This window comes from Quercus lobata, chromosome 2 (assembly GCF_001633185.2).
Source record: "Quercus lobata isolate SW786 chromosome 2, ValleyOak3.0 Primary Assembly, whole genome shotgun sequence".
In the NCBI taxonomy this organism is placed as follows: domain Eukaryota; kingdom Viridiplantae; phylum Streptophyta; class Magnoliopsida; order Fagales; family Fagaceae; genus Quercus; species Quercus lobata.
In genome coordinates, this window is record NC_044905.1 from 62,428,852 (window position 1) to 62,572,208 (window position 143,357).

General features: G+C 34.6%; 7 protein-coding genes across 9 annotated transcripts; 1 reads left to right on the plus strand and 6 right to left on the minus strand.

The window, feature by feature from the left end:
• Nucleotides 1–35,265: 35,265 nt before the first annotated feature.
• LOC115976105 (translation machinery-associated protein 22) lies at nt 35,266–40,857 on the minus strand. Its single transcript, XM_031097209.1, has 7 exons — nt 40,579–40,857; nt 40,387–40,467; nt 38,219–38,271; nt 38,002–38,083; nt 37,856–37,923; nt 37,623–37,706; nt 35,266–35,720 (listed from the first exon to the last, which is right to left on the minus strand). The coding sequence occupies exons 1-7, from the start codon at nt 40,724–40,726 to the stop codon at nt 35,664–35,666; spliced, it is 573 nt and encodes a 190-aa protein (XP_030953069.1). The 5' UTR covers nt 40,727–40,857; the 3' UTR covers nt 35,266–35,663.
• A 20,590-nt stretch (nt 40,858–61,447) lies between these two features.
• LOC115968098 (LOB domain-containing protein 22-like) lies at nt 61,448–61,951 on the plus strand. Its single transcript, XM_031087333.1, has one exon. It carries the CDS (start codon nt 61,448–61,450, stop codon nt 61,949–61,951), a length of 504 nt encoding a protein of 167 aa, XP_030943193.1.
• An 8,463-nt stretch (nt 61,952–70,414) lies between these two features.
• On the minus strand, nt 70,415–71,851 carry LOC115968106. The gene has a single exon (XM_031087357.1). The coding sequence runs from the start codon at nt 71,849–71,851 to the stop codon at nt 70,415–70,417; it is 1,437 nt and encodes a 478-aa protein (XP_030943217.1).
• A 440-nt stretch (nt 71,852–72,291) lies between these two features.
• On the minus strand, nt 72,292–82,313 carry LOC115976106 (WD-40 repeat-containing protein MSI4-like). Its single transcript, XM_031097210.1, has 15 exons — nt 81,867–82,313; nt 81,633–81,696; nt 80,569–80,655; nt 80,382–80,444; nt 79,995–80,060; nt 79,782–79,856; nt 78,626–78,701; nt 76,418–76,616; nt 75,864–75,945; nt 75,599–75,672; nt 75,330–75,441; nt 75,142–75,216; nt 74,861–74,937; nt 73,633–73,732; nt 72,292–73,097 (listed from the first exon to the last, which is right to left on the minus strand). The coding sequence occupies exons 1-15, from the start codon at nt 82,154–82,156 to the stop codon at nt 72,987–72,989; spliced, it is 1,551 nt and encodes a 516-aa protein (XP_030953070.1). The 5' UTR covers nt 82,157–82,313; the 3' UTR covers nt 72,292–72,986.
• A 6,645-nt stretch (nt 82,314–88,958) lies between these two features.
• On the minus strand, nt 88,959–92,009 carry LOC115976109 (transmembrane protein 258). Its single transcript, XM_031097213.1, has 4 exons — nt 91,894–92,009; nt 91,679–91,779; nt 89,420–89,498; nt 88,959–89,323 (listed from the first exon to the last, which is right to left on the minus strand). The coding sequence occupies exons 1-4, from the start codon at nt 91,894–91,896 to the stop codon at nt 89,276–89,278; spliced, it is 231 nt and encodes a 76-aa protein (XP_030953073.1). The 5' UTR covers nt 91,897–92,009; the 3' UTR covers nt 88,959–89,275.
• Nucleotides 92,010–95,333: 3,324 nt separating this feature from the next.
• On the minus strand, nt 95,334–105,856 carry LOC115976107 (receptor-like serine/threonine-protein kinase ALE2). 2 transcript variants are annotated; one of them, XM_031097211.1, is made up of 20 exons: nt 105,128–105,856; nt 103,911–104,036; nt 103,586–103,831; nt 103,264–103,506; nt 103,044–103,175; nt 102,860–102,949; nt 102,680–102,745; nt 101,794–101,922; nt 101,483–101,692; nt 101,306–101,377; nt 100,420–100,548; nt 100,137–100,268; nt 99,890–99,961; nt 99,711–99,803; nt 99,491–99,592; nt 99,005–99,376; nt 98,625–98,912; nt 97,636–98,025; nt 97,284–97,527; nt 95,334–96,574 (listed from the first exon to the last, which is right to left on the minus strand). In XM_031097211.1, exons 1-20 carry the CDS (start codon nt 105,207–105,209, stop codon nt 95,887–95,889), a joined length of 3,906 nt encoding a protein of 1,301 aa, XP_030953071.1. In that variant the 5' UTR covers nt 105,210–105,856; the 3' UTR covers nt 95,334–95,886. The 2 variants fall into 2 exon arrangements, with proteins under 2 accessions (XP_030953071.1, XP_030953072.1); XM_031097212.1 differs by lacking the exon at nt 100,137–100,268 and having other exon boundaries at nt 105,128–105,854.
• Nucleotides 105,857–113,070: 7,214 nt separating this feature from the next.
• LOC115976110 (zinc finger CCCH domain-containing protein 64) lies at nt 113,071–119,889 on the minus strand. 2 transcript variants are annotated; one of them, XM_031097214.1, is made up of 10 exons: nt 119,759–119,887; nt 119,402–119,675; nt 118,005–118,134; nt 117,760–117,879; nt 117,417–117,534; nt 116,551–116,999; nt 115,852–116,137; nt 115,507–115,600; nt 115,014–115,159; nt 113,071–113,929 (listed from the first exon to the last, which is right to left on the minus strand). In XM_031097214.1, the coding sequence occupies exons 1-10, from the start codon at nt 119,831–119,833 to the stop codon at nt 113,801–113,803; spliced, it is 1,821 nt and encodes a 606-aa protein (XP_030953074.1). In that variant the 5' UTR covers nt 119,834–119,887; the 3' UTR covers nt 113,071–113,800. The 2 variants fall into 2 exon arrangements, with proteins under 2 accessions (XP_030953074.1, XP_030953075.1); XM_031097215.1 differs by lacking the exon at nt 113,071–113,929 and adding an exon at nt 114,520–114,877 and having other exon boundaries at nt 119,759–119,889.
• Between the last annotated feature and the right edge of the window lie 23,468 nt (nt 119,890–143,357).

Here is a 143,357-nt window from a genome sequence, read left to right on the forward strand (position 1 = left end):
TTTTTAGGGTTTTCCAATCTAATTTCACTAAACCTAGTCTAAGCTAGTTTAGAGTTTATCTAGGGTTGTTATTCATTCCATCAATACCTACAGTAATACAATTGTTTACTTACACAATTAATTTAATGGTGGCAATTGCTTCTTCCTAGGTAGTTTATTGATAGCTTGGAAAGCAAACTGTTGTTGCTTTATTGAGATTGACTATTGTGTTCTTTTTTGAAACGATTGGCAAGCTCATTTGGAAACGCTCTCTTGTTAAGGGTACATGTGAGTTTCTACTTCCATTGCTACTATGATTTATTGTGCGACAAAGCATTATAAGATTGCTCATATATAATGATATCTTTCATGAAATTACCAAATATATTTAAATTAAAATTGTATTAGTGTTCTTTAGTTTTGGTGAAAACAAAATGTTATTGCTCAGTTTAGCATTGAGGTTGAATATCATGCTCTTACTAACACCATTTCTAAACTCATTTAGTTACGTTTTTCTCTTAAGGATATGATAGTTTCTTTTTCCGTTGCTACTCCAATTTATTCTGACAATTAGAATGTTGTTTGGATTAATCATAATGATTTTTTTTATGAGATTGATTGTCCATTAATTCATTATCATCTTCTTCACGTTTAGCGGATTAACTAACTTAATTATAGTTATCTTCACTAAGTTGCATGCTTCATGTTATAAGCTTCACTCTTTTCTTCAAACTCAAACTAGCCTTAGATTTACCACCGTAAGTTGGAGGGGATGTTAGAAATATAGGTCCAAGGCACATGTATTATGTTGCCCTAATCCTAACTGTTTTAGGGTTTCCCAATTTAAGTTGATTACACCTAATTAGCTCAGTTTAGGGTTAATACAGACTAATTCATCTCATCAATTTTTGCATTGTACACTTGTTTTACTAACACATAGAAATAATATATTCCTAACTACACATTTTGTATTTGGACTTTCCTTTATCTTTTGGCTATAAGTGGTAGAATTATTTCTTTATATAGTTTAATTAAAGAAGGTAGACAAAATCGTTTTGAGTGTGTGAAACAAGCACACAAATTTCTCATTCGGGCTCATGTATGGAGGCTGTTACTTTTGTCCAAGATGGGAAGGTGAATGTCCACAACAATTCCTAAAGGAGCAAGAAGGGTAATCTTTGAGTTTTGACAAAAACGAAATTAGAAAGTTTTCATTTTACCCTCTCGCATTTCTAGTAGATTAGTCAAATTTTTGTACTGTTTGGATAATAAACAGTAATATTTACTTATTTACTTTTTCAAATACATTTTCCAACAAATTTATCTCATTTAAATATTATTTCTTCATTCGTTCTTTATTCATTCTTTATTCTTTTTTTAACAATTACACGTCTTTCAATATTTTTTTATTCAATATCTGATTATTATAAAAAAAAATTGAAAAATAAATAGTAAAAATTACAATGTTCTCTATTTGTAAAAAAAATACTATAGCAAAACTAATATAAAAAATGAAGATAAAAAACCTGTTAGAATGTGAATGAAGTATGAACAATAATGTTTTTGTTTCAAAGAATAGATATAGAGTATCTGAGATGCTCTCAGCTCAGCTCTCGTGCTTTGAGTCCGAACATTTTTTTCCCTTCGGGCCATAGATACTGTCTGTACTATTGGGTGGCCCACAGAGACAAGAGTTAAAGAAATACGAAAGACATTTCCTCGAATAGATAGAATGGTATCCTCTTTCAAAAGTGGGTACAGTACGTACTGTGTACTGTGATTAATTCCTTTTCCGTGAATCGGCAGCTACCAAGGGTACCCACCATGCTTTCTTAAGGAGCAATTTCTTTGGAACTTGTAGCAAGAATATAAGTGCTTTTTTTATTAGCCTGGATTTTTTTTATATTATCATTTGTTTTTATATAATTCTAAAAGCAACTACATTCGTTCGTATAAATTTTTTATTTATTTTGTAATAAAAAACTTATTTTTTTTATTTTACACATCCACTTTTACAAGATATCTACATCAGTTTATTTATTCTATATATTTATTCAATAAAATATTAATTCTTTTTATATTTTTTATTATTTCCTTTCATCTCCTCCTCTCTAGAACCCTCTCACAGAGCCAACACAAACCCAAAATCACCCACACCCAGCCACCTAACCACCACCATCAAACCCACCCACCCACCCACCACCATCAACCCACAATCATCAACCACCATCACCCTACAGAAAATCCAAATAGAAATTCCAAACACCACAGAAAATCGAGACCCCTAAACCCCATCATCAACGACTCTCATCGTTTCGATACTTAGTGGCCCTGGAGTTCGAGACCTTGGCCCCACACAAAAACCCCATGGCACCAGAGGAGGCGCTGGAGCTGTCCAGGTAGTAACGAGTTTTGCCCTCCATGTCTGATCAATTCTCCGTCACCGTCTCCGTTTCCAAACAGATTGTTGGATCAGAGAGGCTGATCAGCGTTCCCAACTCACTCGTCGCCCAAACTCGCCAATCGGACTCAGTCTGTGGCGCGTGAGATCTCCGCCGAGCTATTGTCGTCTTCGTCTTTGAAGCCTGAGATTTTGAAGAAGAAGGAAAAGCTAATCGGCTTGTAGAGTTGAGATGAGAGAAAGAGAGAGTTGTGATGAAATGAGAAAGAGAGAGTTGAGATGAGAGTCAAACGTAGGAAAGAGAAGAAATTATTAAAATAGTAAATACATGTGCTACATTGACCGTGCATATATATGCACGATCACTGTAGCATTTGTATAATTATGCACAACTTTACACCCACTGTTGTGGGTTTTTTTTGTCCAAAATGTGTAAAATGAAGGAGTTTTTGTATTATAGAAGAGTATCCACCAATTGATGTGGATGCTCTAAGGGATTTGCTAATGTGCATAGTGCATATATTAGTAAACCATTTTAGAAAATTTTTTTAAAGAAAAATAAAAAAGTAATTAATTGTTTTGACAGTTTTTTTTAATTTTTCATAAAAACTTTCTCAAAATTGATGGTTAATGTATACCCTAGAGGTACACATTAACTGGACCCTTTGATTCTAATTGACCCCATGAACATGTTTATGGTATGCTATCTTGGTCATTTTTGTTTGAGCTCAAGAAGGTTCAAACCACACTATCCTCTTTCGTAATTGCATAAATCTTTAAATGCAAATTGGAGGTCATCTTGACTGTTGTTGAAAATACTTAAGAGTGTTACTACAAACTATTTATTGAACCTTTATATATACCCATTGTCATATCCAGTTGATCTTGTAAAATAAGCGAGTTTTACAAAATATATATATATATATATATATATTATGGATTTAAGTTTTTTTTTTTTTTTGAAAGGGAGACTACAAGTTTCATTAAAGAAAAGTCAAATCTGCTTGAATTACAACATTGAGGTATGAAGAAACATCATCTATATATCTACATCAAAAAATCTGTGACATATATTTAGTATGTCTAGCACAATTATGAGTTATAGAACATGTGAAATACTAATGTTCCAAGAAGATTTTGGAATCAACTTTGCATAAGAAATCAAATGACCGAAATATGGTAGAGATTCATCCTCATCTTTCAATGAGTTTATAATTATATCTGAGTCTCCCTCAAAAACATCGGTTATAACTTGTAACCCTAATTTCTAAAGAGAATGCAAGAGCTCTCATGGGTACCATGACTTTCTGCCTCTGCAATCGACTGTAGGAGAGAAACTCTCTGAGATATTGAAGCAATACCCAATCTTTTCTCATCTCTGATTCAAATTATATTTAATATAACTATTTGTAATGAATGTGATTTTTATTGGCTTAATAATTTATCAAGCTCATTGTTAATTTAATGTCCTTCAAAGACTTACTTATATGCCAATTTTGATGTTAATAGGAGGACATTTATTATCCAATTTGAAACACAATATTTAGTAGACTTAACTGTGTGTGCATATATATATATATATATATATATTGATTTTTTTTTTCAAATGAGATATATTAGATTTTAATTAATCTTCAATCATTCTATTTGACAAGCATGATGGACATTTAAAGATCAAGTACTCCATTAATGAGTTTAGGAAAATATTAATCAATAGTGTATGGGAAATATGGGAAAATGATAAAAGAACACAAGAACAGAAGATTTATAAAAGCTTCTTTATAAAATTTTAATTCCAACTATGTATCTATTTTCAAAATAAATATCATCTTTGAGAACACCCTTGAGATTAAGACAATATTTTTTTTAAAACTATCATCATATCTAGTGGTTTTAATTTCTCAAAATTAAATAAATATAAAAAGAGAATAGTCAAACACCATACACCAATCGATGAGTAGCTACAAAGAATGGTATAAAAAATAAAAAGAATCCAGACGGAGAGCAGGGTGAGTAAAACGTGCAGAATTTTTTTTGGGAATTTTGATCTCTTCAAAAACTGAGAGGTTTGCATGTGTTGTTTTTTTTGGGCTTTTTTTTTTTTTTTTTTAGATAGTCATTCTCTCTCTTTTGACAACGTTGAATATTAGTAATTCTTTTTTTTTTTTTTTTGAAAATTAGTAATTCTGATTTTAACTTTGATAGAGAGAGAAATGAAGAGTTGGTTCACTTTACGTGCCTTTGGGACAATGAAGTTTTTTACATTTTTAAGCTATCACAATCAAAAATAGAGTAAAACACATTTATAGGGTGCACAACATTTGAAGAGATCATTTTTTAAAAGTAATTTTTATTAATTAAAATTTTACACTGAGATATAGAGAGAATATATTTTATTGGCCAACAGAGGAGACCTTTTAAAAAAAAAAAAAAAAGTCAACGGCTCAACATTGTAAGATAGATAAATATAATATATTTTATTGGTTAATAGGAGGCATTCTTTCACTTAGGGGCCTTAGGCTATTACTTAATGTAAGGGCGATTTTAAGTTGAACCCAAGGTATAGGGTGTTAATATGATCAAACACCCTAATTTGAGAATCCAAAGAATTTAAGTTCAACAAAAATAATTTTGGCCCCCAGATATAATCCTTAACTCCTTAAACAATAATATATATATATATATATATATATATAAAAGCCCAAATAACAATAATAAAAATTAGTCCAAGCAATAACAAAAATAGTCCTAACATGATGTAGGACACAATTTATTATTTAATTATTGTAATTTATTATTTTTGGTATTTTTATGTAAAAAAACGTTATTTTAGGTTTAGGTGATTTATTTCCTTATTTTTAGGTGCATTTAATGCTTTTTAGGTCAAATTTGATTCCTGTTATGGTTAGGTATCAATTAGAAATTATTTTAGATTATATTTTCTTGTCTGTCAAGTTTTAAAGAGCCCTTAAATAGGCCCCTAAGTCTGTAAACGTTTTTCATAATTTATTATCAATAAAAATTCAGACTTATGTCTATTGTGTTCTCTGGTAGATTCCAGACCTATTACCTTGTGGATTCAAGGAATCCCTCATGGATTCGAGGTTTACTACTAGGAACTAACAGTTTAGTTTCTGTCCATCAAAGAGAGCATTGTATGTGCTTCTCTTTAGGTTTCCGCGATATCAGTTGGTATCAGAGCCTTAACTTACCCTGGTCTAATGGCTAACCGGCGAGACGGTGACCACCACAACAATGACGGCAGTGACAACGTCAACAACCCAGTCCTCACTAGGGCTGAGTTCCTTAATTTTCGTGATGAGAATCACCAATTTTGTGAAAAAAGTCAGCAAATTATAGGTGAAATCAAGCAAAAGATTGCTACTCTTCTTGCTAGGAATTCATCTCATAATGACAATGACCAATATATTCAAAAACACGCTCCTAACTACAAGAAAATTCCATTATTTGATGAAGATATGTGTAAGCTAGATTTTATCGACTGGCTTCTTGATTTGGAAGAGTATTTTAATTTTTGGAAAATTTGTGATGAAGAAAAAGTGCGGCTTGCATCTAATAAATTGGACGATGAAGGAGAGGAATGGTGGGAAAAGATTCAAATCGATAGAAAGCGGCGAGGTAAGCATCCAATCTGCTCTTGGCAAAGAATGAAAAAAGTATTAATTGATTTATGGTTTCCTAATGACTATTTTAGGTTTAGGTGATTTATTTCCTTATTTTTAGGTGCATTTGATGTTTTTTAGGTCAAATTTGATTCCTGTTATGGTTAGGTATCAATTAGGAGTTATTTTAAATTATATTTTATTGTTTGTCAAGTTTTAAGGAGCCCTTAAATAGGCCCCTGAGTCTGTAAACGTTTTTCATAGTTTATTATCAATAAAAATTCAAACTTGTGTCTATTGTGTTCTCTGGTGGATTCCAGACCTATCACCTTGTGGATTCAAGGAACTCCTCGTGAATTCGAAGTTTACTACCAGGAATTAACAGTTTAGTTTCTGTCCATCAAAGAGAGCATTATGTGTGCTTCTCTTCAGGCTTCCGCGACATCATAACAACAACAAATGAATAAAATATTCAACAAAAAGCTCATTCAAAAAAAGAAAAAAAAAAAAGAAAAGAAAGAAAACTCATAATCGTTTAGATTTGTAACTTATTCAACCCATTACATAAAAATAATATCAAATTTCATATTTCCTAGAAAACAATGTCAAGAGAGATACCTTCACCATGAGTTCCCCTATGTGGTGTTGGTAGCTCTACTCACCTCAACTTTGCTTTTCTCAATGGCATGGCTCGTAATTGCAATAGGTATCATTTCTCTCTCTCTCTCTCTCTCTCTCTCTCTCTCTCCGTTTTTTTTTATCATCATTTCATACTTTCTCTTACTTTATTATTCTTATCTTGAAGTTCCCAGTTCTCATCTCTCTTTTGTCCCTTTTTGCTTTCTCATTTTATCAGTGGAAGGAAATTATAAAACTTCATGAATTTGCTTCTTCTTTTTTTTTTTTTTTTTTTTTTTTTTTTTTTTTGTGATGTCAATATATTCAAGTTCATTTTTTATTATATTTTGTATAATTTAATTTTCTTAATGATTGTCATAGAAAAAAAAAATTCCTAAAACCACCAATAACCTAATGGCCTAAGGATTGAATCGACCTGAGTCACCTCGCCATTAAACACTTTTTTTTAAAAAAAATTTAAGCCACAATTTTTTCATTACGTTTTGGTATGGGCTTATCATTTTTAAAACCGTGTTTTAAAAATGATTAGCACGAGATTGCGTGTGTGTGTAATGAGTTCAGGTAATATATGCCCTTAGAATATATATTAATAATCAATTTTAGGATATTTTTATAAGAAATTGAAAATATTGTTAAAAAAAGTAACTACTTTTTGGGTCATGTTAACAGGTGCCCTTAAAGCAATTGTTAATAAACTATATTAGAAAAGTTTTAACACCATTTTAATGGGAAATATAAAAATCTATCAAAAAAATTAATTGATTTATCATTTTCCTATAAAATGTTTCTAAATGTAATTTTTAAACCAATGCTCTTAGGCCAGAACAAGGGGCATCGGCCTCGGGGGGGGGGGGGGGGGAACCCCAAAAATTCTCAAATAATATATAGTACAAGGTCTTATTTGCATACACTAGGACAATCAGCTTTTTTACATACATATTGTACTTGTACCGTGTATTAGTTTATTGGAGGAAAACAATTTCACATTTGGGGCCACTGCAACTCTTTTAGAAAAAAATAATAGGTCCCACCTTACAATAATATTATAATAAAATAAAACCACTTATACAGCCTACTTCTCCACCACTATTTTGCTTAAAAGAATTATGAAAAAAATAAAATAAACCTACTTTCACTCACTAGTCATTATGGCACCTCAAAAAAAGTTAACGTCCACAATTTTTCACAACTTTTTGTCATAATTGTTGCGTGGCAAAGTGTGATTGTTGAAAAAAAAATTATGAGTTTAAGTATTAGTATTTATTAATCACTCACAGTCTGTCATATCAAAGTTTTGACAAAAACATTGTGAAATAATTTATGGTCTAAAACTACTCATAGCACCTCTGTAACGTATAACACTTTTTTCTTTCCTCACCAACATTTTTTAGTCTCAAACCCAAGTGTTTTTTTTTTACAAACCCAAATTTTAAATGTATATGACAATTACATTTGCATATAGTTGTTTATTTAATTTGTTATTAATATCAATTAATTAATTTTACTCTCTTTTGATCTTGCCCCCTCTAACTAAAATTCTCGCTCCGTCACTGGGTCGGATTGAGATCTGATACAATTGCAATATGCCATACAATTAACCCCCTTCTCTCTCACAATAATTTTTTACTGTTCGTTAGTTTTTCTCATTTTTTAAATTCAATAGTTGAAATTTAAAGTTTTTTTCTGCAATTTTAAATCTCAATTGTCCGTGTCCATTGAATCTCAGTCCGGTAAACCCACAATAGGCATGCATTGCAGTTTAATTAGCACATGGGCAACAGTGCAAGGATAGGCATAGGGGTACCCAGCTCCAGTGCCATGCATGTGGTTCAAAGTTTTGGTGTTGTAGGGGTGTCATGATCGAAAAATCAATCGATCAATCAAATTAATTGGGTTCATGGGTGTATCAAAGTGAAAGTACCATTTAAATGATAAAATCCCATTCCACGAGATAAAATTTAATTCCAGTCAAATCCAAGTGCTGCGTGCCTCTTAATTTTATCCAATGGATATAAGCTTTCTCTTACGTCTACGTCTGTGTGAGCCAGACCCCCAGTACACTTCGGTTCTGTTGTTGTTGTTTAGTGAGCCTCTTGTTGGTGAGTTAGTTTCAAGCCAGCGTGTTATATGTACTCGAAGAGTTAATCACCGTTCTTTTAGGGAACCTCGGGTCTCTGTTTCGTTATAGCCTAGGTCCATGCATTGTCCTCCGCTGGAATATGTGGATCTTGCTCAGTATTCAAGAAGGCTTGCTTGGGAAAATGTTCAAATACTATACCATACTTTTAGTGACTTTTTCCCGTTTCAATTGATTTTTTTCTCCCCCGATATTGATTGTCCTGCTGCGTATCTAAAATCACCAACATATTCTCACTTTTACCAGGACAGAGGAGTTCAAGAAGTAAATAAACAATAAAAGTACTGCACAATTTTGTTTGGAGGTAAATCCTAAAAGTAATTTGATAGGTTTAGCTCGTCAATCCTAAAAGCAGATTGATGGGGACAAGGCTAGATGCATAAGCACAATCCACGCCTGCCCAAAATAAGATTGTAAATCCGAGTTTTGTCAAGTATTAATTGATCAAACTCTATTCAAATAAATGTAAAATGTTCAAATTTGGCTTGAGTTTAAATTAATCTTACAAATTATATTTGAACTTGAACTTGTTAGAAAGTTCAAAAGTTTAAACTTGTTTAGTCAAGCTAAGGTTGAGCTCAATATCAAGCTCAAACTTATGCTTCATCTCAAGGTTTTAAGCTCAAGATCTAAGTATTAAGTTCATATTAAGAATATTATCAACTCCATTTGATTTGGACATGTGATCATAACTCTTAATTAATTAAAGGCTTGGTAAGATATAAGTTTATTTTATAAGATCATATCAAATTTATTACAAAATTCATAAACCAGCCTAAACTTAGCTTTTTTTTTTTTTTAATTTTTTATTGAGCCTTATTGTTCACAAGCATGTTCATTAACCATATTTTTTGCTTGGGCTTGGCTTGTTTGAAAAACAAGCCTAAAATTAAAACTTAAATTTGGTTTATTTATAAACAAACAAATATGTTCGAGTTTTTAATTGAGTCAAGCTCGGGCTGTTTATGAATGATTATTTATTTAATTATTTTTGAGTCTTAACTAAAGCATCAAAAGTTTGGGCCAAATACCGCATCAGTATTGTTTCGAGCTAGTGTGCTCATCTTTGGTAGGTCTTATAGAGCTCATTTGACCGAGTGACACATTGAGATTCTTTACATCATTGCAAATAATTTAATAACGCTATTTCCAATGCAACAAGTTTTCATTTTTCACCCTTACTAAAGTTTAGAATTACTTAGTATACAGGTGAAGATTCAGAAAGTATATCGAAAAATATTTCCAACAAATAGAAAAGGCTATGGAAATAATAAAGCGTACATGATGGCTAGACTATGGTTTTGTATAATGTTATAGGCTCTCATGGTTTTATAATACTACCATGTTTTTAGGATTTTCATACCTACGCTCTACGTACATTGGATTTATTGTTAAACACAATTCAATAAATTAAAGATATAGTCTATTAGGTTTTTTGTTATAAACATAGGCCTCCTACCATAATACTAGTCTTCCTTTGGTCATTGGTGCAGTAATCTTTTAGCCACAATAGCCATCTTCTGAGCTCTATTCCTTGCTGAACATCCTTGTTCATTATATTATTTCTTTTGTTCCAATTGACATCATGGCCAATTCATTTTACATCTAATCCGATCATTTATGGTCATAGTTCCCTTATCAAGTTTATACTACAAACTCAAGGCATCTTCTAGCTTTACATTTGAGATATTATCATAAATTTATATACTATACTACCATGGTTTTGTAATGTGATGGATGGTTTTAAAGTTATCATACTATGCTTAATGTCTTCATAAATTTACCCTACATTGGGTTCATTATAACATAATTTAATGTAGCCAAGGTGTGGTTAGTTAGACTTTTGACTGTAGAGATAAACCATCATACTTAACCACATTAATTTTCTTTCTTCCGATTTCTCTTTCTACATTGAATTATTTTATTTTATTGTTTCAATTTTGAAACCCTACAGATCACCAAAACAATAGGGACATGTGAATGGACTAGCCAACCTGCATAGGAGGATTGGAAAATTATGTTGTCTTGACCATTTGTAGGACAGCGTAGAAGTTAATTTCTAATAGATTACTCAACCAACAACCATATATATCCAGAATCTTGATCATTCAAAGTTTCATACCGGCTCTAGATTCTCAATTAAACAGGGTCATGATCATTGACTTGACTACGTGTACATCTATGTCATTTCATTAATGCAGTACTGCTCTACCTTGAAGGTAATGCTCATCCATCTGGGACCATTCGTGGGGCCATCAACCCTGCTATTCAGAAGGTAAAGCTTGTAAGTCCTAGCAGCTTCCATGTGTAATGTTTGAATTGATGTACTCTAAAGGATATAACTTAGATTCACATAGCACCATTCTTCAGCACAGATAATTAACTTTGCCTTGGTTGTACCTCTGAATTTTCGATGCTTTGCATTGTGGTTGTAACTTGTAAGATATACCGAATCTCCCTCTTCAATGCTGTCAATTTAGAATCATACAAGCAAACAAATCAAGGATCTGGTCCGTAGTGTCATATTAGAGATATGACCCGACAAGTATATAAGTACATTCATGATCCATTTCTTTCATGATTTGCCTACCTGTTTATAATTATACAAACCTTAAATTTTTTTTTTGTCAGCCATATGAAGAAAACGAAAGGAGAATATACTCTATATCCTACCTTGCAAATAAGAAATTAATTTAGCTAAAAGAGAAATCATATATATATATATATATATATATATATTTTTTTTTTTTTGGGTTCAAGTTTCTCAATGTGTTTTTATTGGATGTAATTTTTAAGAAATCCACCGTTGGATTAGATTTTCTTTTTATACCATAAGTTCTTGAAATTTTTTCAAGATGATCTAAGGTTAATAACTATGTCATCAATTAAATGTTTAAATTTCAAGTTTTTGTACTTTAAAAATGTTCATAAAAGATAAGTTTCTAGATCAAATAGCAAATAGTATCTAATTGGCACAAAATTTAGTATAAGTGTTAAGAATATGAGAAGTGTTATGTTCACAACATTTTATCCAACTGTGATATTTTCAAAATATTAATTCAATAAAAAATGTTATTAGGTAATGTAATATTATTTAGAGTTAAATTATATATATGTTAAAATAAAAGGAAGAAAATCAAAGATTTGTAGATTAGAAGAGAGAGCGGAATAAGGAGAATTATGTTGTTCGACCCGAAGATCCATGTCCATGACATAAAATCTTTAAAGGTTACATCTTTTACTATTCAAAGTTGTTGTTTTATGAATCCTATGTATGCTATGCATAGAAACTAAACTTGACTAAGGAGAATCCTTTAATTGGGCTAAAATTAAGGACTATTAATGTTCCTTGATTTTATTCAATCAAGTATATCAATATATTCTAAATGTGATGTACATGATACAATAATAATAGTATACACAAATGTGGGGCCCAATAATTTGTGGCCCTGGCCCATTTTTACATTGGGATCCAAGACCCGAGCCGAGAAAGGGTATAGCCGAGAATGTGTAATAAAAGTCCAAATAGTCTTGAGACATAGTCAAGGATGATTCTGTCCTCGACATATCCGAGGTCCCCCTAGAAGAAAGGGAAAAAACGGTATAGGAACAGTTTAGGAAAAAATTTAAAATATCTATGTCAATAGAGAAGGAGATGCTGGATAGTATAACGACTAAGGACAAAGGGAAAGCTGCCATTACTGTCATTCAATACTCTGCACCTGACAGAGCCATGCTCTTCAGCTTTTACAACCACCCCCAACCACTCTAGGTATGGGCTGACAGGACAAGTCTTAAGTCCTAGGAAATTGAGCTTACACGTGGACGCTGGTAAGAGGATAAATGCCCGTATAAAAGGATAAGAGAGGCAGTGTGAGAGGGGGGGGGGGGAGACAACCCGTCCTCCCAGCCATGGTGTCCTAGAAACAAGGAGAATAAGAAGAGCATAGAGCTCCCCAGACTCCTCGGACGAGATTCATTGACCGGAGCTAACCTGAATTACCGTCCGGTGACCAAGACCTAGCCTTTCAAACTCACGCTCTACAAATGATATTGTTTGGGCCCTCTTTACGTACGAGCCCAATATTATCTTGGGGTCGTTACGAATCGAGTCCCTACAATTGGCGCCGTCTATGGGAAAGGCTTGTGTGTTGGCACAAGCGGTGAGATGAGACAGTTCCCCAGTCATTTCCAACAGCCGGTTGTAGTGTTCTAGTGTAAAGTTCCACTAGGGGCTACGTTTCTTCACTAGGGGCTGCGCTTCGTAGCGTCGGCAGCACGGATGGTTCTAGGGGCTTGGCCGAAATGGTAATCCCCCTAAACCAAGGTCCCACGCCATAGCCAAGGGGTTAAGTCCCCCAACTACTTAAAAAATCAAGTTTTGGACAGAATCAAGGTATTGCATGGTCCTCGGACTCAAACCTATGGGGAAACCAACTACTTAAAAAATCAAGTTTTGGACAGAACCAAGGTATTGCATGGTCCTCGGACTCAAACCTATGGGGAAACCAACTACTTAAAAAATCAAGTTTTGGATAGAACCAAGGTATTGCATGGTTCTCAGACTCAAACCTATGGAAAAGTCAGCTACTTAAGGAGAATTCTAAGTCGCTCAGTCCTCGGACCAAATACCAGAAAAGGCTAAGGCTATGAAGGTCATTAGGAAGATGGCGAAACGTCTTATTACTCAGCGACCTGTAAGGGCTGTTCATTTTGGGTTATATATCCTCGGATGATTACTTCCTACACGGCACCGAGCATTCTGCCATCATCTCGTTCAAGTTTGGGGTATACAACCCATTTTCAAGTCGGTCTTATTGTACACGATAACTCCAATAAGTTCATAATAACATCTTTTTTCTTGGTAAGGGATTTCGGCCCTAAGTATTGTTTTCTCAGGTCGGCGTTATTATGCCAGACAGCTCTAATAAGCTCATCATAATATCTTTTTCTTTTTTCTTAGTAAGAGTTTCTGCCCTAAGTATCATTTGTTCAAATCGGCATTATTATGCCGGATAGTTTCAATAAGCACAAGGCAAGGTCTTTTTATTAACTGGGATTTCGGCCCTAAGCATCGTTCAGAATATAAAAAAAAAAAAAGAAGTCATATGGTAGTACGTCTATTCACGGCATAACTATTTCAAAAAGAAGAGGTAGAATATACAAAATAAAGCAATGTTGAATTTTATTAATATAAAGAGGTATTACAACGTACAATGAAGCGCTTAAACAAGCCTATATAGAAAACGAATTACAAAAATTAAAAAAAAAACAAAACAAAAAAAAACAAAACAAAACAAACAAATAGTCAGAAGTCTTTTTAAGCTTTGCTCCGAAGTCTTTCCAAATTCTGCCCCAGTAGCACCCATATTGAGAGGAGGACCTCCCTTGGTGGAAGAAGAGAAGAAGAGGAAGAAGGAAAAGCACCAGGATGGATCTGGTGATGGGAAAGAAGAAGAAGGGGAGGCAAAAGGAGACACCAATGAAGGAAGAGAGGAAGAAGTAGGGATACTTTGTCCCTGCGTCAGTCCTGACTCCTAACACGCTGGTGCCATATTAGCTATGCTCATAAGAGAGCGATTGGTACTGATAATGGGTGACCCCAGCTTAGTCGCACCAAAAGTTTGACGCGACGAGCCCCTGCTTCGGATTCTGGCTGAAGGGAGGATGAGAGGTATCTTGAGTATCTGCCATCCCTGCACTGACCGAGCCATCTTAAGTTTCGAAGGGACAGAACGCTTCTGAGAAGGATGTGATCTTTTCATCCCCACTTCTACTTCAAATGTGTCACACTATAAGCTCTGGCTATGCCAATAAGGAAGACTTTGAGCACAGCGTGAGGGTTGAGGCTTTAGGAAAGTTAAAGAGTCTTTACACGAAGGGAATACCCTCTCGTTTGGCTTCTTATATGGAAGGTGAATTCAGTGGCATTTAATCCGTACATGTCTCCAAGAAGATCTGCAAGTAAGGTAGCATCTGTTCAACTCCCCAATGTCATCTGTAACTGTCAGATTTGATTGGCCTCGTAAAGGAAATTTATTAAAGACACGCCTCGTACACTGAAACGATAGGAGTGCATCGTGAGTAAATCTAGAAGAATGTCTCGTAACCCGACGCATTTCCTAAGCAGATGAAGAGACACCAACATTAATGAAGGGCAGAGCTAAACGAACCGTAATAAAGGCTTGGCATCACCAAAACCCTCCTCTCCGACCAAGAGGTCGGACAACAGGATTTTGAGGGGCTATTGTGGGGCCTAATAATTTGTGGCCCTGGCCCATTTTTACATTGGGGCCCAAGGCCCGAGCCGAGGAAGGGTATAGTCGAGGATGTGTAATAGAAGTCCAAATAGTCTTGAGACATAGTTGAGGATGATTCTGTCCTCGGCATATCCGAGGTCCCCCTAGAAGAAAGGGCAAAAACGGTAGGCCTGTTCAAGAATTCACCGGCGCCGACAAAACCGGCCGAAACCGCGCCGATCCGACCGCCGAAAGCTCCACCGAAGGTTCTCGGCGCGATGATCGGTAGGCTTTTTCCGTTACCGATGTCGGCCGGTGCGGTGGTCGGCAGCAAGATCTGCAAACCGAAGAGAAACCGAACCGAACCGAACCGATATATATATATATATATATTTTTTTTAACTTATACATATATAATATATAATCATTCATCAGTTTTAAAATAAAAGAAATTGAGAGCGAGCGAGAGAGAGAGAGAGAGAGGACCAGTTTGGCGTGAAACTGAGAGAGGCGTGAAACTGAAAGAGGCAAAGGAAGAAGAAGGAAAAATAGGGTGTAGGTTAATTTAGTTAGAAACGACGCCGTTTCATTTAATTTTTTTTTTTTTTTTTTAAATCTGATTCAAAACGACGCCGTTTTGGAACCATTTAAAAATTTTACTATCAGGTTCAAAACGGCGTCGTTTTAGTGTTAAAAAAAAAAAAAAAAAAAAAAAAAAAAAAAAAAAAAAAAAAGGAACGCTAGGAACGACGTCGTTTTTTTTATAGGTTAGGTTAAATTTGAAAAATCCTTCGTTAGACGCAGACCTCTCCTCACTCTCTCTCATCCGCCTCTTCTCTCTCTCTGTCTATCTCTCTCTCAACAGCTCCACCTCTCTCCCACCTACCTGCGCCACTCGCCACCACTCACCAACAACGTCTTCTACAGATTGATGGCAATGTTCTCCAAGCTTTCCTCTCTCTTCTCTCCTCTGTCATGGCTGTTATATAGAAATTTCTAGAGTATGTTTTGATGCTCAATACCAGGTATGTGAATTTGTATAATGCTCAATACCTAGGCTACCTCTCCTTGGCTCCTTGCTATGCTTCTATAAATATTGGGAATTTGTTTGAAAATTTTGTGTGGAAATTAGATATATATATATAGAACATGTTTGTTTGTTTGTTTGTTTGTTTTTTTTTGAATATTTGGGTTGTTTGATAATTCCGTGTGGCTTGTTTGAGGATTGATTTGTTTTATTTTTTATTTTTAATTTATATGTTTGTTTTAACTTTGCACCGAACTAACCGCACCGCACCGTTAGGGTGAACCGAAACTGGAGTAGACCGGTTGCTGCCCCTTTACATGCGAGGTGCGGTCAGGCATGAGGGAAACCGCACCCTATAGGTGCGGTGCAAAAATTCCTCCCATAACCGGCCGCACCGAACCGTGTACAGCCCTAAAAAACGGTATAGGAACAATTTAGGAAAAAATCTAAAATATCTATGTCAATAGAGAAGGAGACGCTGGATAGTATAACGACCAAGGACAAAGGGAAAGCTGCCATTACTGTCATTCAATACTCTGCACTTGACAGAGCCATGCTCTACAGCTTTTACAACCACCCCCAACCACTCTAGGTATGGGCTGACAGGACAAGTCTTAAGTCCTAGGAAATTGAGCTTACACGTGGACGTTGGTAAGAGGATAAATGCTCGTATAAAAGGATAAGAGAGGCAGTGTAAGAGGGGGAGGGGGGGGACAACCCGTCCTCCCAGCCATGGTGTCCTAGAGACAAGGAGAATAAGAAGAGCATAGAGCTCCCCAGACTCCTCGAACGAGATTCACTGACCGAAGCCAACCCGAATTACCGTCCGGTGACCAAGACCTAGCCTTTCAAACCCACGCTCTACAGATGATATTGCTTGGGCCCTCTTTACGTACGAGCCCAATATTATCTTGGGTTCATTATGAATCGAGTCCCTACAACAAACAAGAATAATATATTTATGATATGCATATTTATTAAGGAAATGTAAATAAACTAAATAAATAGTTTAATAACATAAATAAAAATTTAATAATAAAATAATTAGTAAAAATAAATAACAAAAACTACTTTGAGTTATGTTGGAAAACACATGTAAGATTGAGTTTTTATCAATATTGAATATTGTTGAGGTACAAATTTTCGAGCCTTTAGTCCACTCACAAAAATACCCACATGAGCCCACACATTATTTTAAGCCTACATAAATATTTCCCGCATATTACTCTAATATTCTCCATGATATTGGGTTCCCACAAATATTTCCTATATAAAGCCCCATAAATTACCTTGGGTCCTCTCATAAATATTATCCATTACATCCCACAAAAAAATACTCACCATGTTACTACCAAAATTGGGCCATAAAATTATACCGTCTCTATAAAAAGCCCAAGCTCATTTACCTTGTAGGCAAAGCTCAAAAGCCCAACAAAACCTTTACAAAGCCTGTTGCTACATGGCACCTTTAAAACCCGCTACAATGCGGCATCTCTAAAGCCCATTGCTACGCGGCATCTCTAAAGCCCAGTACGATCCGGCACCTCTAAAACCCGCTACAATGCGGCACCTCTAAAGCTCGTTGCTACATGGCACCTCTAAAGCTCGTTGCTACATGGCACCTCTAAAACCCGCTACGATGCGGCATCTCTAAAGCCCGTTGCTACACGGCACCTCTAAAGCCCGCTACGATGCGGCATCTCTAAAGCCTGTTGCTACACTGCATCTTTAAAGACCGTTGCTACATGGCACCTCTAAAGCCGGGTACGATCCGGCACCTCTAAAACCCGCTACGATGCGGTATCTCTAAAGCCCGTTGCTACACGACACCATTTACAAAGCCCGCTACGATGCGACATCTTTAAAGCCCGCTATGATGCAGAATCTCTAAAGCCTATTACGATATGGCAATATTTTTACAAAATCCTATAAAGCCCAAATGCTAATTTGGCATCTATTTTACAAATCCCAAAATAATATTTTGGCAAAAACAATTACTTTATGCTCAAAACCCAAATACTAATTTGGCACTTATTTTGCAAAGCCTGAATATTCTTTTGGCAACTATTTCATAAAGCCCAAATGCTACTTTGGCACATATTTACTAAATTCAAATATTATTTTGACACTTGTTAAATCCCTCACTCATGGGAAATATAATTGTTAATCCCTCAAGAAATACCTCTTTTACAAGATTTATAAAAGCTCATGAATATAACTCATGGCAAAACTATTCATTTTGTAGATAACCAAGCCCAAGGAAGCTTAACTACAAAGCCCAGCTGAGTCAGGCCAGCCCACACACAAATCCCAGCAGCTGGAGGTGACGTGAACTGACCAACCAAACTTCAGCAACAACTGAACAGTTGGAACCCCTTCCTATCAGGTCCCAACTTGTCCAATTAGACTAGAAGAGGACACATGTCCATTAGGGGTTGAACCCTTCCTTCACAAGCTGAAATTTCATCATCTCTCATGTGACATAAAGCTGAAATTGATGTGATAGAAAGCTGGGAAGTTTCAGCTAGCTGTCCCTTCTTTCTTCTCCAACCCAGCCGGTCAAAAATCAAGAGCAGCTATGATCAGACAACTAAAGCTCCTAAAACAACATAAAATCAGCTCATTTTCATACTAAAAATATGTATTCTCTGATTCATGGACCAAGCACATGAACCCCAAATGGGAAAATTTAGGGAAATGTGGTTTAGAAGGCACTAAGGGGATCCTAGCAGAGTTCCCAATAAGAGCTCCAAGGTTGACACTTGGCTTGAGGTGGTCCAATCTGCCCTAGGGAGCTCTGATTCTAGTTGCAGTATAACCAAGATCATTACCCTAAAGTATGCTCTAATTCCATCAGCCAGGGCCAATCAACATTCAATATTAAGTCAGAATCCCAACTGTTATTACCTAAAACAGCAAGAACCTTCTAAAGTTGAGCTTACTACTCTTAGCTAAAATCCTAAGAACGATTCTCTAAGAATTTTCTAAAGATTGAGGAAGATTTAGCAAAGATTATTTGCTAATTACCCCCTAAAATCCAACTATAAATGGAATTCTCCATTAATGCTTCAAAAAATACTAAGCTACACACCAAGACTTTTCCTTAATCTCTCTGTAAAAGGGCCTTCTCTAAGCTCTGAAAAAGACCGAATTCTTATTTTTTCAAGCTTAGAAACTAAGTTCCCCAGCTTATAGCTCTATTCATAAACACTCGGCTACCCCTAGCAAAAAGTCCCAGCAGTCTTACTATACACTCCTACTCACTTCTCATACTACTTACAAATGACTCTCACTACTCGTACTACTTATAAATGACTCTCACTACTTATACTACCTGAAATATCCCTCACTACTCACTATATTCATGAGCATGTCTTGACACCATAATGACCTTACTGCGCTAGCTGGGATCTCTCTCTCTCCCTTCATCCCACACTAAGCTCTTCTCATTATTTGTCATAATGGAACCCATGATATTTACTTATTCATTTACTATTGATGGTTATGATGTAACTGTTACTATAGCATTTTTCTCTCATGTTATTGTATTGGAAGACTCTTCTCTAGAAATAACTGATGATGAGTCTGAAAATGTAGACATTTTCCTTAATCTGTGAAATAGCTAACAGCTGGAGATTTACACCGTTTTATCTTACTTTATCGCTGGGACATTTTACCGCTGGGCTGTTTTCTGCAGAAACATTTTATCGCTGGGCTGTTTTCTGCAGAAATATTTTACCGCTGGGCTGTTTTCTGCAGAAACATTTTACTACTAGGCTGTTTTCTGCAGAAACATTTTACCGCTGGGCTATTTTCTGCAGAAACACTTTACTGCTAAGTTATTTCTTACGGTATGTTTTTTAATCGTGCTGACGTGTCTGCTGTAGAGATTATTTATGGGCTACTCTTGTCAGTCCCAATCTAGACCCAAGGCATAAAACATAGTGGATTCCTTGGATCTTCATCGATAGCCTTTGGGCTGTGCATCAAGCCCATTGTCGAGTTTCGGTTTAAACCCTCCAACCCAACATAAATCTCATTTGTCAGAAGGAAAACTTTTTGCCCTCGACAAATATTATAATAGATCATTAAAAAAATTAACATAATTAATGAAATCTATTCAATATATAATAATTTATTATTAACAATTAATTTCGTTAATATCTTATTGGGCCACGTCAAACACCTGTTTCCAACCATTCTCCTCCCCTTTTTGGCTCTTTTTCGCCCATTTAGAGCACTCGTAGTAGCTTTAGTATACGCTAGAAATAGCTAAACTTTTGGCTAAACAACACAAATCTGTCCACATCAATATTAGTAGAATAACTTGAAAAAGTAGCGTACGAAAATACCTCACCCGAACTAATGAGGATTGATAATTGCCAAAGCTAAACTAATTTTTTTTTATTTGCTCTCTCTCTCTCATGCACAGAGTTTATGGTTTTTGCGAGTGACAGGGCTTGTTTGTGCAAGTGGGTCAGGTGACTGGGTTCGATGAGGCTTGGTGAATGAAGGTAGTGCTTGGTGGTTGAAGTTGGGTTTGAATGTTGAAGGTGGTGCGAGTGGGTTCAGTGCTTGGAAGTGTGTTTCACTAGTGATCATTGGTTCAGTGGGGCTTGGTGATTAAAGGTGGTGTGAGTGGATTTGGTGCTTGAAGGTGGGTTTCACCAGAGATTATATTTAGTGGGTTTTGTCGTGATTGGGTTTGGTTCTTGAAACAAGTGCAACAAGCCTGGGTTTTCAATGAAAGTGGGTGGGGTTTGTGATTTCTGATGCTAAAATTGTTTGCAATGATTGGTGGTGTATGTGTTGGGTTGGTGTTTGTGATTGGTGGTGAAGGTGAAGGTGAAGGTGAAGGTGAAGGTGGGTTTGTAAAAGAGTATGTTGCCATGTTGCAGTGGAAGGGGTGGGGAAGTGGAAAAATTATTTATTTATTTTTATAGAGAGAAAAAATAATATTTAAATATAGTAGAGAATTTTTATTTTTTTTGACAAGAATATAGTAGAGAAATAAATATTGAGACTGATGTATATGTCTATTTGTTAAATAGTAAAAATGTAGTTTTTTTTTTTTTTGGCTAGTTTAGCTAAAATTACAGAGAGGCTGATCGGAATACTCTTAGTCCATTTTTTTAATCCCCCAACACCCCCCCCCCCACCCCCTTCACTTTTTTATTTTCACATTTTTTTTTTTTTCACATTTTTTTTTTTTGTGAATTTTTATTCTTTCTTGTAGCTCTTCTTTTGGTTGATGAGTTTTTGTGCTTTTGGCAAATCAACTTTGGGTTGGTGTGTTTTGGTGTTATGTTTCTTAATTCTTTTTGTGAATTTTTATTCTTTCTTGTAGCTCTACTTTTCGTTGATGAGTTTTTGTGCTTTTGGCAAATCAACTTTGGGTTGGTGTGTTTTGGTGTTATGTTTGTTAATTCCCCATCATAGATCTACTCTCTTAATCTTAAGCCTTTGGTTTTAATTTTAGTTTGAGTTAATATTGAATTGTTTTGAAAGTGAGAATCTGATTTTATATCAAAATACAATACTTGGCTTTGCATTTCATTTAATTTTGGTTCAAATAATATTATAATTTTGTGATAAGTTTCAATTATCATGATAATCTCCTTAAGAGAATGAGAAATTTAAGATGTAAGAAAATAATATATTTGAAGCCTAGAAATTTCAATTGTACAGGAAAACATAACCACTATCATACATGTTAGAAGAATTTGGCTCATTTAAAAAAAGTGTGTGTGTGTGTGTATAACATATCCAAAATATTAATAGAGAGTAATTAAATTAAATAAAAAAAGAGTAATAATAGAAAAAATTGTCAATTTTAGAGAGAGAGAGAGAGAGAGAGAGAGAGAGAGAATTATATGCAATCAAGAAAGAGAAAAGGGTGAAACTTAGAAGAGAAAATTGTTGAGTATTACTTCTCAAGACTACTAATTCTAATATATTACTTTTCATAGAATAAATTATACATTATAACATATTACAAAATGTTGGGGTACATTTTTTTACCTAATATTATTTAAATAACACCTATTTATTTTTCAAACGTCACAAACAAATTATTAGGCCTACCTAAATATTTTTGGCTATTACTATGCTAGCCCACAACCATTCTTCTTTCCATCACAAAATTGGGCTACAAATGTAAAACACTATAAGACCCAATATTTTTTTGTAAAGCCTAAATTATTTATTGAGCAAGTTAAAATCTCATTCTTTCTAAAGCCCAAGAATTTTTATACTTAGCAATATTTGAAAAAAGCCCATGATTCAAATACATGGCAAAACAATTTAATTAATGGAATTCAAGTCCATAATTAAAGCCCATGATTCAAATTCATGGCAATACTATTTTATCAATGGGATTCAACCCCATAATCAAATCTCATCATTCAAACCCATGGCAAATTATTTATCAAAAACCCAGTTCTCATTGACAACATCAAAAAACCCAATTTTCACAGGAAATATCAAAAAGCCCAATTTTCATTGGCAACATCAAAAGCCCAATTTTCATTGGCAACATCAAAAGCCTAGTTTTCACTGGCAACATCAAAAAAGCCCAGTTCTCATTGGCAATATTAAAAGCCCAATTTTCATTGGCAATATCAAAAGCCCAACTTTTATTGGTAACATCAAAAGCCCAGTTTTTGCTGGAAACATTAAAAAGCCCAGTTTTCACTGGCAATATCAAAAAGTCCAATTTACATTGACACTATTTTATCAAAAACCCAAAATTATTAATGCTTGGCAAAAATATTATGTTATAATTATTTCATTTAAAAGATTGTGTAGGTCCTTTTTTGGACAGTACCTAGGCAAAAGTAGAAATAAGGATCCTGGGCATTTTACTTATTGTTTTAAGGGACTAGGCTTGGTTCATCGCAGCTAAATTGGCTGATTTCGAACCAAATGGTGCACAGAGCACGAATCCTACAACACATACATGCTAACAAACAAGAAATACATGCATTGAACAGCAAGAAATAGCAAAGAAAAGTAGTGATAAAGAAAGACACAAAAATAAAGCGTTAAGGATCCTTAAAACAATGTCAAATACTTCATTACTGTCTTAATTATGTAATACACTATGCTCACTAAGACATGTTACAAGGTCCAAATAAGTTCAAAAATCACAGACTTAGATGGCTTTTTTCACTGGCAACATCAAAAAAGCTCAGTTCTCATTGGCAATATTAAAAACCCAATTTTCAATGGCAATATCAAAAACCCAATTTTTATTGGTAACATCAAAAGCCTAGTTTTCACTGGCAACATTAAAAAGCCTAGTTTTCACTGACAATATCAAAAAGTCCAATTTACATTGGCACTATTTTATCAAAAACCCAAGATTATTAATGCTTGGCAAAAATATTATGTTATAATTATTTCATTTAAAAGATTGTGTAGGTCATTTTTCGGACAGTACCTAGGCCAAAGTAGAAATAAGGATCCTAGGCGTTTTACTTATTGTTTTAAGGGACTAGACTTGGGTCATCGCAGCTAAATTGGCTGATTTCGAACCAGATGGTGCATAGAGCACCAATCCTACAACACATACATGCTAACAAACAAGAAATACATGCATTGAACAGCAAGAAATAGCAAAGAAAAGTAGTGATAAAGAAAGACACAAAAATAAAGCGTTAAGGATCCTTTAAACAATGTCAAATGCTTCATTACTGTCTTAATTATGTAATACACTATGCTCACTAAGACGTGTTACAAGGTCCAAATAAGTTCAAAAATCATAGACTTAGATGGCTCTTCAAGCCTCTAAGACTTGCAAAGTTTGAATCCCTTTGAATCCAAGTGTGTTCTCTAATGACTGTTTGAGGATACCGGGCGGTATTTCCCTCTCTTTTCTCTCTTTTTATGAATTTTGACAGAGTTTTCTCAAAGATTTTATTCTAATTCACTATTGCTGAATGCCCTTCACTGTTGTTTGTTTCCCCTTTTTATAGTGTTATCCTAGAGCTCCCGGGGTACCACTGATTCCCCCCATTTGGTCCCCTGGGTACCAGAACCAATGTTGTGCCAACAATATTGGTGGCTGGTCCTTTCCTCATTTCTCATAATTTTCTTCTTTTGGTGTTTCTTCCCCAAAAATCTCTTGCTGGCTTTCCGTTCTAGGGTGTCATTAGAGAGCTGACCTTTGATCCTTCTTCCTTCAAGATTTCTAAACCTCATCTTTTCAGACTCAGCTTTTGGCTGCCTTTCCCTTTGTCATTTTTCCTAAGTGAGCTGATTCCTTCCTGCCAGGTTGAAAGTTTCCCAGCCACTTCCCTTTATGGTTCTTCTTTCTGGGTTCCCTAAGGTACCAGCTCCTTGTTCATGAATTGTTGGTTCCCAAGTTTTCTGATTCCTTTCTGCATCATTGGGTGGCTGATAGAGACATATCTGTTCTCATTCCTTGTGTTTCTTGGCACCCCCCTTAACCTGTCTTAATCCAACCCTGGCTTTACTGCTCGTCCCAAGGATCCCGAGCTCCTGGCAGTCCCTGAGTATCCCGACCCAATTCTTACCACTGGGCTCCCTAGCGATTTTCTGACCTTGGTGGGCTGGGCATTTCTTCTTCCTTTTGTTTCATAAGTATTAAGGGTTACCCATTCGTGGGCTTGGATTCCTCCTTAAACCCTTAATGGATTTGGGCCTACCATCTTTTTTTCTTTATTGTAGGCTCAAGTATTTTATTTTTTTATGGAGTTCAATTCTCTATGCTATTTTGGGCCTTGGTGCAACATTGTGGCTTTTTAGACCTCAACAAAGATGAACAATGTTTCTTAAACATTACTATGGCAATCATCCCAAAAACCATGGCAATCATTTTATAAAAGCTCATGGAAAGTTATAATCATTTTATAAAATCTCATGGAAAGTTATCTTGAAGATTATGATATTCTTCTCATAACATATTTTACATCACAATGTCCATAATATTTATCTTCAAAGCTCATGGTAACTATTCAATCCCACAGGCTCACCATTTAAATTATGATGTAATTATTAGAAGTCATGAACATTAATTATGATATGGAGCTCATCATTTTCAAAAATAGTAAATGTTATTTAGAAAGGCCTTTTGAAACTTATCCTATTATTTCAAATGTTACAACTCATTGCCCAAAGACCCATTACAAATATCTATGAAAACCCAAAATATTTACTAATAATAAAAGTCCATGAGGGATGAAAACTCATGGCAACATGTGTTGTTGATGTCCATTTTGTAGGATGAACACAGCCGAGCCCAAAGGGACCAGCTCACATGAGCAAGCCCGATCCAATGAACACAGCCGAGCCCAAAAGGACCAGCTCACATGAGCAAGCCCGATCCAAAGAACTCCAACAAGAGGCAGAGGACTGAAAATAGACAACCAACTCTTGTTCATCCTTAACCAAGGTACAGCTGGTGGCCTCTACAAGAGAACCAAGTTATTGAGGATGAACTAAGGGCTGTCCCATCAACTTTCTGTCACTCTTTACCTAACGTGAACAATGCCGAAAGGTTTTAATATCAGCTGAAATCTAATGGGTGATGGAACTTCGTCATTTTCCTCAAGACTATATCTCTAGCAGAAGGGGAGCTGAAACCAAGTTATCCAAATCTCAACAAATCAATGCTAAAATGTCAAAAATGTTCAAGACATGGTTCATGTGCCAAGCCCACGAACCTAAAGGAGAAAATTTGGGAACATGTGGTTTGGAGGACATAAAGGGATCTCCAGCAGAACCCTCTAAAGTGGGCTTAAACTTTGACATTTGACATGGGGTGTTGAATCCTACTTCTTGGGGTCCAAATCTCAATTATAGCACTAGGATTCCTCCTTAATACCTGCCTTAATCCCATTGACTGAACACAATCTCAGAATTCTTAGCATTTAATGCAAGATTATGCTGATTTTTGCCCATGTGTGACATTGCCCAAAGAAGCAAAACAGCCCCAAAAGCAAATATGCCATTTTAGGCCAAATCCTAGGATAATTTTATCAGCTATTCTGCCCCTAAATCAGTCCTACGTTTTGGACTTTTGCTAATCAATGCTCCCTTAAACTTCCTTATAAAAGCCTAAGCATACCAGCCCACCCTCTAAAATTTCTATTATTCTTGTTACTTTGCTTGTAGTTTAACTCTCTCTAAGCTCATAAATCATACCCCTCAGCCCACCACTCACTTAGCCTCAAACATTCCCTTTCCTTTTCTGCATATTCTAAGCCCATAAATGTTTCCTAATTAGTCATAAACAACCTTTTACCCATTAAAAACTTAGCTTCAACAGTAACTCCATCATACCACCACAAGCTTACATACCCACTCACTCAAAATAGCCTACACTACCCCACTCATGCCACATATATATATTCCCCAGGAACCTTAGTTCAACATTTGTTACACTAAGCTGGAATCTCTCTCTCCTTTCACAGCATGCCAATTAACCCCTTTCTTCTCACCATGAAACCTTTAATTTTTTACTTTTTGTTTTACTATTGTAGGATATAATTTTTTTTATTGCAATGGAATTCTTCCCTCATATTGTTGTAATGATGGCTAAAAGTACAATAGATCCCCCAAACCAAGACACACAAGGACTTCCAAAAAAGAACACTTTCTTGAATCTATTTAATAATTGACTGCTGGACTTTAAGTGTAATGTCATCCTACCGCTGGAGAAATTTTTTTTTTCTTGTATTATCAAAACAGGACCACTAACGTACTAATTAACTATTGTGAAGTATTTTTATTGGGCTTTTGTTGCTGTTTTGTCAAGATGCAACCTTTATTTCTTACTTGGATAGGCTTGTCACCACACCAAAAGCCTTTGGGCATCATCTTAAGAGCTCATCGTTGAGTTTTGGCTTGGCTTCCCCATATTTTATTTAGAGGCATCAATTTCCCCCTCAACACAAAATAATTACATATTTCGGTATATTGCACAAGTTCTTGACTAGTTCTTTTATTATTATAAAACAACCATCAATTGGGAATTAATTTGATCACAAATATTTGATCATGATCAATCAGACGATTGTGAATACATCATAAAATTTTGATGTCTACACTTGTAGTAATTGAATTTTTATTGGAGTAAAACCTTTAGTTCCATAAAAATTCCATAATAGGGTTTTAGTTATAATAAGTTTCATTATAAAACATAGTGGTACATATCCGATGACATGGTTTCACCTTGTAACTCACTATAAGTAATTAATTTGCTTTAGGTAAAAATTTATTGTTAAAGTTTTCAGTTGGAATAGTATTTAGTAACTTCTTTAAACTTTGGCAACAAAGTTTAATTAGAACAAAATATATTAATAATTTTAATATATTTATAGTGTAAAATAGGCCAAGAATCTATTGACCCCCTTTGGTAACTTAATCAATTAATTTAGCCAAGTGAAATTAATTAGATTCAATTACATACAATGAGCATGGCAGCACAAAAAAAAACCACCAAATAACTAAATGCAGAGGAAATTAAATTTGACACGAGTGATTTGTTTACAAATGGAGAAAACCACCAAGGTAAAACCCCACTAGGTGAATTTAAGGTCACTACTCCCGAGAATCCACTATTATTAAAATAAGAGGTTACAAGTAAAAGGAATCCCAGTACCTAATACCAACTTACAATTGAACCCTTACCTCAATACACAATTAGACTTGCAATGTAGTGACAATCTCTCCTTTCAATACATAGCTCTCAGTACATGACTAATCAATCGATGCATGGATTCAAGTATGTAACTAACACACCAACTTGAAAAAGATGTTGGCTGCAAAGTTCTTCAGTTCATCCAAGCGATGAAGATCAAGAAACTTCTTGGTTACAAAACCCTTGGCGCACATACGCAGTAGCTTCTATAAAGAAGATGAACTAGGGCAAATTGTCTCTAGTCACAATTTGAGTGAATAATCACTTTGCATCAAGTTGCATCACCTTAGACGACCCTTAAAATAATTCTTATATATGTCTAGGGTTGTGAGAAAAGAAACCCTACACAAATAGCTTGGATATGCATGAAAAACATATCTGAAAATCTGAATTTTGTAATTCTCGATAGATACAACTTCTATCAAGAGCTGTCGAGAATCAAACATTAAACATCAATAGATTTATCTGTCGAACTTTAATGAACAACATTTCTTCACTAGTTTTTTGGACAAATTTGCATGACTTCAATACTAGATTTGAACTCTTATTCCTTGAAGTATTAAACATATCCTAGATCTACCAAAATACAAGTAAAATGCATTTTGTCAAAGGATTAGCCAATTTACAATAACATATGTTCTAACAAGTTTCACATATGTCCTAACAATGTATCACATGACAAAAGTAAATGATACGATATGTGACATTTACGTTGAGTTACATGTTAATATTATAACTTCCAGTGCGCATTTTTTTTTATAACATAAACTTCTATCTAACAATCCAACAAACTAAATAAGATACGTGATCTCCCTCCATCCTCCATTGTAATCATTGAATATATGTATATGTGGCCCTATGAGAGAGGAAGAGAGAGGGGGGGTTGTTTTAAAACTTTGTACAGTATCTAAGATGTTGTTCCTTAGGTTCATCCCTTAAAATTCAGTCATGTGACTACTTAACTAAAAAAATACACTTCACCCTCCAAAAAAAATAATAAATAAATAAAAAATTAAAAAATACACTTTCATCCCATAAGAAAAAATCTACATGACAGAATCTTACACTTTGTTTGTTTTGATAATAATATTTTTCTAGAAAATGAGTCATTTTCTAAAAAGTGTTTTCTATAAAACTATCTCATTTTCCTATGTTTGGTAGTAACCTTAAATGAGTTGAAAAACAATCTCCTAACTTTCCTTATTTAGCTTACTATAAGATAAAGTTGTTTTCCAAAAGAATTAGTGGAAAACAATCTCTAAAAATAAGTTATACTTTTTATATTGACCAAATATATTTTTCTTTTAACTCTTTTTTTTTTTTTTATACTACTAAACATTAGAAAATGCTGAAACTATCTTTATACAAGGTTTTTTATCGAAACAAACAAAGTATTAAAAAGGGAACCTAAGGAACAGCACTTAAGTACTGTACCTAAGTCTTGCCCATATATATATATATATATATATATATAGTTGGAAAAACTGGTTTTACATCTCATACAAAATACACAGCGAAAGCAACACAAGGATCTACTTCATTCATGAGAAATAACCTATAATCTTGAATTCAAGAACAAAGAAGAGAAAGTGTACCTTGATGTGGTAAAATTCAAAAACAAGATTTGAGAAGACCTTCAATCTTCATCCAAATTTCACATGATGTCCAAGATGAGTCGTCTCTCAATCAGTTCTTAAGTACGTTAATTTTCCCTTGAATAAAAGTGTATTTAAAAGATATTGCAAAGAAAAAACTTTTTCTCTTCTTTTAATCATACATACATGTTAATTGTCTTGGCGGTTATTTATTTAATAACTCTTATTAAATAGAGTAACTGATTATCTAATTAGGTTAGCCTTTTAGGCCAACCCAATTGGGCTTTAGTGTGTGACTTGGGATGAGACCAAAGGGACAAATAAAGCTCTAACTCCAATGGGCACCAGGCTTATCTGTCAACTCTTGACGAGCCCAGAGTTACCATTAATTATATAACAAGTACCACTATGGAAATATAATTGCACTCTAGGCCATATTAATAAATTATATCCCAAGACTCTATTATGATATCATTTAGCCCCTTATTTCTCCAAAAAAAAAACATTTGTCCACTCCATGAAATATCCATAGTAAACAAATTCATAACAAATTGTCACTTTGTAAACAACTATTTTATTCCTTTAGTCCCCAAATTAATCTTTTAGTTATTCATATTTATGAAATCTAATTTCAATAAATATAAACTTGTAACTCTTTACTAAAGTGGTCGGTCTTGAATAACCAGTTCCCATTAAACTTATCTCAAGGAGATATTTTGTGTCTCTATAGAAAGAGATTATGGATTTCATCTTGAGAATATGTGTTCTCTCAACACTATGTGCGGTTACCCAACATACTGAGGTTTTTACCGTTAAATTATATCTCACTCCTGATATATCAAAGTAACCTACATTTCATGATAGGGTTCACTATCCTCTTAAAATTGAGAGTCTATGAAATTAGAAGTCATGAGATTTATTATTCAAGTGACAGTTGTTAATTGAATTATTAATCTCACAGCGGTCTAGTTCAATATGTCTTACACACTTAAGACATATCAACATATCAACTAAAAGTCTCAACTTCCATGATTAAGACAAACCATATTAATTGATGTGCTATAGTCTTCACAGAAGAAATGCCTAATTTCATCGCCGACTACGTACTACATTTTGAGTTTACAAGATAAGGAACTTGTGATTTATATCTTTTGTAAATAAATCGCATACAATGCATCTCAAGAACTATGATAATGTCCAATTAGTTCATTTACAAATAATCTCATATAATTAAACAATTTAATTATTTATAACATGCCAATAAATTGGATTTTGAAGTATAAACCCTAACATATATATGAACACTATACGTGGCCCTATGAGAGAGGAAGAGGGGGTGGGGGGTTTGTTTTAAAACTTTGCTGTCCAACTTCACACTGGAGCTGCAGAAAACTCTGAAAGGTATAGGACCTACTCTTCTCTAAGTAGTTAATGCAAGCAATGATAAAAGGGGGAAAAAGAAAACAATTTAGTGCTTTAGTTCTTGCCCTTACTTATAGACTCCAATCCAATAATGCTGTACTCCTAGAACGCACTATTGGAAGACACAAATTAACACATGTATTTTCTTTCTTGGCAATATGGCGGAGTAAGAATAGAAGTGGTGCTGGAAAAAAATCCAAATCACAATCATTTCATAAAATCCTTGTTACATCCACACACAACAAAAAAAAAAGTACAAATCAAGTGCCCTAATAAGGACAAAGAGGAGGACAATCAGAGCAAATTGATTTATGTGCTTGGGAAAATCCAATAGCGCAATCTTGATGATTACTCGTTAAACTGATGTGTATTGTATGTACATTTTTTTCTTTTTTGTCTCTTTCCTTGTGAAAATGCGCAGCCCTTGCCAAGCACTTATAGGATGTGAACATGATGAACTAATCCAGGCAAAGGTGTGACAAACATGATTGAACCATTTCCAAATTTCAAAGGATAGAAAGAAAGCGTTCACATTAAGGAAGTTTCAAGATAAAATGAGAAAAAAACAATGGTGGGTCTGGCTGGTCTGTACCGTGCTGTTAAATCGTGTTTTTGATATGGATGACAGTGGACAGAAAGTTTGCAACCTGAAACCGGCTCCTATATTTGAAAATTTGACTTGAAAGACTCCAAATCATGAGTTCGTAATGCTTATAAGAAAATTATTTGGTACTCTCAAAATACTGTGACATAACATTCTCTCCATGTTTATAAATCTACTTACTCAAGACTTAAATGTAGCATTGTCATGTTGGGCATCAAATTTTATCATTTCAAATGATAAGATATATAGTCTATATATAATTATATAGACCCTACTACTAAGCTGATCCTAAATGGTACTTATTCAGAGCATTCACATTCATTCTACTAAAAAATTTAGCATTTAGCATACCAATAAACTACTTTATCTATTTTATAGTATACCATTTAACAATATATTCTACATCTCATACTCTATTATTTTACTACTTTATTTAATTATTATTTTTTTATTCTTTATTATTTCTTTATGCATACAGGAGAGAGAAAATTGAATAAAAAAATAATTTTTTGTGCTTAGTTTGTTGCTATAGTAATAACCAAAAATAGTAGCTTACTGTAACAAAAAGTTAAGAAAAATTTATCTATAACACACCAAATGTTGATCGTTTTTTGGGCTATTTTAACACACCAAATATGAATGCTCTTACTCATGTTATTTGTCCAAAGGTATAATAGAAAACGGTTTATATGGTTAACATAAAACAAACCCAATTTGATGAAAAACGTTTTCCCTTTTAAAAACATTTTTTAATATCATCACCAATGAACTCTAAACCACGAAATTAACTCTATTATAATAAGTTTTCTCCTTTCGCCCATGTCTCTCTCCATAGATGATCGTTGATTAGCATTTATAAACTATTGATGTTAATAAATCCAATGGAGTGGAAAATATTTTTTACTTTTTTGAAAAAAAAAAAAATGAGAAATTTTTCGAAAGGTTACATACTCAACCTATCCTCACAAATAGACTTTGTTTTTAAAAATAATAAATAAATAAATAAAAACCTCTTTTAATGATAACTTTTCTTTCTTTGCCAATATCTCTCTCCATAAATTGGTGGCCAACTGGCATTAGCCAACTGAGACTTTTCTAAAATAAATTTTTTCCCTTTCAAATTAGTTTTTTTTTTTTTCACTTAATTTTTCTCATAGATTCTAAAATTTTGGTAAGTTTCGAATTTAAGACTTCCAAATTGCCCATAAAATAGAAAACTCTTTAAATGATATTGGTTTGTATCTAAAATTTTCAAATTCCAAATAAGAACGTTTTGATTTCCTTTTCATAATTGATTGTCGAAAGTTAAGATCATGACAAAACTTCTTTTTCCCTCTTGGGATCTGTAAAACGAATAATCCCAATGACATCAGAATATCACCGCGGTTGGGCCTGCCCATGTGAAGATAACATAAAGGGTTCTCAAAATATAAAAAAGATTGGCAGCTCTCCATTACAGTGCTTATTAATTATTATTATTATTATTATTATTATTATTATTATTATGTTTGAGACAATTACGATTCTTATTTAGTTCATATCTACTTCTATGATCACATATTCACACGACCAACTATAAAGTGGTTGTACCCCAAAGTGTGTTAATAATAACAGTTTCAATCATTGTTTTGTTTCCCTGGTGGGTTTGTAGTGTTAATAAAATATGGTAGGCTTTATAGGCATTCATTGTTTATTAAATAAATAAACATTGACAGGAATCATAGTATCCTCATCAATCATTTTTACTCAAGTAGGCTTATAATAATAATAATAGGAATAAAATTAAGGATAAAACTTAGGTCATTATATTCCCTAACTAAATTAAAATACATAATTGTATTGATAACAGTTAAAGTATAAGCAATATTATATTTCCTAAAGATAATTAAATTCAATATAATCAATGGTTGAATTTATAATTGATGAACATCTTATACTGCATGCATCTAAGGTATTGTACTAGGATCATGCATTATACAAGTTGCATTCGCTTAGGCTGGGCCAATCTAGCCCAACATGGACCTTAACGGAGGCATGTTGAGCAATCCACTTCATCAAGAACAAATATTAATATTTGACCCAAATAATATGTTCCACAAGAGTGAAAGACATCTCTGCTGTAGGTTTTAGCCTCTATTTGGATTCTAATGAAAAATGAAAATTATTTCATTATTCAGCTTATTTTTACTACTATTCATGAATCCTACTACACTTTTTGGTACTATTCATGACCTCACTATACTATTTCAGCTAACTTTTACCTTTATTTACAATACTTTCAACAATAAATTTTCAGTTTCAGCAAAATAAGCGATATCCAAACAAATCCTTAATTGAGGATTAATAATATACTAGTGCATAGCCAAATTTGATTATTATTTGCCATAGCTCAGCAAAAGATGAAAACCAATGTGTGGAATGGATTATAGCTAAAATAAGCTTTTTGGATTAAATTTGATTTAAATTTTGCATAATCCAATATATTCGCTCTAAGTTATTTCACCAAAAACCAGCTAAAAAGTTATCTTGAAAAACATGCTAAAAGTCGTTCAAGTAAAATGACCCTAACTTAACTATGTTGTTTGATTCTCAAAAAACTAAAAATAAAAAATAAAAAAATTAAGTTGTTTGGATTTTCCTTAGATTGAGCCAAGACAAGAAAATTTAGAAAAGCTTACCTCATTTATTCCCTAGATTTCTTTGTAACTATTAGGACTACGGAATGACGATATATTTTAGATTCGGTTGGTCATCTAACCTTGGGCAGCTAACTTTTGTACTGCTTTTGTTTGTTTAAATTAGGTTTAGAATCTTTAGATTCCGCCTCTCAAAAAAAAAAGAATCTTTAGATTCCTTTCCAAAACAACAACTGAATTATTGATTAATTACTAATTTAACTCAATTATGTGATCCACAATATTATATTTATTAATCACAAATCAGCAACTCACCATATCATAAAGTAAAATAATAAAAGTAATAAAAGCATGAGGCACACAATGCGTTGATGAGGTAGGAAATTGATGGAGAATTCTCTAAGGAAAAACCAATACACACCTACGCAAACTAAGAAAGAGTTTTACAATCTAGAATAAAAACCTTTGTACATAAACTCAAAGTCCTAGTCAGTGGTGGAATAAGGATTTGACTTGTGGCCTAGGGGGCAAAATTTATAACTAATATACATGTCTCTATACAATTATGAATATAGTAGATACACATTATGCATACGCATACATTATATATATTATATTTTAAGACCAATTTAGGTTTTTTTTTTTTTTTTTTTTAATACTCATGTGAATACTATTTTAACTTTATAAAACCGGTAAAGATATAACAATCCTTTTTTTTTTTTTTTTTTTGAGTAGTACTATCCAATCCATTAAATTGTAATTATTTGTAAGGGGTTAGGGTATAGTTAGGTTTTACACCTTTTTAGGTAGTACTATCCAATCTAATTATACATTTAAATGATTCCTTGTTAACAATTTTATTTGAAAAAGGAAAAATCCTAGAGTTTCTATAACAATTTAGTTAATAATTTTGAAAAAGGTTTCTATAACAATTTAGGTAGTGTTTTGGTTTCTAAATATTTTTTGGGTGGTTACAACTTAAAAGCTATATTGAATTTTGAGTATTTTTTTTTGACTGGTTTGAATATTATGAATTATCATGACAATGAAAATTTAAGTAGTTAGATTCTTGATATATTTATATACTAAGATTTCAAGTATTTTTTAAGTGGTTTGAATATTATGAATTATCATCACAATGAAAATTGAGTAGTTAGATTCTTGATATATTTATATACTATAAATACCGTTCAATTTAGTGTAAATATACATACTAATTCTTAAATTTAGTTAAATAATATTTTAGATATTTGATTAAACTTACACATAAATGATATTTTTAACTGCCACATAATAAGTTGAAGGAAAATTCCTCTAGGCTGGTTTAGAGGTAAACTTTTTTCAATATTTAACTAGGCAGCTTTTGCAGCTACTCTAATACTTGTCCATAAGATATCAACACGAATACACAACAAAAGCAAATGGCACTCAGATTTGCCTCTATGCAAAGCAAATCCGATATCCATTAATATATTACGCAGTTCAAACTGCAAAGACATTTACTATTCTAGGCAACAAAGGTAACAAGAGATTGTAGAGAGAGGCAAAAACTTTCACTGGCCATAGGTCCTTAAAACATTAACTAGTATAGTCCAGCGCCCCTATACTCTCTGAGATACAGCAAGTCTGGTTAGGAGTCACACAGGCAGGACGGAAGGTACCACACGACATTTTATTTATATGCCACGATTCAAAGTTAAGCAGCTGGAACCTTTCTTCCATCTTCAATAAAGAAAATTGCAGTATCTGGGACCTGAGAAAAGGGAGAAAGAAATTAGGTTTAGATAAACATACCACGGATATAAGTTTAACTTCTTTGACCCAAAAAGAATCCTATGAAAAGAATATGCAATATGATCCTAAACATAACTGGAAAAAACCAAAGGGTGATCAAGCAGAAAGTAGAATCAAGATAACACATCACACCAAAACAATTAGACAAAGAACAGTGCAAAAACACTTCTAAATGTTCCTTTGCTGTTACTGTGGAACATTTCATATAACCAAATGACAAATACATCTCTTCAGCCACTATCATAATCAATTTCAAAATCATCACAAGTAATACCTGATCATTAAACAGAACTCCTTGAATATACTAGGAACTATAAATAGAATACTGTATTCCTTTATTCTATCATTAATCCAAACTCTGGAGTAACCAAAGTCAACATTAAAAACTTCCAATTTAGGCATACCTTAGGTATACATAGAAACCATAGTTTAAACAATAAAGCTAGAGACACAACAAAAATTCTAAATTAGGCTTATCACCTAGAAGGACTATTGTGAATTTTTGTTGTGTCCCTAGGACTCAAAAAGGGAGTGGTTCCTGATAATTATGGTCATATTGGGGCTCAACTAGTGGTTGTACATTGACGTCATAAATAATAAATATTTTAATTAAGATATGTTGTTAGCCTTGATAACTTATGAGCCTAACTACTCTTAACTTTACTTTTTCCATTTAACTGAGAAGAAAAAGCTTATTCAGCCTTACATTTTTAAAATTGTGATGTACAATATTAATGCGGAATTTTCCCATCTTAAGAATTAAAGATAAAAGTGAAGAGTGACTCATTTAAAATATGTAAAACATTGTTAACATCTTTTCAATGTACAACTAGTTTCGTTATGAGAAAAAATTGTTGGAAGTCTCTCATACTCTCATATTAAAAACATAAAGAAGTTACGCTTCTTCCTTTATAAATATACATGTTGAAAGTCCTCCTCCCCCCCGCCCCCACCCCCACCTCCCTGGCAGATTATACCATTCAAAATCAGTTTTGGTTTCTGATGTTAATGCTAGACCGGGCTGGTTAAGGTCTGAGTTCACAGTTGAACCGGTCAGATTGGCCAGTATGGTCTGGTTTTCAAAACAGTGATAGAAATAGAATTAGCAGCACTAGTTAAAAACAAGATTTCATCCTTTTTGTTGGCTCTAAGTTACATGTATTTTTTTTTTGAGTTCAAAAGTAGAATAAATGCATGAAAACTATGATCCTCAAATGTCCTCACCACAAATTAGGATAACAAATCCCTAATAAGGATTAGCCCATGCAAAAACCCAGTTGAGGCTATAATGAACATGAAATTCATGCCTCATGCCTCCCAAACCAAAAAGCTGGTCAACTTTTGTGTGTCTCCAATACCAGTAAAATGTTTATCAAATCATTGTCAACGGAAATCAGCAAAATAAATAGACAATAAGAACAGCAAGCATTCAATACGCATAATCATTTTGCCTAAGATCTATACTTTGGCCAAAGTTTGTTTAGTTTGGATGCAACTTTTGCAAATTGCTTATTTGTTGAAAGTTGGTTAAAGTTGTGCATAGAAATATGAGGCTTTAAAAAGTTGTGCATAAATAAATAAGCTAAAAAGCTCAAAGAATAAGTTGATGGAAAACAGACCTAATATTCTTAGGTAGAAAAGCAAGGTTGGTTTGATAATATATTATTGGCAGCCAAATCTAGCATAGTTTTACATGTTCACTCTAGGTTGGGCTGAAGTTCTCTCTTACAAAAAGGCATGACTTTCTTAAGGCAATGGCAAATAACTATAAAGTTATTGCCTTTTAAATTCAGACAAGATAAGGAAAACACACACATTCAACCAACACATAATATCTAAGGAAAGAGATTAGGTATTTTACATCAGGCCAGGTGTCTGTAATGAACTCGACAATGTCATAGGATATGTCCCCTTGAACATCTATCTGCTCTTTCTCAGTTGGGCCCTGGAAGTGGAAACAATCATTTAAAGCACTTTTTTTTATGAGTGATAATTTCATTTAAAAGGCCCATTATCATTCAAAATATGTTAAAATATATCAGAACCATTTTCACCAGAACAGATATCCATACTTAGTGCCAAATCCTATCATACCTTAACAACAGAGGCTCCAGTAGCAAACTTTTTCCCTAGTTTCTTTGAAGCATCACTAAGTTTAACACCTGAATGTAATCAAAGGAACAGGGTTCATTATGATGACGACATTAAAATTTTACAATTTAAAGCAGCATATCACTTACCAAAAAGCTCCAGGCCTTTTACAGTGGTGATGCATTTTCGCTTGTTACGTATAACCTTTTCAATAACGACTTCTTGCTTCTCCTACAGAAGAATCCAACAGTAATTTCAATCATATTGAACTCAATGTTTCCCAACAACAAATACTCCATTATTGGTTTCATGCAAAAGTGCTTGTTCATAAACAGCAAATGGAAGAAATATTTGCAAAGCACTTACTTTTTTCTTTATCTTTCCACCAGGAAGACGTTTTACTTCTTCTTGCTTTGGTGCTGAAGTAACACACAACAGCCCACCAAGAGAGAGGTAAGAATGTCAGTATAGTTTGAACTAGCAAGTGGAAACCAAACTCTAGGAAAGAACTAGAACTGAATAACACCATTAAACATATATATTGTCTAAATCCACCCAAAATCAGTCAGACAACATCACAATTAAAAGAAACCTGTAAATGTCACATCTAAGGGCAGAGAAAAAAGTATTAAACTCCTTGAACCCTTCCTTAAAGTGCCAAAATAGAAAATGAATAAATATTTATAAACTTGAAAAAAGAATTATTATCTTCTTTCAAAACTAGAAAGACAATGATTTTGACATTTAATAGCATACAGTGTATCCAGTTAAACTAATAATATACAGCTATAACCTCTTGTGCAGATGTGATTTTTTAAAACAGATATAGCTCATTCTAATGGCTGTATCCCTGTCCAACAAAACAAATCAAAGCCCAGAATCACTTACAAATGATGCCTCATGTGAATGCTAAGAGCACTACAAAATTTGTTACGGTCACCCACAAAAAAAAAAATATGTTCTCAAATTACCCAATACAGCTATTAAGTTTGCTAGTTGTTATTCGCAAACGGGAGGCTCTTTTTATGTGAGTTTGGCCAATTAACCCAGATGACTCTAACAAAAATGGCACGGCTGATTCAGGAATCAGGAGGCATCATTATAAGAAAGGATAAGGGTGATTCCTTTAGACCTCACTCTTTTGCTGATCCACATTCTCTCAGTTTTCAACCATAGAATTGCAAATCACAAAGAGAGGTCAGCTATTTATGGCAGAGCATAGCACATAACTTTAGGGAAGAAAACAATATTTTAGCCTATTAAATATTACAAAATGGCATGGAAGCCAACTTGGAAGAGCCACATCATCCAGTCCGAAAATGTGGCAGCCTACATGATGACAGTGTGCTCAGCACGCCAAATACATGTAAAATTCTACAGCACTAATAAGTACATGACCATGGTAGTCATTGGCTGGCAGGGCAAGGTGAGGCATTACTAAGGTGCCTCTAAGGCTCTAGGACAAGGCGCCTTTAGTGAGGTGCTTGCCTTTAGAGCCTAGGCGAGTGCCTTGAACCATGAAAAAGGCGCTAAGGCAAGAGCCTCAGTAATTGTTTTTTTTAACTGAAGCTCGTTATAAAATTTATTGGAAGATAAATTATTTATTGAATTTTTTTGTAGAACCTAATGTTAGATTATTAATTTACAAAAGCTTGTCGTATAATTTATTATTAGATTAATCAATTTACAAAGGCTAGTTGTAAAATTTAATTGTTAGATTAATTAATTTACATAAACTTGCTGTAAACCTATTGTTAGAATAATAAATAGAGCTTAAAGCCCCGAACTGTGGTAAGCCTGTTTTGAAATTAATCGACCTAATTTCTTCATGCAACATATATACAAAACACTTGATAATAATATTTCAATATATTAGATACATAAGATTTAAGTTATCTATGTATAATAACTATATTTCTTATTTGGCACCTTGCTTTAATCGGGCTAGCGCCTTTTTGTTACCTCACGCCTCAGGCGGTAAAAAAATCTTGGAGCCTCAAGGTCACCTTTCGCCTTTAAAAAACTTGATGAGGTGGCAAGTTATGATAGGTACAACATCAGCCCATCACCAAGACCACTTATTGTGTAACAAATACAACATGCCACCTTTAAAGGCAGAAAAAGTACTCTTATGTTCATGATGATGAACACAAAGTACCTAAAACAATTACTAGCAAATCAAATATAAGATCTTAGTAGTGTTGGAATTCAAAAATGGAAATACAATGTGTAAAATCCTACCACATCAGTTTTTAAACACATAATCTCCGCCCGAATTTGTGGTTAGTGTCATATATTTTGTTCATAGACCGATCTCAAGCTCGGAAAAAGGAGAGGGTTATCAAAAATATATTAATCACTTTCCATCATCGTAATTTCACACATACTACTGTTACAACAATTCCCACAGATGGACATATAGGCTTATTGCATAACTAAAATATGAAAAAATAAATAAATAAATAAATAAATAAAAATGAACAGGAAATTATATATGATGAAAGAATAGAAAAACAGTAACAAAGGGATAATACCTGAAGGAGTAGCTCCATCTGAAGAAATACCAGTGGACTGTAACTGCTCGGTAACTTTATCAGCTTCCTTCGCATTCGACACTGCGCACCAAAATAAATGAACAATTATATTTAATGAAAAATATATATATTTTAAAAAATAAAAAATAAAAAAAAAAAAAGCAGAGAAAAATTAGGGCTAAGAATGAGTACGTTTGATGAGATCCGGGTAAAGGTTCGGGGCGTTATGGATCAACCAGGGCTTGCATTTCTCGAAATCGGGTCCGAATTCACAGTACTCCGCTGGCATACTGCAAACCCCGCAGTACAGAACACGAACCGGTTGGGGCTTCTCCGCCATCAATCTCTCTAAGTTTGTGTTGAGGAAATAAAAATAATAAAAAAGTGAGTGTTAGGGTTCAAAACGGTGCGTCTAAGCGACGCAGGTTGTTTTGTTTGATGATTATGCTAATGCAGATGCAGCTAGCTCTAGCGCTGCTGTCTGTTTAAAAAGGTTGCGGATGAGATGAGGTATTTCTACTTGTTGGCCCATGGGCTTGTATTTGGGCTTTCAGAATTTCAGCGATGTAGGCCCAATAGGCCTTCTGTCTATTTCGTCAAACTTTGTTTTTTTGGGTTCAAGGTCCACTAAAACATATAGAATTCATTTCATGATTAAGATTTTTTTTTTTTTTTTTTGGGTTATAAATCGTAACAATAAATACATTTCATGTTTTGTAAACATTTAATCCAAGCCATAAGTTCTAGTTAACTTAGTTAATAAAATTTTTTGTTCTCAAATAAGAAAACTATGTTTAAATCTCGTCTATACTAAAAACCAATTGGTGTTTTAAACTAATAAAAAAAAAACAATTATCATGGCGCAGATACTATAAATTAAAATTCTATTATATCTATAAATTATATATATACATTTATTTATTTATTACATTGATTGTAATTCTTGCATAAGTTGTTTCATACCATTAGATGCAAAGATATTTACATATTTAAAGTGATTTCATAAAAATAGTTCCATATAGTTACAATTCAATTTTCAAGTACTCTATTTTTACTCTTTTTTTTTTTAATACAAGATAGAATTTCTACTCTAACCTAATCTAAGTGTATATGTGTGTGAAGCTCCCTCCTGGAGACTTGAACCTCAGCCTTTACCCCCCACAAACATTTATACTTGTGGAGTGACCACTGCACCAAGGGTGTGCGGTGGTACTCTATTTTTACTAATGATGAAGTTTTGTTACAAATTTAATTGTAGTCAATGTCTATAACTCTATTTGATATCTTTTTATTAGATGTAATTTCAATATCCACAGTTAGATTATACTTTTTTCTTATATCCTTTATGTTTGCAAAATTTCTAGAAGATCAAAGATCAATAGCTATGTTATCAATCAAATATTTAAATTTCAAATTTTTGTAGTCTAAAATTATGTATAAAAAATAAGTTTATAGATCGAATAGTAAATAATATCCTATTTGTCATGATTTTTATTTTTTATTTTTGCTTCTTCTACGTTCTCTTTTATTTTGAATAGAAAAATCTCAAGGCATTCAGCAAACATAAATTTCCAATGCACAAAAAGAGATTACTGAATGGAAAATTATGGTACTCCTCCCCCCCACCCCCCCCCCCCCAAAAAAAAAAAAGCCCTATCAAATTAACTAAATAACTAATTTATAAAATTCAATATTAATGTTTCAAAATGTGAGTGATTTATGGGGAAAATTTTCACACTTTATCTATATTTTAAGGAAAAAATGTTTAATATAATAAAGAATGTAAGGCACAATTTTTTTGAGTTAAAGTTAACTTATGGAATAAATTTTTTTTACTTAAAAATTTTATTATATTTATTATTTAGCTGGCCCCCCCAGAAAAAATTTATGGCTCTGCCGCTAAGAAAGCCAATAACTCAACCATGGTAGTCTAACTTATCTCACAATCCCTTAAAAGTTATCATAATTTTTTAATGGAGCTTGTGTTGTGCCTTTGTGTCAAAACTATGGTTTTAAAAACCTAAACAGTCAAAGAACTAGAAAAGAGACTAGTTCCTTCTTTCTTTCTTTCTTTTTTTTCTTTTTTTTTTTCTTCCCATTTTTGACCAATTTTTTTGCCGATTTCCTAGTTTTGTCCGGAACGGTTCCTAGTCCAATTTCCAACCATCCAATCTAGTCTAGTTTCAAAAAACAATTGTTAGAACCTCATTCCATCTCTATCTCTCTTGCATGTGTTTGTTTCTCCAAAAAAAAAAAAAAAATCATAGTAGTTTAAGGTATTGCCAAGTAGTACATTCCTTGAAAGGAAAGAAAATTTTTTTAATTTAGCTTTTTAGCTCGTCAAATTTTTTTATTTATGTCAATGTATTCATTAATTGCTATGTGTTAATAAGGTAAAAAGCATTTAATTTCATGTATTAATTATCTATATATGGTGTAGTAATTAATTATTTATTTAACATGAATTTATGAGGTTATTTTAAAATAATTATTAAATAAAAATTTTATTTGGAATAATTAGGTTATGTTTGGTAACAGTTTTTATTTTCTATGTTCAAAAACTTTTTTTTGGGAATATAAAGAAAAAATAATTTTCTTGTATTTTTGAAATCAAAAACATGTTTGGTTAGTTGAAATTGGCCAAAATGGCCAAATGGCCATAAAATCGTAAGTATATAGTTAGTAGACCCAGTTTGCAAACATTATAATTTACTAGCATCTCGAGTCTTAAAGACTCGATTTTGAGACTATAAATCGAGTCTTTAAGGCTCGGTTTGTATGTTTGGATCAGATCTGATGTGGCATTTTTTTTCACGTGGTGTGTACTTGGAAATCGAGTCTCTAAGACTCGATTTCTAACCCAAAAATTTTTTAAAAAATTTTAAGTCTGTACATGCCGAAATACCCAAAACAAATTTCAGAAACCTCACCACTACTCAGATCAAATTAGAGGGAGAGAAAGAGCTTAGAGGGAGAGAACCTCACCGCTACTCAGATCATATCAGAGGGAGAGAAAGAGCTCAGAGGGAGAGAACCTCACCACTAAACCTCACCAGCGCGGCCTGGGGCTCGCGTCGGCCAGCGTCGTGCGCGGCCAGGGGGTCGCGCACGGCCTAGGTCTCCAATATCTTCTCTCTCTTTCTGTTTCTGGTTTTCTTTCTTTCTTTTTTTTTTTTTCTCTGGGTTTTTCTCTGATGTTCTGGTGTTTGCTCTGAGTTGGTCCTATTTATAGGGGTTAGAAATCGAGTCTTAGAGACTCGATTTCTATGTGGTCCACGTGGAAAAATATGCCACATCGGATGTAATTAGAGCATGGAAATCGAGTCAATGATGCTCAATTTATAGGCCAAAATCGAGTCTTTGAGACTCGAGATGCTAGTAAATTATAATATTTGCAAACTGGGTCTACTAACTATATACTTACGATTTTATGGTCATTTGGCCATTTTGGCCGTTGAAATTAAAAAGATAGTTTTTTTTGAAAAAAAAAAATAGAAAATAACAAAATATGTTGTTACTAGGATTTGAACTCTAATACTAACTCATTAAATGAGACAAGTTCATTAAATTAAATAGTTTTTTCACTGACTTTTAAAAATTAGAAACTGAAAACAGTCTTTTGTATGTTTTCAGTTTCCTTCACAAATTGAGTTTTGAAAACAGTTTTTGTTTTCTGTCCATTTTGGATTACCAAACAAGTTTTTTAGTCTTAAAAATAAAAAATTGTTTTTGGAAACAGAAAATAAAGAGAAAAAACAGTTACCAAACATACCCTTATTATCACAACAAATAATTTATTTGAAATATGACTTTTTTTTTTTTTTTTGAAAGTCTGAAATATGACATTCTTACTTATTTTTAGTTTTTTGGGTAACAATTGGGACAAAAAACGAATTTAATAATACATGGAATCATATATATAAATATATATATATATATATATATATATATATATATAAAACAATGGTATACTTAAATTACTTAAATATTTTTTAACTCATTAATGTAATATGTTCATATGTTTAACTATATAGTCTATATTAGTCTTAACAAAATTTCATTTCCTAAATATTTTTAAAGGCATATATTGTAGGGGCTGGCTTTCGTTCCTTAGCCCAAAATATGAATAAACTTAAGCCCAAAGAGCTCAATACAATGAATTTGTAGAGAGTAGGCTTAAAAGTTGGGCTTTGATGGGTCAAACCATACGCATAATGAATCAAAGACACAATAAAGCAAAGAAAGACAAATCTAAAACAAGAAAATCCTTCCTCAGCAAAGTCCGAGGAGAATGATTCTTAAGTTTAGTTCTTTTAGACTTGGATACAATTTCAATTTTTTGTTGCTACAGTGTGTTCTCTATAGATTTTCTAATCCCTTCTCTCTGGAGGGTCTCTTACATTAGATAGCTCCCTTTAGATGATCTTGGCCCTCCATTTGTTGATCATCTAGGCCACTACTTGAGTGCTTGTCCCATCAGACACCCTCCCAAGCCCCTTGTGAATTAGGACAACCAAGACAGCACTGTTCAAGAGTCTTCTCCACATAAATGCAACCAGGAGGTTTGGTAGGATGCATTAAATGTGGTGGTAATCACCATCCCTTCAGTTATGTCAAGGCTAACCCCCTCCCCGAAACTCTTTCTTTATAGTATGACCTTCTCTAGTAACGTGCCACTGACGTGGCCCTATTGTCCGAGCGTGTGACCTCCTCAGCGCGATAATGAACTCCTTAGCCATGGGTATGACACATGGCACAAGTACATTATTCAAATTCTTGTGCCTCACGATAGCCTCTCAAAACTCTGGTTGTTTCCTCTTATCCGAGGAGAAAAATGGGGTTTTGACTTTGGATAATTAATTCCACACACTTCTTTGACTTCCACACGTGAAAGTGTCACTTCGCGTGTCCCGTAACCGTTCTAACGCTTCGGAGTCCGCAACGTCTTGTTAAATGCTCCAAGTGGCGTTTTGTTCCCCATGTCCTACGATAAGATGGAGATCCTACAGCTGGCGTTTCTTCTCAAATTTCAAGCAAGATAACTCCCACCCTATTCTACTTCCTATATAAGACACCTAAGGGGTTCATTTCTCTCACTGTACCAATCTTCGAACTCTCAAGACTTTCCAAATCTCCAAACTCTCAAGACTTCCTAGATCTTCAAGCTTTCGAGAAGCTTTTGAGGTGACCCTTATCCTTATTCTCGTAAGCTTCTTTGTTCTTAGGCTATTTTCTCCTCGGCCAGTCTGTTTTCTATTTCTGCCTTCATATAAGTTTCTCTTTTTTCTCCTTAGTCCGCCTAGATGGAGGAATTTAAAGCCTTGTATCACATTCCCCAAGGCGTTTCCTTATGGTATTGCCCTTCGGATGAGTGGCTTACCCACAGAAGGGAAGAGGAGGTTGTCATTCCCTTGACTTCCTTCATAGAAGGGGGGATGAGGCTACCCATGGGGAGGGTGACTAGAGACTTCTTGATAGCCCATAGGATCTACCCTCACCAGTGTGCGCCCAACCTATTTAGAGTCTTGGGTAGCATAGACACTCTCAATGAGCAAATAGGGTTAAACCTCACCTGGCACGACGTTGTTTGGATGTACGAGTGCCATTTGTTGGCGGACTTGGGCTATTACCTTAAGTCTAGGTCTTCAGTGGTTAGGCTCATCTCGTGTCTTCCCAAGTCCAACAAGGGCATGAAGAATGACTACCTGATCGCTTCTGGTGAATGCCACGACGGTCTTCACTACCCAACCCGAAAGGGAGAGCCAAGTGAGGTATCCTAGGTTTAGATCTTTTAACTTGGGCACTAATTCCTTAGCTTTGCTACTCTCTCCTTTTATTTAGTATTTCATTTCTTTCTAATGGAGGGCTTTATTGTTCTAACCCTAGTTTTGTTTCTTGGCTATTTTTGCAGAGAAAACATACGTGGCCCCCAACATCAACTTTGTCAACGTCGCAGACCTCAACAAAGTTATAAGGTCTGAGGTGTTTGTGAGCGAGGACAGACAGTTGAGAGCCGTCCACCTCATCCTCGACTTCCAGCCCTTGTTCGGCAAGTTCCAAGACGTGGGCCACGCAATCAGGGCAGGAGATCCTCTGCTAGCTAGAATATACATCTCGGTGCCAAGATTTTTAGCCCGAGAAGACATTGTGCCAATTAAGTTGCCCTCCCTTCACTTTCCCTACGAAACTGGAGTCTTAAGGGAAGAAACAGCTTCATCACAGCTATCACTTGAGGTGGAGATAGACTAGTTTCGTCTCGAGGAAGAGGGAGAGGGGCAAGAAGAGCCTGTGATTCAGGTCTCAAACTCAGAAGACGAGCTCGATAAGCTTTTAGGTGTTCGCACCTCCAGTCTCATTATCGTACACGTAGACAATAGCTCCAAGGAAGAAGAAGAGAAGATGGCCCTAAACAAGAAGAAGGGCTTACATGAGATCCTTGTAGAAAGGGCTAAGGGGTCGGCATCCAAGGACACCCCAGGGTCCCAGCCCCTTCTTGCTCTCCCCCCCCCCCTCCTCCTCCGATAGTTAACCCGTTCGCCGTGACCAACCTAAAGAAGAAAAAGAAGGAGAAGGAGGTGCCCGAGGAGGGGGAGGTGGTCCCCCACCCAAAAGGAGCCCAAGCAGCGGAAGACGGCCAAAGGTTAGGGGAAGGCCTCCTTAATTGAGAGTAAGGAGGCCAAGCACTCTACTGACGTGTGCCATCCAACTTGGAACCCTTGGTTAGAGTTGGATGGTGCAGTGGTACCCTAGAGCTCCTCTATCAGGGAGTTCTAGAGAGGTCACGCCATCACGTGGTTGACGTTCTGGAGTAGCCTCTCCTGCTGCCTAAGAATATGGACGCCTTGAAGAACATGAGGCAGTAGGATCTCTTTATATCCCTGAAGAGGGACTTAGCCTTAGTGAGCTTCTCAACTTGGTCCCATTGATCTTGTGCTAGTCTTTTTGTTTACTTATCTCACAGAGTGTTTTTGTTGTCTTTGCGCAGGCCATCCAGGAGGTTTTCACCACTAAGGAATAGGTGAAAGACGCTCGCAAGGAGGCGAGGCTCACGGATAACCTCCATGCGGAGGCAAGCAAGTCCCTTGCCATCGCCGAGGGCAGGAACAAGGAGCTGGCTCTAAAGCTGGCTATCACGGATAGGGACCGGAGGAGCACGAAGGTTGGCCTTAGGAACGTCGAGGCACAAACGGAAGAGCAACGCCAAAGGCACCACTACACCGAGATAGAGCTGGCCACGGCCAAGCAACAAGTGTTGGAGTTGAAGGCAGAGCTATTTAAGGCTAAGGAGGCTACCCAAGTGACTCAGGTAGCTGCGGACACTGCAGGGCAGAAGTTTTATGACTTCGGAGTGCAAGAAACTGAGGCTCGACTGACTGAAGAGTTAGCTGGGGTCTGTAGGGAATACTGCCTCGAGGTTTAGACTGAGGTCCTGAATGTGGCTGGAGCTCCTGCAAACTCAAAGTGGAGGAAAGTCGAGAACGTCTACTATCCCGAGGACCTCCAAAAAGTCCCTGAAGCAACCCTCGAGGAAGTTGTCCCTACTAACTGTGGCTAAGCAGCCTCCTCCTACCCAGGCCCTTCTTCCCCCTTCCGAGGCTACCAAAGAGCCTACTAAGGCTGGTGACCAAGGTAGTGGGGTAGAGGTGGCCAAGGGTAAGGAGGCTGGCTAAAGCAGAGCCCAACCAAAGGACAAAGGCAAAGGTAAGAAGGCCACTCTCAAGGCGAAGGAATCTGAGACGGCCATGCCTCAAGCCGTGGCCTAGGAGAAGGAGGCCGCTGATCCTCCTGTTCCTCTGCTGGTCAACAAAGAATACCTTCACCTAGCGAAGGCTTAGCTTAGGATTTTTCTTTCTTTCTTTGTACTTTTTCCTTTGGTTAGGGCAGTTTGCCCCAGTCCATGATGTACTTTTCATTTTGTTGAATGAAAAGATATTACTTTTTGGCTTTGTGGACCTTTGTTTTTCTTGCAATGTTTGTCTCTAGTTCGCTGTAATTATTGTTTTTCCTTGTGCTGAGACTTTAAATTGATGGTGCTCCTAAGGGTGAACACCCCTACTTTAACAAAAGGTAACAGTAATGACTGGTTGTTAACATAAATAAACTGCTCCCATGTAAACAGTGAGAAAATGATTATCACCTTGATTAAGGTATATTCTAACCCCTAAAGTTAACAGCTGCTCATGTAATTAACAGTTTGACTATTACCTTTCATGCAGTTAGCAGTGTAGTTGGACAACTTTACCTTATTTGTGGCACTTGGCATCTAGTGACTAAACCTAAAAAGCAAACTTTGTATACCTCAGGTAAATAGCTCAATGGGTGAAGTGTACTTCTGGATTTTCTACTTAACCCTAAATGATAGTGAAGTTCATGTTTATCCAGAGTATATGATCCAAGAGGGCCATCATACTTAGAATTTCACTAAGCACTCCATTCCACCGTAGGCTTATATAATTATAAGTGTTTATTTACTCCAAAGCATGTGGTCCGAGGAACCCAACATTACCAAGGTCCTGTTTAACACTTAAGCAAATAACCAAGAATATTAATTTACCCAAGGTATGTGGTCTGAGGAGCCAGGCATGACCAAGGTTCTATTTAATATTCAAACAAGTAATGGAGAGTGTTAATTTACCTGATGCAGGTGGTCTGAGAAGGCAAGTATAACGAAAGTTTTGTTTAACACTTAAGCAAATAACCAGGAATATTAATTTACCTAAGGTATGTGGTCCGAGGATCCAAGCATGACCAAAATTCTATTTAATATTCAAACAAGTAATAAAGAGTATTAATTTACCCAAGGCATATGGTCTAAGGAGCCAGACATAACCAAGGTTCTGTTTAACACTTAAGTAAATAACAAGGAATATTAATTTACCCAAGATATGTGGTCCGAGGATCCAGGCATGACCAAGGTTCTGTTTAATATTCAAACAAGTAATAAAGAGTGTTAATTTACCTAAGGCATGTGATCTGAGGAGTCAGGCATAACCAAAGTTTGGTTTTAACACTTAAGCAAATAACCAGGAATATTAATTAACCCAAGGTATGTGGTTCGAGGATCCAAGCATGACCAAGGTTCTGTTTAATATTCAAACAAGTAATAGAGAGTGTTAATTTACCCAAGGCATGTGATCTGAGGAGTCAAGCATAACCAAGGTTCTATTTAACACCTAAGTAAATAACTAGGAATATTAATTTACCCAAGGTATGTGATCTGAGGATCCAAACATGACCAAGGTTCTGTTTAATATTCAAACAAGTAATAGGGATGACACGTAATGCTAGAAAAAAGAACATGGCAGATATGCCTTTCACTAATAATAGTACCTTTGCAGGTTACTTACATTCCAGAGGCGTGGTACAACATTTTCATCTAAGTCTTCCAAGAAATACGCATTTATGCCTGCTACCGAGGTAACACGGTATGGTCCTTCCCAATTGGGCCCCAATTTTCCCCATCCTGGATTTTTTGCAGTACTCACAACCTTTCTTAGCACTAAGTCCCTAGGTGATAACGGCCTCAATCTCACACTTAAGTTGTACCCTTGCTTAAGCTTCTATTAATAGTATGCCATCTGAACCATGGCATTTTCTCTCCGCTCTTCAACCAAATCCAAACTCTTTTCCAACAGGTCGTTGTTGCTGCTTAGGGTGAACGAGCTTGTCCTTAGCATTAGGAATCCAGTCTCCAGAGGAATCATAGCTTCGGCCCCATACGACATTGAGAAGAGTGTCTCTCCTGTTGATCTACGAGGGGTGGTGCGATACGTCCAAAAAACGTGTGGCAGCTCTTCTACCCACCTGTCTTTTGCCTCATCCAACCTCTTCTTGAGTCTGTTTACTATGACCTTATTGGCAACCTCGACCTACCCGTTCCCTTGTAGATAAGCCAGAGTTAAGTACCTGTTCCTGATGCCCAAGTCACAACAGTATATTTTGAAAGTTTTGCTATCAAATTGAAGCCCGTTATTTGAGATGAGGGTATGAGGGATCCCAAATCGGGTGACAATGTTCTTCCACACAAACCTTCTGGCATCCACGTCCCTCATGTTCTCCAATGGCTCAGTTTCAACCCACTTGGTAAAGTAATCAGTGCCGACCAAAAGCCATCTCCGATTTTGCTGCTTTGGGGAAGGGCTACAATATCCAAGCCCCATTGAGCAAAAGGTTAGGGACTGGACAGAGGGTTGAGGACACTCCCTGGCTGATGGATATTCGGAGCAAATCTCTGACATTGGTTACACTTTTTCACGTATTCCTGTTCTTTTTTTTGCATATTTGGCCACCAATACCCTTAAGTAAGGGACTTGTGGGACAGTGACCTGCCCCCTGTATGACTACCATAACTGTATGACTACCATAAATTCCCTCATGTAACTCTTCTAAGAGTAGCTCCACCACTTTAGGATGAACACATAGTAAATAAGGCCCAGAAAAGAAGCACTTATACAGCTTTTGATCCTCGGATAACCAGAACTGAGGAGTCTTTCTCCGCACCTTATCAGCTTCCCCTTTCTCCTCGGGTAAGACGTCATCCTTGAGAAACAACATAATGGGGTCCATTTGACTAGGCCCCACCCTGATTTGGTGAATAGGGATTCCCTACTCTTTGACCTCGGCAGGCTTATACAAGTCTTCAACCAGGAGAACCTGAGGTAAACACTACACCAAGGAGGTTGCAAGGGTAGCGAGGGAGTCAACATGCATGTTTCTACTCCTTGGGACTTGTTGTAAGGAGAAGGATTCAAACCCTAATTGCAAACGCCTAACTTGACTCAAATAGTCCTGCATTTTCATGTCCCTGGCTTCCGATTCTCCCTTTACTTGGCCTACAACCAATCTCGAATCGAAGAATATTTCCACTGTCCTTGCTCCCATTCTTAGAACCATGGCCATTCCCTCCAGCAAAGCCTCATACTTAGCCTCATTGTTTGTGGCCAAGAAGCCCAATCTTAAGGATTTCTCGACAATGATCCTTTCGGGAGACGTCACAACTAGCCCCACTTCAGATCCCCTTTAATTTTCCGCGCCATCAACATACATCTTCTAGGATAAAGGCCCCTGCGGGGAGATCACGCCAATTGACACGCTCTTCCTTGTCCTCTCTTATTGGGGACTCAACAAACTTGGCCACCAAGTCCGCGAGGACTTGGCCCTTAATAGAAGTGTAGGGCATATATTTGATATCCAAAGCTCCTAAGATTGTTCCCCATTTTGCAATCCACCCCGTGTAGTCAGCCCTCCAAAGCAATGATTGAAGGGGAAGCTAGGTGAAGACCACAATGGTGTGAGCCTGGAAGTAATGAGGGAGCTTCTACGTAGCATGTACCACTGCCAAAATAGCCTTCTCCAAGGGTAAGTAGCATATCTCTGCCTTATGCAGCGATTTTCTCATATAATAATCTACGCTTAAACGATGATTTAGAGATCTGATTAAGAGCCCTACTCATAGCATCATTGCCTAGACCTTCACGAAATAGATTCTTACTCCCCCGTGTGTAATAATGGTCCTCATCGTACGAAAAAAACTCACTGGAAGGAGTCCTAGACCTGAGCCTGTAGCTACCACCTTCATCATCATCGGAAGAGGGGTCAGAATTTGAGGGAGTCCTTCTCCGCCACTCGCGGCGTAGCCTCTTGCGAAAACGGTCAATCTCCAACTGCATACTTCTGGTATTTTCCTCATAGGAGATGTAACTCCCGCCTCAAGACTGGCCCCTTCTAGTGTGCGTGGTGTGCACACTAACCTCACAGTCCCTCCTTCGCTCAAGGTTAAGGAACTGGTCCTGGCGTTGGGAACTAATAAACTCCTCCCAGTCTTGCCCTGATCCTACCATGGTTGGACGTTCAACTCATTAAAGCTCAAGCTTTCCCACAAACGGTGCCAATTGTAAGGGCTAACTTTCGTTCCTTAACTCAAAAGATGAATGGACTCAAGCCCAAAGAACCCAATACAATGAATTTATAGAGAGTGGGCTTAAAATCTGGGCTTTGATTGGTCAAATCATACACATAATGAATCAAAGACACAAGAAAGCAAAGAAAGACAAGTTTAAAACAAGGAAATCCTTCCTCGACGAAGTCCAAAAAGAATGATTCTTGAGTTTAGTTCTTTTAGACTTGGATACAATTTCAGTTCTTGTTGCTATAGTGTGTTTTCTACAGATTTTTCGATCCCTTCTCCCTGGAGGGTCTCTTACATTATATAGCTCCCTTTAGATGATCTTGGCCCCCCATTTGTTGATCATCCAGGCCACCACTTGAGTGCTTGTCCCATCAAACACCCTCCCAAGCCCCTTGTGAGCTGAGGCAGCCAAAGCAGCACTGTTCAAGGGTCTTCTCCACATAAATGCAGCCATAAAGTTTGGTGGGATGCATTAAATGTGGTGGTAGCCACCATCCCTTTAGTCATGTCCGGGCTAACCCCCTTCCCGAAACTCTTTCTCTACAATATGACCTCTGCTAGTAATGCGCCACTGACTTGGCCCTACTGTCCGAGTGTGTAACCTCCTCGACGCGATAATGGACTCCTCGACCATAGGTATGACATGTGGCACAAGTACCTTCTTCATATTCTTGTACCCCACACACACACACACATATATATATTGAAAAACCCATCGTTGGATTACATATTCTTTATTATGATAACACGTATGCTAAATTTCATGTCATTCAAATGTTCTCTACTATTTGATCTATATATTCATTGTATATGTATAATTTTATAATATAAATACTTGAAATATAAACATATATTTCATAAATGATATAGTTATTGATCTCTTATTATCTTGAAATTTTGCATGCATGTAAAGTATGAAAATAAAATATAATTCAATGGTGGATTTGAAAAATTATCATCCAACAAAAAATATATTGATTGATGTAATATTACTTAATATTACACCAAATGTAAGTTGAACCCAATAAACATAAATATACGCGAGCGCATGCTATGTAATTGTAGGGGCCTTTTTTGCGTTGTGCGTTGGGCTGGGCTGCTTCCTGCGGTATTGGGCCCGAATGTTTCTGAGTAAGGGAGTTGAGACCGGTCCAACTATAACTCAACTTGGGCCGGCTTGCACACAAACTATGCCTCGTCTACCAGGAGTATGCTTACGGCAAACAGAACTATTTCAGATGAGTTACGGCAGGCAGATATAATAATAATAACAAAACAGAGTACTCTGACTATTTAATGGAAAATGGCCAAGTAATCCCTACTTATAAAACATAATTACAGTCGTAACAATGTCATTTACAAAGAAAGTAAAGGAGAAAGAAAGTGATATGAACTAATCAAGAATGGGCATAAAGTCAAATTTAAGTTTGGTCCGCAGAAGCAAAACCAAAGAGGGGAGAACGCCTCCTCTCAATGCAAATAATCTCCTAGAAAAAGATTCTACCGTAGGGATTAATGGCTTTGAGGGAGTCGGACCTGAATAGTTAATGCCCAAAAGGAATCCTTGTTATGTTTTGGAAAAGAGCAGGATTTGAAGGGGGAGAGAGGGAAATCGACCTACTGGTACATGCCCATTGTATTATCCCTCTTTTTTCTTTTTTTTTTCTCTCTTATCTTTTTTCCTTTCTCTTGTTTTCTTTTTATTCTTTTCTTTTTTACTCCGCCATACTCCCTATTTTTGGATCCCTTTTTCAGGGCACGACAAGGGTCCTTTTATAGTGCTTGCCGTGACCAGATTTTACCACTTTTTCCCTTAACTGCCTTTGTCTGGTCTGAGCGTACTTGCCGACCACCAAAGGGTTCGTTTGTGTGCCACTCACCCTTGCTAGACAAAGGCAGGTTTGTTTCATTCGTTAGTCCACCGTAGCACTCTTACCTGCCACGGCGTAAATGCTTTCTCTCTCTTTCCCTCAAGGCATGCACCTAACGGTTCCCCCCCTCAACCTTGCCTCTTTTGGGTAGTCTGTCATCCCAGCAGGACGTACCTCCCAAAAGGGTTTAGGCAGGAGCCGCAAAATAGGTCTTTTCCCCTCTCCTTACCACCAAACCATACCCCCTTTACCTCTTACCTCTGACCCATGACCCCACCACGTCCCATATTGGCTGGGTACAGGCTGGTGGTGCATGGGCCTTGCACGTGCTTTCCTTTTAGATATGTCCAAAAATCGGCCTGCTGCTCATGCGTTTGCCGCAGTCTAGAGCTTTGTTTGCACAGTCTGCCTTATTTCTTCATTCTTTTACATGGACCGTTCTTTGTTTTCCCGCTCTACTCACGAGTTGGGCTTTATTTGATGATGGGTCTTACATTTCTTTGGCCCACTTGTTGGTTTCCTTTATTTCTTGTAATGTTGTTCTGTTATTCCTGCCGTAACAACTTAATCCTGCTGGGCCTCTTTTAGGCCAGCCGTTTATTCCTTCCCTTAGTGGCTTGATACGACCACTGTTTTGCTTTTACTTATGGGCTCCTATATCCCTTTGGGCTTTCCTTTGGGCATCCACGGCCCGTTTGCTTTCTTTGGACTTCCTCGGCCCATTCGCTAATTCCACACTCCCATGAGCTTTTTACTAACTTCATTGGGCTTCCTTGGCCCAATAACCTTATTCTCATCCTTGAGATTTATGAGTCTGTCATAAACCCCTTACTTTCTTAGTTTGCATTTCCTTGGGCCTGCGGCGGCCCTTTCTCGCTTTTCTACCTCATACACTACCCATGGGATGCTATTTCTTTCTTTCCGGGCTTCTTTGAGCCCACTTGCCTCTTCAAGACCCATTTGTTTATTTCTTGGGCCTGTGATCCATTATTCCTACCGCTTAGACCTAATGGTTTTGTTGCCTACTTTGTCAATTCTTTGTTGCCCTTGTTATTGGGCTTTCTTTCTCACAAATGGCTCTCAACAGTAATTAAATAGAATATTAATACGTGTAAATGCATTACTTTCATATATTAATTTTTTATGTAGTGTACTAATTATTTATGCGAAACTAATTTTTATGATTATTTTTCTTAGATTTTTATAAGAAAAACAATTTTTTTGAAATCTGACATTCATGCTCAAATTTTGCTTTGACCACAATTGAAACAAAGTACAACAAAGATAAAAGAAAATCTCATTTAATCAAGAATGTAAAAAGATAATTGTCTACTTAGTTAGTGAAATAATTAAATATGTTACAATTCACTCAAGTAATTAGTTCATATCCTTAGTTAATTTTTCTGTCAATGATATAATATAAAATAATTGAAGTTAATTTCATAAATATTATAACACATAATAAGCATTATAAGTCATAATTAGGGGTGTTCACCAAACCGCAAAAACCACACCAGAACCGCCTGCAAAATGGCATAACTGCACTGCAAGTAACAGTGCACCGCACCGCACCACACCACATGATGCAATGTGGTTTGCAGTTTTATAATATGAAAACCGCACAAATCACACCGCACCGCGCCTTCTATATATATTAATATATTTATTTATTTAATATTATTTATATAATAAGGACAAAAGATCAATATATTAATAATTTAATACCCTAGCCGTATCTCATTGTTTTGTAACTTTTGTTAGTAAAAATAAAAAATAAAAATAAAAATCTTATCACTCTCTCAGCCCTTAGAAGTCAAACCCTAGCCGCCACACTTCCACCTAGATTACTCACTGTCATACCAGTTGCTTCTACTATTGAGGTATTCATGTGTTTAATTCAAGTTTTTCTTTGTTAAAGTTAATCTATTAGCCTATTATACTATTCACTCAGGACAAGTTGTTAGTTAATCTATTGTTAAAGTTTTTCTTTGTTCAATTCACTGTCATTGCACCAGTTGTTAATTATATATATATATATATATTTTTTTTTTTTTATTGATTGTTGTGTTGCCGTTGGTAACTTGGTATACTGGCACTTGGAACTTCCTATGTTAGATATTTAAGTTAGATATTATTTTTTTATTGATGGGTCCTATGTTAGATATTTAAGTTTAATTTTTGTGGGTTTTCTTTGTTTTTGTTTGATATTGAGTATGGGTAAATCCTTTTTACTTTGTACTTGGTGTTTCACATAAACTTTTTACTTCATATTCTTGATCTAAAGTGAAGACTGAAGGGCATTAGATTTTGATAGTTAAAACATTTAAGTTGCTTGCTACTCTACCTTGTTCAAAGTACTTGACTTCATTACATGTTTGATGTATACCTGAGAATCTAAGATAGTGATATTACTGATATATGTTGAATTTTTATATAGCAGGTGAATTTTTATACACCGCACCGCACATGTGATCGCAAAAATGAGATGCGGTGTGGTTATGGTTTTGGCTAAACTATACACCGCACCACACATGTAACCACAAAAATAAGGTGCGATGCAATTATGATTTTGGCTACACCGCACCACAAAGTGTGGTGCTAAAAATGACCTAGCACCACACCGCACTGCACCGCAAACATCCCTCTCATAATATATATAAGCACAAACTTCATATTTGGTGCATTTTTTTGAGAAAATTTTCATTTTGCCTTCTACCTCGCCTTTAAATTAGTGCTTCGTGTCACTATTCTTTGAAAGAGAAATATGTATTATTCATTTAATTTTCAACCTAGACAAAGGTTTTAATGAATTGATTCTGAAAGTTCAAAAACGTGTATAAACACCTTTGAACGTTTAGATCCCCAAATTACAACTTAACCAATTCAAGCAATATGTCAAACAATTAGTGTGCGGAAACTTAACATAAGCTATAATATGGAATTGGTAAAAACTATCTAAGCCGAAACAAAACACAATCCACAGCAGATAATAAAAAGGCAAAGATAGAAAGGAAGGAAGATGTAAACACAAAGACAACACGCGATGTGTTATCGAAAAGGAAACCGAAGCCCTCGGCGTAAAACCTCTCCACCGCCCTCCAAGTGGTAAACAATCCACTAGAAAATACAGTCGGGATACATGGACAGCAATAGACCCTCCAAGCCTAATCTACCCAGTACACCTAAGCCCTCCAAGCTTCTTGCTCCAACGAGGTTGCGCCGAACCTTTTTCTTTTCTAGCTTCCCGGATTCCGCTACTAGACCGTAGCATCAACCAATGAAGATTGGTTCCTTCCTAACTGCTTCCCAGAAATCCAAACAGCTCTCTCACAGTAATGATAATGGTGAGAATCAGGTTTGGTATAATGCCTCTCAAGGATTTGACAATGGAGAGGAAGAGAGTTAAGGAATTTGAAGAGACTCTAATGTATAGATTGTGGGTGAATCAATCTTGTTTTTCTTTAGGGTTTCTCTCTCAAAATTCTCTCTGGAAGCTCTCTTACAATCGTGGGTAAAAGGGATATTTATACTGGAGTAGGAGAGGAATGTGAAACGTCAGGTTTTATGAAACAGGGGTGGCTCGCGGCTTGACCTCGCGGCTTGACTAAGTCGCGAGATCCAGTCGCGAGATAACCATATGGCCAGTTGTCCTGTTTTGTCCTGTAGTGCTCCAGCTTGCATGACTGTTCACCTTCCAGCATGCTTGGCACGTGTGCTGCGTCTGGCGGCTTGCAGCCGCGAGTCACCCGCGAGGCTAAGCCGCGAGTCTCTGTTTTCTTGCACACTCTTGAGCAATCTTCACTCTAACTCACTCACTACCCTTACATCAAACCCACCTAAATACAGGTTACTAAATGCTGAATTACAAGCAAATTTGGCACGGAATAAAGCCAATTATCGTTGAATAAATTCAACCTTACATATTCATTCAACTTTCCACCTAAACAACGGTTGAGTGAATTATTGACTTTTTATAAGATATTTATATTCAAAGATAAATAATTTTATTTTCTAAGTATTTAAATTTTAATAAATATTTGGGAAACCAATTAGCAAGATATATATATATATATATTGCACCATAAAAAGCTTACCACCAAGTATATGTTATCCTAAATTTCCAACTAATAATTTTGTTTCACAAGTTTTATTTAAGGTTGCAATAGCTTAAGGCTTTGTCATGTGGCACAAGTTTAGTTGTTTTTGCAATAATTGAAACAAAAACCAATAAAAAACAAAAGCAAATTAAACAATACACGCTATAATAAAATAATAAGTATGCAATTAATTAAATTAGTCAAAATAATTATATATTGTGAGTTCATTCAAACAATATCATATACTAAATTATATCAATCATAGTAATTCACATTTTCCACCTATTTAATAACGTGTAATATAACTAATTCTCAAGTATAAAACCACCTAATATATGCATGAACCATAAAGATAATATTTTACAAATAATTTTCATATAAATTATAATCTGCGACATCCACAGGTCTTATAAAAGACCAAATCCATATAGGAAAGAGTCAAAGAAATCTATATCCATTTTGTCCCTGGAACATGGTTTTTTTTTCTTTTTGGTAAACCCTGGAACATGGTTTATTTTAAGGAAATTTAGTCTTTTTATTCTTTACTCAATGGAGGTCCGCTAATTGATTCTTTGTTATTGTTCAGAGGCTTTATCCATTAGCTTCTTTTTTTTTTTTTTTTTTTTTACTCTATTCAAATGGAGATCCTTTAATAGATCACGAGTTTCTTATTACCAATTAAAATTATTTTACTATTCAACTTATTTTTGTTACTATTTATGGATCCCGTTGCACTTTTTAATACTATTCATGGGTCTTACTATACTATTTCAACTAACTTTTACTTTTATTTACAGTACTTTCAGCAATAAGTTTTCAGTTTTAGTAAAATAAGTTGTATCCAAACACACTCTTAGTGTCTAAAGACCTTACCAATTAAACCAACACTCATAAAGAATGTAATAATAATAGCAATAATTTATTTTCATTTATTGCTTAAAAGTTAGGATATAGTTACATTATGACATAAACTTTTTTTTTGGTAATTAATCTAATTAATTTATTATCAGTAGTAATTAATTTAAAGTCAAGATATACTATTTCAACTAACTTTTAATTTTATTTACGGTACTTTCAGCAATAAATTTTCAGTTTCAGCAAAATAAGCGATATCCAAATACACCTTTAGGCTCCGCTTGGGAGGAGAGAATGGAATGGAATGGAATGGAAAGGAATGAAAAGAATCATTTTAGAATATTCTCCCCTTCCCTTGTTTGGGAGTTTTAATGGAGGGAATGGAAAGCTTATTCCCTTGTTTGGGAGTTTAAGTAAGAGGGAATGGAATGGGTAGGAGGGAACACTCATTCCTCTCTATTCCCTTAAAACCTCAAATTTTCATTCCCCCCGAAATTGGGAGGAATGGGAGGGAATGGAATTAAATTTAATGATTTTTTTACTAAACTCCCAAAATACCCCTGTATATTCAATTCTTTATTTTAAAATAGGGGTCTAATAGTAATATTGTCATAAAATGATTCCATTCCATTCATTCCATGTTACTCCCAAACAAAATTACTTACATTCCATTCATTTTCATTCCTTTCCATTCCTTTATAAAACATCCAATCAAGGTTACTTAATTCCATTCCATTCCATTCTTTTCTATTCCTTTCCCTTTACTTAAATACATTCCATTCCATTCCATTCTTTTCCATTCTCTTATGATCATTCCATTCCATTCCATTCCCTTCCCTTATGAACTCCCAAGCGGAGCCTTAGTGTCTAAAGACCTTACCAATTAAACCAACACTCATAAAGAATGTAATAGTAATAGCAATAATTTATTTTCATTTATTGCTTAAAAGTCAGGATATAGTTACATTATGACATAAACTTTTTTTTTTTGGTAATTAATCTAATTAATTTATTATCAGTAGTAATTACTTAATAGAACATCCTCCTTCGATTAAACACTCATAAACCATGTAAATGATTTAGGTGTATTCCTCGATAATTAGGAAAAATTACATTTTAACACCCTAAACTATACCCTGATTACACTTTACATATAAACTTTTCGAATGCACATTTTACACCATAAACTATAATCTTTATTACATTTTGCAAGCTAACATCAAGTTTGTTGTTAACTTGAATAGAAAAGTGTGATACTGCATAAAAAATAATAATAATAATTGCTCTTCTTCTCAATTCCTTAAAAACTTACATTTTATCACCCTAAACTATACTCCTGATTACTTTTTGCACCCTAAGTTTTGAATTTACGTCTAAGTTAACAACAAACTTAATGTTGGGGGTGCAAAATATAACAAAGGTCATAATTTGGAGTGTGAAACGTGCATTTGAAAATTTTAGGGTACAAAGTATAATATGAGGTGTAGTTTAAGGTGGTAAAGTGTAATTTCTCCAAATAATTAAGAATTCTTTTACAAGTGCAAGATGATCATTAATCACTATGAAGGGCAATTACTTATAATGTCAACTTGCAAGGATTTCTTTTTTATGAATGTAGTCTCAATTTCTTGTTATAGATTTTTTTTCTTTCTTTTTTTTTTTCTTTTTTTTTTTGTTTTTTTGTTTTTAATTCCATACTCTTTTGGAAATTTGTATTCTAGAAAGATAATCCCATAAGAAACCACATTTATAATACAAAAGGCTCCTTCTAAAATAATCCTCTCTCGTGTTTCCTAGAAGTACTTTCGTACAAACATGGAAAGTTTTTATTATATGGTATTCAATACGAATTGTAACCATTTAATATGACAATTGGCTTTTTAAAACTCCAAACCATCATACATCCTTGACATGATAGTCACTCCATAAATATAAATGCTTGTGGGGTGTGGGGAGCAAGAGTCGGGGTTCAAGTCTCTAAGAAGAAACTTCACATACATATGCACTTAGATAAGATTATAGTAGAATTCTATCTGAGAGTAAAAACAAACCCAAAAAAAAAAAAAAAAAAACTTCAACTTTTGTTGAGGTTGAGTTGTGCAATATCTAACCCATTTATATCAAGATACCAAAATATTCTATAAAATCTAATGCGATCTTACCCATTTAACTCAAATTCTAAATATATATGATTCTTTGTGTTTAGTCCCATTTTATGATATTCACAAGCTCTTAACCCTCACTTATATGCTGCTGTTTGGTTGAAAAGAAAAATGCCTACTCACATTTTCTCTTCTACTAGTTTATCTAGTAAGTACTTTTAGAACACAATGAATAGGGAAGGTGGAAATCCTTCTGCTTGCTCCTCATGTAAACACCAAAGGAAGAAATGTGACCAAAACTGTGAATTAGCTCCATACTTTCCAGCTAGCAGGTATCATGAATTTCAAAATGCCCACAGGCTCTTTGGTGTGAGCAACATACTAAAGATCATGAACGCAGTTGAGCCAAGCCAAAGACAAGCCACTGCTGAATCAATCCTAATGGAGGGTAATGCAAGGAGAAATGATCCAGTGAATGGTTGTTTAGGTATTATCAGTAACCTTAAGTCCCAAGTTGAGTTTTATGAAAAACAACTAAATATTGCGAATCAACACCTTGCCATTTATCGGGGGAGAGAGAAGCTCGGGCAACAAAATCAGAAATTAGAAAACTTAGCAAATACTCCTTCATTTGCATCAAAGCCACCATTGGCTCCAACTCCTGTGCAACATGATCAAATTGATGGGTTTAAGCTTTTGTCACCAATCCTGCCCAACCTAGTAAGATTATGATTTTAGATTTTTTATTATTATTAAAGAATATATGTTTATGGTTAGGCAAATCTATTATTTGATATTTATGACTTATTAAGCAATTGACATTTAATTTTGTACAATTCTAGCCTAGTGAATATGTAGGTGACAAGAAAAACTCTGATGATGGATATAATTATCCGTCAACGTTGGAAGAAGGTACAGATGTGAAACCGTTTGACATCCAGCCTATAGATCAAATGTTGGAAGCTTATCAGCACGAAAACTTTATTACAAATTTTAATGGACCTGGAGAATCTAGGTACAATCATAATCATAATGTTCTTTTCGTTATCAATGATTTATTGCTTTGTTATTATCCCTTTGTGACATTCGATAACTATTTTTTATAATCATCACAACTAATAGACTCTTCTTTGTGTTATATGTCAGTCTTAATCTGAAAAAGAACAAAATAAAATATTCATTATTTTATCACTCACTAAAGATTCAAAACCTATAAAAGGAAAAAAATTGTTGAAAAGAAATAAAATATTAACGAAACAATAATTTTTATTGAAAAGCAAAAAAAAAAATTTATATATATATATATATATATATATATACCTGTACAATAATTTATTCTTCTTCATGTAAATTTGTGTAACAATAATAAAATATAAGAATGATTACTTAATAAACTACAAAGTTTAATATTGTTTACATGTTAACTCCAAAATTTTAAGCATATATATGTTCACAATATTGTTTTGAGAAAGTTACAACTTGAATATTTTATGAGCCTATATTAACATAGATATCAGAATTCATATGAGCTGTACTTGAGGTTAATCTACCTATAAAAATTATTTTCACGTGAATGTAAGTAAAATCTTCGTTGTATATCAAAATGGCTTAAAAAATGGCTTATTTATCTGTAACATATCTCTAACAAATAAATATAATGAAATAAGGATAAAATTTGGTTATAAATTTAGTTGTAAGCTGCAATTAACAATCGAAAAATGACATGTCATACTTACTAAACTACACTTAAGTGATTGTATACAATTATTTTTATGTAAGTCATGTGTATTGCACATGATATTTTCCTTTTGTTGTTTGTAGGAAAACTTTGTCCAATAAATAAATAATATACATATATATATATATATATGTAAGGACACAATTTCTAACGACCTAGGGATGGGCTCGTATGTAAAGGGGTCCAAACAATACGATTTGTAGAGAGTGGGCTTAGAAAGGCTGGACCTTGGTCGTCGGGCAGCGGTTTAGTCATGGTTTTTCATGGGAGCCCATACGAAGGTGAGTTTGGCCTAAATGACTGAGCCTTACACGGGTGTGGCGTGAAGATCTATCTCCTCGGAATTAGTCCGAGGAGAGTCTCGTCCTAGCCACCTTTCTTTTTTATGAGTTCGTTCTTCTCCCTTTTTCTCTCACTTCTGGGCCTCCCCTTGTTAATGCAGCAAGCTTCCCTTTTATACTAGTATTTCCTTCCCGTTCTTCACCTACGTGTCCGTTTCTCCTTGTTCTGGGTGGTTACTTGTCTTATCAATCCTCACATCAGAGTGGTTGGGAAAAGTTGGACAGCATGGTATGAGTATAGGTTTGTCAGGCGGTGGGCTCCACATTAAGGTGTCGGCAGCCTTCTCCCTTATACTGCTCTTGTACTGATTTTGTCCTTTTCCTCAGGCTTTTTGGGCATAAAGTCGTCCTCGGCCACATCCTTGGACCTTCAAGGAGTGTTCATTGCGCGTTCTTAGCAATAGGGCTCCTCGGCCTGGGCTTTTGGGCTTTTAACATAAAGTGGGCTGGGGCCTCAGATTTCGGGCCCCACAATATATATCATTCACATAAATGATTATTTATTATTTATATTGATCTCAACCACTCTAGTGTATGTGCTTGTAAATTTTCTCTTTCCTGACATCAAATCCCAGTTCTGCCACTGTATATAACTTATAGCACAATTTTTCGATCAAAATATTCACTAACATTACTCTTATAAGATATTTTCTTATGGATCATGTATAATAAAAGAGAGTAAAAGAAAGCTCTTAAAAATAATAAAATTATGTTTTCTAATATACGAAAGACTTTTTGTGCCACTAACACAAATATCACTAACTTGTTATTAATTTCTTCCAATATTTTAATATTTTTCATCAAGTCTTGTAATCTAACTAGTTGGCTCCTCCCGGTGTTTTCAATGAAAATATTTAGAATTCAAATCGCCTTACCCCCAACAATTGATATACGAAAAAATATATTTTTTTTAATAATATTTCTTGTAAAAATTGTAATTTTTACTGTAAAAAAATTGTAATATTTATTGTTCTTTTTTATAGATAAAATACAAAGACAATAAGAGTGTATAATGATTTGATCATACTATATGTGTTTACAAATTTGTAAATTGCATGATATAGATAAACACGTTTAATACCGACTCAAGAATGAAAATATCTTTTTGATAATATAAAAATGCAAATATCCTTTAATTATTTTTTTACATTCTTGATTGTGTGTTATTAAATTTTTTTTCATTTTTTTGGGACTTTGTTTCAATTATTGCAAAAGCAACTAAATTTGAGTAAGAATGTCATATTTTAAATCAATTATTTCTTGTATAAATCTTAGAAAAATGACATCAAAATTTCACTATACTTAAATAATTAATAAAAATAAATAAATATATTTATCCTATTAGTAATCTTTTAAATTTCCTAGAATAAATACTGCAATGTTGGTTACTATATGTCATTGAAAGGAGTTAAGAAACCTAATTGGTAAAGAGATTAATCTTAGTAAATTCACAAATATTTAAATTTTGATGGTTTTTATGTCAATTATTGTAACTCAAAGCAACTACAAATGAGTAAGAATGTCATATCTTCTTCTTCATATCAATTTTAGCAAATTCACAAATAAAAATAGTTTCTTAATTTATAAAACTAATTATATAAATTCCTTTAATATAAATAATTAATGCACAATTATAAATAATTAATATATGCATTTACTCTATAAGATAATTCAATAAATTAATGCTTTGATATAAATGAAATCTTTGTTAAGGTGGAAGCCTAAATAAAGAGAATAAAAAAGAATGCCTTACATGATGGAACTTCATACTCTATTACATAAAATCTATACTTATATAGGGAAAATTTAACAAATGCCCTAAAGGCATTGGGCATTCGTTCAAGATATATTTTTAGGAACTTGTTACGGTAAAAGAAAAAATAATTAATTTTTTTGACAGTTTTTTATATTTTCTAACAAAATTGTGTCAAAATTTTCCTAAAATGGTTTAACAATTTTCCTAAGGGTATCCATTAACATCCCATACATATATTACAAACTATGAATTTTGTGCACAAATATACATGTTCTAATATATTGATCTCTTTACTTTGTTTCTCAAAAAAAAAATCTCTTTACTTTTTGTTCAATTAATATGAAGTCTTACTTTCAATAAATTTGATAATAATTCATCTTTATCAATAATTTGCAGCGCTGGCTCTATAGCCCCATTGTAAGCGACCTATGGAGTATGTTGGTGAGGAATATACAAATAACATTGTCGGATTTTCTGCGAAAGGGAAGGAAGATCAAGAGGATGAATGAAATTACATCCTCTGTCTCTCTTTCTCTCTCTCTCTCTCTCATGATGAGATTGATGGGCAGGAACTTTTATTTTTGTATGCGCAAAGGAGTGTCTAAATTAAATTTTAATGTGGGTGGATCTTCACTTTGGACTTTGTAGCAATTTATATAATGTGAATCAATGGATTTATTTTAAGTTTTTTTTTTTTTTTTTTTTTGAGAGAGTTTCAACCTATGACGTCCGCTCCTAATGATAGTTTTTTATCATCAGACCAAGACACCAGTCGATTTTTTGTGTAAGCAGAGATTGAACCCCAGATTTCTTATTAAACCATAATAGACTTTACCAATTGAGCTAAGTTTAAAATGCTTGCATCTTATTCTTCTTTGTGTTGATCTCCTTCATCTTATCTTAATTATTTTATGGTAATATATTCATATTATGCATATAATAATTTATACTGTTATAATTCAAAATGATATAAAGTCTAAATTGTTAGATCTATATTATCTCTTTTTTCCCTATATTAAAAAAAAAAAAGTATAGTTTTTTCTATTTATAAATGTTTACTGAAAGCTTTGTAGCTCAACTAAGACTAAGACGTTCAAAGTTCAAGTTCTCTCTTCCCCAAATTATTGAATTAATATATACATACAGAGATATATATATATATATATATATTATATATATACTTTTTTTTTTTTTTTTTTGATGGGGAATTTGGAAGAGAATTCAATCCAACAAAGAAAAGAGTACACAGAGGCAGGAGACCTGCTAATACAATAGATCATCATTCAGAATTTCCTGAATACAAGGGGGAGGGGTTCCTTTCCATATTTTAGATTGGCCTGTGCGTTTAGCTTCTAAAGCTAAGTGATGGGCAGCTCTGTTACCTTCACGCTTCAAGTGATGAAAGGAACAAAAACTGAAGGAACTGGTTGCTACCCGAATGTCCTCAAGAATATGCCCAAAGCCGCTGCCAGAAGCTCCAGAGGTTAAGTCTTGAATAATGGCTAAAGCGTCGGACTCAAAGAGAGCTTGGAGGACTTGCATTTCAGCAGCAAAGAGAACACCATGAAGCAAAGCATATGCTTCTGTGACTTCAGCAGGAAAACAAGAGGGAAGAACCAGGCTGAGCGCACCAATGGGGAAGCCCAAGGAGTCCCGGATGACAGCACCAATGCAGGAATTGCCACCCCCTACATCAGTGGCACCATCCACATTAATCTTGAAGAAGCCGGCAGGGGGGGCTGTCCAATGGGCACGGGCAGGTGGAGGAGCAGGGGGAGAGGATAGCCTAGCATCAACAAAATCCAAATGGGCTCTTTTTGCAGTCTCCCAGACCATGGCTGGCGGAAGAGCAGAATCCCCATAAATGGCTTGATTTCTATTCCCCCATATAGACCATAGGACAAAGAAAAGAAGAGCTAAATCCTCGAATAGGCCTGGATCCATGAACTTTGATATAGAGTCCATAAAAGGTGCATTTGGGGAAGAAATACTTACAGGGCAGTCCGGCCAGTTAGCCCAAGTTTGATTGGCATGAGGACAAAGAAATAAGGCATGTTGGATGGACTCCATTTCCATATCACATATAGGGCAGAAACCAGAGACATTTAAGCCCCGACATCGTAAATTTAGCATTGTTGGGAGGCCGTTTCTGCATACTCTCCAAGCAAAAATCCGGATCTTTGGGGGGACATTCAAGTGCCAAATTGCTTTCCAAAAGGAGGTTTGACTATGAGCATCTGAACACTCACCTAGCTCAAGATCATCAATTATGCGCATAGCAATGTAGTACGCGCTTTTCACGGTGAAAGAGCCTCTTTTGTTGCCTACCCAAACCAGCTGATCGTCAGGGAGTCTAAAGCTGATAGGAGTCTTAAGGATAACAGCAGCCTCATGAGGTAAAAAGATAGATCTCACCAAATCCGGTTTCCACCATTTTGTATCCTCATCAATGAGAGAAGAGACCATTGGGAAGATGCCAAAGTCTAATTGAGGCGAGGTCACTTTATAGGTGGTTGGAGTTGGGAGCCACCTATCTTCCCAAATGTGAATCCGTTTACCATTGCCCACTCTCCACCGAGTACCCTCCTTTAGGACCCGAAGGCTCTTATAGATGCTCCTCCAAGCGTAGCTTGGATTGCTTCCCATTCTTGAGTTAAGGACGTCCTCGAAAGGAAAATACTTAGCTTTATAGACCCTTGCAACCAAAGAAGTGGGGTTAGTGAGGATCCGCCACCCTTGTTTTGCAAGTAGGGCAAGATTAAAGGCTTGAAGGTTCCGGAAGCCCATACCACCATACAACTTGGACTTACACATCTTTTTCCAACTAACCCATGCAAGTCTTGACTCATGGTTTCTTTGGCCCCACCAAAAGTTCCTCATCATGCTTTCCAAATCGTCACACAAGGTTTTTGGAAGTTGAAAACAACTCATTGTGTACGTGGGCACCGCTTGTGCCACGGCTTTGATGAGAATTTCTCGACCTCCAATAGAAAGAAGTTTTCCTTTCCAACCCGCTAGTTTCTTGCTCACTCTCTCTTTAATTTCAGCAAAGACTTGGGATTTTGATTTCCCAATCAAGGAAGGGAGGCCAAGGTACTTCTTGTGTCGAGAGTCTTGCATTGGTCCTAATGAATTTAGGATCTCATCCCTGGCTGCATGAGATGTATTTGGGCTGAAAAAGACCGAGGACTTGTCAGGATTTATCTTTTGCCCTGAGGCAGATTCATAGACTCCGAGGATGCTCATGAGAACATTACATTCCGTGACCTTAGCCTTGCAAAATAAGAGGCTATCATCCGCGAAGAAAAGGTGGGTGATGGCCGGGCAGCCCCTACAGATTGAAATTCCAGAGAGGGCTTTATTTCTTGCGGCTTGATGGATGAGGGCAGAAAGACCCTCGGCACACAAAAGAAAGAGCCCCGGAGAAAGAGGGTCGCCTTGGCGGAGGCCCCTCGTGGGAGTGATGCTGCCATAAGCTTCTCCGTTGATGATGACAGAGTAAGAGACTGAAGAAATGCATTTCATGATCAGAGAGACCCAATTGTTATGAAAACCCAATTTTTCCATGACTCTTTTGATGAAACCCCACTCGACCCTATCAAATGCCTTGCTCATGTCGAGCTTGACAGACATGAAACCGTCTTTGCCTTCAGTTTTGTGGTTCAAATAATGCATAAGCTCAAATGCCACTAGGACATTATCGGTTATAAGCCTATCTGCAGTGAAGGCGCTCTGATTTTCAGCTATGACATGGGGAAGGACAGCTTTGAGACGGTTAGCAAGGACTTTTGAGATAAGTTTATACGTGACGTTGCACAAACTGATAGGCCTAAATTCTGTCATTCTCACAGGGTGGCTTGTTTTTGGAATTAAAACAATATTAGTCTTATTTATTTCAGTCATGGACAAATTAGAGTTTAACACATTCAGCACCATATCAGTAATATCTCTACCGACAATATTCCAATATCTTTGAAAAAATATAGCGGACATACCGTCGGGGCCGGGAGATTTGGTTGGGTGGATTTGGTGGAGGGCCCGCAGGACTTCTTCACTGGTAAAAGTTCTTGTAAGCTCAGCATTCATGTCCTCTGTTACCCGGGTTGGAATGGTATTGATGACCTCTTCAATTCTATTGGGAGAACTGGATGTGTAAATTTTTGAAAAATAATCCACTGCTGTACGAGCAATGCTGTCTCTATCATCACACCAGCAGTCATCATCGTTCCATAATCCTAGAATAGAATTTTTTCTTCGTCTCTCCGAAGCTCTAGTGTGGAAGAACTTCGTGTTCCTATCTCCTTCTCTGTACCAGTGGATTTTGCTTCTTTGGTGCCAAAGGATCTCCTCACTATCCAGAAGACCATTTAATTCCTTCCTCAAATCATTAATTTCTACACTGTGCGAGCCATCCCGATCAAGAGTGGTTAGAGTATTCAGTAATTTCTTCTGCTCTTGAATTTTCTTAGGAATGTTACCAATGACATCTCTGCTCCATGAGGTCAGTGCAGAAGCACACAAACTAAGGTTTGAGTTGATACCTTCAGGTGTGTTTTCAAAATTTCCCCTGTTCCAGGCGGCTTCCACAATGTCGAAGCAATCATCCCGCTTGGCCCACAAAGCTTCAAAATGGAAACGCCTTTTCCGGCGAAGGGGAGAGGCTATAGAGTCAGTGATTCTCAGAATACAATGGTCGGAAGTGGAATCAACAACATGATAAACCTTGCAATTTCTAAACTTGTTTGACCAGTCGGAGTTTGCAAAGGCTCGGTCCAGGCGAAGATAAACCCGGTCACTATTGTCTCGCATATTGCACCAAGTATACTGGGGCCCTGAAAAGCCCAAGTCTTGAAACCCACATAAATTCACCGCCTCTCTAAAGCCATCCATTTGACGCTGAGTTCGAATAGGGCCACCTGATTTTTCAGTCACAGACAGAATTTCGTTAAAATCGCCGCAGCAAAACCATGGCAGAAAAAATTGGTTATTTAGATAAGAGAGAAGTTTCCATGAATCTTTCCTTAAGTTTGATTCGGGGTGACCGTAAAAGCCCGTGAATCTCCAGGTGAAGTTGCTGTCCTGCTCAGTGATGGTTGCATCAATGTGATACTGAGAGTAAGATTTAATTTCCAGATTTACGTCCATAGACCAGAAGAGAGCAAGACCCCCACTCCGACCCCGGCTGGGAACAATTAGACCATTAGAGAAACCCAGAGAAAATTTGATTTTTTCCATACGTTTGTGTTTTACTTTGGTCTCCACAAGGAAGACTAGATAGGGAGTCCATCGCCGCACATAATCGCGCAACGAATATACTGTCCGGGGGTTCCCAATTCCCCGGCAGTTCCAGCATAAGGCATTCATTGTGCCCGGCGGTGCTGCTTAGCAGCTACCGCCGATAATGCAAGAGTATGCTCAGAGATTTGTGGAAGCATGTCACAGAGTCTTTTTGGAGGATGAGTTTCATTTAAATTATCATCAAAGACTAACTTACCCGGTCTTTTATTCCCTGAGAGATTGTCTTTTTGCTCACCGTGGGCTTGCTTTCCTTTCTCACGGGCTATCCTTTTTATTTTTGGTTTTCCATTCTGCTGAGATGGTTTAGTAGGTGAATTGGGCTTCTGTGTATGAGTGGGGCTACTGCATCGGGTTGGGCTTTTTGAGGGGGGTTTGAGTGGGCTACTGACTTCTTGGGCTTCCTGGTGAGACTTAGAGGTGCGGCCCACTTCAGAAACTACATCCATATCTTCAGCGTTTGAGCCTACAGCCCCTTCCTTGTCACGTGAGGCGGAATCTGACTGGGAGAGTTTGAAATTTGAACTATCACTATTCTTTCCCTGGAAATCCGCTGCATTCGATTGTGAGCTTTCTTTTCTGTCAGAGTTTTGGGGCTTCGCAAAGCCTCTGCTTTCTTGATTTACTTGAATTTCCATAGGTGCCCCTGGTTTGGAGGTAGAGTCCGATGGGTTTGTCCTTGTTGGAGCCGATCTGCCACTTGACCGGCCTGAGTGGACGTCTTCAAAGCTCCAACTATTTGAAGATTTTTGCCTATCCCCACTGTTTTTCTGGCTGCCTGTGGCCCTCAGCCATTCTCCATATTGCTTGGGGAAATCCGGATTACCAGAAGCATTTTGGCAGTGCTTTTCATCATGACCCAGGAAACCACACACATAGCAAAAGGAGGGCAGCCTTTCATATTTAAAATTAACCCAGGTTTTCTCCCCATCACAGTTGAGAATATTACCTCCTCGGCGGAGAGGTTTGTTGAGAGGGATATTAACTCTGATTCTTAGAAATCTAGCTTGCTCCGTTAGCCACATTCGTTTATCAGTTTCGAGGTAGTGCCCCAAGCTGTTGCCTAAATCTTTTCCAACATCTTCAGATAGATTTTCAAACGGCAAGCCCCAAATTTGAACCCAGAAAGGGGCATGAGTGAAGGTGATGTTGGTGGCTGAGAGACCCTTTTTCCATCTGCAGAGGAGAAGCAGGTTGTTCTCGAAATTCCAAGGGCCGTTCCTTTCAACCCATTCCAGTTGGAACCCTGAGTTAAACTTGAATTGAAAAAGGTTTTTTCCCACATCCACGATTCGCAGATCTGATCCCATCTTCCAGGCGGCTCTGAGGGTATTTTTCAAAGCTCTCTGGTTATGTTGTCTATCCGTGAGGAGCTTGCCGAATAAACTAAGAGCACACTCCTCCATTAAGTCCGATCTGTTCATGGAGGAGATCTGGATGTCTTCTTCTTCATCCTTGGTGAGGCGTAAGTGTTGCAGATCCTCTATTACAGACACGTCCATTTTGCTGAAGGTAGAAGGTAAGAGTAAGGTGAGGAGAGTAGGTGTTTGGAGGTTAAGAGAAGGGAAGACCCTTAAGCAAGGGGGAAAGAGGCTCGGTGAAACCGAGAGGGAGAGCTCCTAGGGAGAGAGAAAGCTCCTACTGAGGGAGAGTTTTTTTTTTTTTTGAAAACCCAGTTATATATATACTTGTCTTTGCTTTGATTAAAGGGTGCATTAAATTAGGGCAAAATCAAGTACACATTAATTTGGGGAATACAATGCCCCTAGCCTGCCATCATTTTGGCTAACAACAAAAAAGAAGGTTCCTTACAAAGGATGAAAGAGCCATCAAAGTGATATCCTTTCTCTCCCTGTAAATCCTAGTTGCCTTTTCTGTGATTTCGTGTGAGGATCTTGAATCTAGAAACCGAAAAATTCATCCCATAAGGTTAGAAGGAGGATACCAAACCCAACAGTCGAGAACTTAACGATTGCAATCTTTAGTAACATACATAACATCTTCGTTGTACAATTCCACAACCACAAAACAAAACAAAGATATTTACTTAGTACCAATAGCTACAAACAAAAAACTATACCTTTTCTTATATAACTCCGACTATTTACTTTAACTAAACAGGAGGAATTCCACTTCGCATGCAATACCAATTCCAGAAACACTTACCTACAGAAGGGAAATATTTTGATGACAAACCAGAAGGCTTGCTACTGGGCTGCAGTGCCAGAACTGGCACTTCTCCAAGCAGCAAGAGACGCAACCAGGTCAAACAGCCCTTCTTAACGGCCCCCTTGCTGCCTTGGGTAAAAAAGCACCACATTTTCTTTTTGTTCTCAAAAAGTACTCATCAGTATTAGTTTTACTAAAATTTGAGCAAAAGATTAAATGGAGGTAATAGTTTTACTAAATTGAACATGACCCGGAAAGGCCCAATGTAAACAGCCATTTCCTGGCCTGAATCTCTGGAGACTCAAGAAATTTCCTACACCCCTATCGTTGTCACCTTGAATGTCTGCAGAAGCATTACTACAAAAACATTGCTAGCAATTTCCCCGCCTAGATACAAAAGTCTCTAAATCCATATAGTAAGCTCCTACAAAGATTTGCTTCCTGTTATTTTACAGGTGCTCAAATTTTTCAGGACTCTCGAGCCTTTGAAGCACAAGAAACCACATGCGACTTGAATTTCTCAAGCTCTGCTAGAACCTCCTCTTCAGGCCTGTAGATCAGATCACTCATCCGCCATATCTGCACAAATTAATTTATTTTGCATATCAATTGAAGTCCCCTGAAACAACTCAAGGAGAACTTTTCTATAAACTTAATTACAAATCAAAGATAGGACTGGAAAGGAAAGAGGTATTTCCTTTTTCTTGAATAAAAGTGGATTGAAAAGGTTACTATGTAAAGCTATTCCATCTCACCACATTCAAATAATCAAATGAATATACTGGGTAGGACAAGCATTATGAAGTACTAAGTTTTAAAATTTTCATCACTATAACTCTATTTAAACGTTATTCTTCTTGTAAAACTCTTTGCAACCATCCTGCAAAAAATTTTGTACAATGACATTGCAACGAATTATGGGATATATTTCCAAGCTTATTTCCTCCATTTGCATCGATCCTAACTCCATCTCTCATAAGTTGCCCTTCTTTCCCAGTGTGCAAGTTTAAATGACAAAGAATTCTTAAATTAATTTCCCTCCTGGTCACCTACATATTCATAATTTAAAAGCTTATGCAAGGAAATAATTAAATGAAAATCAACATCCTGATACCTGCAATGTCCCTCCTCCACCAGTGGTATCACAATCATCAGACACACTCACAATTGTCCATGGATCAAATGCATTCCAATGGAAGTCAACAACTTTGTCCCTGCATAAAAGTGAAGACTTTATGAGTAAATCAGATAAACAAACACTTTGAATAACTCTAGCTATAAACCTCAAAAAATATTCATAATTATCTGATCAAACCATATAAGCCAAGACTTGTAAAAAGTGCAACACTATACGCTAGGCATCTCATAACATGCATTGAAATTTCCTAAGAGAGAAGCAATCAAAGGTGGACTTTTGAAATTGGAATATATTAACCGTTATAGAAAACATACATCAAATTGTCTCCTAATTTGCAAAGGTTTTTGATGCTACACGGAGATCTTAGCATATCTCATTCAGAAAAATATAATTTTAAAACAACCAATACCTCTGATCAGCAATAGTAAGTAAGCAAAGTAAAATTACCATGGTGAAACTTTCAATGAAGAGCAAGATTAGCTTTTCATAATTTAAAATTGCAAACCACCCCCTCTTGGATGGTGTATTAACATCTATGTCAGCTTTTCTGTTTGAATGCATTCAAAATAAAACCCACTTTATAGATGACCCCTATAGAAGAGGGGGGGTTAGAACCACCCTTCTAATTACTTCATTCTCTACCTCTATTTGAAAAGAATCCTTAGGAAAATGATTTTTTTTCCACCAAGCTAAAACAATATAATATGTCGATGTCTCTAGTAAACCAAAGCGATTAGTTAATAGCTATTTTGCTTGTAAACTAAATATACATATGGACGAAGATGAGATGACAGAAAATACAGGATAAGAAGAAAGAAAAATAATAAGGATGAAGAGATATGAAACAACAACCAACAAGTTCACTAAGGAGTATTTAATTGCCAATGAGCTCTAGCTCAACTGATACATCCACCCCTTCTAAGTTCAAGGGGCAGGTTGTGGGTTCACAAACCATTGGGTGGGTGTCCCCCACACCCGCACCCAAAAAAACAATAAGTGGCATTTGATTCAGGTCAATAAGTCAAGGAAACAATAAATAAATTAAAATATCAAGTTGATTAGAATATATATGATAGCTTGGTTCAGAAGAAGATTTAGTCAAAGGTACAACTGATAGTAGAAAAAAAATCATGTAGCTAAGACCTCATATAGCTGGAAAGTCTTTCATGAGCAAGTCAATGGGGTGAGAAAAGCATATTCAAACCTGTGCCCAGCATGTTGGAAAAACAAGCCAGGTGGAGAACTTGGACTTCTTGCTGCTCGCTCTACCTTCTTACTAACCTGCAATATAAAATAAGAGATTGCCAAAGAGAGAGAAAAGATTATACATTTTAGCATACACACCCAACATGAAAAGTGGCAAAACGATCAACCAGGCACACAACCAGAAAAGATGCTGCATATGACTTTAAAGACAGGGCATATGTTATCCAAGACACATGTAATAGCAATGAAACTTGGATAAGTACAGGTCAAAGTTTTTACCTTCTCATGATCCCAGATGTTTAAGAGACCATCCTCTGCAGAACTTCCAAAGACAGATGACTTGTCTGGAGACCACTGGAATAGGAGAATAACAAAAGATACAGATTAGCACTTCAGGAAACAAATATAACTCCCAAAAAAGTAGACGAATGAGAATTAAGAAAGACAACAAGAAGATTAATTAATACCTGAACACAGAGAACAGCAGCTCTGTGACCCTCAAATTTATAGATAGGTGACCCAACTCCATTTGAAGTGAGATTTCGGCGATCAAACATACGAACAGAGTTATCTGCCGACCTGGACAAAAAGTACAACATTTGAATTTATCTACTGAATTGAAGTAACTCCCTACCAGTGCAAACCATAAGGAAGCACCATCAAACCCAGAAGAGTATCACATGCCCAAAATACAGAGAAATGGCAAAATAGAAAGAAACATGAGATTATAACATACCCAGTTAGAATAAGGTTATCATCATGGGGATTCCAATCAACACAGTGAAGATCAGCATTATGTGCCTTTTCAACCTGTCACCAGAAACAAACCAAAAAAAAGAGCCAAATTTAATTCAACAGAAGCCAAGAATTTATCTTACAGAAATCTCCAAGATTCAAAATAGGCATTGATGATAATACATAACCAAAAACGCCAAATCAAAAACAAAAAATAGCCATCATTGAAGGAGACAAAAAAAAAAAAAAAACACAGGGCACATAACCTTAACAGCTGGGCTAGAACCAACTCGTGCATCCCATAATATGAGGCAAGAATCATCACCTACACTACAAAACTCCTGTGCACTTCAGCAGAGATATAAAGGTGTCAGAAATAGGAACAAATTTTAAACCTCAAAAGCTAATATCTTGCTGTGATTAAAATGAAGAATAAACCAAAAGCACTTCACTAGAAGTTGCAACCTAGGAATTCAAGGTGGGGATTGTTGATTCTTAGAAACTGACAATATTTTATTTTATTTTTTGACAAGATTCCTGAGAATTCCAATCACATGAGCATATCAATTCCCATGATATGCAAGAATTTCAGCTTCCACCTCTGATACAGGGAACACCAATTCTCACCTTAAATATGGTGTGTAGAGAATAGTTTTAAGCACATCCAAGCAATAACAATGTCAAGACTAGGGTTTATAATTAGAAAGCATGAATAAAATCACGTTTAACATGAAACATGAAACTTAACATTGCAAATTCTGAGAGAGAAATAACAAAGCACTCCTGGATATGCATGTTACAAAGATCATGCAAATGTTACCTCGATGGACAGAATGCCACATCTTCAACTGTATCCTCGTGCCCAATGTAGACACCCCGTGGTCCAACAGAAGGGCCATCAGCAGTTTTATCATTTCCTTCCCCAGGTTTAGAGTTTTGCTTAGTAATTGAGCCACCAGACACTGCAGATGTTGATATATGGTCCTGAATACTCCACAAAACCACGGACTTGTCCTTCCCTGCAACAATAATCTTTCTTCAGATGAAGATGTTCATGAGTCTTTTCTTTCTTCAGATAAAGAAAAAAAACTCATTTCCTCTAAACATAATAAGAATAGGAAGGACAGCTTGTGCTGGAAGTCCAAATAACTTATAGGGATCTGACATTCAACAGAATTTATCAAAGGGCCACAGGCTATAATGCTTGCATATTATTTTTTTGATAAAGTAAGAAGAGAATATTATTAATAAAAGAAAAGCAAGAGAAACAAAAAGAGTTCACGGTAGTGAACAATGGAAAAAAGAAACAAGAAAACAAAAACAGCCCCTAATCTATTCTAATAGAAGAAATAAAATCCATAAGGGAAGAACAATCCGAGAAACCCCAACAACGAGACCAATCAAAGAGGGTCCTCTGGCAAAACTCTAATAACTGAACCACAATTTTCCCCTCGTTCTCAAAAGCCCGCTGATTCCGTTCAGACCAAATAGTCCACTTTAAACAGCCTGGGACCAAATCCAAAATATCATAACTATGCTTCCCAAGCCAATGAAACCAACAGAATAATAAGTCATCGACTGAACTTGGCATGACCCAAATGATCCAAAACAACCAAAGCATATGCATCCACAAAGAATGAGCTATCGGACAAAAAAGTAATAAGTGATCCACAGATTCCGCATTATAACAGCACAAATAACATCGATTTGCCAATGGGCGACCACGAAGCATGAGATTATCCAAGGTTAGAATTTGACCATGAGCTGCTGTCCACAAAGAAAACCACCCTTTTAGGAACCTTAACTTTCCAAATACCCTTCCAAGGGAAGGTGGAGGGAGCAGCATTACGAATCTTATGATAGAAAGATCGAGTATCAAACTTCCCACTGCCATTAAGATCCCAACAAACCCTATCATACCCTCCACCCCTAGGGATTCGGGTTTGGATGAAATGAAGAAGGGAGTAGGAGGCCGCCAACTCCCAATCATTGAATTCCCTCTGAAATCTTAAGCTCCACACTCTGACATTATCGCCCATTGAAGGGCTTAACACATCAGAAATACAAGCCTCCTTGTTAGCTGAACACAAAAATAACTGAGGATAAAGACTTTTAAGACGGACATCCCCAGTCCACTTATCATGCCAAAAAAGAATACGAGATCCATTCCCCACCACAACAGAGAAATGCTTAGCGAAAGATTCCCACCCTTCACTAATACTCCGCCATAACCCACACCCATGGGCCTTACTACAAGCTCTAGTGCACCAACCCCCTTTTCCCTCCCCATATTTCATGGCTATGACCCTTCGCCACAGATGAGAGGTTTAATGGCCATACCTCCAAAGCCATTTCCCTAAAAGGGCCTGATTAAAAGGCACCAACTTCCGAATTCCTAAACCACCCAATTCACACGGTAAGCAAGAAAACTTACACAAAACTTACACTTCAACAACAAGAAAACTCTGCTTGAACTCATTTCTTTTAAAAATAATAAGAAAAAGGACAGTTCGTTCTGGAACTCCAAAAAACTTACAGGGATGCAACATTCAACAACATTCATCAAGGGCCACAGGCCCACAATAATACGTTACAAACTTGACTTCCACAAGGTAACTACACTTGAACTATTGAACATAACAAGAAAAGGACAATTTGTGCTGGACTCAAAAAACAATAACAAGGATGCAACATTCAACAAGATTCATCAAGGGCCATGGGCCCACAATGCTACATTACATATTATAGAACATAAAATATCACAAAAATTACACTTCCACAACATGCTTACCACACTTGATCTTATAAAAAATGCCAACAAAGGTAAAAGATGACTTAATCATCATATGATATCCAACAGAGAATAAGGCACAGTTAGCTCACTCAAATTACAACCATGTTTTATCTTAGATATCAAAAGGTGTTAATTCATATCATCTATGGTTGTGGAAATAACTAGACAAAGATTTGCCCAACAGTTTCAACACCTAATTGAAATAGCAGAAATAATTAAAAATAAATAATCCACCTCCAGATAGCACGTAGGGTTCAGTTGGGCACATTGCAAGAGCAAATTCTGCATTATCTTGATGTCCAGTCAAAATCTGCAGGAAGAATATTTCAATGTCCATATCATAAACAGGAAAAAAAAAAAAAAAAAGTACAGGCCATAGAGAATTTACAGGCTGACATTTTTTTTTTAACTAATATCAAATTATTCTCAAGAAATATATTCTTGAAGGCCCACAATTTAATTATATTATCTAAACAGGTTGTGATGCAAGAATATCCAGAAGATAAACAAAAGAGTTGTGTTACTACTGTTTTTTTTTTTCCAAAGGATTGCCTTTGTTACTTCTTTGGGCTGTTCATGTACTGTGGTTACCATTCCCTCGTATATACATAGAGCTTCAGAAACAATATACTGACTAGACAGTTCTTTGTCTTTGGATTAAATTTCCCACACCACTGTCAAATTTTATTTTTTGTAAAATATCTCTTACTAACAGGAATGTAAACAACTGAATTTACTGGAACATAGCTCACACATTCCCAAGGCTTGAACGCATAACCTCACCCACAACCCCATTCTTATGAGGGTGGTGATGCCATTTAGCCCAAAGGCCATTGGCTAAATACATAAACAATAACATCTAAAGAATAGAGGGGATTCCTCAAGTCATCAAGTACTACTCAAGAATCGATCTATAGTGGTTGGCCAACTTCACTGAAAACAAATACTGAGGTCAATTTTACTTGAGTCTATGGTGGAAATCAGCCAACAACTACCTAACTTAACTAATCCTAAGGATTAGTTTCAACTTCTGAGTTCTAATAGCCTTTTTACAACCCATGGGAGCAAGGACTGGGAACTTCTCCAATCCAATGTTACCCATCCAAGTAGCATGAGACCCAATGATTGAACGAAGGGCTGATTTCCACACGTGTCCCCTAAACCAATGCACTCATCGAATTCGCTTTTTTGTAGTGGAGTTAATCCCAGGGTTTCAAAAGCAACGCAATGTGACATCACAATACAGATCCAAAGTGAAGCCCTTTGTTTAGATAATAATGGATGAATTTTCCATCAATGGTAATTTAAGAAGAAATTAGAAAATAAAATAAATAAAATAAAATACGCACTTTATAATGAGAAAAAAGACTTTTTGACAGTAAATATGTACCAAATCTGGACGAGAATTTGTAGCTCCAAGGACAGCATGACGATTTGGTTGAGCTTCAACATCCCAAATGAGAACCTGAGTTTTAGTAAAATCCAACAATGAAAAACATTAAACATTTCAAATTAATGAAACATAGAAATCAAAGACAACTATAATATCCTCAATCCAATATATATATACATGACAAAATTAGTAGTTTAGTACAGCACATACATCAGGACTATCAGTATGAGTGGCCACTATCTTAGAGTTCTGTGGCAGCTCCCTGATTCTGTTCACCTGCAAAATAGTACTCAATAATTACTGCAATGAGCACCAAGTGATTCAATAATATGCAGGCACTTCCATCATCTATGACAGTAGAGCCAAAAACGAATAAAATTGGATAAAGACTCAACACAAATAGCCTTTTCATAGGAATAATTACAAACATAACTTCGTAAAATATCTACTCCACTGGTTTGCACAAAAGTAACAGTGGCATGCTTTCAAATTAGATTCAATACAAGGTAGGACCAGAAATAGATATTCCTCTTTATTTTTGTGCAGGTTGGTGAATTTATATGTGCAATTAGCAATTAATGAATGCACGGCTCATACCTCTCCAGGATGAATGATGGTCTTGAACTTCTTTACAAATGGTGAACGTGCTTCTTCATTGAACTGAAAAATAAAGAAATTGATGGTAACGGAATTTAGCTGTATTACATAACCTCATTGAAAATAAAGTATTGCACTAGAAGGAAAATATATAATAAAGCAGAAACATAACATAATAATGAGTCACCTGGGATATGTGCTCTGCGGCTGCAACCCTAGGTTTGACCACTTCACAATTTGCAATGACCAGAGTATTTGGAACACTACCATCAGTCTGACAACAAAAGAGAAGAAAAGGATTTATATGAAAGAAAAAAAAAGGCCCATAAACTTGTTTAACACAAGACAAGCTAATAACAAATTGCTGCATTAATATCAGAACAGAGTTCAACAATAGATCATATGAGTGTTAGAGATTTACAATGATAAGCACACAGGCACAAGAAACACTTGTATATAAAAAGCTCTTTTAGCACAACTAGCACCTCCTAGTGCTTCCAACGGAGACATCTAAGGCTCAAATTCCCCCTCTCTCATCGTAACCATCGAATTATCCAAAAAGCTCTTACCTTGACAGTTTATTGTCAAAGAATACATTTTAAGATTCAAATCATCTAAAAACCAAATTGATTCTTTGTGTCTTACAACAGGTAATTGAAATTGAGAAGGAAAAAAAAAAACAGTATGCATGAAATTTCCTAGCACTGCCCTAATATTTAAAATAGGATTATGATTGAAGAATAGTCTATTTATCTAATTGAGACAATGAGAAAATTTTCAAATTCATAAACTTGTTTAGTCAATCAAACATACTTAAGTGGCCACATATTTAATTTAGCAATTAGAGCACTGCATCAGTGCTTGTACGAAAAAAATGTACCACATTTTAGCCAACCAAGCCTAAAATTCACCCACATCAGGCTGTTATAATAACCATGTAAATTTACACTGACACTATTCATTTTGCATTTAGTTTTTTTATTCTTTCTTTATTTGAAAAGAGAAACAATTAAGAAAATAAAATAAAATAATTAATATTTTAATGGAATGTGACATAAAATAGAAAGAGAAAGAGTAATTTCTTATGCTTAAATAAACAGGAATTTTTGCGCGCTCTTAAATTAGATCTCTATCCATTTCTTTTTCTTTTTTTTTTAAATTAAGTAACGAATTAAAATTAGATATCAATCACACAGTAATTATAGCTAATAAAGCAATTAATTGGATTAAATTGATACGAGCAGAAAATACCTGTTCAGAGAGATAGAGACGCTGGCGATTCTTGTAAGTAGCTTGCTCCAGCTGAGGGCCCCACCTATATTTAAATCATTGAGTTCAGTCAGTCTTTAAATAAATCAATAAAGCCCTAACAATAAAATATAAATAAAAAAATAAAAAGTAAACAGAAGCAAAACCCTAAGAAATGAGAGAAATGAGTGAGTGAAAGGGAAAAAGGAAATGAAAACCCTAGAAATAGAAAAATACCGGCAAGAGAGAGAAGGCCAAACGAGGTTGTGGTTGGCGAGCCAGTCGTAGAGAACAGGGACGAGGGTTTTCCACTGAGTGTACTTGTCGTCTACAGCGGATTGTTGCTGTTGTTGCTGCTGCTGCTGTTGTTGTTGTTGTTGTTGTTGTTGTTGGTGGTGGTGCTGTTGCTGTGCCTTCTTGCCTTCCTTGGGCTTCGCAGATTCGTCTTTCTTGTCCTCCTTGGGTTTCGGCTTCCGGCCCCGAGTCTCCTTCTTCTTCACCACCGGACCTTGCTGCTGCGACTCCATTTTCTTCTTCTGCTGCTTTGCTCAAACTTTTAACGCTGTAGAAAATGGGGGAATTTGTGTGAAGAGAGAAGAGAGAAGAGAGCGAGTATCTGTGTGAGTGTTTATGCTTATGCGAGCCTGCGTGCCTGTGCGTTGCGTCAAAGTCAGACTCAGAAAGCAGTTTAAGCCTAAAGACTAAAAGACAGTTGACAAGTCGTGCTCACTCATCTTGAGTGGCCTGGGCCTGGGCCTGGACCTGGGCCGGCTTCAAGTCGTACCCATCTTGAGTGGCCTGGGCCTGGGCCTGGACCTGGGCCGGCTTCAACTATTTATTAAAATAAAAAATTATGCAAATTATATTTTCTTTGACCGAAAACTTATTTCAAATTTTTAATTTTATTTTTGTTTAATTGAGTTTTTTAAATTTGAAGTTTATTTAATTCATTTTTTTAATTTATTTTTATTGAATATATATATATATTTTTTTTTTTATGTCAGAAATCTTATTTTATTAGTTAACTATATACTCATACTTAACAGTAATTTTTTAATGGAAATGAATAAAATACTTAAATTGAATAAATTTAAAATTTAATGAACTCAATTTAACAAAATTAAAGTTAAAAGTCCAAATTTAATTTCAACCAAACTTAGATGATACAATTGGAATTTTAGCCAAAATATTCATGTATTTTAAGATGTGGTGGGATAAGATTTTTTTTTTTTTTAAACAGTTTATTTCAACAAAATAAACTAACGAAAATAAACTAGTCCAAACATATCCTTTGGAAAATCCTATTTTTTAAGGATACATTATATAATCCATTATTTCTTAAATAAAAAGTACAATATCAATTTTAATTTTTAATTTTTTAAATTTAAATTCAAATCATTTTTTTCAAAAAAGAATATTTACTTTTCAAACATTCTTTTTTTCTTTTCTTTTTTATAAGACTTTTCAAAGATTCCTTTGATAAAAGATAACCTAGGGAAGCTACAAAATTTGTATCTTACGCTTTTGAAATGAATAATCCAAAACTGCCTAATTTCCTTCCTTGTGATAGATGCACCCAAAACTAGGACTTTAATCTTGGCCAATTTTTTAACAAACTCCTAGACTATAATATTCATGCAATGTAAATGGGAAGATTGTTAATAGAATTCCATAATTTTAATTTTAAATCGAAGTATAATTTTCCCTCTCTCTCTCTCATTTTTTACTCTAGAAAACGCAAGTATCATTTTTTTTTTTTGATCAGTATGAGTAACATGAATCATTAATTATACCAACAATATCATCATCTAGGATGATAGAAAACCATGTCGATATAAAAAAGAAAGGTCACGCTCAAGCCATTATGGGGAACATTCCCTTCCATTTAAATCCTCCAACTTTCTCCAATTCTCTTCCATTTTTAACGAAACATTTAACACGTGCTTGCCTATGATATTATAAATCTCACTTATCTCAACTGGGCTAAAAACTAGAGAGAATTAAAAGATTTACATTGGAGGGAAGAGCCTCTCCCAACTGTAACATCTCAGCCTAATTGCATAATTAATTTATGGATTTATATGCTTGTTATTATCTTAATTAATTTAAATGCATAAGACTTTGATATTTTGATGTTATAAAAGATATAGGCCTTTTCTTATGTTATGGAAAGAAGTTTATAAAGGTAAGGGTTTGGGTCTGTTTGGATACTGTTTATTTTGCTGAAAACTGAAAACAATAAAAAAATAATAATAAATTTTCAATTCACTCTTTTTTTACTGTTCACATACCTTGATGCATTGTTCATGTCTCATGAACAGTGCACCAAGCGCTGGTCTTTTTTAATAAAAAATAAATAAATAAATAAAAAAGAGGAAAGAAATGTTGACGCAGATGTAGGAAGCGCAAAATGTGCTTCCCAAACGCACCCTTTATATGCAAAGTTATTTTATTATTTGGGTCTATCTAGAATATAAGGTTATGGACGGGTGGTAAATGTAAATTCTGAAAATGTGTATGGGTGAGTCATCCACCCTATTACCCTTAACAAGACACGTGCCCCACTCAAAACTTTCTTCCTAATCTTTTTTTGCTGCACCAGAATGTGGATTTTTTAAAAAATAACACCCATTTTCAAACAATTTCGTTAGTTAGCACGTTTTCAAAACTATTTAGGAAACTAATATCTTGAGTTCTATATACTTGATTTTGGATTGCTAAATCGAGTCCATTGAACTCAATTTCAACATTTTGTCATATGAAACTCGAGTCCATAGGACTCAATTTCTTCAGCAGACTACGTCAATGAAGAAATCCAATGATTGATTCTCCAAGACATGGATGATGCCTTCAAAGAAATAACAAAAGCACCAGAAAAATTCTCCCATAATTAACAAGCTTAAGAGAATCCGCACCAGAAAAATTCTGTCAAAATTAACAAGCTTAAGAGAATCTAAATGGTTGTCTCACCTGAAAACCAAATTTGTTCATCCCCACAACTCTATCAAGATTGTTTGTATTCTGCAAGCCTTCATCATTCCAGCTTTTCTATAAGCAACAAACCCAAACCGCTTCGTGGGGTTGTGTTTTGATTCTTCATCATTCCAGCTTTTCAATGAGCAACAAACCTAAACTGCTTCGTGGGGTTGTGTTTTGATTTAGGGGCATTTTTTATGATTTTTGGGTTTGGGTTTTTAAGAAACTGTTTGGTTGTTGAGGTTTTTCTTCTTTGGTCAGATCCTCCTTCTCCTAAGTCAAATTCTTCTTCTTCTTCTTCTTCGTGGATTTGGGTCTCTGCGGGGTTGGTTGATTTGGGTCTTTGTGGGGTTGGTTGAAAATTCTTCTTCTTCTTTGTGGATTTGCTTCTTCTTCTTCATGGATTTGGGTCTCCTTGGTTGGTTGTAGATTTTTCTTCTTCTTCGTGGAGGGATTTAGGTCTCCGTGGGGTTTAGTTTGCAATCTACTAAAGAAATCGAGTCCTTCAAGCTTGAGTTTCATATGACAGAATGTTGAAATCGAGTTCAAGGGACTCGATTTAGCATACCAAAATCGAGTATATAGAACTCGAGATATTAGTTTCCTAAATAGTTTTGAAAACATGCTAACTAACAAAACTGTTTAAAAATGGGCGTTAGTTTGAAGAAAAAAAAAATCCCCAGAATGTATATCCCTTGTTGTTCTTTCTTTTCCCTCTTTCTTTGTTCTTGAATCGGCAGCACCATCTCACACCAACAGCCCTCCTTTCTCTCACCAAGATTTTATATATATACCCCTCTCTCTCTCACACCAATAGCCCCTTCTCTCATGTGCCTTTTCTCTCACACCAAATCTATATCTCTCTCTCTCTAAGAAGAAATCAAACTCTTACTAAAGTTTCAGCTTCAGTTGTTGGAAAATAAATAAGATTATTTTCTGTTATGGGTAATTTTAATGGTGTAATGGTTTACTTTAGTTTCCCTTCTATATTCTCTAATTTGATTGTTAGAAGCTGGAATTTGTGGTTTTATGTTAGCAAGTTGAAAGATTTAAGATATTATGGTCAATTGGATGCATATTAATGTATTCTAATATGTATAATATAGGTATAAAAATACCCACAAGAAATGAAGGTCGTTTGCAATTATTTGATGATTTTGTGAGAAAGGTGTTAAAGCTATCACAGTGACAGATTCGATGTTTACAACATGAAAAAACCAGTTTAAATCATATTCTGTGAATTAGGATGCTAGGAGTAGTTCTTATGAATTCTAAAACACACATGGTTGTAATGGAAGTGGTCTTACAACAATTGGATCAATATAGAAATAATGGTTTAATTTCTAAGTTGAATGAAATTCCTGTTAGGATAGATTTGAGTATGTTGTCTTGTATGATTTTTAGTAAATCATGGTTTTATACATTGACTCTGAAATTGATATGGTATCTACTAGACATACAAGGGAGTGGTTCTGTAAAATTGCATGAAAATTGGATGTGAATAAATAGCTCATTTGTATTTTATAAATGAGATATATGCTACTGAAATAAGCAGTGAACAGTAAATGATATACCTAACTTTGAGAACTTAATTTTTAAGTTAAGATGAATGTTTTGAGTTATAAATTAGTATGCTCATCTTTTGGTATGTCTAGATCATAAATAAATTTTGTATGCCATGGTTTCTCTATGGTTTGGTACATCAAGTGTTTAATGAATGTATCTTGTATTTTGGGAACCTTTGTGTGGTGAGAATTAAGATTTTTTTGAGTTTGAAAGTTAAGTTGTGATTCATGTATAAGTTTAAATACTTAAAAAGATTTGTCAGTAATAAGTTTTGGTATTTCATTTAGGTGACAAGAACGAGATCATGGTCACTTGAGCTCCTCTTATACAAATCTCTTGCGTCTTCTGTTTTCAGGTAAGGGATTTGTGACATGTGCATTTGAAAGTATAAGGATTGTTTAGAAAATTTATTATGCATTAAAACTTTTTAATTAGAGATATTACATATAAGCATGATTTAAGTAAAGATATATGTTCATGAGTTGTTGAATCTTTTATATATATATATATATGATAATTTTAGCATATTGATGTTATTACTTATATCATGAACATAATATTTAAGAATGAAGTGGATATGCTGTTGTTACGAAATATATATGTAAAAGTATAGTTATCAAAAAAATATAGTTTTCGGGTTATTTCATTGTTATGATCTAAATTCAGCCAATCAGGGTTAAAGTACTGACATTTTCATGGAAATTTTGATTGGCCATTATAAGTGGTGAGGACTTTACTATACCCGCCCTTATTGGGAATGACCAATTTGTGGAGGATGCCAACCAACCCCATGGTTGATGATATGATCACACTGAAAGAGGTGTGATACGATCTGATATTTTCTTGGAATTTCCTAACATTGTGGGGAATGCTAAACGCCTGGCACAATGTGTTGGAAGCCTCCCAAAGTTGTGACAAACTTATAATTGGATTGACTAATATGTATTATGAATGAGCTATTAAACTATTTGGAATTTATAAGAAACGTATGATGATACGAAAAGTATGTTGAATATTTTATAAGTTTATGGAAAGTTTATAATAAAGTATTTTATAGTCTATTTAAATATAAGGTTACTGAATTATGTTTAAGTTCCTTATTATGTCATTTTATTATTATATGAATGGAAAATAATGTATTTTCATCTAAAAGTTCATAAGTTATTTTAAGAATAGTATGAAGACTATTTATCAAAACTGGCATATCCATAAAATATTTGATTTACATACATTCTTATTAAATGCTCATGGAGTTTAAAATCTTATTGGGTTTTGCAGCTTACCCTACTATATTTCAGTGCACAGATTCTTTCCTAAAAGTAGCGAGAATATTAGAGGTGACAAGGAATCTGTAATTCTCGTTTGTTAGAATGTATAGTTTTTTTTTTTTTTTTGGTATAGTTGTTTAGCTATTTTGTTGTATAAGAGGAATCAAGATGTACTTGATCATTTTGAGCACAGATGTATTTCAGTATTTTAGTTTGTTTTGAACCCCAGAAGTTCGCAAGATTGTCAAAATCGGATCCTACGTAGGATCGTGGGAGGTAGTGGGATCGTGGATTGTAAGATCCTATATTATTTAAGAGAAAAACAAAAAATACACATTGGTATGTTAAATAATCATATAAATTATACATTCATTGATATAATTATCATACATCACTACATCAATTTGTAAGCATCATTTAAAGATGCCAAAAACCTTAAAATGTGACACTCTATTGGGATATTTTTTATTTGGATCCAACTGGCACTCTCTCTACATTAGAGTGAAAAAACTTCATTTATTGGAATTTTATTTTTCATTTGGATCTAATTAAGTCTTCTGTCAAGTTAAAGAAAATTATAAAAAACCAGGTTGTTTAGGATTGTCAGAATCGTATGAACCTACCGATCTTGAACAATCACTAAGATCTTTGAAAGATCCAAATTGTTTTGAGTAGGTAAAATCGTAAAATTATAAAATCGAAATTTTGACAACCATAGTTGTTTGTCTTTGGGGTCATAAAATCGGAATTTTGACAACCATAGTTGTATGTCTTTGGGGTTAGGCTTGTACATAAGAGTTTTGCTAAATATTTAGTTATGTAATATTTACACGACTATCTTAAGTTATGGCCAAGTTATAATCTTGCAAAATTTGAAATAAAATAAAGTTTTAAAGTTTTTTATCAATTTTGTATATAAATATAAAGGAATACAAGAAACGATTTTTAATAAGCACCTTTAACTTTAGTTGATACATGTGATTATTGAGGTAAACTTGATATTAACATGCCAATCATGCTCTAAATTCTGAAGTACAGGTTTGGATCGTGACACCAGCAATTTTAACTACTAGATCAGCCTGAAGAAAGAGCGCACAGACCTACAACTTGGTAATATTTAAATACATCCTCTTCTGATTAATTGGCAGATTCGACCATTATGTCTATTTTCTTATACATTTGATCTATTGTGATGACAGGGACGCCAAGCAATTGGCATCATTCACCTTCCAATGCACTTCGCATTTGTGAACAATGACACCACTCAAGGCAGTAACAGAAAAACAACAGTCAAGAGGGGCCTAAATCCAGCAGAGTCTAGTATCTTGCCACATATTCACTAGAGGAAATATTTACCTCATGCGCAACTCTTGGAATAAGCAAAAGCCCACCAAAATGAAAATATATTTAAACGTGCAGATAAGACAACTAAGAGAGCAACCAGGAGATTCAGGACCAAGCATTTCTGAATCTGATTGTAATAGGGAAATGGTAGGAACACAGCTTGAGTAGAAGAGGGTAAAAAACTCCTTCCTTTGCCCATAAATAATTACGTAGGCAAGTTTTCAAGAAGAAGAAGAAGCAATTCATTACTCTCATTTCCAAATTAATAGCAAACTTAACAATATTTCTGAGACAAATTATGCTGAAAAGCTACCACATATCACTTCATCATTCTTCCGCCAACTGACACAACAAAACATTAATGTTTTTTATGGAAACCGTCTTAATTTCATTAAAACCATAGAGTATGTTTAACCAATAATGTCAAAAGTAACACCCTCCATGTAAAACTAATCCTGCTTGACAAAATTCTTTATATCCATTGTTCAAAAATCAGACATAAACACCAGAAGCAAGCAGCAAGAACAAGGACCCAAAACCCTGCACCAAATATATTGATATTTCGCATCAGCAATAAAATAAATTCGAATATCCTGCAAATAATGACAAACTAGAGAGCGCAAACCACAGACATACCAAGAAGACAGATGCCACTGCTCCTGTTACAAGCTCCTTGGCAAGACTGCGGGTTTTCCTGGAAGAGGTTGCTTCATAGCTGCAAGTGATACTGCTGTTAAATACCATCTTTAAAGAAACAAAAAATGGTTAAATGCAAGACCTAACAATGATATTGAGCTAAAAGAAGAAAAAAAATGATTCTCTCATGTGTCACCCCATTGTGGGGACCCAAAAGGCCAAAAGACCTCTTAAGTAGGGTGAGGTGAGGGAAAACCAAATCCTGACTGATTCCAACATCGCCTACGTAGGGGGAGGGCATGCGCCTTATATGCAATATGCCACTCCCAAAAAGGGAAATATCATACCAATGATGAATTAAGGCATGAAAGAATGGCTAGCTTCCATAGATGATAGCCCATTACAATGCTTGACCATGCAATGGATTAGTTGTTACAGCAAATGTTCACAGTAAAAAATAACCTATCTTGAAGCTGAAAATAATATAGAAACACAAATATGAGAAACCACCTTCACAGCCTATTGGAGTGCCTAGCTTAAAGCTATCCAAATTAAACTACATCACCAGTGATCTTAATAAAATGACTCCCACTATAAATGTTCAACAGTCAAATTCTAAAAGTAAAACAGGTTAATCCTAGGTTACAAAGCAAACATATAGTGCAAGGGAACCAGAATTAAGAATGCTTCAAACTACGTGTTTGAATTTAATTGAGAAACCTAATGTACTTTTTCCATTTTTGATAAATTAATTGGGAAACCTAGTGTACTGCACTTAAGTCATTGTACATAAGTTTTGTCCTTACCTAAAACTCAATCAAGTCTGGTAGCTGTCTTTAGCTAGAAGAAGGATAAAATTGTGTGTGTAAGAAAGTTTTTCAAATATCCAAGTATTAAAAAAATAAAAATAAAAAGGGTCTTATCATGCCTTTTATTCAGCAACTAATAAAGACTTCAAGTTCCAAATTCTCAAAGACAGGGATTTTTTTTTTTTTCCACTTCACATTTCCCAAATACTTGTTAGACTGTACTTTCCACTTTCATATTCAATGTCTTTACAATTAAGTGATTAACTCTTTCCATTATCATACTCATAAGATATGACAATTAAAGAAGTGAACCCCACATAGTCATAGGGAGCCGGTAACCTCAACCAAAACTAAGCCAGCAACTGACGCAACCCTCAACTAGAAATTAACACCAGGAACTGCATATGTTCCACTCGGAACCAAAGGAGACATGGGATGTTTAAATGCATATACAAATCCTCCGAGGCTGCAAATCCTATGACTTAACCAATGGAGGCATAACCCTCAAGGTAAAATATCAAAGTAGTGGAATATAAATACACCACCAAAACATAAAGCTCATAAATAATGAAATTGACACAAATTTTTTTTGTTTTTGTTTTTTTAAGACTCAATCAAAAAAATATTTTCTCCATATTTAGAAGCTCAGGATCTGGAAAAAAATTATATCGATTCAATAATCAAACAGAACAAAAATAAAAAGTGACATTGAAGATATCGTAAAATGTCCAAACACCTAGAATTTTAAAATATAACATTAGACAGAAAAAGATTCAGAGAACATTTCGATATAGCTAGCATACACAACTTGGAAGAGTTCATCAGCTAATTTTCCAAAAAGAATTAACAAAATTAAAATCGAACACAATCTACCTCAATAAAACTTAATTAATATAAAAATTAAAACCCCAAACACATTGAATCAAAAATGCTTCCTATAGATCTCAACCAAAACAAAAAAAGTGCGAACACCTAGAATTTCAGTAACAATAACATTTGGCCATCAATGCTTCAAAAAAAAAAAAAAAATCCATATAGCTTGCACACACAAATTCAACATGTTCACAAGCTATTTTGCCAACAAGAATTAACAAAATTAAAATCCAAATCGCCAACTTTCACATATAACCATGTCCTCCTAAGACCTACGCACTAGATCACGGCAACAGTCAACATAATCTACCTCAATAAAACACATTGAATCAAAAATGCTTCCAATAGATCTATAAAAAAAAAAAAAAAAATCCAAACACCTCGAAATTCAAATTATAACATTTCGCAAAAATGCTTGAGAAAACAATTAGATAGAGCTTTTGCATACAAAAATTGGACATGTTCACAGGCTAATTTTCCAAAAAAAAAAATCAAAATCAAAATTTAACACATTGAACCAAAAAAGAAGCTTCTAATTCTTCGAATCATATAGGATTGGTATCGGAATCGAGCTTACATGAAGAAAGAGGCGGTGACGACGAGTCCGATCGCGAGCATGAGGACCGATAGGGTTGGGTACCACGCGTCTGGGATGGGACTCGCAATCGCTTTCGGAGCCTACAAAAAAAAAAAAAAAAACAAACAAACAGAGATGGATCTTAGAGAAAATCACAAACAAAGAAATCGGTTTCGAAATGAAAGCGTGCGAGAATCAAGCGGTTTTATACTTACCATGGCGCAGAGGAAGAAGAAGAAGAAGAAGAAAGAATGATCTTATTATTATCTCTGCTTGGGATCGAGGACTGTGAACTCAGGCGCTAGTGTTCAACTTGGAGGTCTGGGTCAATATCAATATTAGACCCGATTGGGTTCCTTGGATAAATCTAACGGTGCATTGCTTGACACGTCAGCAAAACAACAGAGGGAGCTACCAGGAAAAGAAAAAAAAAAGTAATTGGAGGTAATTATTGATTAAACGCACAAAATGCTGGTGAAGAAAGAAGACAATTTTGGTAAATTAATTATTATAAGAAAATTTTAATTAAAATTAATTATTCTAAAAAAAATTAATTGAATTATGAATTATTCCAAAATCCAATAAAATTTATATAATTATAAGACGTAAAAATTAAAGGACACGACTTGTGTCCAGTGTATTAGTGCACTAGACACGTTGAGATACTGACATATGTTCAACATTGGACATGTGTCTACATCCTATCATGTCCAGCTTAAATAATCTATAATTCTAAATAAGTAATTTAAGTGAAAAAAGAGTAACAATTAAAAGAAAGTGCAATTTGATTAATGTCCTCATTGATGGAGGGGATGGAGCAATGAGGAGTGATAGCTGTGTTTTTGATGTGATCTATCACATTGAGAGCATCCCCTTCAACTTCAAAAATGAATGTTGTTCAAACCCAAATTACGAGCCAAAGAAATAGCCAACAGGGCAGCAATTGTTTCAGCCCAAAAAGGATCTCCTAGCTTCTATTCTAGTCCAAGCATAGTGGAATTTAGCAACTTTTAAATCAACTAATTTCAATTCTAGTCCAACCCAAATAATTGGTTGATCTCTTGTGCTAGCTTGAGTGGTGTGGAGGGGATAAGAGTGGTGAGGGAGGGGCTTTTATTGAGCTTGTTTCTAGGGAACAAAGATTTGGTCACAAGAACAAGCTACAAAAAGCAAGAACAAAGGGGCCTCTTCAAGAGAGAGGTTTAGCCAAGTACTTGGAGATGGGTAGTCTATTTATTAGGTAGATTGGCCAAGAGGAGGAAAGCCAAATTGATTGGGTAAATGGGCACTGTGTGAATAGGTGGAAGGCTGTCTCAGATTCATGATTACACAGAATGCATGGTTGCTCAATTCATTTTATGTGTGCTGCTAGGTTGGCTTCAGTAGGAAGAATATATCATGCTATCTTCCACAGCATCAACTTGAAACGCACACAAATTTTTGCATTCCATATAGAGTTTCATTGGCAAAGGTAATACAAATAACTTGCAAGTTGCAACTGACTAAATTTTTTTTTTGCCAAAATTCAAATTATATCAAGTTTGGGTTAATTGTTTTTTTCATTTTTATCCTTAAATTTTAACATTTTTGTCAAATTAGTTATTTCGTCCATTATCGTCTATAAAATTGCTATTTAATCCAGTCAAGCAACATTGTATCACGTATATGAATTGTAAAAGACAATGGATTGAGGGACCAACTTGACAAGAATATTACAAATTTAAAACTAAATGACTAAAATGACAAAAAATTATGGATAAAAAACTGACAATTCAACCATAGTTAAAGGACGTAATTTGGATTTCAACCTTACATTATTGTCTTATTAACATTTAACACTTTAAATTGGCTGTTTTTATTTTGATCATTTATGTTTAAAAAATTTTATTTTCATCTCTCAAGTTTGATATCGTTTTCAAATTTCATCCTTAAACCATCTATGTTAGTGATATCGTCATGACAATTGCAGGGAGTTTCTACTGCAGCAGTCTCAAGCTAGGATGACTCACTGCTATAGAGAGGCAAATTGCTGTGCTGATGCCTTAGCCAAGTTAGAAGCTAATATATCTTCTGTTTGTAATCGTTTTAATTCCCCTCCCCCTGTTGTAATCCCCTTCTTGTTAGCCGATTCACTGGGGACAGCTCGGACCAAGATGGTCCCTTTTGGTTCTTGTAATAGTACTTTCTAATTAATATTACTTTCCCGGTTTACCAAAAAAAAAAAAAAGATATCGTCATGACAACTAATCCAACCAAAATAAGCAAATATACATATTAACAAAACCAATTATTTTCTCTCTTTTTTTCTCTTTCATGTCATTGCCATCGGCCACGTATCTCTCCAAAAAAACACCAGCCTTCCCGCCTGAACTACCTGTCCCCGCCTTTCATAACCCACCCAAACTACTTATCAAATCAACCAAATACCCACTTCAAAGCATACTCTACAAAATCATTTCCATACACTCAAAAAAAAAAAAAAACACAACTAAAAATTTTGAACACAAAAAAAAAAAACAGGGGACCCCTACGGAGGTACCAGGTGGTGGGTTTATTGGTCTAGGACTCTAGGATATGATGTAAATTCGGAGGTTCAAATTCAGTCTACTACACATTGGCCCAATGAATTTTTGGGGTCTCTCATAGGCATGGAATAGTTTGGTCAAATATTGGAACACTAGTTCCTTATATATAAACAAATCTTTTAAAAAATAAATAAATAAATAGAAAGGGCTCATACCCTGCTACCATGAGACTATTTCGCTTATATGAGACCATGAAGTGTTTTGAGTGAAATAGAAGAGCTTGTGGTGAAAAGAGATAAAGAAGATTGTGGTGAAACCATGAATGATTCAAAAATGATGGACAAATGTATTATCAAATGCAGACAAAGAGATCCTAATCAAAGTAGTAGCACAAATCATACCTATTAATGCAAGGAGTATTTTCAAGCTACCACTCTTGGCTGCGCTGTGACCACATTATCAAAGCAAGGAGCATGAGCTCGTCTACTTTTCACAGGTCCCAGCGCAGCCATCAGATTTCTTCTCATTGATGTGGCAGGAAGTGGAACATGACGATGCAGAGTTGGAGCTGTTTATAACACTGTCTTGGAAGTAGGAAACTATGGCAGAACAGAAATGGTAGAAAGACTGAAAGCACTTGAAACTCTACTGGCTACAGTATTGGCAGCACAAACAGCCACAACACATACAATCTGTGAGGTCTGCGAGGCATCGGACACCACCAAGTGGAGTTCTACTCAAGTTATACGGCAGTAATTGGAGCTATTATAAGGAATGAACAGGGCCTTCCTATTGCAGACTTCAGCTGAAAGGAGAGGCTAGTGTATGAAGAAGAGAAATCAGGATCCGAAAAACAGGTACTAGAGAGCGACTCACTCATCAGTCAAGGCGTTGCTGGCAATACGGTCCATGCCTCACGAATATTGGCCATATTGCAGAAGATGCAAAGAAGCAGCTGGCACAACTAAGAAGATGGGATGTGCATCACGTTAAAAGGCAAGGAAACAAATTAAGTTGCCCATTATTTAGCTAGATATGCCTAAAATATAGAAAAATTAAATGTTTGGATTGAAGATGTGCCAACCTTTTTAGCCCCACACATTCACCATGATGTTTCACACATGATTGAATGAATGAAAAATCTGCGTTCATTATCCAAAATAAATTATTTACATCCTATGAAAAGTAACAGCGTAACTACAAAATTCACTGCATTGGAAGTGGAGAATTGAATCTAACAGGAAGCATTTCTCGATACAAAATGTTATATACATTTTCAGTAATAAAAGCAACCTTTTCTTTTTTCAATTACACATCAGTGGACTGACAGTTTGAAAACGTTGTAGTAGCCTCGATCCAGAATTATTGCTAATGCAACTCCATCAATTCAAGTATAGACAGACAATGGAGGCCCGTCCGAGACCAACTTCCGTTATCATTTGATAATTATTACTGCAAATCTGAATTATATTCAAACTCTTCCCGATAAGCATTTGCATCCAGATGTTAATTTATGGCAGCTTAAGTATTGCAGTTCCAATTATAACTTGATTACATCCCACTTCCGAGCCTCAGAAAGCCATTCTTGTCAGCATGATGGAACAACTTCCTGCTTGTGCTTTCAAATTTAAGTTCCAAAAATTCAAAGAAAAATCAACATTTAGCCACTGCAATTTATAGCATTCAATGGGAACCTGGCCATAACCTGAACATAACCCCATGTTCACTCACACTGCCCCCAGACAATCTCCTAATTCTCTGCCAGAAGTGCCTGCCCCTTCCTGTTCTTAAAGGACCTGTACTACAGTACCTCCTAAATGACCCAGATGCCTGTCTTTCCAATCTTGCCGATGAACTAAATAAATCTGATACAGATAGTCCTCTCTCAATATCAATTCCAGAATTAAAGTTAGGAACAAAGTAATCACTTGGCAAAGGATCTGGCAACTGTCCTGAGCCAGTAACAACACCAGCATCCATGTTAATTGACAAATCTTCTTGGCTTGAGCATCTTGAACCTATCTTTGCCTCATCACACTCATTACATACCAGTTTTAAGGCTTGAACAACCTCACCCATAAATGGACGGTGTGATACCTCTGGTTGTACACACATTGATGCAATGGCTGCTACTTTGGCAATGCTATCAAAAGGCACATCAGATCCTAGAGATGCATCTATCATTGTCTCCAAACCTTCTTTACTAGTGAGGAGCGGACGGGCCCATGCCACTAAATTCTCTTGGCCAGGTGGTTGCGACATATCTACTGGTTTTCTCCCAGACAAAAGCTCAAGAAGGACAACTCCATAACTGTAAACATCACTTTTTACAAGAAGATGACCAGTCATCGCATACTCCGGGGCCACATACCTGGTAGTTATGAGGATGAAAGATTAATCAAAAATAGAGAAGCACTAAAGCAATGCAGTAGAGCTATGCAAAATAATTTAGACAACAATAACTTCTGCTATATTTAGATATGGAATTGCTTTAAATAACAATGACCAATCAGGGAAGGGTGATAATAACCTAAATGCTGCTTCTTCTTTTTTTCCTCCAACTTTCAAAATTATTCTTCTAGAAGAAATAGCATGGAGTAGTAACTAGTAGGAAGTAGGGAAGAGTAAAGGGTGGATTTTGACCCTAAAATTTTTACTTTTAACATTAGTTTAAACTATCATTTTTAATTTTATTTTTATTTTTCACTTGGTTAGAAATACTAGATATGCTGCCCCACAGCTTGAACCCACTCCCCACTCCTCAACTCCCAAGCATTTGGTGCTTGGGGAGGTACCAATCCGCCTTAGATGCGGTTGGTAGTTTAAGCTACCATTAAGATCTAGGTTTAATAAGACCTCACTGAAATTCTTGGAAACACCACTGACTGCATTTTAGGCCTATGGTTCCTCTGAAAGAAAAAACCAGTGTCATAAATCAGTCATCATGACCTGTGACATGCATAATTTTCCAGAATGTTACTTAATAGTCAGCTCAGTGGGTATATTATCTTTGGGAGATAAGAGTGTCTATCTTCCCCATTCAAAGATATAACTTATATCTTAAAAAAAAATGGTCATACCCAAAAGTTCCCATGACACGTGTTGATATGTGTCTGTTTTCCTCATCCAAGGCAGTTCGAGCCAAACCAAAATCAGACACTTTTGGTGTAAAATCATGTTCCAACAAGATGTTGCTGGACTTGAAGTCCCTATGTATGACACGAGGGCTGGAATCCTCATGCAGATAAGCTAGACCACGAGCAGCGCCAAGTGCTATCTTCATGCGGGCAGCCCAATCAAGTGGAGCAGTTTCCTTGTCAACTCCTACAAGCAAAGAAAATTATCAAAAATATAAACATTTTTACATAGAGTTTAACTATTATAAACAGCAGCTGAACTCCAAAGCAAGCCCGGATAGAGCAAAACAACTACCATGTAAATGAGATTCCACACTGCCATTTGGAATGAGTTCATAAACCAAGCTGCGAGCACGCTCCTCTGTACATATACCAATCAACTTGACTAAGTTACGATGATGAAGACGGCTAAGCATCTCAACTTCTGCTAAGAACTCCCGCCCTCCCTGCTGATCATCTCTCTTTAAAACTTTGACAGCTACTTTGGTCCCATCTTCAAGAACACCACTGTAAACAAGGCCAAAGCCACCTTCCCCAAGTATTCTTGAAACATCAAAATTGTCAGTAGCTTTCTCTATATCGCTCATACTGAATGTCTTCGCAGATCCAGTATAAGGAGGAATACTGGATCCAAATGATAATGACGCAGAACTGGGCCCACTTCCCATCAAAGACCCAGCAAGCCCTGCAAAATATGATCTTCTTTATATTGAAAGTGTAGAACCCCTGATTAAGCATGAAACCCCTGATTGAGTGATTTTGTAGGGGCCAAAATGGTTACACGTTAAAGAAATTTACATATAAGAGATGTCTTAATGCTTCATAAGTCTAAATACTCTAGGATTACCAAATAATTACTCTCAAAAAGTATTCGGAAAAGCTTAGCTTTTCACTAAAATATTTTTGCTAAAAATGTGTTAAAATATACTTTTACTTTGAAAAAGTGAGATAAAAGTAAGAAAAATTGAGGTATTAAAAAGCAGTACATAAAAGCTAAAAAGCAAAAAGTTATAAGCTAGTCCCAAACACACGCAAATGTATTAGGTGGTTTTCTTCTGTTGGTATGGAGTACCACATGGTTGTACTTTAGAAGTACCTAATAATTACTCAACTTATACATGTTAGATTTGTGTAAAAGTCAATAATTAATTGAAAGCATTAAAGCTGAAAGTATTTTCTGTCCAGAAGATAAAATAAACTTGCCAAGTCCAACCACTTTGAGCAACTAATTGGCTAATGTTATAACTGACTGCACCAGGTAATAGTATTCATAATTGGGATTACCTGATGGTTTGGTTAGAGGTGGCAAAGCATGTGCAGTTGGCACTGTTCCACAAACATTGTTTCTATGTTTGAAGAGCACCACCCAAGCAGCAGCAGAGCATAAGAACACCCCTACAAAAGCTGAAAGTGCAATAATAGCAATTACGCCACCACTAAGCCCATTATTGTGCCGCCCTTTCTGCACGTTGACCCCAAGAGGTTTATTTGTCCTTGCATTGCTAGTACCAGAATACGGACCACCATCTATTATGGTAATGCCTGAAGGTAAAGGTGGAGATGGGGGCAAACCTACAATTACAGGTGCAGTAATCTACATTAATTCCCAGTTAAAAATTATTACACAGAGAGAGAGAGGAAAGAACCTGAGTGTTACTATATACCAGGGTAGCGGACATATAGTACTTCATAGTCCCCAAAGTTGGAAGATTTTATAACAACTTGTTTATGCCAAAATCTCTGAAAAGTCAACATGGCTGTGGTACTATCAAACTTTTCGTCTAGGGGTACCAAGTCAATATTGACAATAGTCTTCTCTGCTTGCTGACTATCAGCATTGGCTCCAATAATGCGAACTTGACTTTGTTTCATAAAAACCCCAGCAGCAGTTTCTTTAGCCAGCTCTGAAACCAAAGGGAAGAAGGTATACAGATCAACACTCAGGAGCAGTCCAACTTGCATGGGCCAGACACAGCCACAGGGTGACCCAGGAGGAGTATTTGTATAGGGTTCTGTGCATATGGTTGATGAACAATCTACAAGGAAGGACCTATATGTTACATTCTATTAAAAAGAATAATATTATTGGAACAAAAGAAGTGCAGAGACACTATTAACCATTAGTTATAGAAAATTAAGTTTATACATACCTTCATTAGGAGGTGGAGGTGGGAATGCTTTAAGTGGTGGCAGGACTGGCATCTTTGGACTCTTCGATCCAGAAGGCGAAACATTAGGGGGAAGAAGGGGCACTTGAGATTGCAAGCATAATCCATCAGGTAAGCTATTGACTTGACTATAACTGAACTGAGAAAGTTCAATCAATAATATTTAACGTATTAGGAATAAAGAATCTTGAGTTTTCCTTACTTTTGGTATGGCTGGATGCAGCTTTTGGAGGTGGAGAAGGAGCAGGTGAAACATTGCTCATTGGTGAAGGAAGGGGGACATGAGATCGGGAAACTGACCATGCATTAATGGATTAGAAGTTGAGACAACCTTATAGCTCACTGCTGAGTAGTTGGAATAAACATTCACTATTATGTTACCTGGCATCAGGGGAGGAGGAGCATAGTGTGTTCGTCTACTTCTCGGAAGCAAACCTGGAGACATGGCCGGACCTACATATAATAATGAAATGAAAAGCAACATGTGATGTCTTTTTTTTCTTTTCTTTTTTGTAAGTAAAATTAAGGTAATGATAGAAGCAACAACATACGATGTCTTTAATGTCAGAGAATATAATAATATATCAAATAAAGTATTTATGTACATATCTAAGGTAAAATATTAAACCTTGCTCTTTCAAAGTGGGAGGAGAAACCAGATATGATGATGCAGGAGCAGGGCTGGTGATTTTGTTCCTTGTATGATAATGCTTATAAAATGAGGTTGAAGGTGAAGATGCAGGAGAATGATACCCTTTATCTAATGGAGATTTAGGAAATAAAAGAGATGGCGCAGGAGCATAATCAGAATGCTTCATAGCTTTGTGTGTGGAAGGAGCCAAAGTTGGAAAAGAATCTTCCAATAATATTAACAATTATATTTTACCAATCTAGCTGAAATATGCATTTACCTTGAGCTGGTGAATGGTCCACAGGGGGTAATGGCTTGAATGTTTCATGTGGAGGTGCAGCCTCCGGAATCCTATTCCTCTTTCCTCCTAGGATTGAAGGAGGAGTTGATGCAGGTGAGACATCAGGGTCTGCACTTCACGGGGGCCAACCAAATATAATATCAGTCAGATAAAGAGCTTTAACAACCATGGCAACTATATCATCAGAAAACAAATGGTTAAATTGGTTAAATGTATATATTGGCCCGCTTAGAGAAATGGTCAGATTTTTAATACCTAAAACAGAAAATGATAAAATGGGGGCATGTGAGGTTGAAAGGAAATGGGATTCCATAATTCCAAAGAAAGCCTTATCAAAAACAATTTTTGAGTAGAACCAAAAAAAAATCAAGTTGTGAAAAAATTTGCTGGTGTGTTATATCGTTAAGATTACAGTGTACATACAACTCAACCATCAAAGTCTTCTTGAAACAATTTTGAGTTGTCACAGCAATTTTTTTTTTTTTTTTTAATTTCTGTGTCATAGATATGTCATGATCTCCTTATTTCTCTTGAACTTTGCTCATTGGTAAAGGAAAGGGGAAATGTGATTGGAAAGGGAAAGGATTCCATCCCATTTAAATCCTCCAATTTTCTGCAATTTTAATCTAGGTGTAAGACACATGGCATTTAAACAATTCAATGGTCTTAAAAAACTCATGTAAACCACATAAAATCAAATAACGCCATGTGCCTCATATCTAACAAAAATTGGAGGGAATTGGAGCATTTAAATGGGAGGGGATCTTATCCCGATTGTAAAACTGAGAATGCAGCAGTTGATTGGAACTGCCGTATAGCTCACTGCTGAGTCTTTAGTTGGAATTAAAATTCACTATTATGGTACCTTGCTTCAGGGGAGAAGGAGCATAGTGCTTTGGTCCCCTTATTGGAGGTAAGCCTGGAGAGACGACCTGACCTACATATAATAATGAAACAAAATGTGATGCAATATATTTTATCTCAAAGAACAAAATATATCAAATAAATTTTTTCTGTACATATCTAAGGTAAAATATTAAACCTTGCTGTTTTTTAGTGGGAGGAGAAACTGGATATGATGATGCAGGAGCAGGACTGGTGATTTTGTTCCTTGTATGGTGATGCTTATAAAATGAGGTTGTAGGTGGAGGTGCAGGAGAATGATACCCTTTATTTAATGGAGATTTAGGAGATAAAATAGATGGCGCAGGAGAATAATCAGAATGAATCATATCTTTGTGTGTGGAAGGAGCTACAGCAGAAAATAACAAATAATATTAGGAAAAGTTTTACTATCTGATAAAACATAATTTATTTTTCCAAACTAGCTGAAATATGTAGTTTTCTGTAAACCTTGAGCAGGAGAATGGTCCCCAGGGGTTAATGGCTTGGGTGTTTCATGAGGAGGTGCAGCCTTCGGAATTCTATTCCTCTTCCAACCAATGCTTGAAGGAGGAGTAGAAGCAGGTGAGACATCAGGGTCTGCACTTCACAGAAGCCAAACAAATATAATATCAGTCAGACTATACAGACCTTTACCATGGCAACAAGTCATTGGAAAACAAATGGATAAACTCGTTAATTGCAAATATTTTCCATCTTAATGAATATCTTAATGAAATGGCTAGATATTAAACACCTAAAAGAGAAAATAATGAAATAGGGGAGGTGAGGTTGAAAGAAATGGGGTACCATAATACCAGAGGAAACCTTATCAAGAGTAATCGTTGAGTAGAACAAACAAAATTACATTGTGCCAAAAAAAAAAAATGCCGGTATGGTATTTCTTTAAGCTTGTGCTGTACATACAACTCAACCATCGAAGTCTTATCGCAACAATTTCAGGTTTGTCACAGAAATTCTACTAATGCCACATTATAGATATATGTCATGATTACCATATTTCTATTGACCGTATGTATGGACAACATAGCAACATGAGATAATAGAAGGCAATGCCATATTGCCTTGGATTACTTACAGCCTTAGTGTTTCAACTTGAAGCATGCAGCAATAAAGGACAAAAAAACACAGGTGTCATTTCTTGTAGAGAATATAAATTCCCAAAAGACGAAAAAAAAAAGAAGAGGGAAAAAATACCTCCTTTATTTAAAGGATAAAGGTTCTTGAAGCAAACTGGGTGGAGGAACATAAACTCCCAAAATTTAGATATAAAGAAATCATTGAATTACTTTATTTTTTCTTTAAGTTGCACCTGGTAATATGGATGGGGATTTACCAGGCATAACAGGATGGATGACCGGTGAATTTTGTGGCAATTTAATTGGCGGTGATGCAACTGGCACTGCAGGATTATGAAAAAAGAGAGGAAACAGTTAGGTCAATTCAACAGGTCATTCTGAATCTCTGATAGTTAATTAGAAACTTTAGTTTTGAAAAAATGAATGTTAAGGTGCACCAGGTAATACGGATGGTGTTATTTCTGGCATATTTGGGTGAACTGCAGGTGGATTTTGTCCCACTTTCCTTGGTGGTGATGCAACGGTTACTGTATTTCGTAAAAAGGGGTGGGGGAGCAACTCAGAACATTCCAACCACAGATTTAGCAAAGGGGTGAAAACTGAGAAGTACTGGTCACATACCTGGAGTAACTGGTTCTGGGATGGGAGCCTTATTATCTGGTAGATTGCTTTGATGAGAGCTTGGTGACAAAGTTCCTGGCACACCTGGGTGGCTGACTGGTGAGTTTTGTGGCAAATTCCTAGGAGTTGCTACTGGAATTTTACATTAAGACGAAGCAGCTAATTCAGAACCTATTTCAACTGGGAATACAGCACAACAAAAGCCTAATAAGTTCTGTACCTGGAGCAGCAACTGGCATTGATGCAGCAGTCTTCTTAACTGGTGAAGGACTTGGCGGTATGGATGGTACATGTCCTTGAATAGTCAGAGGTGGAGGAGCTGTTCTATATGGTGGTGATACAGTTGGAGTGCTTGACACAGTTGGAGTGCTTGGTGACAAGGATGGTACAAGCCCTTGGATCCCTCTGGGCAATGCGGCAGATGTAAGGGGCGGTGATGCAAGTGGAGGGTGAGAATCTGACCCTGGATTGTCCAAACTAGAAGCTTATTTAGATGGCCTCAAGATAATTAACATTCTATAATGCCAGGTCATAAGGATTACCATTTGGATGTGATGATGAGCTTGGTGCACTTGTTCTCCATGACTTTCTATGACTTGGCGGTATGGATGGTACATGTCCTTGAATAGTCAGAGGTGGAGGAGCTGTTCTATATGGTGGCAATACAGTTGGAGTGCTTGACACAGTTGGAGTGCTTGGTGACAAGAATGGTACAAGCCCTTGGATCCCTCCAGGCAATGGGGCAGAAGTGAGGGGCGGTGATGCAAGTGAAGGGTGAGAATCTGACCCTGGATTGTCCAAACTAGAAGCTTATTTAGATGGCCTCAAGATAATTAACATTCTATAATGCCAGGTCATAAGGATTACCATTTGGCTGTGATGATGAGCTTGGTGCACTTGTTCTCCATGAGTTTCTATGATATGCAGGACCAGGTGTTCCTTCTATCGGAGGAACTAAAGAAAAGCTTGCTGGAGATGGGGATATATTGGAGTCTGAAAGAAAATAAAAGGCAATTGATATTATTACAAAACTCAAACAAGCAATGAACAGGTCAAAAAATTGTTAATCCTTGTACATTATTCATTAGAATGATGAACACAAATTTTTAGCATTAAACTTACAATTCAAACTATTTTGGCAAGTTTCAAAAATGCCAAATAGAGGGCTGACTTATGGGCTCTATATATGAAATCTTCAGTAACATTAAGGGACATTTTTCTCGCTCATGAGCCTTTGCAGGATTATAAATTTTGATTACATGATTGAAGTGTTGATAATCCCGTGTGGTATTAGAAGGGAAAAATTATCAAACAATACTTGTTTCTTCTATTGAATATATTCACTGTGAGAATCTAGGGTCATCGTAATCTTTGTCACTCTCATGAAAATATTCCAAAGAACTTAGCAATTTAGCCTGCAGACAAGTGAATTTCATGAGAAGATACCCCACCGGTCAAAATCGTGCCTTGACTGCTGGAATTTTTACAGTTCTCGATGAGATCTGAGAGCTAGCCTTAACTTATTATAAGCAGCTCCTATATGGATTGCATTTCCTCAGATAAAGCCTCAATGGATCAGCATTCCCCAGATGAAGCCTGAGCTAGGATAATTGTTGCTAAATAAACAGCACTTAACCACAACACTAGGCGGGATTTTAGAAAACAGATTAGTTGAATATTAGCTATTGGAATTTCCTGGAAAACTCTAGCTTGAAACTACTTGCTGCAAACTCTGGATATAAAACTACAGTGAGGTAAATTTGATAAAAGTTGGTAATAAAATATCAAACGTTCAGATCGATGAAACAACACTGTCCAAAACAGCTTATCTCAACCTATTACTCTTCATGAATAAATTAAAACATGATTTAACTGCAGCATTGAGCTACATGTTCATACTGTCCACATCTTTGATCAGATAAACTAAACTGACAACATGAAATTTCATTAACCAGAATCACAAGATGTTGCTTAAGCACTGATTAATCAAAATCCATGTTAAATTTGTTAACTTTATCTCATGGGTTTTTAATCATATACATCAATTTTTAACTAAAAACAAAATCTTTTGAAAAAAAAATTACCTGTAGATCCTTGGACAGCCAAAGCAAAGCCAATGACACAGAGTTTCATCAGCTGGAGCATGGCTAGCATCACCACCCCCATCCCATACAACACCAAATCTCAAAATCTCCAACACAAACTTCTCAATGATGATGAAGAAAATAAAACTCCAATAAAATAGTAAAAGAATGAACCAAATTACAATACTAGGAATCAATAACTTGAAGCAAGAACAAAAAGGGGGTATTAAATTAAAGATGACCCACAAATAGTGAGAGCAAAGCAATGAGTAGTATTCATCCTATAAGGAAACAAAGAAGTGGGTTTGGTGGAAGAAACCCAAGCAATAGTTTTCTCAGAACTCAAGCTCTGGAACTTGCAGAGCTTTGAGTTTCCCATGTGGGTTAGAACAGCCCACACAAACTTATGTTAATGAACGAACACAACTAGAACTGACACAGAAGAAGCAAACAAATAAAAAATATACAAGGCCCTTTAAAAGTACAAACATAACTTCTCACAAGGTCACAGTGCTAAGTAACAGACACAAACACTTTTAAGAGAGAGATTAAGTTAGGTGGGTAGAGAGAGAGAGAGAGAGAGAGAGAGAGATTCTTTGTCAATTTTTTAATGGGAGGGTTGGATTTAAGTGGGTATGTTAATGGGGATTGAACCAACTTTTTTACTTGGGGTTGAAAGTTGACACCATTTGGGCTACTTTTTTTCTTTTTTCTTTTGTTTAGTTTAATGGGATTTTGCTTGACTCATTTCCTTTCCTGGTTATCAGTTGTTTCTGTTGGCCATTTTGAGGGTGAAGTGAGGCATGTGTCAAAGCTTGAATATGACACATCACCCACTGTTTCTTTCAAGAATTGGATCATTTCAATTTTTAACGCAAACTAATGAGATACCTTGGTGTATGGTATTCGTAAGCATATTCTAATATTTATGGTTTAGCAATCAGCATCCACATCTGCTTCTTGGTCCTAAAATATATATATATATATATATATATATATTAGTCACCAACAATGTTCACCAAGTCATAGACTACAATTTTCTACAGCTTAAACAAAGTCTTAAAACCTCTGATCAAAAAAATATCTTAAAAACTACGGTTACAACAAAGATAAATAAATGCCACAATTTATAGATTTTAAGTTATGTAATTGGTAGACTTTTTTTCCCCACTCCAAAACTATAAATTGTTGCCCAGCAACCTTTAACTGAAAACTGCAATTATTATAGAAAGAGAGTCATCATTCTTGTTGAAAGTTAATGGGATTTTTATTGGGAATATCTAATGTAGTCAACTTGTATTCACAACATTTTCACAATATTTTCATAACAACTCTTAAGTAATATTTTCATAACAACTCTTAAGTAGTAGGTTGTTATTTGTTATTATTAGTGGTCAAAAAAATAATTTAAATGGTGGATTCAAATTAAAAACTAGTAACAACTTATCACTTAAGATTAAAATGTTGTGGACATAGTACTAAAATGGTGGTTTACGCCAATTGTATTGGAGACTTTCCAGATGTTTTGATTTGTACTAATGTTTCGACTGTTACAAGAAAAATAATAATAAATAATTTTAAAATTGTTTTGATGGAAAATTTTGTGTGAATATAATTTTTCATGTTTTCTAGTATTTGGTAGTATCAGAAAAAATGAGTCAAATGAAGATAGTTAACAGAAAAAGTATAGCTTTATTTTTTGAGATTGTTTTCTACTAATTTTTTTTGGAAAATAACTCTATCTCATAGCAAAAAAAAGAAAGTTAAGAAGTTATTTTTCAACTCATTTAAGATTGTTACTAACAATAGGAAAATGATATAATTTTATAAAAAATACTTTTTGAAAAATAACTCATTTTCTAGAAAATATTATCGCCTAAACAAACAGAGCATAATTATAATAAAATTATTAAACATATTATTTTAGCCAAAACATTGACTTAGTGATTGTTTGGATTGCGTCCAACGTCTGATGTCACATGCGTTTGGCGTTTAAATGATGGGTCATGTGCACTGTTCACGAGACCCACAAGTACTTTTTTCAAAAAAAATAACTTTAAAATTGGATCCCACGGCACTATTCACACATTTAAAAATTATTTTATTATAGTGTTTTTAGTTTTCAGTTTTCAGCAATAAGTAATATCCAAATAGACCTTTAATATGATTATTATTTTGCTCATATTTGGGATGAGATTATAAGATATGTCAATTTTAAATTATATATTTATAAACAATATAAGTAAATAATAAACGTATACAAATGGCATAAGTATTAATCAGTATTAAAATATTTTATTTTTTTGGTCAAACTAAAACATTTAGTAAGTTATTGGCTACTTTCACCATCCTCTAATAATATTGAGAAGCAAATTATTTTACTTCATTTTTTATATATAAGATAGAAATTCTATTCTAAATTAATTTAAGTGTATATATATATATATATATATATATATGAAACTCTCATCTAAAAACTTGAATATCAGCCTTTACTCTCACGAAGCAATTTACTTATTACTTTTGTGGATTGAAATTCAGTCATAGCTCATAAATGAATTCCCAACTTAAAAAATAAAACTCATAAATGAATAATCATTACAGGGTAGATAAATATTCACTTTTTTCATGGAAATCAAAAGCTCAAGACATTTTGACTAGTTTCATATTTTCTTTTACTAAGCTTAGGATATTACCACTATTCTCATGGCCAAAATCACATCATTTATACCAAGAGCCTTGTCATTTAATTAGTTAGTGTTTTTTAATTTTTTTCAACAAAAACAAAAACATTCAATATTCAATATTCAAACCTCCCCTCCCACCACTGCACACCCTTGGTACAATGGTCACTCTACAAGTATAAGTACTTGTAAGGTGTAGAGAGCAAGGATCGGAGTTCAAGTCTCCAGAGAAAGTTTCACACACATATATACTTAGATTAGGCTAGAGTATAAATTATATCTAAAAAAACCTCCCCTCCCTTAACTATCAAATTATATATTTTTTTTAAATCTCATCATTTATTACTCATTGGGGGAAGGGAGGGAGGGAGGCATATATGCTAATACCAAGGAAATGCACCTATTTTGTGGTTAGGAAAATCACCAAATCAAAAATTGTATTAGAGGATGATAGAACAACCCCCACCCACCCATCCAAATTCTAAAAAAATAAAAATAAAAGCCATAAAAAGGTCTACGCCTTACTTGGAAACACGACTATAAAATTAATTTATCGGAGGCAAACTTTTTTCTAATTTTTCATTATTTAATTACTAATCACCCCCTCCTACCAGGGATCTTTGTATTTGTGAACAATTATAAGAGCATGTTCACTATATTATAGAATGTGAAAGGGTGACAATTATCTTAGAATGTGTTTAGATGTAGCTTTTTGCTATGACTTGTTTATATTCTAAAAGAGAATATTAGGACATGGGAACACAGCTTTAAAATAACTTAGTGGAGGTAGACTCTTTTCTAGTTTTCACTACTTAACAACTATCCATTCCCTTTCTTCAGGGACCTTGGTATTAATTTGTGACTGATTGTAGGAGCCTGTTCGCTAGATTATGGAACATGAAAGTGTGACGATTATCTTAGGTTGTGTTTGTTTCACCTATAAATTTTTTTTGAGAAAATATTTTTTCCAATTGCTGATATCTACTAGTGTGACCAAAAATGATGGTCAGACTAAATATATTTTTCAAGTTGACCATAAAATAAGAGGCATTTTAGCGTAAAATATTTTACACCCTAATTTGCAATCCTAAAATTTTATGCCCTAAAAGTCCTTCACATTCAAGGAAGAGAACTCCCCCTTCCCCTTAACGGTAACCCAACCACCCATGACCAAATCAAACTGTAAGGACCCTCCCAGTTATTACACCAATATTGCTCATTGCCACACCAAGTCGTTGTTGCTCACCCAAGTAAGACTCTCTCTCTCTCTCTCTTAACCCATTGTGCCTCTGTTTCGCAACCACCACCAGTACCCCCAACAAACATGTTTTGCGACCACCACGATCACCCCAATGTTGATCTCCATTTTGCAACCACTACCAACCCCAACAAATCTATTTTCCGTGACCTTCGTTTGGCTCTCTCTCTCTCTCCTTTTTTTATTAATTTATATTTTTAGTTTGGAATGTAAAAATTTTTGTTTGGTATATATTTGCTTGAGAGTTGAGAAAATGTGGGAAAGTATTAGAAATTTTTTTTAGAGCATTTTCAAATTTTAATAATGCAACCAAACAATTAAAATGTTTTTCAACACATTTTTTAGGTACGCAACCAAACACTTGTTTTTATAAAATATTTTTAGGTAAAAAATTATTTTCAAGTGAAACAAACATTACTTTTGGAAGCAACTTTTTGTTGAGGATTATTTTCTTTTATTTACTAAAAGTTGGACAAAATATCTCTCTCAAAAAAAAAAAAGTTGGACAAAATATGGTTATATTAAGAAAAAATTGAGGTCTTAAAATACTGAACATAAAAAATAAGCTTAAAAATAAGAAGTTGATGGCAAGCAGACTCAGCGTGGACTATTGCTGGATTCTTTTTGGATTTATGTCCAACACCCCCAGCTTGTTTTATCTACCTTCTGTGAGATGCTATGCACGTAACACCTAAGAGGTAAATAACTTCAATATTTTAACAGTTAAAGTGACGAGGTGGGTGGCTGGATAATAGTCAATGTGAATCATTTTATTTTGTAAAATTATGTATAACATTTTGTATTTTTATGCAAATGTCATTATCTATTTGTTATTGTCTTTATAAAAATATTTTAAACTGAATGACAAAACTCAACCCACATGCATTGTATTAATTATTAACCCAAAGAGTCACACACATCCATATATATATAAATAATATACTATGTGTTCCTCGTACCCTCCCTTAAAAGTTATCATGGCTTTTGAGTAGAGTTGTGGTGTGCATATATATTAGAACCCCGTTCTCTCTCCCTTGTGTGTGTATGTGTGTTTGTTTCTTTTAAAAAAAAAATAATAATAATAATACACTATGTGTCTACTTAACCAATCAAATGTTTGAAGAGTCACTAACTTTACTATTTTTTTAATCACTAATTTTATAAGAAAATGTTGATATAATATGATAACAACACACACATATGTAACAAATCCTTTATATTTTCTAATTATTAAATTATATAAAGTTATATTATATTTATATTATACACGCACACATTCACACAAATAACATTATAACAAAAATAAATAAATAAATAACACACAAACTCACACTCACACAAATAATATATAAATTTATAATAAAAATAGATACACATAAAACTCACAAACACTTACTATTTACTCTTAAAGTCGGAGATACCAATAGTCAAATATAGAACAAAGATTCATGAGAGAGAGAGAGAGAGAGAGAGAGAGGGAGAGATCTGTGATTTATGTTATTGATTGGTTTTGGGATGGACTAATTTGTGTTGTTTATTTATTTATTTTTTTTTTTATGATAACTTTTTATCATCAGACCAAGATAACAATCAATTTTTGGTGTAAGCAGGGATTGAACCCTAGATCTTTTATACAATCATCAAAGATTTTACCAGTTGAATTAACTGGAAGTATGCAAGATTTAAATCAGGGTGTGCAAAAGTATTTTTAAAGGAAAATTAAACTAATAAAATAATATTTTATACATATATTTTTTTTTAGGTAAATGAACCCCCTAAAGCTTTAGTAATGCAGCCCCTGTTTTTAATCTGGGATAGGCCAAATGAAAATGGATCAACCTTAAGTAGGGAAAGTGTAATTAACCCTTTAAATAAATAATGATTTCCTTATAAAAAAAAGAGGGCAAAGGAATATAAGTTATAACGTAGATATGAGTCCGCTAATTACCAAGCTAGGTAGAAGCCACAGGTGTGTTAACGGCTTAACGTGCTCCACCACCAACATGACAGTATTTAGATTACATAATGCTTAATTTGCGCACTGTCGTAAAGATGATGGTTTCAAAGCCAAATTCAGTGACATGCACTATGTCTATTAAAAATGAAATCAGCAATGTTGGCTCATTCCGAAGTGATATTTCCAACCAAGGAAATAATGTTATTTATGCAAATGTGTAAGTCAAATTTCTAATCAGCACAAAAAATAAAAATAAAAAGCTACTAGGTGATGTCACGTTTGCATAAATAGCAGCGTTTTATTGATTAAAAGGAACATAATGACTACTTCTGCAATTCTCATATTGGACCTAATTGTCTCTCCTATTAAACATGTAATCACTAATCAGCAATGTTGGCTCATTCCTAGACAAAATAATGCAATTTTCATGACCTACAAAGCCAATCTTCACGCTTCTAATCTATAATTCGTATGGCCATCTAGTCACTACATTCATTTTTGTCTTAGCAATAAAGGAAGGAATTCTTTGGGACTCACTCAATACCCATAAATAGAATTACTTGACAGATAGTATAATACCTTAGGTAATTTATTTCCCAATGAAATATCATTTCAAATTTTTTGAAGTTCATTACAGCAATGAAAGACCATCCGTGAATTGAATTCTTACATCTTAATATAATCAGACAACGAAGAAAACAACATGTAGATATAGACAAGCAGGCAACAAAATAAGCACCCCATATAGATTTATGGGGGGACCGTTTGAAGAGCTGGATTTAGTATGTTATTTTTGTCTCACATGGACCAACCCCACACATTCGATAAACTTTGTTGAGCATATGAAAATATGAGACAAAAGAGTCTGCGTTGTGACTTGTTAACTTGTGGGGAACACTTGGCAATTTATTCCTTCCTTTTATTATTGAAACTTATTAAGCCAGGTATTCTTAGGCTGAATACATTATTTCTTACCAAAAACCAAAATACAAACAAGACCGGTCATCTCATGGACCTTATTATAGGTTTCAAGCTTACAAGACAGCAACTTTTTTTTTTCCCTAGAGAACCTAATTAAGTTACTTCACAAAAAGTCTTCCCTTTTATTCTTATCTATTTTGACAAAGAGCTTTTTTTTATGGGCTGAATTATCAAAGAGCTCCTAAGTCCTAACTCAATAGAATTATATATTTTTTAATTACTTTCTTTGGCAACCCTATCCAAAGATGTCGGCACGCCTATGAAAATAATAAGCTTTTCCTAGTTTTGGTCCTTATTAATTAGCCAAAACTTAGAAAAATGTAATCCTTATAAAACCCTGTATGTGTAACAAACACTCTGCTCATTAATAGAACAACAAAAACCACTGGTCTATCTTTCCTGAAAGAAACCTTCTATAAGTATGGGACCATTCCAACCACTTTTACAAACCACGTGCAAATATGCAAACTACCACTTCCACTCCATCATTGCCAAATTTGCCATCTGCCTTCTTCTTCTTCTTCTTCTTCTTCTTCTTCTTTTTAATATAAATCTTAAATTGCTTTGTTTGCCTTTGTTAAGGCTGAAAAAGAGACATCCTTTAAATGAATATTCCTCGTGGCTGTTAGGTTGGCTCCTACCAAAACTATGTCTCAAGGAACCTATCACGAGACATATTATGTTATCATTATGATTTCCAGGACCCTACGAGGGTGACCCTTGGGCCCTCTCATCTTCGCTAGATCCCAAAGGCCTGGACAAACCTGGACCCGTGGTGCAATAGTGCAAATTGGTCATCTACAAGTCAAAAAGACCAGGGCAGTGGCAAAGTTAAAACATATTACAACAAAGAAGACAACATTTAATCAAAATTACACTATTTTATAGCCTCTAAATGAATTCAAGTACCTCCTCAAAAAAAAAAAAAAAATCAAGTACATGTAAGGGCAACAGCTTCGAAAAAAGAAGACAACTTTTAATCAAAACTACACTACTTTATGTCCCCTAAATGAATTAAACTACATGTAACATGTAAGGGCAACAGATTTGAAAAAAATTGAAGGGACCAATGGGGGAAAAGGGGGAACTCTTCGTTGTGAAATCAATGTCAACTACAAGTCTACACAGAATACAGAGTGAGAGGGCCGAGTAGAACATACTCCAGTCGGAAAGGCAGAACCTGTTCGGATACATGCAGGCAATGGAAACATTGATGTAAAAATAATAATAATAATTGCTATTTCCAGGTTGCAAAGTATGGCAGTTACTTGGTAATTTGCAGATGGCATTAGATAAAAGGTAGCACTTGTAAATACGTGGTAGATATCCAAATTCCAAATGCGAACTAAAAGCCCAATGAATAACATCCAGCACACTACAGATATTTGGGCTACATCAACTGGTCTTATCTCTTCTTTACCTTGAAACATTTCATATTTTGAAGGAAAAGCAGTTTCAAAAATCTCCTTTTAAGGAGGGTACCTCCCAATTCCACTTGTTGCAAGACATGAAAGTTAGTTGGCTGGCAATCTTTATAGGGAGCAGTGGAGACTGCCTGGTGTGTGCATCTACGCTGGCGTTTTTCCACCTAGGATACCACAAAAAAACCTCAGCAGTGTTGAAAGGACAAATCAATATCACCCATTGATCTATGGCCTCTTGTGATCTAAAACTTAGGAAGTCAACATATATTCTATGGTGGTTAGCATCCTTGACAACTGGTGTATAATCTCTAGAGGTACACTAGAATTACATCGGACAAAATATCAGTTCTGGCTTCTGTTACTGGAAAGTCACTTATTTGGATCAAATTCTTGAAACTGATTCTTAAAATCTTCTGCCATCTTTGTTTCCTCTTCTTTGCTTTGGGAACAATTCCTCCAATCGGCCCTGTCTGCCATGTTCAGCAAGCCTGCCAGAACCTGTCACATACACCACATGCTATAGAATTTCAAATATTTTCCTATGACAATTCCGTTGTCCATGAGAATAGATTTGTTACTTTGCATAGAGAAGGGAGGGAGAAGGGGTTTTACACTTTGACCAAAGAAACTCTAGTAAAAATAAATTTATGTTGATATACATTAGCTCCTCATTTATCAGAAGATTTAAAACAAAAAACAAAAAACAGATATGCTGTGAAATTCTGTACTTCACTGGATTGGAGGCCAACAACAAATCACTCATTAAGATCACTAAACCAAAATATTTTAGAAAGTAAATCTAAAATCATAACAAGCACATTTAAACAAAAACCATTACCCAAAATGTCCAACAATGTAAGGAATGACTATGCTGTTTGTGAAAAGTAAGGAATTAGACACACAGTTGTCCTTATCTGATTGCATCTTGTCATACAACATAATAATTCTGAAGCTGACATTACATCTAAAAAGTTACACAGTTCCGTGCTAGTATTATTTCTTAAACATAAATTCTTGCCAAGAACCACATCCAGACTGTATAGTAGCTTGGACCAAAAAAAAAAAAAAAAAAAAAAAACACGCACAAAACAAAAAACAAAACCAGACAAGAACAAAAACAAAAACAAATATAATAGCCATTACAAAATTTTACAACATAATGCTCACGATTTTTTCCTTTAAGACAAGCATGGTTTCTCCCCATTTTTGTCATGACTAAAAAGGATCTGTCAGAGCACAAAAGGTGAAATATGGGTCATTTGGTGCATATATGCGTCTAGAAACCACTCTAAATCCAGCACAAACCAAATCCTAGTCGTCTCATGTTAATATCACTAATGAAAATGAGAAAGAACCCCAAAACCAGGCAGATGTTATAAAAAAGCCCTTGGATAGTTAATGGTATGGCTCAAGAATATTATGAGGTGCACAGAAAATCACTGACATCTACATCAAAAATAAAATACTGAAATTTATTAGTCAATTTCCAAATATTGGAAAATTCTATCTTTTGAGGAAAATATGAGGGAAAAAAATATGCATATTTTGAAGCAATACACAAAATAGAAAGCAGGTAGCTTACCTCACGTCCAAACTGAGCAGGAAATCTCTCATTTTCCTCAACCAAATGTGAAAATATTGTACCATCAGGGAGTTCAACATAGAAGAAGCTAAAATCCTTATCAAACTGTGTCCTCAACACGTTTCTTCCATCAGAATTCTCATTCTCTGCAATCAGAGAACAGAATTACGATACAGTGAATGCCAAGAACTTTGCACATACAAGTCAGCCATGTTGGGCAAGGTAAAATTGATAGGGTGGGTAGACAGAAAATGAGAAAATGCAAATTTTTGGAATTTGACATATCTATCTCTGTGTATATCTGACTATCTATATATCTATCTACGCACACAAAAGCAAGAATTAAACATTTACATCATCTGCAGACAATATATTGGGGCGCAGCACAAACAAGGTTGCGGCAGAAAAATCAGGCATATGGGGGATTTGAAGCATCCAGGGCAGTATTCATAAGCCAATTGGCACAACAAAACACTTGAACATTAAAACTTACTTCTCAAGGCCACAAATTTAAAGCCCAATTTTTCAGCAGCTAAATTAAATATATCTTGAACAGCAGCAGCTCTGGATGATGGAACAGGAATAGCCTACACAAAGAACATGTGGAATAAGTAAAATACCCCCAAAGAAAACTGAGAAAAAATTATTCTAAAAAAAAAAAAGTACATATTCTACGGTTCAGCCTAACTAGAAACTTCAGTTGTGGAAACAAGAAGAGTGGCTTGTGACGCTTGTCATACATGAAGAAATTTGGAAGGGGTAGGTGATTGTCAGCAATTCCCAGGTCTTAACACATTATGCATCTAGTAAAGAAACTTGCAAAAGATATATATTTTACCTGAAGATTAGCATGAGTACTACGTTTTGAAACCCACTCAAAGAAAACAACTGATTTCCCTTGATTCTTATAATAACTCTTGAGACTATTCTGGAACCTACCAAGCTCAATTTCAGTTTCTGGTGGTAGCAAAACAGTATTGGGTAAATGCTCAACAGGTATTATCAGTATATGATCTTGAACAAGCGGGCCTTTAGCCAGTGCACAGTAAAAGTACTCTCCTATGCTGACAATTAGATGTGACTCTATGTTCAGGCTTGACAAACAAAACCAGCACTCCCTTGACCTGTAATTCAGTTGCAAAATAGATAGTTAATACAAGATTCTGATCATTTTATAAGAATGAATACTGTGGCATCAAAAGAACATACACATATTATATATATATATATATATATAACACATGTTAGAGTTAGGTCTCGTTAGTTTTTTATATTAGCATGTTAATAACGGTATTTTTGTAATCATGCTATAAACCCTAATATAAATATAGGCTAAGTTGTGGGCTTGACTGATTATGACCTTTTTTCTGTATCTCTCTATTCTTCTCTTCATTGTTCTTCTCACTTAACCCTCAATCTTAATATTTTACATCTCTAACTACACATAATATGTGTGTGCGTGTTTAACAAGCCAATCAACTTTTGTTTTATAACAAAACTAATGACTCAAACATCTTCATAAAACAAAAAGACCAACCTGTTGCTAGCATTCTCAGATCCTCGTTTCTTGTGAGAATGACTCTCACCTTCATCCTGCAGGCTGTGCTTAAAGTTGCAATTTGGACCCCTTTCACATCTTCCTTTGTTAAGAAAATCAAAACAAACACCTCTCAGAGATTGTTCCCTTGCATTCTCATCATGTTGAAAGTTGCATTTGTCCCCCCGTGGACAAGAACCAGAAGATACAAATTTAAAACACAGCCTATCACCATCTCCAGCTCCATATTTCTGCCGTTTTTGTGAGACATCATATCTCCAATATTGTGAGTCAGCATCACTATCACTAGGCCTTTTTGTCGCTTCTTTGGCGAGAACAGTTTGGTCTGCATATGTATATGGAGATAAGGTAGTGTTTAGGGGCTTCGTGCTAATCTCAACAGCTGACATGGTAGATGCTGGAGTAGGAGAAATCGCATGAATAAATTTCTGTCGACCAAGTTTGCAACCAAAATTTTTCAGAGTAAAGTATGGTAAAGTAATTCTCAAAGTGCAGTATCTAGAAATCATAAGTAAGATATAAATGCAAGTGATGTTAAAATTGTCCTCAGAAGTAGTCAAGTGCTTAGCTACATGATGGCCATCTCTGCGAAGCATATCATACTTAGTCCATACACAAGTCCAATGCAATCTCTTTCCAAAGTAGTTTTGGTTGAAAATTTCAGTATTAATGAAACAATGATGGATAGTTGATCAAGACTTTATGTTGACAAAGGTGAATAAATAAATAAATTGATAGAGTTTAAATGGTGGGAAAAACTCAACGGAAACAGTTTGAAATTAATAAGATTATGGTGGCAAAAGAATTAATGAACACTTTCAAAAATTATGATGAGAAAATCATACCTGCTTCTCTTTATTGGCAACAGAAGCAAGACCCAAGAAGCGAGTCACATGCACAGCATCAACATTGGAGTAAGGTTCACGAGCGTAGAATATACCTTTAGTACCTGCAATGTGATAGCTACCACAGAAGACAAACTTCAATATAAAAACAACATAACATTCCTTTGATACAAACACAAAATTATAATACAAAAAATGCAGCCCAGAAAGCAGCTAATAAAATGTGTAGCATGCTGGCAAACACATACCAAAGAGGAATATCTATGCAATGGAGTCCTACTAATTTTGATTCTACATTTACGTACAATGATCAATCATGCAATAATGCCCAAGCATCACATACCGTGGTTTAATCTCTGCTACTAACTCTGCTATGGTAGAATCACTTCCAGGTGAATCCGAAAACCCATGGGGAAGATCAGATGTAGATGCTCTGTTTGTGACCCCACTTGGCCATTCATTAGTGGTAAGTGATTAAGGAAATCAACTAAACAGACCACACATTAAAAATTCAGCGCACAATACTCAGCATTATGTATAAAATAATTAACTGTAGAATGGTTCTCATTCATAGCAGGGCAAGGATATGTTAGGAACAAGTCAAATATTCCAGGATCCTCAGCTATAGCTCGCAATGCATCCACATCATCTTGAGTGTATGTTCCAAATTGTTGACCATCAGAAAAATGCCTACCAGATAAATATGCCACAGATAGCCCTATAAATGAGTGAAGTAAATCAGGTAATAATAAAGTTAATACAAAATCGCCACCATTTATCTGTTAAAAAAAAAAAAAAAAAAAAAACCTGATAATTGGAAGTCAAACATATCATCAAATGACAATCTTCTTCATTAAGATTATCAAAAATCCACAAAGCAATTAGCTTGTCATTTCCATCCTAAGTCATGCTATATAACACCTTTTTAACCAGACTAGTTCGATCATAACTCATAAGCAATAACTAAATTTCTGACCAAAACAAATTAATTTTCCATGTTATACCATATTCTTTTTTCCTCTAAAATATAATTACCATGTATTCTTTTTGGCTGCTAAAAACACTTTTGAAAAAAAAAATATATATATATATATATATATTTAGCCTAAAAAAGCTAAAATATGGATTAATTTGACCACATTACAGTTGCAGTACCGTGTGGTGATATGGTGACTGATAGACTTTATTAACTTATCAAACCTAGCAAAATCTTAAATCACATGACTTAGGTAATAGCATTGTGAATTGTTTAAATCACTTGGTGACTCATGCGAGTAAAAATTTAAATTCACGCTATTGGTGATCTGATCACTACGTATTGGATTAGAGGAGATTCCTTCAAAGCAATTTCAAGGAAGCCTTTGTCTATAACTTCATCTGTAACAAAACATTAATTAATTTACACGTAATCCATATCCTTTTTTTTCTTTTAAAGTACAACTACAAAAATAAAAATTACAACATTGAATTTGTAACCCAGCAAAGCTTGTTAGAATTATAAATGAGAGAGATAAGAAAGTGAAATGGAAAGTGGAAGAGAAATAAATGTGGTTTTATCTAAAGGCCTACATCGTGAACATAAAACCCTGAACAAAAATTTATTATAGAGTAGACTAAACTTTGTACCAATCCTATGATAGGTTCGGTTAGGGCATACATTAATCATCTATCTTTTTATGGGAAATTAAAAAGGCTATAAAAAAAAGTTAGTTACTGTTTCATTTTCCCATAAAAAAGTTTTCTACATGGTTTACTCACGGTATGTCTCCTAAGGCATTTGTTAGCAAAACCCTTATAGATTTCTTTACTTACATTAGAAGTTAGGTTACTACATTTAGTCTCAGGATTAGTTTGCTTGCACTACAAGTAAATCCTAGTACAGTGGGCATTGAAATATTTAAGAAGTTGAAGTAACCTACTAAAACGACTATAATAAGAATAGTAATAATTGCAAAAATACACATTAAAGAAAATATGGAGAGTACCATGGAGATTGAACTTGCCACTGCCTTTTAACCAGAACAAGTTTTGGCAAACCTTGAGACCGTCCATCTTGAAGCCAAGGTTCGCCGAGTCCTTCGAAGCCGATAAGAGGTGTTTAGCAGCGCCGATTCCGTAGTCGCCGATGAAGTATGTGGGCAGAGGAACTTGGGAGCGGCCTTCAATGTAGTCGGTTAGCTCGCCGAGCTGCTCCGGCGAGTCAGGGAAGAACTGGCCAACGCAAATTAGGGCATCGAATGGCCCAGCCGCTTTGTTTACCTGATGAGAGAAAAAAGTGAACTGAGAAATGAATGGGAGCCAATAAACCCTAGATATATGTAAATGCTTAGAGAGAGAGAGACCGATGAGACTCGCTTGAAGAGCTGGTTGAGGCGGCCGAGAACGTCGCCACAGAGCAGAATTCTTGGGGGAGCCATGTGCGTTTGCGCGAGAGAGAAAGAGAGGGGTCTGGACTGTGAACTCTGAAATCTGATGCTTGAAGTTGAAGTTGAAGATGAAAGAGTCCGTGGGCTGAAATGTTTGGAAATGGGCCATACCGGGCCTGGCCCAGGCCCGTTATTACCCTTGGACTTTTGGGGTGAATGATGAAGAGAAAATTTTTGTTAATCTTGTGTATTGGTTGAGAAATCCCATATTTGTTTGTGGAAGAGATAAATTTTGTTGATCTCTTGGGCTATCAAAGTTTTCCTCTAAATCGGATTAAAGAAATCTCCTTCAATGTATTACAGGTAATAGTTGAATTGATTGTTTGTGTGTGTATAATTCATCGAAACAAATCACCTGATTTTTAAAAAAATCGTGTGATTGTACAAAAAAATAAAAATACAAGTGAATAGCAACTAAATTGCATTAACTTTATTTTAAATTGGTTTTAAGAAAAATATTTGATTTGCAATGTATTGGAGAGAAAGAATTAGAGTTCAAACCATAAATACACCACAAAAAATACCATTATCAAGTTAATTCAGAATTCTAACCACTCTTTTTCAAGAGACATCTTCTCAACATTTAATTTCTTTCATTCACCAATCACTAACTTATTAACAAACTTATTAACAAACAAACAAAAAAAAAATAGAAATATTTGCCAACAAATATAGGTTAACGTTTCCTTTATTTGGCATGGTATACATTTGAAAATTATTCATCAGCTTGTTGAGGCTAGACTAATGGTTCTTTACGTTCTTAGAGCATTCGCAACAAAGGTGTCAAACCCACTCAAAAGTTATTTTTAGCATCTTAAACTACAAAAATCATGTTCCATCAAAGATGTCATATTTTAAAAGATTTGACATCCTGCTACAGTAAACTCTCATAAATGAGAGCTCACTCAGTGGCGGAGCCATGTTGAGGTTGAGGGAGGCCTTGCCCCCCACCCCCACCCCACAAAAAAAAATTTTTGAAAAAAAAAATAATAGATATACAATCTATGAGTCATCCAAACCAAATTTGAAAAATTTTAAGCAATAGATATGCTTTGGCCCCCCATATCCCGGTTAAATTTGTTTCTATATATAAACAATCCTAAAATTACATATAACTTTCATTTAAATAGGTTCTAATTCTATTTAAAAACATCTAATAGTGATAAATGTATTATATAAAAATTTACAATATATCTTTCTCAAATTTTTTTTTATTTTTTAAATTGCAAGAACCAAACATTCACATACTTACAATAAACATACAGATATTTTAACAATTATCTCACAAAATAAAAGAGGAAAAAAGGGGGTTTCTAGCTTTTCATCCATCGCCATAAGTCCGCAAGAATCTCATTCCAACATACCTAAAGCAATAGAACAACATACACATGATGCAACAATGACAACCATAACAAGTGAGTCTTCACACTTTTCTCAGCCTCTAGCATCCTAATCTGATCTACTCCTTTTTTTTTTTTCTGTTTTTCTTTTCATTACTTCTTTGGTTCTTCCATTGTTTACGAAGTAGAGTACTAGAGTGTTACATTTTGCTTTACCAAGAAACATTTATCAATTGCCTGTTGCCTCTACCACGTGTATGGTTGAAACTTGAAGTTTTCAAAAGCGATTGATAATCCCCACCCAAGTTAAGTATGGGCCATATAATTTTTCATTTTCATTCTTATTTGTTGTTAAAGTATTTTATATTATATAACATTATGAATGAATATAATGTACTACAGTATATCATATCTAAAATAATACTTAAACATTTAATTAGTTGTATTTAATAAGATTTTTTATACATTAAAATTTTTTATGAGCATTTTAGACATTGAAATTTGAAAACAAAAAATGTCAACTATTGGTATTTGTTGAATCTTAGTCATTATACTTAGTGGGTTATAATTTAATTGATAATATGGGCAAAGTTAATAATTTAATTGATAATATGGGCAAAGTTAATAATCATTAATTTATTCTTCAAAAGAAAGAAAGATAATAATTCAGAAAATAATACACTTTTAGGATTTGATGTAAAAACTTTGACATCAAATAAGTGTTCTTCTAAATTTGTAGGGATTGAACCAGAATAGTATCCTTTTTTATCATCAATGGTGGAACTTGAAGAGATTAATTTTAAAGCTCAAATGATTTAATTATTATCTCATATCTTATTCGGCCCCAAAGATAAATTTCTAGCTCCACCACTAAGCTTACTGTAGCAACTTGTTATTATTTTTTAATAATTTTGTGGTGATTGTTTTTTATTATTTTAATGAATTGTTTATATTATTATAAATGAAATGGTAAAAAAAAATTGAATCTTTGATGTGGGATGAATTGTAAAGTGAATTGTTAAAATTGATAATGTAGGTTTTTGAGTTGCTAAATACTATATTTTTTAAGATCCTTGATATGAATGCCGGTTTTATTTTCAACTCAAAATGTTATTTTTGTAATGGCTGCATGGAAGAGTGTTAGCCCAAAGTTAAATTAAGTCTACATTGTTCTCTGTAACATCTTTTAGAGTGTTACAATAATTTCACAATATTATTAAATTAGCATACCAATTCACACATGGATCCATTGCGATCTCCAATTTAATTTTTTTTAATGACATGACATGTTATGTTGGAATGTTGTGAAACTATAGCAAATTTTTGTCGTGTTTATAACATTACTTTTAATCAATCATACCCCACATTTATTCTAATGCTTAACAAGGCGATACATTTCCTTAAAATATCCAACACCAACTTAAAAAGAGACTTTCGTAATGTTCATCGCATTCCATTACAATTAAGGTCTATTACCTACGGTTTCCCTACATCAAACCCACATAAGGTTTGACTCGAAACTCATCATCACTTTTTTTCTCTTATCTCATGCATTCGACATATACATTCTCTCTCAAAATATATGATTCCACACTTTTCTTTTTAGGACATGTTATCCCTAACTAGGGCCAACTCAATGCAATTTGAGGCATAAGGTAGTAACTTTAATGGGCTTTTTATATTTAAATATCACTTAAATAATTTTTAGTTAATTTTCTAAATTATATATTTTTAATACATTATTCTTACTTTTTGATATGATTAATTTACTTAATGGTGATTGAGCTAGCTTTCTATTGATCCTTTTTTTTTTTTTGGAAAAATGATAAAATTTCTAAATTTTACTACCAATGGGATGATAAATGTGATTTGTGACACTTCAACAAGATAATAAATAAGTATCTGATTGTGAGAGACCTCGACAAAAGCGTCCCTCAAAAAAGAGATTCGGGTACCTTTTAGGGCACCTCTCTTTTTGGTAAGTGGTATGGAATCGCCACTTATTTTTTTATACCAAAAAAAAAAAAAAAACAAAAAAACTAAATATATACAAATACATGACTAAACTATTCTCTTCATTGATTGAATAAAAGAAATTACATATCCTGAAATTTTTTTAAATTACATAGCTTTGGGTCCTAGTTACAATCTACCAAATATTTACATGGCTTGTTGTCCTGGTTACATTCTTCCCAAAACAAATACAGACAAGGCTAGATCTACTTTACCAAAGACCTAAATCCAGAGGCTATGTTACGGAATAGGAAGGTGTTAAGCACCCATTCCGCCTAGACAAAGTCTGGTCTTCTAGACTTTTGTGACCAATGTACTTTCTTATGCATGTCATGAATGATATGTTGAACATGTGAATGAAAAATTAAATCACACAAATTTATTTATGAATGAAGTCTCTTCTTTGGTTTTTTTATAAAAAAAATCAGATATGATTTAATGATTAAGAAAATGATTTTGATTTGTCAAAATATTAGATCTGTTTTGTAGTATAAAAAAAAAAGTGATTTTTGATGACAAAAATTCAGATCTGTTTTGTTATCGTAGACGCTCAATTTTGCACCCATGATTTAATCAAAGAAGATGATTGGAGTGACCATCCATGTACCCAAAAAAAAAAAAAAATCATTCTTGCATCACATGCATCATTTTGTTTTTGTATAAAGAAAAATAAGCGGCAACTTCATACCACTTACCTAAAAAGAAAGATGCCCTAAAAAGTGCCCGAATATATTTTTTTGAGGGACACTTCTCTCACGGTTATATGTTTTACAAAGAATGAAAAAGATTTTTTAAGAAGAGAGTTTCACTCATAATCCAAATTTATGCAATCATGAATTAAAATAAACACAAATACAATAATAGACAATCTCTTTATTTATTTCAACAATTTGCATGTATTAAGAAAATCAAATTTGCATCTTAAGATAGATGTAAATCAGTTTTGATTTGAGAAAAATTTAGATATGCATCTCATAAAGATGCAGATCTCTTTTTGCTTGAGAAAACTCAGATCTACATCTAAGGAAGATGTAGATCTGTTTTTATATTAAGAAAAACTCAGATCTATATCTTATAAAGATGCAGATCTGTTTTTATATTGAGAAAAATTCAGATCTACATCTTATAAAGATGCAGATTTGTTTTGTTTTATTGAGAAAAATTCAAATCTACATCTTATAAAGATGTAGATCTGTTTTTACATTGAGAAAAATTCAAATCTACATCTTATAAAGATGCATATCTGTTTTGTTTTAAGAAAAATAATAGTTCACATGCAAATTTATTGACATTCAAGAAAAAGATTATAACAATCACATAAAAAACATTCATGCTTTAACAAAACAACAATTTACAATTCATTTTATGGATATTTGAAAAAGAAAGTGTAAGGACTCAATTTGTAACGACCCCAAACTGGTATTGGATTCGTACCTTAAAGGCCCAAACAATAAAATTTGTAGAGCGTGGGTTGAAAGGCTAGGCCTTGGTCGCCGGACAGTGGTTAATCATAGTGTTCATGGTGGACGCACAGAGGTGAACCATATTCGCCCAAGAAGTTTTTCTCTTTGGCGCGGCTTGGGAGGCTCTGGTTCTTGGCCTTTTTTTCCAGCCCCCTTTTTTGGCGCATAAGCCCTTACATAATATAGCCCTTCTCAGTTGACCCTGACCTTCCATCTGTTGATCAGGCAGGTAACTACTCGAGTACCTGTCCCATCAGCTACCTCCCCCTACTTTCTGTTAGTTGTAATAACCAAAACCACACTGTTCAGGAGTCTTTTCCCATCAATGTGGTTAGGACGTTTGTTGGCGCATTCAATGCGGAAGTGACGTCTTTTCCTTGAACCACTCCCACGATGTACCCCCGTGCGAGTCCCATTCTACTCGCCTTTTCTTCTGGGAGCGCTTTGGAGGCTGCCTTTGATGACATGTCGTTCTTCCCTTTTAGGCCTTGGGACGCCGAGGACAGGGTCATCCTCGGCTGCATCTCTAGGCTATTCGGTCTTTCACTACTTGTCCTCGGCAACTACTCTTCTCGGCGCGGGCCCTGGGCCCTAATGGAAAGTGGGTCGGGACACAAATTCTCTGACCCCACAGAAAGAGATATAACATACATCATCACATCACAAGAAAAAGGGTGAAGGAAACAGCCTCTTACATTAGCATACTTTGTTCTTGAGAGAATGTTCTAGGGTTCAAAAGAATTTGCTCAATTCTCTTTGAAACCTAAAAACCCTTATTTAAGCAGCAACACTCAAAGAGGGAATCAAAAAATATGGGTAGTTTGAGAGTTAAAAACGTATGCCTCTCAGAGCATAGAAAAAAAGTGCTAAATTTATGGGGTTCAGTCTCTATTTATAAAGGCTAGAAGACTCTAAAAAATAGGTACGGACGATTAGGGTTTTAATTTGGACACATCCTTTTGCAAAAAGATCGAAAAGGGTATGCATAATTGTCACTTGAAGGCCGTTGGGCCAAAGCCCACATCAGGGAAATTCAACCCTTTTAGAGTGCCGTTCGGCACTCCAAAAGTGCCAAGTTGGCCTTATGGCTCCAAATGCACTTTCGTGTTCGGGTGCCGTTTGGACTCTTCTTCTAGGGTTTTTTGGCCGGTCCTTGTACCTATATGTGTTTTCATCCTCCGCCTATGATTTTTCATCTCCTTTTTTGATAATTTAGGATATTTAAGGACAATTATCTTGTAGATAAATACCCTAAAATCAATCTTGATAAAGTTCAGATTATCCACAGTTTTATTGTTATCCAATTATCCCTTTTATTCTCATGCATGCATCCCTATTTTAAACACTAATTATCAACCAATCACAAAATTATTTAATTAATTTTAATTGTTTAACCAGTTAGAATTAATTTAAATTGATCATGTGTGGTCGATTTTACCTAAACACAATGCATGTTGACCGTGCAAACTTGATTATACAATATCTTTCGATCCGGTAATCTGATTTGATAACTGGAAACACCGCTGCGACCGTTAGAATCTCAAGATCATTTTTATGATATGCAATAAATGAATTAATGCATGCAATGCAAATAAAAAATTATGCATGTAATGCAAGAACAAATTAATGCATGTAATGCAATTATGATTTTTGGGGTACATGGATTGGTCATTCAAGTCATTCTCCTTGACTAAATTATGAGTGCAAAATTAAGTGTCTACGCTGATTCACTTCTTGTGATTGATATACATCAATTTGTAAACTCTAGGCTAAATTACAAATTTTACTCTTTAAGTTTGACTTAAATTTATTTTAGTTCTTTAACCTTACTTTCATTCTATTAAATCATCTAGGTTTCAAATTTATTCAATTTAAGTTTTATGTTCAATTTCAATAAAAAATTTCCTTAAATTTTTTTTTTAGATTTTTTATGTAAGATTTTTTTTTTCCAAATTTTTTATTCGTTAATTGTATACTTAGAGTCCGTTTGAATACAACTTATTTTGCTGAAAACTGAAAATACTGTAGTAAAATAATTATTAAATGTGTTGTAGGGGTAAAGTCCTCAGATCATACAATGGGCCTTGGGCCCCATATAAAATTCGACCACGTCCGAGGAGAAGGTGTGGGTATCAAAAGGGCTCCCGGCCCAATTCTTATGGGCTCAAAATTGTTTAAAAGACGGTCCGAGGAGAAATGTCTCCTCGGACGTACCAAATGTGGCTCGAACACGCACTCTGCCAGATACAAGGATTCACTCCAACGAGTATTATTAACAGAAATGAGTCCCACAAGCCCGTAAGAGGGAGGAAAGTGTAGGATGCCAAGGGAGAGGTTACAGTTGCCACATTAAATGCATGGCAGCTACTTTTTCGGCCGCATTAATGTGGAGAGGACTTGTGAACAGTGTTACCTTGGCTACCATAACTCACAGAAAGATGGGGGAGATGTCCGATAGGACGGGCACTCAAATGAAGGTCTAGATGACCAACAAGTGTAAGGTTCTGATGACTTCAAAGGGGGTATATAAGAGGGGGGAGTCCCCATGAAGGAGGGGACCGGAAAAAAGAAGAACTTAGAACAGAGGAAGAGGGTGAGAACCATAGCCTTTGAGCAGGGACAGAGATATATCTCCTATGTCTCCTCGGACCGTATATCTAATGGACATGAAGAAGATTTTCTTATTTTTAATTGTTGTATGACCCAATGTTAACTAGTACGCACTTTGTTAGGGCCTAGTTCTGTAACCCACTCTCTATAAATTCATTGTTTTGTGCTCCTTGGGCCAGAACCTCATACCTGTTGGGCCTGGGCCCCGAATTGTGACCCTACATGTGTGAATAGTGCCGTGTGACCCATTTTTTATTTTTTTTGAATAAAGTGATTGTGGGTTCCGCGAATAGTACACGGTGGAAAAGTCAAAAATCACGGCTAAAAAAAAAAAAAAAAAGAAAGGTGGAAACGTGAAAACTCAAAACGCAGACGCATGATAATTCCTATCCAAACAAACATTTAATGACAAGTTTTTAACATAATTGGATGAAAAACCTAAATTGAAACTTAAATGACAAAATTGAGTGAAAGTAAAATTTGAAGATTAAAATGAATTTCAGTCAAATTTAAATAGTAAAATTTGTAATTTCACCTAAAATCTATTATATATATATATATATATATATGTTAAAATTTGTATTATTTCTAGCACTATCCAATTGTTTGAATTTTCTTAAGAGTGAAAAAAGATATACACTATTCACTTTGTTTTATTTATATAAAAGAACACTTAATGGTCTCCATATTTTGAAAACTTTCTCTTGTAAGGGCCCTAGGACATGGCCTAGGTAGCCTAAGCCTAGGGTTAGTCCTGTCCCTAACCTTGAGGTGTGTGGTGTTGTGGGGACAAGAGATGAAAATGAGTAGAGAAATGCGTCAATATGGTTGGAGAAATGATGAAAATACCGTGACAGTTTAAAAAAAACAAAGCAATGATATTTTGGACAGTATATGACTTCCTTTTTTTTTTTTTTTTTTAAATCAAGATAATTCTACAGTAAAGAGAGATGATTTAGACCTCAGCGTCCATGTTTAAAATATGAGAAAGTGTCGGTCAAGATAAAAAAATTCTTGGAAACTTTTACCTTTCTGTAAACTTAGTCCAAATATACAATTCAAAACTTGTTTCTTTTTTAAGTGCAACCAACCCGCCACTGACCTCAGTAGCCTATTGGCACCCAGGTACCCTTATGACCTGATGCTCGGGGGTTCTTCCGCAATCACCTAGCAAAAAAAAAAAAAGAAGTGCAACCAACTCCTTCCTTAACATTACTCAGTTTGAATTTTTGCGGTTGTGACTTCTGAGTAGCGGTAAATAGAGATTAATACGTAGTAATAGTATCAACCTCTCCATCTTTCCTTTATTTATTTAAGTTGTAAAACAATGGAATTTAATTAAAAATTTGGCTAAAATACAAAAATAACCCTCTAACTTATTTTAAATTTCATTTCAGTTCTCTAACTTTGTTTTCGTTTATTTCAGTCCTCTAAATTTCAGATTTATTCAATTAAGGCATTTTCGATAACTTTTGTTAAAAAATTTTTAAAAAAAATTTGGAAAATATTTTTCAATCATTAATTGAATTTTTTTAATTTAAAAATTTTAAAGAGAAATTTTAAAAAATTGAAAAATTAACCACAACATAAAACAAAAATTTATGAAAAAGCTTAATTGAATAAACTTGAAGGTTATGACTGAAATAAATAAAAACAAAATTAAAAAACTGAAATAAAATTTGAAAAAACTTAGAAGATTTGCATTGACCTTCTAAGAATTTTTAAGTTGACACATCCTACTATTGTGTGTTTCGTTAAAACAATGGACACATTCTACTATTAAGCTGACACATATCATATTTGACACATTCTACTGTCCAGTGTTTAAACGAAATCATTCAAAATTCAGATACAGCATATCATGTGCTTATACAGTTATACCATTTGAGCGGTGGCATTGACTCATTGAGATACAGTAATGACTTACTGTGTCTTAGGAAACCATTCAAACTTATACAGCTGGACACCAAGCACTATATAGCTTTCAAACTGAAAAGTTTCTTCCGACGAAAATAAAATAATTAAAAAACACGTCGACGACGCTTCTTTTTTCTTTTCTTTTTTTGATAAGGTCGACGACGCTTCGTTACATCCAAAATCCAAGTAAGATATAGTCTTGGTCTTGGTCTTGGTCTTGGTCAATCTAGTCCTCGTCAAGTGGCACGTTCTGGTAAGCCAAATTCAGCATCAAACTCTCAAAGTGTGAACACTGATTAATTTACAGTTGGTGACAGAAAATAACTAAAAAAAAACGTTCCACGACTACTCATTAAATGCTGGCCAAATTGTGGTTGGTATATATAATCAATGGCCTTTAGTAGGTGTTGTACAATATAGAAAGTTACTAATGTATCCCTTGGCACGTGATAATATTTTAGAATTTTTAAAAATAGTTAAAGATTTTTATGTTTGGTTGCGAATTGTTCTAGGATTAGATGTTAGAAGAATTTGGATTTTTTCTTTAAATCCCTCTCAGTAGGAATATGGATTCCCTTTAAAACACTGGGTATCCAGATTTCCAAATTTAAAGGAAATTGTATTTTTTATAAATTGACAATTTTAACCATTTTTCCTTATCATTTAAGCGATTAAAATAAAATATAAAACAAATCATTAATATTTTTTCTCCTGTCTTATAGACCTAAACGTTGTCAAGTTGTTTTGTTATGGATTAAGCTTTTCTTAAAATTATTATTAAGAATAAAGTATTTGAGAATTTGTTTCTAAAAAAAAAAAAAAAAACTTATTTGAGAATTTAAATAGTTATTTTTGTATTGTACTTGTCATTTTAAAATGTTAGACTATAGTTTTAATGAATTTGTCATAATTAATAGTTTATATTTTGTTTTTCATTATTTATTTAGAGAAATATATTTATTTTAAAGGACTTGCTAGTTCACATTCAAATCTAAGGATAGAATGAGAAAAATAAATAATTCATTTAAGATCCCTAAGAATGAACCAAACATTATCATCTCAAATTCTTAGGAATCTTAAGAAATTTCCAATGAAACTAAACATAGGAATAACTACGTTCCTAGGCATCTGGATTACAAAGAATCACATTCCTAGAAATTTGAATGTTAGGAGTAATGTGAATTCTTTTGTACCAAAGCCACATAATGGATTTTTTTCTTTTCTTTTTCGTTGCTTTTGTTTTTACCGCAACATTCGTAGCGTTTTGACAGGATAGCTGCTAAATTCGGGTTTTATGAATTCATGCCAATAGATTGTCTATTAGCCATTACCGACTGATGTGTTTTCTAATAAGTAATTGAAATAACGAATTAATTTATAATGCAAAAAATAGTTTTCTTATGTGTAAATTTTTTAAGCATTGAAGCACGAACAAATAGATGGGAAGAAATTATGCTAAATTATATTTGACAATATTAAATGAATATATTTATCAATGCTCAAGTTGATATATATAGCACTAAACTCATGCCAGTAAATGCATTAAGTAATATCGTGTGAAAATATGCTAGGAGCGTAAGATATATAAAAATTAATCTTAGTTGTGAGCAACCCATATTCCTCTTTTGGCCGAAACAAGTCACAAGTTGTGCAATAAATCAAGTGTCAAGGATTCACATTGATAAATGTTAGGTGGCAACAACTATTAATGAATCTAACTCCCTATCACGTTAGTGATGTACAAGAGGGAAAATGACAAGATGTAACGAAGATAATATCTCACAAAACTTAGATAAATCACGGTGTAAGGTGAAAAAAAAATCACTTACGTTTTGTGAATTCAGAAACTCTTGGAAGTATTTTGAGCCATCTACTAGATTTGTTTGAAGGCTTATGGAAGTGTAAAAGATCACCTATAGGAAAGTGAAATTTTTTGTACTACTCCAAGTCTCCTAATGTATGATCCTTATCACGTTCAGTTCCTCTTCTCTTTTATAGATTTTTTGATGTCCAACAAAATTTGTTAAATGAGAGGATAATTTGTATTTGGTGGATATTAGCATATGAATGCATTGAGCAATGAAGCCTCAAAAGCACCATGCTGCTATAAGTTTTTGTTTTCAAAATTCAATTCAATCAGTTGGCCAAGAGCCACATAATTGCTTTTCTAAAAAGAAAACTACCTTCCCAAGGTGCCTAATTTAATTAGGGGATTTCTCATAACTGGTCTACTCTCTTTATTGGAAGAGAATGTGTGTTTTAGGCTATATGTTTCAATGAGTGATTTTATGTTGCTTATTACATGTAGTATGGGTTCATTAGTCTCATTAGTGTTTCAAATCCAATGAGAAATTGTTTAGTGAGTTCATACTAATAATAAAAAATAAATAAAAAACTGTTTTGCCCTCCAATTCACATCTCCTAATTATCCAATTTGTTAGGTTCTTTCTTTTACATGCGGGTTTGGCCCGCATAGAAAATAGGGATACAAAAATAAGTTGGATTGAATATTCGTTATTGATTAATGTTGGACCTTGGATGCTTATCTATAAGTATTTTTGTGTATGCCCTTAATTGATTTGGGGGGGGGGGGGGGGGAATTGCTCTCAACAACTTTTTAATTAATAAATACAACAACTCTTTTTAAAAAAAATTCCCACTCATTTTATTATCAATAGATTAATGATTTGAATAGATTTGCATGAAGTCATACTCCCTCTTAAAGCTCTATCATTGTGAGTGATGTCAAGCATATTTACAGATTTATATCACTGCTTATTTTCTTAGTTTCTTAAACCACTGGATTAATTCAATAGCCTATTCATGTGAAAATAATGGGCACTAGCTTTAACATGAAAATATGAAATTACTCAAAAGAAAATTTTTCTTTTCTTTATGTCGGCTCCAATAATGATCATTACTTAGAAATAATACAGTAATGAAAAACTATGACAAAAAAACTCAACTCAATTGTGTCAAAAAGGGAGATCGGGATATATCTTGCAACTCAAAACTCAATGTGAAAGGAGAAATATCGTTAAAAAGTTGGTGTGTTTTTCTTTGAAATGAAGTTTGTTTGTTTTCTTAATAAGTAAGTTAGTGTGTTTAAACATCGAGTAAAAGTCTAAATAACCTGCTATACTTTTTTGTTTTTTTCCTTGGTGAGCTACAATTTTGTTTTTATGATGATGGATAAAAAAGTATACTGTTATAATCATCATAATAGTATCCCCCCCACATTGCATTCTCAGATTCGGAATCAAATTAAACCCGATCCTTTATTTTTATACAAAAAAATAAGGAAAACTAAATATAACAAATACATGGACTGAACTGTTCCTCTTCCATTATTGGAATAAAAGAAATACATATCCTAAAAAACATTAAAATTACCATATTTTGGGTCTAGTTACAATCTACCAAATATTTATTTGACATTGTTTGTCCTAAGTTAACATTCTACCCCAAAACCAAAACAGGACAAGGCTAGATCTCTTACTAAAGACGTAAATCTGGAGGCTAGATTAAATACAAAATAGGAAGGGTGTTAAGCACTCATCCGCCTAGACAAAATCTGGTCTTCTAGAGTCCTTGTGACAATGTACTTTCTTATGCATGTTCCATGATTATATTTTTAAACATGTGAATGAAAAATTATATCCAACATAAATTTATATGACTGAAATCTTAATTCTTTGGTTTTTTTTTTTTTTTTTTTTTTTTTTTTTTTTTTTTTTTTTTTTTAATTCAGATATGTTTTAATGATTAAGAAAATGATTTTGATTTGTCAAAATATCAGATTTGTTTTGTAGTATTAAAAAAAAAAAAAGTGATCATTGATGACAAAAATTCAGATCTGTTTTGTTATTGTAGACACTCAATCTTGTACCCATGATTTAATCAAAGAAGATGATTGGAGTGACCATCCATGTGAAAAAAAAAAAAAAATCTTGCATCACTTGCATCAATTTATTCCTACATTATATGCTCTAATTCATTCATTGCATATCATAAAAATGATATTGAGATTCTAACGGTCACAACGATGTTTCTGGTTTCCGAATCAGACCATCGGATCGAAAGATATCGCATGATCAAGTTTGCACGGTCAGCATGCATTGTGTCTAGATAGAATCGACCGCACATGATTAATTTAAATTAATTCTGATTGGTTAAGCAATTAAAATTAATTAGATAATTTTGTGATTGGTTGATAATTAGTGTTTAAAATTGGGATGCATGCATAAGAATAAAATGGATGATTGGATAACAACAAAATTGGGGATAATCTAGACATTATCAATATTTATTTTAAGGGATTTATCCACAAGATAATTGTTTAAGTTAATTGTTCAATATAATTGTTCTTAAAAAAGACTGAATTATCCAGAAAAGAGATAAAATAAAAATCATAAACCGGTGTTGAAAACACATCTAGGTACAAGGATTGGCCAAAAAAACCCTAGAAGGAGAGACCAAATGTCACCCAAATACGAAAGTGCGTTCAGCCTCTAAGAGCCAATTCAGCACCTTTGCAGTGCCGAATTGCCATCATGTGGGCTTTGGCCCAACGGCCTTTGGGTGACGATAAGGCACACCGTTTTCAACATTTTCACAAAAGGATGTGTCCAAATTCAAACCCTAATCGTCTATACCTACTTTTTAAAGTCTTCTGACTTCTATAAATAGAGACTGAACTTCATAATTCACCTATTTTTTTACACTCTGAGAGGCATACGTTTTTTACTCTCAAACCACACATAATTTTTGATCCTCTCTTTAGGTGTTACTGCAAAATTAGGGTTTTAGGTTTCAAAGAGAATTGAACAAATTTCTTTGAACCCTAAAACATCCTCTCAAGAATAAAGTGTGCTCATGCAAGAGGTTGTTTCCTTCACCCTTCTCTTGTGATGTGATGATGCATATTATATCTCTTTCCTTTTCAAATATCTATGAATTGTTAATTGTCTTTTGTTTAAAGCATGATATTTTCTATATGATTGTTATAATATTTTTCTTGAATGTCAATAAAATTGCATGTGAACAATTATTTTTCTTAAAACAAAACAGATCTGCATCTTTATAAGATGTAGATATGAATTTTTCTTAAAAAAAAAAAGAGATCTACATCTCATAAAGATGCAATTCTAAATTTTTCTCAAATCTAATTTTCTTAATACATGCAGATTGTTGAAATAAAGAAAGAGATTGTGTATCGCTATGTTTGTGTTTATTTTAATTCATGATTGCATAATTTTTGTCATCAAAAATCATTCTTTTAAATATAACAAAACAGATCTGAATTTTTGTGATTACAAAACCTTTTTTTTTACATACTACAAAGCATATCTGATATTTTGACAAATCAAAATCATTTTTTTAACAATAAAAAAAACATCTGATTTTTTCAACAAAAGAAGAGATTTCATCCATACATAAATTTGTGTAATTTAATTTTTCATTCACATGTTCAACATATGATGCATGACATGCATAGCATAGTACATTCGTTATAAGAGTCTAGAAGACCAGACTTTTTCTGGGTGGAATGGGTGCCTAACACCTTCTAATTCCGTAACCTAGTCTCCGGATTTAGGTTTTTGGTTTAGTAGATCTAGACTTATCTCAATTTGTTTTTGGTAGAATGTAACTAGAACAACAAGCCATGTAAATATTTGGTAGATTGTAACTAGGACCCAAAGTTATGTAACATTTCAATTTCCAGATACGTAATTTTTATTCAATCAATGAATGAAACTATTTAGTCATGTATTTTGTAATTAGTATTTTTTTTTTTTTTTGGTATAAAGAAAAATAAGTGGTGACTTCATACCACTTACCTAAAAAAAAAGATGCCCCAAGATGCAGATCTCTTTTTGTTTGAGAAAACTTAGATCTACATCTAAGGAAGATGTAGATCTGTTTTTATATTGAGAAAAACTCAGATCTACATCTTATAAAGATGTAGATCTGTTTTTTATATTGAGAAAAATTCAGATTTACATCTTATAAAGATGCAGATTTGTTTTTATATTGTAAAAAATTAAGATCTACATATTATAAAGATGCAGATCTGTTTTGTTTTAAGAAAAATAATTGTTCACATGCAAATTTATTGACATTCAAGAAAAAGATTATAACAATCACATAAAAAACATTCATGCTTTAACAAAACAACAATTTAGAATTCATGTTATGGATATTTGAAAAATAAAGAGATATAACATGCATCATCACATCACAAGAAAAAGGGTGAAGGAAACAACCTCTTGCATGAGCACACTTTGTTCTTGAGAGGATGTTTTAGGGTTCAAAGAAATTTGTTCAATTCTCTTTGAAACCTAAAAACCCTAATTCAAGCAGCAACACTCAGAGACGGGATCAGAAAATATAGGTGGTTTGAAAGTAAAAAACGTATGCCTCTCAAAGTGTAAAAAAAAAAGTGCTGAATTTATGAGATTTAGTCTCTATTTACCAAAAGACTTTAAAAAATAGGTATGGATGATTAGGGTTTTAATCCAGACATATCCTTTTGCTAAAAGATCGAAAAGGGTATGCATAATCGTCACTCGAAGGCCGTTGGGCCAAAGCCCACATCAGGGAAATTTAGCCCTTTTAGAGTGCTGTTCGGCACTCCAAAAGTGCCGAATTTGCCCTATGGCTCCGAATGCACTTTTGTGTTCGGGTGCCGTTTGGACTCTTCTTCTAGGGTTTTTTGGTCGGTCCTTGTACCTAGACGCATTTTCATCCTCCGCCTATGATTTTTCATCTCTTTTTTGGATAATTCGGGATATTTAAGGACAATTATCTTGTAGATAAATACCCTAAAATAAATCTTGATAAAGTTCAGATTTTCCACAGTTTTATTGTTACCCAATCATCCCTTTTATTCCCATGCATGCATCCCTGTTTTAAACACTAATTATCAACCAATCACAAATTTATTTATTTAATTTTAATTGTTTGACCAATTAGAATTAATTTAAATTGATCATGTGTGGTCGATTCTACCTAGATACAATGCATGTTGACCGTACAAACTTGATCATGCGATATCTTTCAATTCGGTAGTCCGATTTGATAACCGGAAATACCGCTGCGACCGTTAGAATCTCAATATCATTTTTATGATATGTAATAAATGAATTAATGCATGTAATGCAAAGACAAAATTATGCATGTAATGCAAGAACAAATTAATGCATGTAATGCAATTATGATTTTTGGGGTACATGGATTGGTCATTCAAGTTATTCTCATTGATTAAATTATGGGTGCAAAATTGAGTGTTACATTGATTCACTTCTTGTTATTGATATACATCAATTTGTAAACTCTAGGCTAAATTACAAATTTTATCCTCTAAATTTGACTTAAATTTATTTTAATTCTTTAACCTTACTTTCATTCAATTAAATCATCTAGGTTTCAAATTTATTCAATTTAAGTTTTATGTTCAATTTCAATAAAAAAAATTTCCTTATAATTTTTTTTAGATTTTTTATGTAAGATTTTTTTCCCAATTTTTTATTCGTTAATTGCATACTTAATGGCAAATTTTTAACAGAATTGGATGAAAAACTTAAATTGAATAAAATTGAAACTTAAAGAACTAAACTGAGCAAAAGTAAAGTTTGAAGATTGAAATAAATCTCAGTCAAATTTAAATGGTACAATTTGTAATTTCACCTAAAGTCTATTTTATATATATATATATATATATATGTTAAAATTTGTATTATTTTCAGCAATGCCCAATTGTTTGAATTTTCTTAAGAGTGAAAAAAGATATACACTATTCACTTTGTTTTCTTTATATAAAAGAACACTTAATGGTCTCCATATTTGGAAAACTTTCTCTAGTAAGGGCCCTAGGACATGGGCACATGGCCTAAGTAGCCTAGGCCTAGGGTTAGTCCTGTCCCTAATTTTCGGACACTATTTTCTCTCGAAATTTATATGCCTAACCTTGAGGTGTGTGGTGTTGTGGGGACAAGAGATGCAAATGAGTAGAGAAATGTGTCAATATGGTTGGAGAAATGTTTCAGCAAAAAAAAAATATGGTTGGAGAAATGTTGAAAATACCGTGACAGTTTAAAAAAAACAAAGCAATGATACTTTGGACAGTATATGACTTTTGTTTTTATCAAGATAATTCTATAGTAAAGAGAGATGATTTAAACCTCAGCGTCCATGTTTAAAATATGAGAAAGTGTCAGTCAAGATAAAAAAATTCTTGGAAACTCCCTGTTTGGTTGTGTGGTTTAAACAAATATTTTTACATTTTAAACAATTTTAATTGCAACCTACCCCTTCCTTAACCTTACTCAGTTTGAATTTTTGCGGCTGTGACTTCCGAGTAGCGGTAAATGGAGATTAATTTGTAGTATGAACCTTTCCATATTTCCTTTATTTATTTAAGTTGTAAAACAATGGAATTTAATTAAAAATTTGGCTAAAATGCAAAAATAATTTTCTAACTTTCTTTAAATTTCATTTCAGTTCTCTAACTTTGTTTTCGTTTATTTCAGTCTTCTAAATTTCAGATTTATTCAATTAAGACCTTTCCGATAAATTTTGTTAAAATTTTTCTAAAAAAATTTCTAGAAAATATTTTTCAATCATTAATTAAATTTTTTTAATTTAAAACTTTTGAAGAAAAATTTAAAAAAAAAATTGAAAAATTAACCACAACTTATAACAAAAGTTTATGAAAGAGCTTAATTGAATAAACTTGAAAGTTATATGACTAAAATGAACAAAAATAAAATTAAAAAACTGAGATAAAATTTGAAAAAATTTAGAAAGTAAATTTTACATTGACCCTCTAAGAATTTTTAAGTTGACACATCCCACTATTGAGTGTTTCGTTAAAACAATGGACACATTCTACTATTAAGCTGACACATATCATATTTGACACATTCTACTGTCCAGTGTTTAAACGAAATCATTCAAAATTCAGATACAGCATATCATGTGCTTATACAGTTATACCATTTGAGCGGTGGCATTGACTCATTGAGATACAGTAATGACTTACTGTGTCTTAGGAAACCATTCAAACTTATACAGCTGGACACCAAGCACTATATAGCTTTCAAACTGAAAAGTTTCTTCCGACGAAAATAAAATAATTAAAAAACACGTCGACGACGCTTCTTTTTTCTTTTCTTTTTTTGATAAGGTCGACGACGCTTCGTTACATCCAAAATCCAAGTAAGATATAGTCTTGGTCTTGGTCTTGGTCTTGGTCAATCTAGTCCTCGTCAAGTGGCACGTTCTGGTAAGCCAAATTCAGCATCAAACTCTCAAAGTGTGAACACTGATTAATTTACAGTTGGTGACAGAAAATAACTAAAAAAAAACGTTCCACGACTACTCATTAAATGCTGGCCAAATTGTGGTTGGTATATATAATCAATGGCCTTTAGTAGGTGTTGTACAATATAGAAAGTTACTAATGTATCCCTTGGCACGTGATAATATTTTAGAATTTTTAAAAATAGTTAAAGATTTTTATGTTTGGTTGCGAATTGTTCTAGGATTAGATGTTAGAAGAATTTGGATTTTTTCTTTAAATCCCTCTCAGTAGGAATATGGATTCCCTTTAAAACACTGGGTATCCAGATTTCCAAATTTAAAGGAAATTGTATTTTTTATAAATTGACAATTTTAACCATTTTTCCTTATCATTTAAGCGATTAAAATAAAATATAAAACAAATCATTAATATTTTTTCTCCTGTCTTATAGACCTAAACGTTGTCAAGTTGTTTTGTTATGGATTAAGCTTTTCTTAAAATTATTATTAAGAATAAAGTATTTGAGAATTTGTTTCTAAAAAAAAAAAAAAAAACTTATTTGAGAATTTAAATAGTTATTTTTGTATTGTACTTGTCATTTTAAAATGTTAGACTATAGTTTTAATGAATTTGTCATAATTAATAGTTTATATTTTGTTTTTCATTATTTATTTAGAGAAATATATTTATTTTAAAGGACTTGCTAGTTCACATTCAAATCTAAGGATAGAATGAGAAAAATAAATAATTCATTTAAGATCCCTAAGAATGAACCAAACATTATCATCTCAAATTCTTAGGAATCTTAAGAAATTTCCAATGAAACTAAACATAGGAATAACTACGTTCCTAGGCATCTGGATTACAAAGAATCACATTCCTAGAAATTTGAATGTTAGGAGTAATGTGAATTCTTTTGTACCAAAGCCACATAATGGATTTTTTTCTTTTCTTTTTCGTTGCTTTTGTTTTTACCGCAACATTCGTAGCGTTTTGACAGGATAGCTGCTAAATTCGGGTTTTATGAATTCATGCCAATAGATTGTCTATTAGCCATTACCGACTGATGTGTTTTCTAATAAGTAATTGAAATAACGAATTAATTTATAATGCAAAAAATAGTTTTCTTATGTGTAAATTTTTTAAGCATTGAAGCACGAACAAATAGATGGGAAGAAATTATGCTAAATTATATTTGACAATATTAAATGAATATATTTATCAATGCTCAAGTTGATATATATAGCACTAAACTCATGCCAGTAAATGCATTAAGTAATATCGTGTGAAAATATGCTAGGAGCGTAAGATATATAAAAATTAATCTTAGTTGTGAGCAACCCATATTCCTCTTTTGGCCGAAACAAGTCACAAGTTGTGCAATAAATCAAGTGTCAAGGATTCACATTGATAAATGTTAGGTGGCAACAACTATTAATGAATCTAACTCCCTATCACGTTAGTGATGTACAAGAGGGAAAATGACAAGATGTAACGAAGATAATATCTTACAAAACTTAGATAAATCACGGTGTAAGGTGAAAAAAAAATCACTTACGTTTTGTGAATTCAGAAACTCTTGGAAGTATTTTGAGCCATCTACTAGATTTGTTTGAAGGCTTATGGAAGTGTAAAAGATCACCTATAGGAAAGTGAAATTTTTTGTACTACTCCAAGTCTCCTAATGTATGATCCTTATCACGTTCAGTTCCTCTTCTCTTTTATAGATTTTTTGATGTCCAACAAAATTTGTTAAATGAGAGGATAATTTGTATTTGGTGGATATTAGCATATGAATGCATTGAGCAATGAAGCCTCAAAAGCACCATGCTGCTATAAGTTTTTGTTTTCAAAATTCAATTCAATCAGTTGGCCAAGAGCCACATAATTGCTTTTCTAAAAAGAAAACTACCTTCCCAAGGTGCCTAATTTAATTAGGGGATTTCTCATAACTGGTCTACTCTCTTTATTGGAAGAGAATGTGTGTTTTAGGCTATATGTTTCAATGAGTGATTTTATGTTGCTTATTACATGTAGTATGGGTTCATTAGTCTCATTAGTGTTTCAAATCCAATGAGAAATTGTTTAGTGAGTTCATACTAATAATAAAAAATAAATAAAAAACTGTTTTGCCCTCCAATTCACATCTCCTAATTATCCAATTTGTTAGGTTCTTTCTTTTACATGCGGGTTTGGCCCGCATAGAAAATAGGGATACAAAAATAAGTTGGATTGAATATTCGTTATTGATTAATGTTGGACCTTGGATGCTTATCTATAAGTATTTTTGTGTATGCCCTTAATTGATTTGGGGGGGGGGGGGGGGGAATTGCTCTCAACAACTTTTTAATTAATAAATACAACAACTCTTTTTAAAAAAAATTCCCACTCATTTTATTATCAATAGATTAATGATTTGAATAGATTTGCATGAAGTCATACTCCCTCTTAAAGCTCTATCATTGTGAGTGATGTCAAGCATATTTACAGATTTATATCACTGCTTATTTTCTTAGTTTCTTAAACCACTGGATTAATTCAATAGCCTATTCATGTGAAAATAATGGGCACTAGCTTTAACATGAAAATATGAAATTACTCAAAAGAAAATTTTTCTTTTCTTTATGTCGGCTCCAATAATGATCATTACTTAGAAATAATACAGTAATGAAAAACTATGACAAAAAAACTCAACTCAATTGTGTCAAAAAGGGAGATCGGGATATATCTTGCAACTCAAAACTCAATGTGAAAGGAGAAATATCGTTAAAAAGTTGGTGTGTTTTTCTTTGAAATGAAGTTTGTTTGTTTTCTTAATAAGTAAGTTAGTGTGTTTAAACATCGAGTAAAAGTCTAAATAACCTGCTATACTTTTTTGTTTTTTTCCTTGGTGAGCTACAATTTTGTTTTTATGATGATGGATAAAAAAGTATACTGTTATAATCATCATAATAGTATCCCCCCCACATTGCATTCTCAGATTCGGAATCAAATTAAACCCGATCCTTATTTTTATTACAAAAAAAATAGAAAAACTAAAAACAAATACATGACTGAAATGTTACTCTCATTATGAATAAAGAAATTACATATCCTAAAAAAACATTAAAATACATAATTGGGTCCTAGTTACCAATCTACCAAATATTATTTGACTTGTTTTCCTAGTTACATTCTACCCGAAAACAAACAGAAGACAAGGCTAGATCTACTAACTAAGACGTAAATTGAGCTAGATTACAAAAATAGAATGTTTACACTCATTCCGCCAGACAAATCTGGTCTTCTGAGTCTTGACCATATTTCTTATGCTGCATGAATTATATTTAAACATGGTTAATGAAAAATTTCACATAAATTTAATAGACTGAAATCTTTCTTGGTTTTTTTTTTTTTTTTTTTTTTTTAATTCAGATATGTTTTAATGATTAAGAAAATGATTTTGATTTGTCAAAATATCAGATCTGTTTTGTAGTATTAAAAAAAAAAAAAAAGTGATCATTGATGACAAAAATTCAGATCTGTTTTGTTATTGTAGACACTCAATCTTGTACCCATGATTTAATCAAAGAAGATGATTGGAGTGACCATCCATGTGAAAAAAAAAAAAAACTTGATCACTTGCACAATTTATTCCTAAATATATGCTCTAATCATTCATTGCATACATAAAATGATTTGAGTTCTAACGTCACACGAAGGTTCTTGCTTTCCGAATCAGACCATCGGATCGAAAGATATCGCATGATCAAGTTTGCACGGTCAGCATGCATTGTGTCTAGATAGAATCGACCGCACATGATTAATTTAAATTAATTCTGATTGGTTAAGCAATTAAAATTAATTAGATAATTTTGTGATTGGTTGATAATTAGTGTTTAAAATTGGGATGCATGCATAAGAATAAAATGGATGATTGGATAACAACAAAATTGGGGATAATCTAGACATTATCAATATTTATTTTAAGGGATTTATCCACAAGATAATTGTTTAAGTTAATTGTTCAATATAATTGTTCTTAAAAAAGACTGAATTATCCAGAAAAGAGATAAAATAAAAATCATAAACCGGTGTTGAAAACACATCTAGGTACAAGGATTGGCCAAAAAAACCCTAGAAGGAGAGACCAAATGTCACCCAAATACGAAAGTGCGTTCAGCCTCTAAGAGCCAATTCAGCACCTTTGCAGTGCCGAATTGCCATCATGTGGGCTTTGGCCCAACGGCCTTTGGGTGACGATAAGGCACACCGTTTTCAACATTTTCACAAAAGGATGTGTCCAAATTCAAACCCTAATCGTCTATACCTACTTTTTAAAGTCTTCTGACTTCTATAAATAGAGACTGAACTTCATAATTCACCTATTTTTTTACACTCTGAGAGGCATACGTTTTTTACTCTCAAACCACACATAATTTTTGATCCTCTCTTTAGGTGTTACTGCAAAATTAGGGTTTTAGGTTTCAAAGAGAATTGAACAAATTTCTTTGAACCCTAAAACATCCTCTCAAGAATAAAGTGTGCTCATGCAAGAGGTTGTTTCCTTCACCCTTCTCTTGTGATGTGATGATGCATATTATATCTCTTTCCTTTTCAAATATCTATGAATTGTTAATTGTCTTTTGTTTAAAGCATGATATTTTCTATATGATTGTTATAATATTTTTCTTGAATGTCAATAAAATTGCATGTGAACAATTATTTTTCTTAAAACAAAACAGATCTGCATCTTTATAAGATGTAGATATGAATTTTTCTTAAAAAAAAAAAGAGATCTACATCTCATAAAGATGCAATTCTAAATTTTTCTCAAATCTAATTTTCTTAATACATGCAGATTGTTGAAATAAAGAAAGAGATTGTGT

Coding starts and splice junctions, on each gene's coding strand:
- LOC115976105 (XM_031097209.1), bottom strand. CDS start 40,726: ATGGCGGAGAAGCCCCAACCGGTTCGTGTTCTGTACTGCGGGGTTTGC. Junction 38,272..40,386: donor AGATGGAGCTACTCCTTCAG/GTATTATCCCTT, acceptor GTGTTACTTCAG/CACCAAAGCAAGAAGAAGTA. Junction 37,707..37,855: donor CTGGAGCCTCTGTTGTTAAG/GTATGATAGGAT, acceptor TTCCACTTCCAG/GGCCCAACTGAGAAAGAGCA.
- LOC115968098 (XM_031087333.1), top strand. CDS start 61,448: ATGAATAGGGAAGGTGGAAATCCTTCTGCTTGCTCCTCATGTAAACAC.
- LOC115968106 (XM_031087357.1), bottom strand. CDS start 71,851: ATGGACGTGTCTGTAATAGAGGATCTGCAACACTTACGCCTCACCAAG.
- LOC115976106 (XM_031097210.1), bottom strand. CDS start 82,156: ATGGAGTCGCAGCAGCAAGGTCCGGTGGTGAAGAAGAAGGAGACTCGG. Junction 78,702..79,781: donor CAAATTCTCGTCCAGATTTG/GTACATATTTAC, acceptor TTCTTCCTGCAG/ATTTTGACTGGACATCAAGA. Junction 73,733..74,860: donor TTCCAACATGCTGGGCACAG/GTTTGAATATGC, acceptor ACTTTTATGCAG/GGACAAAGTTGTTGACTTCC.
- LOC115976109 (XM_031097213.1), bottom strand. Junction 89,499..91,678: donor GTCACCGCCTCTTTCTTCAT/GTAAGCTCGATT, acceptor TATCACTTGCAG/CTATGAAGCAACCTCTTCCA. Junction 89,324..89,419: donor CAGTGGCATCTGTCTTCTTG/GTATGTCTGTGG, acceptor TATTTGGTGCAG/GGTTTTGGGTCCTTGTTCTT.
- LOC115976107 (XM_031097211.1), bottom strand. CDS start 105,209: ATGGGGGTGGTGATGCTAGCCATGCTCCAGCTGATGAAACTCTGTGTC. Junction 99,377..99,490: donor ACCTCCACCTCCTAATGAAG/GTATGTATAAAC, acceptor CCTTCCTTGTAG/ATTGTTCATCAACCATATGC. Junction 96,575..97,283: donor CGTGTCATGGGAACTTTTGG/GTATGACCATTT, acceptor CATAACTACCAG/GTATGTGGCCCCGGAGTATG.
- LOC115976110 (XM_031097214.1), bottom strand. CDS start 119,833: ATGGCTCCCCCAAGAATTCTGCTCTGTGGCGACGTTCTCGGCCGCCTC. Junction 117,000..117,416: donor TTGCCAATAAAGAGAAGCAG/GTATGATTTTCT, acceptor CTTGGTCGACAG/AAATTTATTCATGCGATTTC. Junction 113,930..115,013: donor CTGCTCAGTTTGGACGTGAG/GTAAGCTACCTG, acceptor TGTATGTGACAG/GTTCTGGCAGGCTTGCTGAA.